Source organism: Chionomys nivalis, chromosome 1 (genome assembly GCF_950005125.1).
Source record: "Chionomys nivalis chromosome 1, mChiNiv1.1, whole genome shotgun sequence".
Classification (NCBI taxonomy): domain Eukaryota; kingdom Metazoa; phylum Chordata; class Mammalia; order Rodentia; family Cricetidae; genus Chionomys; species Chionomys nivalis.
This window is the reverse complement of record NC_080086.1, coordinates 79206638-79350816: the sequence shown is the minus strand read 5'-3', so window position 1 is coordinate 79350816 and position 144179 is coordinate 79206638. Positions and strand designations below refer to the sequence as shown.

Below are 144179 nucleotides of genomic sequence, written 5' to 3'. Positions count from 1 at the left end.
GAAGGACACACAGGTGTCTTTACCAACAAAGGGCCATTTATCTACAAGGCCCTTCCATTCAGGGTTGAGAGAGAGAACAAACACAGAGGGCCTAAGTCAGTCTCACAGTATCTCAAAGACAAACCCAGCAGACCCCTTCCGAGTCACATCCAACCTTGTGAAAATGTGACCAGAAGTGATAAACCTAAACCTCAGCCAATTAGAAACATACTAATGTGACTGCTGCTTGCTTAAACAGTTGAGTTTGAGATGACATAATTGCTCCTAAAACTCCCCTTAACTATGAATAAAAGGAGCCTACAGTTCCTCTAGGGGTTCGTCACCATTTTGTACAGGTGAGCAACCCCACATGCCTGTGGTATAATAAACGTTCTTTACTGTTCCATACTATTTAAGTCTGGGGTGTCCCTTCAGCATTTCCTCAGATCCTATACTTAGACACTTATTCTACCCAGAAGCCTGTAGAGCTCCACTCTACTCAAAGAATAATTACAAGCCAGGAGTTGTGATGCACGCCTGTGACTCCAGCACTCAAGAAGCTGAAGCAGGTAGACCATCACGCGTTCAAGGACAGCCTGAGCTACGCACAGAAAAGAATTACAATAGCCAAGATTTACTGAATGCTAAACTCTTTTTTTAACTTTTTTTTCATACTTAATTTTCACTGTTTATTGTTTTTATTGCACTAGACATTTTTCTCTGCTGCTCTCCCTTCCTTTCCTCTCCCCTTCTACCCTCTAGGTGACCCCATGCTCCCCATTAGCACAGGAGTTCTTATCTCACTGTTTCTTAGTTGCCTTCAGGCTGCCATTATTTTTTTTAACTTGTAAATGTTTTTTTTTTTTCATATGATATATTCTAATTACTGTTTCCCCTCCTTATAGTCCTCCTAGGTCATCCTCCCTTCCTGCTGTGGGAACTCCTTCAGCCAATAGCAATTAAGATACCAGCCTACTTGGGCATGGTCTCACACTATAAATGCCGAGGTAAAGCACAAGCTCTCTCTCTCTCTCTCTCTCTCTCTCTCTCTCTCTCTCTCTCTCTCTCTCAGCTACTGGATTCAGTTCCTATTCCCTGTTTGTGCAGAAGACTGTGATCTATGAGTTTATCCCTAAATAAATCACCCTTTATTATACTCAATTCTGATCTAGTGTGGGACGCCTTTTTAGCATCCGTCTTCATCTGGCGCCCAATGGGGGGGCCCAGTCCACCCTTTTCGCCAGTCACATGGTGCATTGGTCACTAACTCTCTCTGCCCCATGGCTCCAGCCTGCACTCAGATGCAGCATGCTGCTGTTCACCATGCCCTGGCTCATGACCCAATGCTGCTGCCTGCAGTCCCTAAGGTGAGTTTGCAACTAGCAACTGACAGAAAGCCTTGGGCTTTCTCCTTATTTTAGTTACCAACTCTCAGAATTGCTTTGATTGTCATTAATAACTGCTCATAATTTGTTAAACAAAGCATTTTTCAGTATCTAACATGCACAAAACTAAACTGAGACTGTCCACCACTGCTTGCATCTCTGGGCCTCACAGCTGCAAATGTGACATCTGCTGGCCAATAGCAATTATTACACCTACTCCAATTCATTATATTTGCCTTACCACAGGTAAAATCTGGAAAACTACTAAAATTACCAATAACATAACCATACAGGAATTTAATAATTATTTTGCTTACACTGTGCATGGTATTTTGCAAGGCTTATGTGATTTTCCCTTATACATCCCTTTACTTGATTCTAGGGATTAGTTTTGTTTTTCATATTATCTGAATAAAAACTGGTTTGATAACAGAGCCAAGAATGAGGTACTTTTAGAAATTATACAGTCTTTATAGACTAATGACAAAGAGCTAGTTGGGAAAATCAACACTTTGGAAAGGGATACCATTAATTTAACAGATAAAATCCAGTCAATGTTGGAGAGTGCTGAGACAACCTGAGCATTAAAGAATTTATGCTGATGAATTTAATAATTAGGATATGTTAAAAAGTTATGATAGATTAACAGATAAGATATCTCTCCAGGAAGGTAATATGCATGCCATCAAAATTATTTCCAAGGATGAGATGTTATCTTACTGGTCAAATTTCAAACCTTGGAATCCTCAGTGAGGGCATTAGAACAGAACACTGGTCAGGAAACCCAGACTTTACAAAAGGCAGTGGTAAAAATATTTGAAAAGATTGAGGAAATTATTGAAACTGATAAGCAGGGACAGAAGGTACAAAGACAGGATTTAGCCTCATGAGTGTATGTCAGACTCAGAGATGACTTACCCAGAGTTTTAACTGCCTATTTGGTAATATCCTCAAAAAGACCATCTGGCACAAAGTACCCTAAGGTAGTCAAAAAATATTCATGGCGACCTATAGGTATGAGTGATCTAAAAGAAATTAAACAAGCAATAGTATCTTATAGACTGATGTGGGAGTGACTTCTTTATCTATCTGTTGCTTTCATTGGTTAATTAATAAAGAAAACTGCTTGGCCTGATAGGGCAGAATTTAGATAGGCGGAGTAAACAAAACAGAATGCTGGGAGAAAGAAGCCGAGTCAGTGGGTCGCCATGATTCTCCCACTCCAGACAGACACAGGTTAAGATCTTTCCTGGTAAGTCAGCTCGTGGTGCTACACAGAATATTAGAAATGGGTTAGATCAATATGTAAGAGCTAGCCAATAAGAGGTTAAAACTAATGGGCCAAGCAGTGTTTAAAAGAATACAGTTTCTGTGTAATTATTTTGGGCATAAGCTAGCCATGCTGGCGGTTGGGTGCCGGGAACACAGCCCCGCCACTCTTATTACTACAGAGCGCCGCTCCTCATCACTACAATAGACTATGTTTGCTATTTGTTAGGGAAATGGTAAAAATGTGGACTACAAGTAATAAGGCTACCCCACATGGTGGCTTCAGTTAATCTCAGTGGTCCTAGAAAACAGACCTCATCTGCTTTGGAAGTATTATTGGAGAGAGGAGGCAAAAATTTAGAACAACAGGGGAAAGCACAAGGATTTGAGACTTCCCAAGATGAACCAGGCTCTTTATGGCAAACACACCTTGTCCCTATGTAGTATAGCAGCTTTAAATGATTAGGACAGGATTCAGGAACTAGGAAAGAGAATTGAATTATATATTAGGGTTAAATAGAGCCAGAAAGGATCCTTTAGTGACTTTTTACCAAGATTAGTTAAGGCTGTACAAGGAGGAATAACAGACACAGAAGCTAGATGTGTATTTATTGAATCTTTGGCTTTTTAAAATGCCAATTTAGAATGCAAAAGGATCCTTGGATCTTTGAAAGTCAGATCAGCACCAAGAGATGAATGGATCTTGAATGTTGAGACATTTGACTATAGTACTGAGGCTTGGGTAGGAGAAGCAGTTTCCAATGGTATGAGGAGACACCAAAATGCCAAATGTTTTAATTGTGGCAGAATAGGTATATGTAGGAGGTGTGACAAGGCCAACACTGGACCAATGAATGTAAATCAACGAAAGATAGACAAAGCAACCTGATACCATTGGGAAACTCCTTGAGGGCCTCTCATAGCCCCCCATGTCAAATGTGGTTCAATCATTCCCAGTCACTGTGAAGAACATGTCTCACCAGGAAAATTAAACAATCCAGTGCCTACTGTAAAAAACCAAACTGTTCTGGATGATGGGATAGACATGGAGAACAAATCAAAAAGTCTAGTAGGAAATAGGAAACGTATATTTTTGAAGACTTTTATAAATGATCAAAGACCAAAGCTAAGACTGCATATAAATGACATTGTAATTGAGGGATTACTAGACATGGGTGCAGATGTGAGTGCCATTACTCCAGAATCTTGGCATCTGAATCAGCCTCTTTAAAAGGCAGATATTTAGCTCCTAGGAATTGGAACCCTATCTCAAGTGAAACAAAGCACAAGATGAGTTGGATGCATAGAGCCAGAAGGATTGAAAAGAAGGTTGAGGCCATATGTAGCTAATATTGCAGTGAATTTATGGGGTTGTGACCTATTACAGCAATGGAATACCCAGAATAATGTTCCTGCAGTTCCAAAACCTCATGTTTCTGGGAAGGATATTATAAGGTATTATAGATAAACATCACCAGCCATTCAGGCTGAACAAAAACACAAAGCAACTAGCAAACCTTTAGAGGTACTAACAGTCCTGCCTTTAAAATGGTTAACCGAGAAACCAGAATGGATTAAACAATGGCCTTTAACAGAAGACAAACTGTAGGCTTTAAAACAGCTGGTACAAGAACAACTAGATGCTCAGCATATTGAAGAGGCAACCAACTCTTGGAGTTCTCCTATATTTGTTGTTAAAAGCAAATCTGGAAAATGGAGAATAGTAACAGATCTAAGAGCTGTCAACAAGGTTATCCAACCTATGCTCCATCTACAGTATGGAATTCCTCTGCCTTCTCTATTACCAAAAAAATGGCCTCTTATTCTTATTGATTTAAAAGACTGTTTTTTCACTATACCTTTAGAAAAAAAGGACAGAGAAAAATTTGCCTTCACAGTGCCTACTTATAATAATTCTCAGCCTACCAGGAGATACCAGTAGACCATCCTCCCACAGGGGATGCTCAATAGCCCCACCTGTGCCAATACTTTGTAAGTCAGTAATTGGAAGTCATACATAAACAATTTCCTAAGTCTATAATTTACCATTTCATGAATGACATTTTGCTATCTGATTCAAATATAGATACTTTATTTTTTAAAAAAATATTTATTTATTTATTATGTATACAATATTCTTTCTGCGTGTATGCCTGAAGGCCAGAAGAGGGCACCAGACCTCATTACAGATGGTTGTGAGCCACCATGTGGTTGCTGGGAATTGAACTCAGGACCTTTGGAAGAGCAGGCAACGCTCTTAACTGCTGAGCCATCTCTCTAGCCCCAAATATAGATACTTTAGAAAGAATGTTTGAAGAAGTAAAGAAACTTTTGCTTAAATGGGGATTACAGATTGCTCCTGAGAAAATACAAAGAGGAGATTCTGTCAATTACCTACGTTAAAAAATACGTTTACAGAAAATTAGAACACAAAAGGCACAAATTAGGAGAGATTGATTGCAGAATCTTAATGACTGTTAAGAGACATTTCCAGTCTACAACTGGCTGTTGGGGTAACACCTGAGCTAATAATTTATTTAAACAAAACCTTAGATGGTGACAAAGACTTAAATAGTTCCAGATAATTAACAGCTGAAGTGGAAAAAGAATTGATCATCATTGAGGAGAAATTACAGGAGGCATTTGTGGATAGGGTGAATCCAAATCTTAGTTGTATTCTGGTCATATTGCCTTCCAGAATTTCTCCTACACAAATTTTAAGGCAGAGGGAAGATATTATCTTAGAATGGATCTTTTTACAACATAAACCAAGTAAAAAATTAAAAACTTATGTGGAAAAAGTCTCTGAATTAATTATAAAAGGAAAATTGAGAATTCATCAACTATCAGGTATAGGCCCAGCAGAGATTATTGTGCCTTTTACTACCAATAAAATTTAAAAAATATGGGAAGACAATGACCCATAGCAAAGAGCTTGGGCTAATTTTGGGGGAGAAATTAATATCAATTATCCCAAAAGCAATAGATTAACCTTAAAGAGAAGTACTTGTATTCTTCCCCAAAATGTACATGATGCAACAATAACTGGAGCACCTACAATTTATACTGATGCAAATAAGTCAGGAAAGGCAGGTTACAAACCAGAAGAGTTAAGTAAGGTGGAACAAAGCCCTATAATTCTGTTTAAAAGCAGAGTTATATGTTATTCTCATGGTACTAAGGGATTTTAAAGAAACTTTCAATATAGTTACTGATTCACAATATGCAGAAAGAGTTGTCTTGCATATTAAAACTGCTGAATTTATACCAGATGATACATAATTGACTTTATTATTCATTCAGGTTCAAGACATAATCAGGAATGTCCTATGTACATAATACACATTCGATCCCATATGGGTCTACCAAGTCCTCTAGCACAAGGTAATGCAGAAATTGATCAATTATTAATTGGAAGTGTGCTGAAGGCCTCAGAATTTCATAAAAACATCATATCAATTAAATCAAAGGTTTAAAGAAAGAACTTCCTATTACATGATAACAAGCTAAGGAACTTATAAAGAGATATCCTACTTGCTCTTTCTATAAGCAAATACTGTTACCTGCAAGGAGTAACTCAAAGGAATGAAATCTGACAGATGGATGGGTTCCACTTTGCAGAATTTGAAAAATTAAAATATGTATACCACACCATTGATAGTTATTCAGGCTTTCAATGGCTAACTGCCTTGAGCTCAAAAAAGGCTGATTTAGTAATCATGCATTTATTAGAAGTTATGGCCTTTGTGGGTATACCTGCACAAATAAAGACAGCATATGTGTCTAAGAAAATGAAACAGTTTTTTGCTTATTATAATGTAAAGCATATTATAGGTATAACAAACAATCCTACAGGTCAGGCACTTATAGAAAGATCAAATTGAACAATAAAGAAACAGAAATGGATGGGAAATACCCCCAGAAATAGATTGCATAACGCTTTATTAACCTTGAATTTTCGTAATGTTAATGAGAAAGGAACAACATCAGTAGAGAGACATTGGATAAAAGAAAGAACTTTCAAATTAAATCAGCCAGTATCTTTCAAGGATGTGTTAACCTCACAATGGAAACCAGGAGATGTGCTGCACTGGGGAAGGGGTTTCGCTCTTGTTTCCACAGGACAAGAAATGCTATGGATACCGTCAAAATTAATACAGATTCAGTTTGAAACAGAGAAACCTCTTGAGGAAGAAAAACGACAGCTCATCCACAGAGGTGACAACCGTCCAAGTGGCAAGAAAAGCCCATAAGGGTTGGTGCAGGGCTCTGTTCTTGTGTTTGCAGGAAAATACACATCTTCAAAAAGTCAGGAGATCTTGGATGCCTAAAGAGGAAAAAATAAATATCCAGAAAGGATCACCAAACAAAAAGGAATATGACTTATGAGGACAGGTTATCTGAAAAAAAATTCATTATATATATGTATACACACACACATAAAGCTGGCTTTGGAGTTGGAAATGGCTATCCTTATCTAAATCCAAGCATTCAAAATTTCTGTCTCATGTCAGGAGCCATCTGGTATGGGACAGAAAGAAAAAAGAATTTAGAAAAAAACTAGCTTTTCTCCATGTCTATTTTGTCTATTTTGCATCTTTGGTTGAGTATCTTGTCTATATGACTAATGTTTAAGTTTTCCACAATGAACAGTAGCTTTTCCTGCACTAATTTTTGAAGTTTCCAGGAAGAAGATGGGCTCCACAACAACGACTCCACTTGACCAATATGATGTCAAGATGCTGATAGCGCTACTATAAGACTGGTTTTGGATGCCAACTGCTGAAATGGCGTACCTTCTTACAACGTTCTGGTCAGAACTCCAAACAGGGACCTCAGAAAAACACTATTGGCTACTCAGAGACCATTTGCAATTATACAAGACAGTAATCTTGAAACTTAACCATCATTTACTTTTATAGGATCCCATAGAAAGAACATCACCTCCATGATAGCTAGAAGCAATTCTAGAAGATGGCATCCCCTCTCCCAACAAAGTTTATCCTCAGGGTTAAGGACAGCATTTCGGGGTTGATTATTACTCGTACAGGGTTGGGGGTTGGGGTAGAAATTATGTAGGTTCAAAGATCTCCTTGAAAAAAAAAAAGAGGAGGCTGGGCGGTGGTGGTGCACACCTTTAATCCCAGCACTCGGGAGGCAGAGACAGGCGGATCTCTGTGAGGTCTACAAGAGCTAGTTCCAGGACAGGCTCCAAAACCACAGAGAAACCCTGTCTCAAAAAACCAAAAAAAAAAAAAAAAAAAAAAAAAAAAAAAAAAAAAAAAAAAAAAAAGGGAAAATTGAATGGGATAATAGATAACAGATAATAAGCTTATTCACACTAATAATAATAATAGTGAGTAATAAAGTGAGTTCTTGTGAGCTAGTATTTATGGACAGTTTACATTGGTTAACTGATATAACCAATGCATATTGATATAAGTTCAAATTATATTTATTCTATTGAATATGCTCCTACTCCTGTTTACAATATTTATACACCTATACAAAGTTATTTTGTGAGATTGTATGCTTGCATGCTTCTACTTCTGTTTAATACATTTTGTATATGGATACATTTTTTAGGATACATTTTTAGGACATATTTATCATATTGAATTATATGTTTCTACCTCCAATCAAGATACTTTTACATTGTTTACATTTTGAGGTCATTGTCCTCATTTACTGCACAGTTGTTTAAAGATTGTTTAATATTCTGATATGAAGTCTTTAAGTTATATAGGTATTAAGTATTATAGGTCAATAGTCATTCATGCTTATTATACTTATAGTCAGACTAATTAGGTTCTTTAGATACACAGAGATTGTATTCTGCATAGATAGGTAATTTTCAACCACTTCAAAGATCTGTAGAACATGGCATTTAAATAACTTCGGGTTCTGTTGATATGAGACAAGATTGCACCTGGCAGCACTGATCTATTCCTGAGAGAGTGTTGAGCACTGAAGGCACTCCATTGGAAGCTTGTTTTCTTCTTGGCACACCTGGCCTTTGAGCAAGGAACTACCCATGCCTTGACCACTGACAAAATGCATGATGTCTGGACTAGACAAGCAGGATGCAAGGAAAAAGACTACCAAATCTTGCCAAGACAGGTTAAGATGGTTTTAAAATTTTTCCTGCCTCTAAAAATGGTCTGTCAGTTACTCTAGGCCTCAGGCAAAGTTGTTTGCTTCAACATCATTGCAAATGAGACTTTGGGTGATTGTCCAGGTAGCCAGTTGTCTCTGTCATTTACTGCACATTTTGGAAGCTGCTTAATTGCAAATCCTGCCTACTCAAGTAATATTTATTTCCCTCTCAGGCCTTCAATGGGGTTGAAGATTAGATAGTCGTAGTTACTTTCCTCTTATGATATAGCCAAGTTATTTCTAATACAAGACTTAGAATCCTTAGGATAGAATGATTTCTAAAACATTTAGCATATGTTCCTTGCTTAATATTGCTTAAGCTGGTTGTAATTCTAATTTTTATACTTGACATTTATTCTTATTATTTATGTTTTGTATTATTAGGCTTAGAACTCTCTTATTTAGACAAAACGGGGAGGACTGTGGGAAGTCCTTCTGTATTGATAGGGCAAAATAGAGCTAGGAGAGGGAGGGGACTAAACTTAATGCTGGGAGAAAGAGGGCGGAGTTAGGGAGAAAGCAGGGACCCATCAGAGGAGAAAGACACGAGCCCCCAGCTGAAGCCTTGCTGGTAGGCCACGAACCTCATAGTAAAATATAAAATAATAGAAATAAGATGTAAGAGCTTGTTAGGAATACACTAAAGTCATTGGCCAAGCAGTGTTGTAGTTAATATAGTTTCTGTGTAAATATTTCAGGTCAGGGCAGCTGGGAATGAACTAGCAGCCTCCTCCAACAACCTCCCACTGGGATCCACACCCTTTTTGTCTCCTTTAGAAAACAAACAGGCATCTAATTAATAATAATAAAATACCATAAATATAATAAAATGAGGGAAAACAAAAACAAACAAATCAGAACAGGACAAAACAAGTAGACAAGAAAAAGAGCTAAAGTCAAAGCATAAGAAATGCATATAGATAGGTACAGAGATACACTTGTAGCCCCACACAAGAAACCCTCAAAGCACAGAACCAGAAGGTGTAACATATATGCAAATGATCTGTAAGGTTTAAAAAAATGTCCTGACTAAATGTCATGAACCGAAGAATCCAAAGATGCTGTTGAGTTTGCTTTGTTTGCCATCTATTTCTGGGCATGGGTCTACCCGTAAGAGTGGCTTGCTTCCCCAGCGAGACTCCCTTGGAGAAAACTAATTTTTCATTTGCAAATGGCTGTCATTTGAGATAGCTTCTGGGTTAGGCATGGGAGCGTATGTCTACTTCTTTCAGCTCTAGGTCCCCCCTGGTGCAGACCTGTGCAGCCCAGTGCAGCCCCGTGCATGCTGCATAGTCTGTCTCTGTGAGTGCATGTGTGCACCAGCCCTCTTGTGTCTAGAAGGCCTTGTTCGCTGGTGTCCTCCACCCCCTCTGGCTCTTACACCCTTCTTTTCTCCTCTTCTGCAGAGTCCCTGGGTCCTGGAAGCTTCTCTGATGACAGCTGAGCAAGGCATGGCTCGATGAGTATATCAGATGTTGTTAGGAGTTGTTTTATTGCTGTGTTCCTTTAGCAGAACAGTAGTATTTGGTTTTCTCCTAGGTTCCTGACTTATTGAGTCTCAGGTTCTTGGCCACCCAAGCAGAATTGGCTATGGGTTCCATCTTATAGGGCAGACCTTAACTCAAATTAAATATAGTGCCGCTTATTACAGCAGTGTATCTAGCAGGCAGGTCACCATTGTAGATCAAAGGTTTCATAGCCGGATTGGTGTTTACCTTCTTTCTTTGGTAACTTCTAGAGTGCAGAGTACCTTCCAGTGCCATTAACACTAGTCCATAGGTGTGAAGGCTCTAGGTAGCCACCAGCTCGACTTCTCTGTGTTCAATGAAGTTGTGCAGGTGTTATCTTCTGCAATTGGGCCTTGTTGTCAGTGTGAGGAGACCAAGCTACAGTCTTGGCAATAGTCTGGGTTGTTTATGGTTCCTGTGGGATACCTTTGGCCAAGAATATGATTATATGTAACCCATTCAGCACTGGAAGATTTATTTGGTGATATATAGCTGAGGTTCTGTCTCTCCCGCTATTTGGGGATTTCATTTAGATGACCTTCACGTATGTCTATATTTTTGGAAGCTTATACTGAATTAGGTTTCCGTATGACTCCTCAAATAGCCTTTAGTTTTAACTGCTACTCCTGGTATTCCCTCACTTGGCCCTTCTCTCCTTCCCCTCTTTGTTTCATCTTCCCGTTCCAGTCTTCCCCCACCCCCACAGTATCCATCTGTTTGTCCATAACTATTTATTCTATTTTACCTTCCTAGGGAGAGCCACCTCCCCCACTCCCTTAATTTCTTCCTAATTTTTGTTGTTATACAGATTGTAGGATGTGTATTCCCTTTCCTTAAAACACTTCCTTTGGTAAATGAAATTGTAAAATGGTTTCTTCATGACTTAGAAAGGAAAACCGAGTGTTAATACAGTTAAAGAGTTAAACTCAAGGCCACACAGCCCTTCCAGGCCTGAGCTAGGCATCCTTGTTTGAGATGTCTTTAGGAAGACAGGCACTGTCACTGTTGGCAATTTTGGTTTCAGTCGTTGGCTCGCAGTTTCTGATTCCCACATGAGCTTCATATCAAGGGACTTTTTTATCGTCCCATATCCTCTTAATTTTTCCTGTCTCTCTCCTTTCTCTCAAAAGTCCCCAAGGTGCTATAGGAAATCCTACAGCTAGTGGTTACCTGCCCACTGGGGCGTGGCCTCTTATACTATTTATGCCTTTGTAGAGCATGCATCTGGCCTCTTTTCTGGCTGCGGGATTCGGTTTCTTTTCTCCATTCCATCAGAGAATTCTGATTTGTGAGTCTACCCCTAAGTAAATAATCATCTATTTTTCTCAATTCTGAGCTAGTAAGAGATTTCTTTTAAGCTTCCTTCTTCATCTGGCACCCACGTGGATTCAGACTCCACACCTACTGGGTGGATGGCCTAAAGGCCTAGTTGATTCATGGCCCAGAAAGTCTTCCAACTTTGCCTGCTTGGCTTGCTTTTAACTAAGTGTTTTGCTTTTAACTAAGTGTTTTTTTGTAAAACCCCTGCGACAGTGGAGCTTACTGCATATGATAACTGGGAAATTTCACAAGCACACGCACAACTGCCCTGGCATTGTTCCTTACCTCGTGGCAACTTGTGCAGCTTCCAGTTTCTGCTCCCTGCCCGTGAGTTCTGGGTTTCTTGCTCCGTGTATGGAATCTGAATCCAACTTAGAATGTAAAAAGATACTTGGACCTTTAAAGATTAGATCAGCACCTATGGATGAATGGATCCTGAATACAATGAGCATTGAGACATTTGACTATAATACTGAATCTTGGGTAGGAGAAGCAATTTCCAAAGGAAATCAAATGACATCAAAATGCCAAATGTTTTAATTGTGGTAGAATAGGACATCTGAGAAGGGAGTGTAGACAAGGAATTCCTAGGAATAATATCTCCTCTGGGAATGGCAAGAATAGGAGGACTCAGCCTTCAGGTATATGTAGAAGGTGTGGCAAAGGCCGACATTGGACCAAAGAATGCAGATCAACAAAAGACAGACAAAGCAACCTGATACCATTGGGAAACTCCTTGAGGTCTCTCTCATAGGTACCCAAGTCAAAAGTGGCCCAGTTATTTCCAGTCACTGTGGAGGACATGTCTCACCAGGAAAATTAAAAAATCCAGAGTCTTTTGTAAAAGACCAGACTGTTCTAGATGATGACATAAAAATGGAGGAGAAGTCAAAATTTCCAATAGGAAATGTATATTCTGGCAGATTCCTATAAATTGATCAAAGACCAAAGCTAAGAGTGCATATAAATGTAATTGTTGGTTTGATAGACACAGGTGAGGATGTGAGTATCATTACTCCAGAATCTTGGCATCCAAATTGGCCTCTTCAAGAGGCAGATGTTCAATTACTAGGAATTGGAACCATATCTCAAGTTTAACAAAGCACAAGATGTGTAGACTGCATTGGGCCAGAAGGTCAAAGAGGGAAACTGAGGCTATATGTGGCTAATATTGCAGTAAATTTATTGGGTTATGACCTGCTGCAGCAATGGAATATCAGATTAACATTGCTGCAGTCCCAGGAACTCATAATTCTCAGGAGGATATTATAAGGTACTATACACAAAGGTCAAACCTTTACAGATACCAACAGCCCTACCTTTAAAATGGCTGAGAAGTCAATATGGATTAAGCTGTGGCCTCTAGCTGAAGATAAGTTGCAGGCTTTAGAGCAGCTGGTACAAAAGCAACTAGATGCTCAACATATAGAAGAATCAACCAGCCCTTGGAATTCTCCTGTATTTGTTGAAAAAAAAAAAGAAAGAAAGAAATCTGGTAAATGGAGAATAGTGACAGATCTAAGAGCTGTCAATAAAGTAATTCAACCTATGGGCCCTCTACAATCTGGAATTCCTCTGCCTTCTCTATTACCAAAATGATGGCCTCTTATAGTTATTGATTTGAAAGACTGTTTCTTCACTATACCTTTAATAAGAAAAGGATAGAGAAAAATTTGCCTTCACAGTGCCTACTTATAATAATTCTCAGCCTACTAGGAGATAGCAATGGACTATCCTCCCACAGGGGATGCTCAATAGCCCCACCTGTGCCAATACTTTGTAAGTCAGCCATTGGAAATAATATGTAAGCAATTTCCTGAGTCTATAATTTACCATTACATGTATGACATTTTGCTATCTGATTAGAACATGGATACTTTAGAAAGAATGTTTGAAGAAGTAAAGAAAGTTTTGTCAAAATGGGGATTACAAATTGCTCCTGAAAAAATACAGAGAGGAGAGCCTGTCAATTACCTAGGTTATAAAATAGGTTTGCAGAAAATTAGAACACAAAAGGCACAAATTAAGAGAGACTGGTTGTGGACTCAATGCAAATAAATCAGGGAAGGCAGGTTACAAATCAGAAGAATTAAGTAAGGTAGAACAAAGTCCTTATAATTCTGTCCAGAAGGCAGAATTATATGCTATTCTCATGGTGCTAAGGGATTTTAAAGAACCTCCTAAAATAGTTACTGATTAACAATATGCAGAAAGAGTTGTTGTGCACATTGAAACCCTAAATTTATACCAGATGATACATAATTGACTTCATTATTTATCCAGGTGCGAGGCATAATCAGGAATAGGCTTTGTTCTATATACATAACATAGATCCAATCCCATATGGGTCGCCAGGTTCTATAGCACAAGGTAATGCAGAAATTGATCAATTATTGATTGGAAGCATGTTGCAGGCCTCAGAATTTCATAAAAACATCATGTCAATAGCAAAGGTTTAAAGAAAGAGTTTTCTGTTACATGGTAATAAGCTAAGGAAATTATAAAGAGATGTCCTACTTGCTCTTTCTATAACCAAACACCACTACCTACAGGGACTAACCCAACGGGTACTCAAAAGAATGAAATCTGGCAGATGAATGTGTTCCACTTTGCAGAATTTGGAAAATTAAAATATGTACACCACATTATTGACACTTATTAAGGTTTTCAGTGGGCAACTTCTTTAAGCTCAGAAAAGGCTGATTCAGTAATCATACATTTATTAGAAGTTATGGCCATCATGGGTATACCTGCACGTTATATGTATACGTGCTACATTGGAGAAGGAGTTTTGCTCTTGTTTCCACAGGAGAAGAAAAACTATGGATACCATTAAAATTAATAAAGATTTGGTTTGAAAAAGAGAAAACTCTTGAAAAAGAGAAATGACAGCTCATCCACAATGGTGACAACCATACAAGGGGTAAGGAATGCATATAGGGTTGGGACAGGGTTCTGCTCTTGTCTTTGCAGGAAAATACTCATCTTCAAAATTTCAAGAGACCCTGGATGTTTGAATGCTGACAGATGAAAAAATAAATACCTACTAAGGATCATCGAGAAAAAAAACCACGATTTATGATATCAGGTAACTGATACAGATACATTTAAACACACACACACACACACACACACATATATATATATGAATATATAGAGCTTGCTTTGGAGTTGGACACTGGCTCTGACTCTTTATACATCCTAGAATGTTGTTAAAATAAAAATTCAGAGTTTCTGTCTCATGTAAGGAGCCATGATATGGGACAGAGAGAAAAAAGAATTTAGAAAATTTTTACTTTTCTTCATATCTATTTTTGTCTCTATCATACTTTTCATTGAATATATATGTCTACATAAATATTGTTTACATTTTCCATAATGAACAATGAATTTTCCTGCAGCAATCTTTGAAGTTTCCAAGAAGAAGATGGGGTCCCACAACAATAACTCTACCTGGTTGATATAACATCATGATGCCAATAGCGCTACTATAAGACCTGTTTTAAGTACCAGCTGTTCAAGATGGTTCCAACTTGGTTAGCTGAAATGGTGCAGTTTTTTTTTTTTTTACAATGTTCTGGCCAGAACTCCAAATAGGAACCTCATAAAAACCCTACCAAATACTCAGAGACTATTTGCAATTATATCACACAGTAACCTTGGAACTTAACCATCATTTTACTTTCACAGGATCACATAGAAAGAACATAGCCCCCATGACAGCTGGAAGTACTTCTAGAAGACAATGTCCCCTCTCCCAACAAAGTTTGTCCTCAGAGTTAGGAACATCATTTGGGGGTTTATTATAATTGGTATAAGGTTGGGGGTTGTGGGGGTGGAATTTTGTAGGCTCAGGGATCTTTTGGGGGAAAAAAAGAAGAAAAATTGGATGGGATAATAGATTAGTATGAGCTTACTCACACTAATAATAATAGTGATTAATAGAGTGAATACTTGTGAGTTATCATTTATAGGCAATTTACATTGGTATAGACTCTTGTATATTGATACAAACTAGATTATATTGAATATGTTCTTATTTTCATCCACCATATTTATATACCTAGGCAAAGTTATTTTGTCATATTGAATGCATGCATGCTTCTACCTCTGCTTAAAATATTTTTGTATATTGATACAATTTTAGGATATATTTATCATATTATAATGTACATTTCTACCTCTGATCAAGGTACTTATACATTGTTTACATTTTGATGTCATTGTCCTCACTTGTTGCACAGTTGTTTTTTGTATATGATATGAAGTCTTAGTCTTTAAGTTATATAGGTATTAAGAATTATAGACCAATAGTTATCCATGTTTGTCATACTTATAGTTAGCCTAATCAGGAATCAGGTTCTTTAGATACACAGATATTGTATTCTGCACAGATAGGTAACCTTCGCACACTTCAAAGAGCTGTAGAATATGGCATTTAAATAACTAGGGTTCTGTTTAAGTGAGGCACAATTGCTCCTGGCAGCACTGATCTATTCCTGAGAGAATGTTGAGCACCAAAAACACTCCACTTGGAGCTTGTTTTCTTCTTGGCAAAACTGGCCTTTGGGCAAGGAACTGCCCATGCCACAACCACTAACAAGGTACATGGTATCTGGAAATGGATATACAGGACTGTCAAATCTTGCCAAGATGGGGTAAGACAGTTTTGAAAAGTTTTCTGCCTCTGAAAATGGTCTGTCAGTTACTCTAGGCCTTAGCCAAAGTTGGTTGCTTCAACGTTGCAAATGAGACTTTGGGTGGTTGCCCAGATAGTAAGTTGTCTCTGTCATTTGTTGCATATTTTGGAAGATGCCTGATTGCACTTTCTGCTTGCTCAAGTAATATCATTTCCCTTTTTGTATCTTTGATGGAGTTGAAGACTAGATAGTTGTAGTTGCTTTCTTCTCATGACTTGGCTAAGTTATTTATTATACAAGACTTAGACTAGTTAGGATAGGATAATTATTGAATATATTTGTTCTTAATGTATATAATTTTGTATTAGGCTTAGAACTCTCTTATTTAAACAAAAGGGGTAGGTGCTATAGGAAATTCAACAGCCAGTAGTTACCCGTCCACTGGGGCATGGCCTCTTATGCTATTTATGTCTATGTAGAGTGTGTGTCCGGCCTCTTTTCCGGCTGCAGGATTCGGTTTCTATTCTCTGTTCCAGCAGAGGATTCTGATTTGTGAGTCTACCCCTAAATAAATAACTGTCTATTTTTCTTAATTCTGAGCTAGTGTGGGATTTCTTTTAAGTGTCCTTCTTCACCAAAGTAGGGTGAAGAGATGTTTTGGTGGTGAAACCAAATTCAAAGCACGCACTTGAATTTGCTTCCCTGCACCCATCAGTGGCTGGCAGCCCCTAACTGCCTGTAACTCCAGCTCCAGGGATATCTGACACCTCTGACCTTGGCAGGCATCTGCACTCACATGCTTATACACATAGTCAAAAATAATAAAATTTATATTTTTATTGTAAATGGTGATCTTTCTCTCAAGTAATCATTTAAACTAAATCTATCGAAATAGACAATCTAAGCCAGGTATGGTGGCTCATATCAAAATACCAGCACTCATGATGTTGAGGTGGGAAGATTGCCATGGGCTTATGGCCAACCTGGGTTGAATAGTAAGTTCCAAGCTAGCCTCAGCTACAGCGTGAGTCCCTCCCTCAAGACAATATGAAACAAATAAAAAATTAAAAGTATGTTTACAATATAAACTAAAGATTGCATTGTTGAAATAATAGTACCTTGTTATTGAATAAAAAGTACATAGACAGTTTAGAAACATATTGTTTATAATACTTATTTACATACTATGTAAATGTACTATATACAGATTTAATTTATATATTGTATACAAATTTTATATATTAGATACAAAAATATATGCCTATTTTTAAAAGTATACGTATTCTGATTTTTTTTTTGAGTCAGATTCTTATGTAACCCAAGCGGAACTTGAACTTGAAATGTACACAAGGGTGAACTTGAATTTCTGATCATCTTGTCTTCACCCCCCAAGTGCTAGGACCATAGTTATATGTGGTTCCAGGTCGAACCCAGGGCTCTGAGCACACTAGGAAAGCACTACAGCCTCAGCCCTGAACAGTATACTCTTTGGATTTAATAATCAAATGCTTACATGCTTTTTTGATGATGCTAGAGATGCCATCTTATAATTGGGGTTCAGGGGACACCTCAGAAGAGGTTTTATGTTCTTGTGTCCAGCAACAAAGACTTGAACAGACACATATATAGATAGTAACAAGCAAAGATAGAGAATTTATTAAGAAAGGCTACAATTCTAGGGAAGGAGGCAGCTGGAACAAAGATAACTATCAACTCAATGTCCTGCTGTACAGATCTGGAACTTTTATGTTACCTTAACACAGGCTTTTTGTCTCATTTACATAATGTGGGCTTTTTTCCACATGCTCTATCTTGTGGTTCCACATACAACTTCATGCATTGCATAACTCATTGAGATCTCAAATCTCCTTGTGTGTGTGTGTGTGTGTGTGTGTGAGAGAGAGAGAGAGAGAGAGAGAGAGAGAGAGGACCTTTTTTTTTTTTTTTTTGGTTTTTCGAGACAGGGTTTCTCTGTAGCTTTGGAGCCTGTCCTGGAGTTAGCTCTTGTAGACCAGGCTGGCCTCGAACTTACAGAGATCCGCCTGCCTCTGCCTCCCAAGTGCTGGGATTAAAGGCCTGCGCCACCACCGCCCGCCGAGAAGAGCTTTTTAAAGCAAAGCCTGTGCTCTGGCCATCCCAACAAACTAGACTCAGTCAACCATCCCCAAAATACCAATAAAAAACGATAAGCAATAGAAAACAGTAGAAAAAAAGAGATTTATCCAATGTGCCTAAATTGGGAAGAGGCCCAGATGGTCCACTGACCCCTCCCCGAAGTCTGTTGTTGGACTATTCATATTGAGGTTTGAGTTTAAACTGGGGACAAGCAGTCCTTCAGGGTGGTCCTGCCTGCCACTGTCCCACGATTGTCTGTGTTCAGGTCTGTTCTGCAAGATGCTCTGCGCTGTTGTCAGACTGTGGAGGTCTCTCTTTGGGAGGTGAGTTGGTCCACGCTGCTGTCAGACTGTGGAGGTCTCTCTTTGGGAGGTGAGTTGGTCCACGCCGCTGTCAGACTGTGGAGGTCTCTCTTTGGGAGGTGAGTTGGTCCACGCCACTGTCAGACTGTGGAAATCTCTCTCTGCGAGGCGAGTTTCTCCGCTTGTTTCACCAGGACTCAACCCTTAACTCCACCTGGGGATTCTTGGAGAAATGTTTGTTCCTTGGTAGTCGTTGTTCCAATCGTCCAGTTGTGCAGTGGAAGGGGGCAGGCATCACTCCTTAGGATGTATCTCCATCAGGACAGTTACACGTGGTTCTTTTAAAGACACCTAACTTTGTGCACATTCTTGATTCATTAACATTGCACTCAGCACTGGCAGCCCCTGCCTGAGCCCAGCTGCTTTCCGTAAAGCACAGCATGGTCTTCTAACCTGAGAAAACACTACATACTACTTCTGCACTCCGCAAATTACCAACATAAAGAGCCAAACTCAAGAGGGAAATCTACAGAGCTCAGAAGAGGAGCCATTACAATGTCAGGGTGTAAGTTAGTGCCATCACTATAAAGATCGGTATGGAAGCTCCTCAGAAAATTTAGGATCCTCATCTCAAACAAGAAGGAAGGAAAGAAGGGAGGGAGGGAGGAGAAAGGAAGGAAAGAACACACAGATGTTTAGATGATTGATCTAAAGACAAACAGATGATAATCTACATTTTACATTTCTGGGTGATATATCTTGTATATTTCTACATGACTACATTCCCTGTCCATGGGTAAAGAACCCCAAATGTGCTATTTCCCATTCTTACTTTTACTCCATATAGGTTTGTCCATACATGATTAACAGTCTTGCTTGTTGGATCCTTTCTTATTTATTTATTTATTTATTTATTTATTTATTTATTTATTTTTGGTTTTTCGAGACAGGGTTTCTCTGTGGCTTTGGAGCCTGTCCTGGAACTAGCTCTGTAGACCAGGCTGGTCTCGAACTCACAGAGATCCGCCTGCCTCTGCCTCCCGAGTGCTGGGATTAAAGGCATGCGCCACCATCGCCCGGCTGGATCCTTTCTTTCGTGAAATTAAAAAAAAGTATGTGTGGTTATATGTCTTGCCTGCATGTATGCCTCTGAAGCTTGTGTGTCTGGTGCCCATAGAGGCCAAAACAGGGCACTGGATCACCTGGATCTAAGGTTACAGGTAGTTGTGAGTCTCTGTACGGGTACTGGGAATTGAACCCTGGTCCTTCTTACAGAGCAACCAGTGCTCCTGACCACCGAGCCATTTCTCTGGCAGAGCTGGATTCTTGTTGATTTTAACACTCAATAAGCAAAAGCTCTAGACCCCTGCTGCCTTGCACTGATGCTTAGATTCCTCTAATCCTGCAATGTTTCCCACAGTTATCTCCAGGATCCCAAGGGACCTCTTGCAGACAGGCTGTCTCTCTGGATAGCAGTACTTTAAGCTCTGAATGTGAGTAAACAGTGTTTGGCCGTGGCTAAATGGAGAAGCATGCCCTTGTAGCCACAATACTGACGAGTGGGGAGGGGACGCTGCTTAAAGGGTCTGAAGAAGAAACAAGAAGGACTTTGATTTAACGAGCCCAGGATCCCATCCTATAAAGTCACAGGGAACCCTGGGCACAAATTGGGATTAGTGTTGGGGACAGAAGAAAAGACAACCTCAACTGGGATTGCCAAGGCCCTTGGCTTAGGGAGTCAGAAACTGGGGAGGTAGCTCCTCTGGGAACGTGCAGGCAGTCTCTGAGGGCAACACAGGCTGCAGTAGTCACATGGTGTCTTAGTCAGGGTTACTATTACTGTGATGGAAGCCCATGACCGAAGTAAGTTGGGGAGGAAAGGGTTTGTTTTTGACTTCCACAACACAGTTCATCATCAAAGGCAGTCAGGAAAAGAACTCAAATATGGCAGGAACCTAGAGGCAGTAGCTGATGCAAAGACCACAGAGGGATGCTGCTTACTGACTTGCTCCCTTAGTTTGCTCAGCCTGCTATCTTCTAGAACCCAGGACCACTCGCCCAGGGAAAGATGGCACCCTCCCCCATCAACCACTAATCAAGAAAATATCCTATAGGCTTGCCTGCAGCCTGATCTGATGGAGGCATTTTCTCAACTGAGGCTCCCTTCTCTCTGATGAGTTGTGTCAAGTTGACACACAACTACTCAACACACACGCTTGGGAGCAAGCAAGGAAGGATGTGCACAGCTGTGGAAACAGAAGACAGAGAGGGTTGGTGGTTCTTGGGAGATGCTTTGGCTGCTGAGCCATCTCTCTAGCCCCTGCTCACACACACACACACACACACACACACACACACACACACACGTTTTTAAATCAGTTTTTATCAAGACTTGATTTCCAGGTAATAAAATTCAAACAGTCTGGGGGTATGGTTCAGTAGGTATAGTGCTTGCTTGTCATGCAAGAAGCCCTGGGTACCACATCAAACAGAACTAGTAGCAGACGCTATAATCCCAGAACTCAAGGTCATTCTAGACTACACAGAGATTTTGAGGCCAGGCTGGGTTACATGAGACCCTGTCTCAAAAAAAGTTCACATAATTTCAAGAAAATGCTTTGTTGGTTTTAAACAACGCACATACATACTGTGTAACTGCCAACACATTAGGGAGTTTTCTTATGATTCTTCTCAGTTTCTCCATCCAGAACACACATGAGCTTTCCATCCTTCTAATTAGACTTCTCTTCCTTAGACTTTCAGAGAAATGAAATCAAACACTGTGTATTCTTTTTTTTTTTCTCATTCTAAACTTTTTGCGGCTCATTTCCATTGTTACATGAATTGATAGAATTCACTCTTTTCCTTGCTGAGTACTATTCTACAAGGTGGGTACACCACATTTTCTTTATCCATTCACCCGATGTTCCTGTTTCATTTCTGTTAAAATACCCAGAGAAAAACAACCTGGGCACAAGGGAGGGGCTTTTGTTAGCTCGTTGGTTCAGTTCCAGGCTACAGTTTGTCACTGTGGAGAAACCAAGGTAGCAGACACTTGAGCAGCTAGTCACATCCGCACACAAACGCAACGTGTTCGCTAGTTTTCTATTGTTGTGAAAAGACAGTATGACCAAGGCAACTTATAGATGAGCTTTTCGGGGGGTCTTACAGTTTCACAGGGTGAATCCATGAACTTACAGCAGTGGAGCAGTAGCCGAGAGCTCACATCTGGAGACACAACTGCAAAACAGAGAGAGACTCGATTGGTGCAAGTTTTTGGAAATTCAAAAGCCTGTCCCCATTGACATGCCTCCCCCAACAAGATCACAACTCTTCATCCTTCCCGAATAGTTCCACCAACTGGGGACCAATTAGATGAACCTATGAGGATCATTCTCACTCATGCAGAGAGATAATAATGTGTCAGTGATTGCATTCAGCTCACGTTCTCCTATTTTATACACTGGAGAACCCAAGCCTAGGGAATGGTGCTGCCCACTTTTAGGATAGCTCTTCCTATGCTAATTAAGATAATCAAAGCAACTTCCAACAGATACGTCCACAGGATAACCTGGTGTACATACTTCCTCACTGAGACTGTCTCCAAGGTGACTAAATTGCGACAAGTTGACAGTTAAAACAAGCTATCACACTTGCTACAGCTCATTTGGTCATTACACACAATGTAACCATGAGGATTCATGTGTAAGTCATTATATGATCATATGATTTCTTTCTCTTGGTAAATGTCTAAGAGTAATTGCTGCTGAGCAGTGAAGTAAACACATTCTTTTTTATGAATAAATATACATTTATGTATCCTCTGATTTCCACATTTGATGCACTATTTTAAGTAACAAGAAACTGCCACGCTGTTTTGTAAATGATCACACTGCCATCGACAATGCATGGGGGTTCCAGGTCCCCGTGTATGTACAGCACTTGGCACTGCCAGCCTCCTTCACTATTAGCCATCCTCACGAGTAGATGGGATAGCATCTCTCTGTGGTATTGAAGTGCTTTGCCCAGGCACTAAGCTAAGTGAGTGCATTTATTACTTCTCATAACTACTTTCTGAAGCACATAATAACGCTCTCACTCTACACATTGGTAGTCTAAGACATGTAAAGAATCCATAGGTTGAAGCTTGATCAAGGCCATAATATACAGAGTAAATGCCAGAGCCGGGCTTCAGTCCAGGTGTGCTGACCCCAGAGGTCAATTCCTCTGCTGTACTAGCCTCTCTAGGGTAGATTCTTGAGCTTCACTGTGGGTCCTGTGGTGGTTTGAATGAGAATGGCCTCATAGGTTCATATATTTGAATGTTTGGTCCACAGTTGGGGAAACATTTTGGGAAAAATTAGGATGTATGGCCATGGTGGAGGAGGTGTGTCACTGGAGTGGACTTTGAGTTTGAAAAGCCCACACCATTTCCAGCTATTCCCAGTTCTCTCTCTCTCTCTCTCTCTCTCTCTCTCTCTCTCTCTCTCTCTCTCTCTCTCTCTCTTTCCCCAACTTGGGAATAGTATGTAAACTCTTAGCTGCTGCTCCAGCACCATGCCTGCCTACCTGCTGCCATGCTTCCCACCATGGTGGTCATAGACTCACCCTCTGAAACTGTAAGCCAGCCCCCAGTTAAAAGGTTTCTTCTATAAGTCACCTTGGCCATGATGTCTCTTCACAGCAGTAGAACAGTGACTGTGACAGATTCCAGTTCCTTTACAAGAAGGCTGGAGAAGGCAGCCCTTCACCTGAGAGGAGGTGCTGCGGAGATGAAGGGGCTAAAGACAGCTGAAGAGGTTGCTGCCAACAGTCCACATTCGGAGACAGGCCAGAAGGGTGAGGCCAAAGGCCTCTGGTACCAACCTGTCTTTCCCTGCTGACCCCACCAAAGGACACCACGGTAGCTCCGCCTTTGCCAACAGTGCACAGCCACCTCTGACCCACCCTTTGTGCTGATTGAAACTTGCCAGTGCCCTGAGAAGGGCCCCACCTGGTTCAGGCACCGTTACAAGAATCTGGGGTGTGTCTGTGGAAAGACTATCTTGCTGTCTTAGATCCTTTCTGGGAACAGGTGGGGCAGTGCTATAAATGGACCCATGTGCTGCTTCCATGAGGGGACAGAGAACAACCGCAGACAACACAAAACTTCACAACAGCATCGAGTTTCCAACATATCGCCTCTGAGTCTAGTGACTTCCCTGTGCAGAATGGACTTCATTATAACAAGACCAAAACAGGAACCCCAACCATGGGTTATAACATCAGACTGAATATTTTAAAATGTTGACCAGTTCTCAGTCCGCATTGCAGCCATCTTCCTATTTACACACACAGAGGTAGTGGCCCAGTGGCCATTGTTCATGCAGGATCTTATCTCTGTTTTCTCCACGGAGATCATTAACAGAGTTTTCGAGGTAGTATAGATTGTTCTATATCCTGGCTACTTTGGAATAGATATTTCAACTCTCCAATCTACTTGGTAGAAAGTCCAAAATGCTTGCTTCGTTTGGTCTTAAGAACCGAGAGATACTTGATGCCAACATTCATGCTAATGAACTGTGAACAGCTGTTTTCTTGATATGGCGGTCTCATTCTTCCAGTTTAGAACTGAGCATACCCTATGAAAGACGGAGACAAAAATGGCATAGCCTTCTGTACCATGACATGGAGACTTATTATTTTTGAATGCTCAGCCTTAGCTTATGCTCGTTTCTGGCTAGTATTTTTTTCTCTTTAAATTGATCTATTTCTCTTCATCTACGTTTGCCTAGGGGCTTTTTATTTTTCTTTCCTTCTGTATATCTTACTTTTATGCTCTCTCCATGTCTGGCTAGTAGCTGCCTGGCTTCTGATCCCAGACATCTCTCTCTTTTTCTCCCTCATTCTCTCCTCTCTTTTCTCTTGTTCCTCTGCTCCTACTTATTTTCTTTGTAGGCCAAACCCGCCTATTCTTTTTCTGCCTAGCTATTGGTTGTTCAGCTTTTTATTAGACCAATCAGTTGCCTTAGGCAGGCAAAGAGAAACAAATGCAACAAATATTTGCATACTTAATCAAATGCCACATAAACAAAAGTAACACACCTTTACAAAGTTAAAGTAATATTCCACAGCATAAACAAATATAGCACATCTTTACATAGTTACAATAATACGCCACAATAGTCTTATGAGTCCAGAGAGGCTGACCCAGGACAAAGAAAACCAGTAATGGCTTTGAAGGTTCTAAGGTGACCCACAGGAGGAGGTTAACTAAACTCTTGAGGTACTCAGTCAGGATCCTAGAAGCAGGAGTGTATATGTACATCAAGCAGGCCAGGTCTGAGATACCCTGGCCAGGTTCAGGGCTCGGGGTTAAGTTTATTCCCCTTGTCCTTTCCCACCCTGTATCTCTGGACCAGCCCCTGTCTACTGTAGCTTCCATGGAGCAGCATGATGCTGAGCAAAAAGCCACACCACTGTAGGTGAAAAGAACCTTGAAAGATGTCTAAGTAATAATCAATTCAGTTAGTGCATCAGGAAGCTCCTGGTTATGTTAGATCTGAAACATAGCCCCCTCAAGTTCAAGGAAACTTAGGGAACCAAGGTTTTGGGTTCACATGGATGGTAGTTATTCAATTGAATCTTGAAAAAACTGGCTCTCATACACAATCTATTTCTTCAATCTCTCCTCTGTGTGAGGAGATGCAAAATAAATGGAAAGAACTATTCAAATTGAGACCTCAGCTGTGGAAACAGACATGTGGGGGTGGTGTCAAGGTGTGGCTTATGGTAGGGGACATGCCTGGACATGGGAATGATATCATCACCACAGATCTCAGGGTGCGCTGCTGCTGTGCTCCAGGTCGTCTTTGGGCGTGGCTTGCATCCCGCAGATGCTGCATTTATGAAAGCGATACACAGAGAGGTCAATAGTGTGTCATGAAGCCAATGCTCACTCTGAGGAAACACCAGGAGCCAAAGAAAGGGATTTGGGAACTTCCCTGATGCAAAATTGGATGAAGACTAAAGAGAGGACCAGACTCCCCAAGACCAATATTTTATTCATGATTAGATCAAATTGGTTGACTGGAGCCAAGGGAATGAAGGCCAGGGGTCACTTCCACCCTCAGAGTGTTAAGAAGGTAGAAAAGCTAGAAGAAAATTACTTGCTGACCCTGAGGATAATACTGAGTCTTTATTAACTGGGTCAGCAATGACATCAGGAGTTTGGGATTCTAGTATAGTCCCGAGTCTTTCTCAGGGTGAACTTTTAAGCACAAAAACCATGTTCTGGATTGACATACTTTGGTTCACAAGAACAGTTAGAAGCAGAATTAGAGAAGCTAAAAAAGCAAGGTTAGCACATTTTGAGGCTTTCCCAGAACTCTATGAACTTTGACATAGAGTTTTGCTTTTGGCAGGTGGTGCTGTCTACATGCTGAGCTTTATAGCTCAAATGACACTTCCATCATGGACTCAGTCATGCTAAGGTCTGGGGGCCTGCTGATATCTAGGGTCCTATTATAGCAGGACCCCCAGGAAGTGACCTACAGCCTTCACTGTGATAATTTTTGTTATGATAGGGTCGAGAGATGGCAGGGAAAAGAGGTGAATAATTTGCTCCAATGTAGAAATGGTTCCATGAAGTTTTTAGAGCTATAAGACAAAATCATAAACCAAGTTATTTTTCAAGCACATAGTGGGAATGTTAGCCAGATAAGCAGGAGTTGGTTACTACGTGGTGACATCTGCAGCTTTGGGGTCAGTGGAAGTCAATGGTCTGTTAGCAATAGGTACTACTTGACACTTGACGTGATGCTAACCAGACTCGGTGGTGGGCAAGTGTTTTGATCAGGGTTCTCTAAAGCAGCGGTTCTCAGCCTTCCTAATGCTGTGACCAACCCTTTAACATAGTTTCTCATGATCTGGTGACCCCCAACCACAAACTATTCTCATTGCTACTTCGTAACTGTAATCTTGCTACTGTTAAGAATCGTAATATAAATATCTGATGTGCAGATATTTGAGTCCTGTGAAAGGGGTCCTGACCCACAGGTTGAGAACCACTGCTCTAGAGAAACAGAACTTATATAATGAGTGTGTGTGTGTATGTGTGTGTGTGTAATTTATTAGAATGGCTTACAGGTACAGCTAATTCAACAATGGTTGCCTACCTACAAACAATACAAAAATCCAGTAGTTGTTCAGTCCACAAGGTTGGATGTCCCAGGCGATCTTCAGTATTTGCTGTAATCCCAAAACAGTAGGCTTCAATGCCAGTGAAGGAGTGGACTTGCTAGCAAGGTGAGAGCAAACAGGCAAAGAGAGAGAAGCTTCCTTCTTCCATACCCTTATATAGGCTGTCATCCAAAGGTGTGTCTCAGATTAAAGATGTATCTTCCCTCCTCCAAATGATTTATTAAGAAAAAATTCCCTTACAGGTGTGCCCAGTCATTTGGTTTTCAGTTAATCAGGTTTTAGTTCCATTCAGATGTAGTCAAGCTGACAATCAAGAATAGCTATCCCAGCAAGGAATGAATATTAAGATATATAAAAATAATACAAGATGATCTGCCTATGGATCTGGAACATGATAATTTTCTACAATCACAAAGTTCGAGTAAGTCAGCCAGCCTTATAGACTCTGTGACACATGCATGGCCTTGGGGAACTTTAGCTCACAGACAAATGTAGAAGTCTCTTATTTCTGTTTTCAGTACAAAAAAATACTAGGGAGACATTTTTGAGTCAGCTTACGTCTGGTGATCAACCACAAACTAATCGAAGTAATAAAGACATAAGAGAAATTGCAATTTCTAAGGCTAGGATGTGAGAGACTAACTCTCAAATACAAAACAACAGGCTGTGTCAGAAGATAGAAGAGTTTGAGAACAAAAGCAGAAGTTGCTCCATAGCCGGTCCGATCGTGAGAAAAAGGATTCAAAGTGAGCCAATTGATAGTGGTTTGAGAGCCCCATTGTCTAAAAGACTGAACTCCTCCCTGGTCTCAGTGTTTCAGGGCTGTGGCCAAGGACAAACTGGAGGGGCCCAGGATGGAGAGAGACAGGATGTGCAACATGTCTGTTCAGAGAAATGCAATGCACCAAAAACCACTTTCTTCCCGCCCCTGCTTCTCTCCCCGCCTGCCCATCACTCAGCCTTGCTTTATGGAACAAGTCTTCAACAAGAAAGCTGAAGAAAACCTGTGGTGGTTCCACTAAGTTTCTAGTTCATTCCTCCAGACCTAAGTGTTTCATTCCAGTAGTGACAATGTCCAGTTGAGCACAGTAAGCAAACCTGAGTCTTCCATTTACCTGTAAAGCTTACCCACTGGGCTTGTCCAGGAAGGAAACAGCACGGCAGGTGGGGTAGCACTCTACTGTTTGCCTACTCAGGAGACCCCTGCAAACCACAATTTTTGAAAATTGTAATTTATTTTCCAGTTCTAAGGATTGATCTCTAGGCTTTGCACATACAAGGCAGACATGTTACTGAGCTATCACAAGCTCTCCTTGTTGTTGCTATTGTTGTTTTACTTCTTGAGACAGAGTCTCAGAAAGTAGCCCAGGCAGGCCCCCGCCTTGCAAACCTCCTTTCTCAACCTCCTCAACAGCTGGGACTACAGGCCTGTGCTACCAAGGCCCTGATCAGCCATAAAAGTCTGTGCCCTCCACCCATCGAGAAGACTGACAGGCCTTTTGATATCACTAGTGAGCGTGGTGGAAGAACATGGAGAGAAGTTGGGGGGATGCTCAGAAGCCCTTGGTATTGCCTTGCTCTGGCTTTGGAGTATGCAAGGTGTGCATGCGTGTGTGTGTGTGTAAGCCAGAGTTAAACCTCAGGGTCATTCTCTGGGCAGCATCCACCTTATTTTGGAGCACAGGGGCTCTCACCGGCCCAGAGCACACCAAGTAGTCTGGGCTTTGGGTGGCCAGCAAACCCCAGGGATTCATTCTCTTGCCTCTGTCTCGGGATTGCAAGTTTTTTTATTTGTAACCTGGATTCTGGGGATCAAACTCAAGTCCTGTGCTTGCAAGGCATGTACTTCATGATCAAACTCTGCGTTTTTGCTGTGTTTTTAAATTTTTATTCATTTTATTGTTGTTATTATTGTGATTACTATTACAGGCGGTCATTGCTATACAGGTTTGCCTTTGGTGTTTTGTTATTTGATACAGAAGCTCACATTTGTAGTTTAGGTAGGGCCTCAAACTCATGAGCATCCCCCTGCACCTACCTCCCCAGTTCTGGGTCTAGACACTTAAGTGCCTGGCTTGGCCTTACGGTTTTCACTGCCTTCTAAGTTTTCCAAGCTTTTCCCCATTTAATTTTTATTGTCTCTAGTAAAGTATGGTGGCACCAAACAGTGAAGAGAGAACTGGGGAAAGTTAGTTTTGCTCAATTTGTTTTCCTACCTAGAGCAAGCACAGGCCATGTAGGACTCAAAGAAAACCACTGGGACTGCCACAAAATAGGAGAGAAGAAGCCATAGCAAATATATTCCTGAAGGAAGACAAGGCAAGGTAGGCTTACGATTTCCTAAACTGAATAATTTCAGGGGGTACTGGAATACAGGAGCATCTCTGGTTATCTCGTATCGAGGGGTACAGTGACCTGGAGTGTGAGGGCTCTGTAAGGGAAGTGGTTTGGGACTGTGAGGTTCACAGCTGCCCAAAAGAGAAATGACCAGCCTCCAAACCGGCCTCAACACTACATTAAATCCCTTACATTGTAAGTGTTTCATAGGTTCTTTAAGACACCTCCCCACAAAAGACAGTTCTCTTACAGCACCTTCATTGTCAGAAAGTGTTTTCTGTCTGTGTGTACGAGAGAGAGAGAGAGAGAGAGAGAGAGAGTCATGTAATATCCAGACTGGTCTTGAACTCCGTAAGTAGCCAAGAATGACTTTGAATTCATTTGCCTGTCTCTACCTCCTGAGTTCCAAGGTTACAGTGTGAACTACCATGCCCGGGTTTTGGAGGGAGGGAGCTGAGACTGGTCTTAGAATATTAGCCCAGGCTCCTGTTTCTACCTCCCAAGTACTGGAATTATAGGTACATGCCACCATGCACATTCTACCACATTTGAAAGCACTGGATTCCCAGTGTTTTCAGCTCAAGTCCAAAGTCACCTTGCCTTTGCAGGAAGCCATCTTGTACAGACTTCCTTTAGAGAAGGCTGCAGGCTAGGTCTCTACAGAATTTCTCATATTGCACACTGAATTTTACACAATGCATACCAGCAAAGAGCAGGTCACTGGGCCCTAAGCTATTGGAGGAAGGTAGCAGCAGAACCAAAAGATAAAGGTCTAAGGCTTTCCAGTGATACTGAAGGAAGGGACGCCATAAAATTCAGTTATCAAGATAAATCCTTTATGATGCAGTAATTTTTAAATGCATGGAAGTGTTTATACTGAATACAGTTTCCATTTTGCCTAAGACGACACGAGGTTCTGCAAATGCATCTGGGCAATAATGTAGACAACGTTTGGCTCTCATAGGCCATCTGCTGAGGCTTGAAGATGAACCAAGCCAAGACAGGTGTATATATGTATGTACACAGAAAAATCCAAGGTGCGGGCCTGTGAGACAGCTCCCTTGGTTAAGGTGCCTGCTGCCATGCCTGATAACCCAAATCTGATTCCTGGGACCCACATAGAACTGACTACTGCATGTTGTCCTTTGACGCCCACATATGTGTGGTGGTGCATGCATACATCACACACAAGTAAATGAGAGAGACATAAGATATCTGCAGGAAAAAGAACTAAAGGGACAAGTGGTGAATGGTGATAGGGTTGCAGACAGGGTTCAGATTGTGTAGGGACACTAGAACTGTCAGCAGGCAGACACTTGCTGAGATGCTGTAATGATGACTTAAGGGGTGCCAGTTGAAGATGTCAGATTTCTCCTGAGGCTAGAGCATGATCTAAGTGAAGAATGACAGAATCTCGTCTAGACAGGTGTAGGCAAGATTTCAAAGTCCAGAACCGGACCTCAGTTTCCCTACCTAGTACTGAGGGTGGGGCAGCCCTCCCCGGGGGTTCCGAGGCCCAGCTCACTGGGTCACTGCGAGGCAAGGTTCCACGCACTGAGGGTGCAGGAGGACCCGCCCTGGCTGCAGCCTTAGGGCTGGGACGAACTGAGCAGGGGCGGGTCGCGCGGGTGCCCTCACCGCTAGCCGCCCAATCGCCGAGGGCCCGCGGAGTCCCGGGGGGCTGGGGCAGCGGGCAGAACGTGCCGCGGCTGCGCCGACGCGCGAGCGCGGGGCCGGGCCGAGCGGGCGCGCTCAGTCTGGCGGCAGCAGCGGTGCTCGGACAGACAGACGTGCCGGGAGCGCAGCACTGCCCGCAGCTCAGCAGCCGGGGCCGCGCCCGCCCGCCCGCCCGCCATGGTGTCGTGGATCATCTCCAGGCTGGTGGTGTAAGTGGCCTCTTCTACGTCTCTTCTTCCCTTTCCCTCCCGGTTCCCCAGGTCCCTTTAGGGCCGCGCGCCCCTGCGAGCCACCAGCCCCGAGTCGCTAGAGCTATTAATACCCGGCGGTCGCTAAATTTAGCAGGTACAGTAGCTGCTTGGGGACGCGGGGTGTGTGAGGAGGCGTAGGACGCGCGGTGCTACTGGCCCAAGGGTAGCCGCCGGCGCAGGCGGCTCCTTGCAGGGGGACCGGGGCGTGGGTCCCCGCACACTGGTGGAGTCGCCCGGGTTGGGCGGTGCGCGTCTCGCCTTGCCTCTGTTGCTTTGTTCCATTACGGGTGGGGCGGATTTGCAGGGGCCAGGAGTGGGTGCCCGCGCGTCTCTCTCCTTTGGGAGAAATGCCCTGGTCTCATCTGCCGCCGCGCTTTGTCAGGTGAAAATGACAGACAGACAAGCCAGAGGTGCTGCCTGGAGGGGTCATTGCGGAGACGAGTAGCCAGAAGGAAGTGGGGCGCTCAATGGAGTGAAGAAGATACTCCTTTTTAGGTTTCTCAAATAGATAGAGGCAAAGGCAGGTGGCAAATAAACTATGCATCTTGGAGTAGAAGTCTTCGTCCCTCTTGTCTGCTCTCGTTTGCAGGGGTTTAAGAGACAGGGACAGACACCTCTAGGAATGCATAGGAAATTTCCTAGTGACAGGCAACAACCCACCACCCCACCACCACCACCAAAGGGCGGTGGCAGTGACACCTCCCAGACGGTGCAGGAGAGCAGAGTCATCTGGGGTGAGGCCTGTATGAAGTCCTTGGGGAGGTGTGATGGGGACTTTTGTTGTTTTCTCGCCTCCCACCTTTCCTACCTGGATCGGGACGATTCATTTACCACCTACTCAGGGGACCTGGGACTGAAATGGGTCTGGGGAGGTCTGGGTGAGGACCACGTGCCCAGCATTTTCTTTGTCTGAGAAAGAGGGGCTATTAACCCTCTTTGACAGCGCAGTACCATCTCCCACGTCTCGGCACACTTCTCTTCTTTGCTTCTTGACTGATATTTCAGGGCAGTCCAGGGTGGCTTTCTTCAAAGTCCTAGCCATTGTCTCCCAGCCACCATTCTGCCCTTTCCTTCCAAAGTCCAGCAAGTGAACCCACTCGGGTCTCCCCAACAGCTGTCGCTGACTGCTGGGGGTTTCCTCTGTACCTTTAGGGGGTATGTGAAATATTTCGATTTCTGTGGCACGACTGGCATCAATAATACAGAGAAGCCACTGGCACGCCTTGCCACGCCTCGTGCCTGACTAAAGCTTGTCTTGCCTTCAGTGGTATTTTCTTTCCTGAAGTCTTGTGATATTTGAATTGCTAGTGGCCTCTGGGGGACCTTTGGGTGGAGCTCTGGCTTTATTTCCTGGCCTGGTGGGCTTTCTCTATATGTTCTCAAGCAGCAGCATGCCACTGTAGTGGTTTTCTTGGCATCCCCCACCGAAGAGACAACGGGGGGGGGGGGTGTGTGTGGAAAAGATGTGCACTGTTGGGAGGGGTTGCAACAACACTGTGATGTTACCTCCTGAAAATCCACACCCTGAAGAACTAAGACACCAGATGGCTTAAATGACCGTGAGAGTTGCCCCTCAGGTCTACTGCTATCCTCTGCACCCAAGATTGCTGGGATTTGGAGCAACTTGAAAAGGTCAAGGATGCTTCCAATCTTGTCCCTCAACCATGACATAAACTCAGCATGAATTATTATCATCAATTTTAATCAACAATTTCTGGTTCACATTAACAATATCCCTTATGGAATATTAGCGGGTGTAAACAAACTGAAAACCAGCTACATCGTTGCCTCAGAAGGAAATCTCATGATAATTTAGGGGATTTATAGTCTTTAAGAATATAACTTGTGCCGGGCGGTGGTGGCGCACGCCTTTAATCCCAGCACTCGGGAGGCAGAGGCAGGCGGATCTCTGTGAGTTCGAGACCAGCCTGGTCTACAAGAGCTAGTTCCAGGACAGGCTCCAAAGCCACAGAGAAACCCTGTCTCGAAAAAACAAAAACAAAACAAAACAAAACAAAAAAAAAAAAAAAAAAAAAAGAATATAACTTGTTGCTGGACGGTGGTGGCGCACGCCTTTAATCCCAGCACTCGGGAGACAGAGACAGGTGGATCTCTGTGAGTTCTAGGCCAGCTAGTTCCAGGACAGGAACCAAAAGCTACGGAGAAACCCTGTCTTGAAAAAAAAAAAAGAATATAACTTGTTCTCATATATTTATACATATTTTTGTATTTATGATGCAAGGAAATAATTGATTCAGCCCAATATTCTACAGAGGTAAAGGGTGAGGAGCTGGGGGTGGGACTGGGATATTGTGTTTGGAATCAAGAAAATCCATGGTTCAAATCCAGTTCTGCCTTTTGCCAGCAGATCCCAGTTCATAGCCCTGAGTACACCAGATCTCGGTTCCTAAGCTGATTAGCTGCACATTGCTGTTGCAGAGATTTCACTAACATTTGCCATGTGGGTTCCCAGCACCATGGAGAACACTAAATCAATGGTGATTCCCTTCTGCTCTTGGGGTGCTCTGCAAGAGGATGTGAGCACTCTGCAGTTTTCCAGCCGGGTTCCCAGAGGGACTTTGCGTTTTGATGCTCTCATTCCATATGGACAGCTCCCCCTTATTTTATATATTGGGGTTCCAGGTAAAACAAAATTGGATAATGTGTGGGTTTATTGCTAATAAAAACCATCAATCCAGTCCTCCACCCTCCTCTATAGAACTGCAGAGGGAATGCTCCTTGCCCAAGGTCAAAAGACCAGCTGAAGAAAACAAACTCAGGATGTTGGGTCTGATGGATCCATGGTCAAGGACCCATGATGGTTACACAGAGGCTGTCTCTTTAAGGCTTCCTTAGCACTCTGGTCTGAGCTTGTGAGACGGTTCTGTTCATAAGTTCCATTTCCTTCCTGTGATCAGGCTCTGCAAAGTTTTGTCAGCCACATCAAAGAATATTTAAGGAAGACCTATCGCTGTGTTTAAGGATGGAGAGGGAGTGTCTTCCTGTCTTTATGGTCCCAATCATCCAACCAGAGTTACTGGGACAAGCTGATGCTGTCGATGTCCTTTCTGCCACTGGCCATGAGTATTGTGAGGGCAGCAACTGTGACCTGTTCCCCTCTGCAGCCCCTGTCCCTCCAAAGGCAGCAGCGGTTCCTCACCCTTCCCCTCTTCCCTCTCGCCCTTCTCTCCTCCTGCTTTAAATTAAGTATTTGGCATCTAAGGCCACTCATCAAACATTGATTTGTTGAAGGAGCCCAGAAGCTCCAGAGGCCCTGGATACAAGGAAGGGGTGTAACAGAGCCATCTTCTGAGGATGGAAGTATCTGGGCATCAGGCAGGCTTGTGCCCAGTGGGCAAAGCTCAATGAGTGTGCATCCATTTGAGAACCTCCCGACTGCTTGTCTTCCTCCTAATTCCCTGAGCTCAACCAGGAGAAATTAAGAGAGTCAGTGTGGTAGCAAGTAGACCTTGTTAGCGCCTAACTGGTGTCTTTCTGGGCATGGGGCTGGTTTAGGATTTGCCTCTTACCTCTTCACTTGTTTCTACACAGGGTCTCCTGTGCCTAGGCTGGACTCAGACTCTTGTGCGTGCTAGGCAGGCACTTTACTAACTGAGCCCGTCAGCACTCTTGTTTCTCAAGGCCTAAATGTGAATGAATTTCACACTTAAGACAATGTCCATGAGTAAACTTGTAGAGGGGCGCACAGAGGCTGCTGTGACTCGGGAGAATGCGCCCTTTTGAAGTATTCCAAGGAGCAAGTACTCATTGTTCCTGACAGAGTTTTGGCCAAGGTTCAGACTTGGCAGAATGGACCCAGAGCCTCCCAGCCACTGTGTGGTTAGAAGACCCAAACCCACCTTACTACAGGGGAAAAGGAAAATCTTCATCCAGTGAAAATGTGTGACTATCTCATGGATATACTGGGAAGAAAGTTATTTCTGCCTTGTATGGCTTCTAAGATCACTTATTGTCTCTGCTGTGCTGAAGATGGAACTCAGGGTCAGTGTGTGAGGGGCAAGGCAAGGGCTAGGCATGAGATCAGCACAGGCTAGGCACAGGGTAGGCACAGGGTAGGCACGGGCTAGGCAAGGGCTAGGCAAGGGATCAGCACAAGCTAGGCACAGGGTAGGCATGGGCTAGGCAAGGGCTAGGCATGGGATCAGCACAGGCTAGGCACAGGGTAGGCACGGGCTAGGCAAGGGCTAGGCATGGGATCAGCATAGGGTAGGTACAGGCTAGGAACAGGCTAGGCAAGGACCCTACCTCTGGCTACACCTGAAATCCTTTTGTGTATTTTTTTAAATGTCAGTTTCTGGGCTTGGGACACAATTCATTTGTTAAAGAGTCCTTGCCTAGGCTTCGCTGAGCTCTGCATCTTATAAACATGGTATGGCATCTCAGTAATCCCAGTACTCAGAAGGCAGAGATAGGAGGGTCAGGAGTTCAAGGCTGTCCTTATCATGTTTAAGACCAGCCTAGGACACAGGAAACCTGTCTCTAAACAAAACAAGAGACCAGTAAGATGACTCACTGAGTAAAGGAGCTTGCCTGACAACTCAAATTTGATTTCCAGGACCCACATGGTAGTCGAAGAAGAAAGCCAGCACCCCAGAGTTGTCCTCTGATCTCCACACATGAGCCATTACACAAGCATCCTTACATTCACACAAACCAAAATCTAACTTAAAAGGGGGCGTCTAGTGTGATGGCTGAGCAGGTAAGGGTACTTGTAGCTAAGCCTAACGACCTGAGTTTGGTCCCTGGGACCCACGTGGTGGAGAGCTGACTCATGCAGGTTGTCCTCTTAACCTCAACATGGCACACACATGTATAAGAGGTGAGCATAACTCTTCAAACAAAAACAAACAAAACCATTAGTTTTAGGGAAGTACAAAGTGATGCTGAAGTCTGGCTGGATCCCAGGAGTAGGATTTGGAGCGTGATGGCATTCATTCTGTGTCAAGGATGGAAAGGAGGGGGACTGGGAGGGCGCCTGTGGGCTGTCCTCAAGCTGTTCCCCCACTGTTGCAAAACAAATGCGAAGAGACTGACCCCTCAAACAGAAGCTTGCTTTTTCTGGGGCTTGCTCTTAAAATCTGGAATGCAGAAACATAACCCAGCTAGTAGAGGGTTATGCTTGTTGAGGATGTATCTCCTGGTGCAGCTATGTGGGACATGGTAAAAAGCCGAGTGAATGTTCAGTTGAATTGAAAGAGGAAAGACGGTGGCTTGGAAGAGAGCATGTGGGTTCTAGTCTCCACACTGAACTTCCCCGCTGCTAGAGTCCAGAGTGTTTGAGAGATCAGATGGCCAGCATCACCTGAGAGGTCCTAATAACTCCAAGAATCGATACACTTCAAGGCTGTTTCCTTCCCCACCTGCCTCCTGAGTGCCACAAGGATTTGTAAATATAAGAACCCGGAAGTACCAGCTTAGGTGACACCACAGCTCTTTGTTCACTAATCCTGCCTGTGTGCTAGGAAGAGACCCTGGGACCTCCTAAACTGTATCAGTGGGATCCAAGTCGGCCCCTCCTTTCTGAAAAGAGCCATCCTGAGAGAGTGTACTGTTCAATGACCGAAAAGCTATGCGAATCAAGATGGCTCTGTCCTAGTTTTTCTGTGTAACAGCTCTGACTGTCCTAGAACTCTGTAGACCAGGCTGGCCTCCAACTCACAGAAATCCACCTGCCTCTGCCTCTGAGTGCTGGGATTAAAGGTGTGCACCACCACTGCCCGGCTGTAGTTATTGCTGTAATAAAACGCTGAACAGAAGCAACCCAGTGTGTGTGAGGGGGTACATTTTATCTTACCATTCCAGGTAACAGTTTATCATGGAGGGAAGTCAGGGCAGGAACTCAAGGCAGAAACCTGGAGGCAGAAATCGAAGCCATGGAGAAGTGCTGCTTACTGACTTGGTTTATTTTATTATTTATTATTATTATTATTTTTGGCTTGCCCAACTACTTTCCTATACATTCCAGGACCACTTGCCCAGGGGTGGCACTGGGCTGGGCTCTCTCATGTCAATCATTAATCAAGAAAAAGTCCCCATAGATTTGATACATACAATCTGATGGAGGCAGTTCCTCAATGGAGGCTCCTTCTTCTCAGGTGTCTCTAGCTTGTGTCAAGTTGACAGAAACTAACTGGCACAGATCCAAATGCAAGCCGAATGAGCCCGAGCAAGGTACATCCTTGACAATGAACTGCCAAAGGTACCGTGTATTATGGCCACTTCCTTGCCAAGTTTTTTTCCCTACACACACACACGCATGCATGTTCCCATGCGCAACCCCCAAACTATAATGGCAGAATCACTAGGTGAAGAATATGCTCCTCTTACTGCTGGGCTGGAGAATGCGCCCAAAGGATTGGAAGAGGAATACTTACCACAGTGTGCTCTGAGCTCGATGATCTCATCTGCCATCACACAGCACATACACTACTGACCTTCTGGGGTGTTTTAGTTCTCATCCAGGCAGTATCCTAGGAATACAAGGGGAAGTGTGTGTGTGTGTGTGTGTGTGTGTGTGTGACACAATTGGAGTGTTAGAAGAAATATTTTCTTATTTTCAATTTTTTTTCGGTGCTAGTGATCAAACCTAGAACCTTATAATATGTTTTACCATTGAGCCACACCTCTAACCCCAGAAGAAATCTTGTCGGGTATCTTGTTACAGCCCTTCAAACGTGGGCATAGACGCCTAGAGCAGACATTGCGCTATCTCTTATGATCCCTGTGAGGCTGCACAGAATACTGTCTGGAGGAAAAGCCTGCAGTGGGAAGGAGTCTAGTCCTTTCAATGGTTCCTTCAGGGAAGACGGAATTAGTTGCTCCAGGTTTGATCACTGGCTCTATCCCATCTTTACTGGATTTGTGAGTGGAAAAGCATTCCTTTTCTGAGTTAAGATACCCTCCCAGCATCTGTCTGTCCTTCAGCAGCAGCCACTGCCTGTCCCTCTCTGCACTGCACACCAGGCCAGACATGCTGCTGACTGTCCAGCCTAGAGGCTCTGTATGGCTGCCTCTTCCCTCGAACAGCAATCATAAGGCCAGAGATGCTGCTGACTGTCCAGCCTAGAGGCTCTGTATGGCTGCCTCTTCCCTCGAACAGCAATCATAAGGCCAGAGATGCTGCTGACTGTCCAGTCTAGAGGCTCTGTATTGCTGCCTCTTCCCTCGAACAGCAATCATGCACAATTTCCACTTTTATCTTTTCATAAATGTTATATTATTTAGTTTAAGACAGTGTTCCATGTGTCCTAGGCTGGCCTGAAACTGTGTAGCAGAGGATGATCTTCAACTTCCAAAGCTCCTGCCTTTACCTCTCAGGTGCTAAGATCTGCGGCGCTAACTCAAGGCTCTGTGCTCTCTTCCGACCGAATGAACATCCCCAGTGCCTCCTTTCCTTTTCCTTCTACCGGTCACAATTCAGTTATATTTTGCCATAGGCATTCTCCTTTGTCCTAATTCTGTTTAGTTAGTTGGAGGTTTGGAGTGTATGAGTGTTTGGTCAGCATGTCTGTGTGTGCACTGTGTGCACGCCTGGTGCCCTTGGTTTCCCTGGGGCTGGGATGACAGACAGTTGTGAACTGCTGGGTGGGTTCTGGGAATGGAACTCCAGTCTTCCGGAAAGGCAACCCATGATCTTAACCACTGAGCCACCTCTCCAATCCCAGTTAGTCATTTTTAAAGTCAGGGTCTTGTTGTGTAGTCCAGGTTGGCCTTGAAGGCTGAATGTAGCCCAGGGTAGCTTCCAGTTTTTAATCTTCCTACCTCTGCCTCCTCAGTGTGAACAGCCAAGATCCATGTCCCTGGGTACCTTTATACACTTATTTTTTTTATATACTTGTGGGAAATGATGGGTTCTTTAGGCTGCAGACCAAGTTTCCCATTCCAGATGAGGACCCACCCTGCCCCGTCTCCCTCCACTAAGCTTGAAGAAAGGCAAGTGACTTCGGTCTAGATACGTGTTTGGGGGGCTCGTCTTTTGCTTCTTTAAATTAGAAGTATCTCTCTCATTCCCCTTTCTCTTCCTTTTCTTTGTTCTGTTTTGAAATAAAGTCATCTGAGGAGAGCTTGAGGACACAGGAATCACGTCTAGTTCTAATTTCTTCCTCATTGAATTGATCACATTCCTCATTGTTGTGATCAAATATTTGACCAGAAGCTATTGAAGGGAGGGTGGATTTATTTGGCACACAGTTTGAGGAAATGCAGACCATCCTGGTGGAGCTGGAGGTGGCTGGTTACATTGTTTCCACAGTCAGGAAGCAAAGTGAACAGGAAATGGGATTGGGCTATGAAATCTCAAGGTCCACCCCCATCGACTCACTTCCTCTCTCAAAGCTCTCCGTCCTAAAGGTTCTACCATCTTCCAAAACAGCACCACCAGCGTAGGAACCGTGTGTTCAAACACATTGGCTTACAGTGGATGCTTTAGATTCAACCATAATAACCATGAAACCTTGTCCCCTGACTGAATAAAGGTGCCCGATAGGTTTCCAGGGTAGAACTGTCATTGTAGCGTCTGATACTCTGGCTTGTGCCCTTACTGCTCCTTGAAGACAGTATCTGTTCCGTTGTTCCCTCGTCTGCAGTGGTGGCTGGTAAGCCCCTGTTGTGAGCTAGGACCCTCTTTCCTCAAAGACTGGCCCCAGTGCATGGACTTCTGGAATAGCTGGGAAGACAGCATTCAGGGCTTCACCCAAGACCTAAGGAATCTGCATTTTTACGAAATCCTCACACAGCTCGAGAAGTTTGCTGAGTCAGGAGATAAGCTAAATCATAACCCATATGAAAGAAAAAGGAACAGATAATCTCAGGCTGCTGCTTTGGCTGGAGGACTGGGATTCAGGCTCCTCGTCTCTTCAGGGAGGACTAATCCTAAGAGTCGCACCCTAACTTTTAATGAGTTTCAGATGATGTGATTGGATCCTACTAACCTAGTGCTCAGGGCTTAGAGCAGTGCTTCTCAACCTTCCTAAGGCTCTGACCTTCTAATACAGTTCCTCCTGTTGTGGTGGTGACCCCAACCACAAATTATTTTCATTGCTAGCTTCATAACTGTAATTTTGCTACTGTTACGAATTGTATTGTAATTGAATAATAATAATTGAATAGTTTTCCCATGGTCTTAGGTGACCCCTGTGGAAAGGTCATTTGACCCCCCCCCAAAGGGGTCATGACCCACAGGTTGAGAACCGCTTACCTAGAGCCTTTTAAAGACGGGCTGATTAACTGTGAGCAATAAAAATATGTTTGGTCACCACTGAGGTTTAAATGGGCAAGACAGTGCCTGCCATAAAGAATATCAGGCTAGGCAGGTTACATACACTACTCGGAGGAGAATGCATGCAGCCTGCCTAGAAAAAGAAGCTGGTTGGCCATGACTAATTGGTGCTGGAGTAGATTTCTAAGAACACTCTAGGAACTGTTCTCATGAGCACAGGACATGTAGGCCCACTAGTCCATGTGTCTCCAAGGCGTCTGAGCATACTCCAGGCCAGGCCCGTGTGCCGCTGGGGTGTCTGCCTAGTGTGCACAGTGCAATGGGTTTGATCTTCAGAGCTCTCGATCAAAACGAATAAACAGAAACAACTCAGGAAAATTAGCCCAAACTTTTCCACCTCGATCCCTGTTCCTCTAATGATTCATTTAAAGTGTTCCTGGATAAAGCTAGGCATAGTGGCACACACCTCTAATACCGTACGTGGGATGCAGAGGCAGTGGGTTTCTGTAAATTCAAGGCCAGCCTGGCCTACATACTGAGTTCCAGGACAACCTAAATAGTGAGACTTGACCTAAAATGCAGGATTAGGTTCCTGTTTCTGGAAATACTGAAGGAAGGAAAAAAGTCTGGAAACTTTTCCTTAAAAAAAGTGAATTAGAAAATTAAAGGAAATTCTAAGCCAGGCAGGGTCATTCACAACTGTAATCTCAGCACGCAGGAGGCTGAGGCAGGAGGATTCCAACATGTTTGAGCTTGAGCTCCATAGTAAATTCTAAGTTAGTCAGAAACCAAACATAACAAATAAAACATGTAAAAATATGAGATAACGTATAACAGCACAGCTCTGCAAATGTCTAGCTGAGTTGCTTGTTGAACTAACAAAGGGAAAGACCCCTAGTCAGGCAGTCGAGACGCACGAATTTAAGCCCCAGTTTCCCTTCAGCGGCTCCGTGACCCCAGCAGTTTCCAAAAGACGGAATCATAAGTCATTCTTCTTTATGTCTGAGATGCCCAGCTAGGGCCCAGCACCAGGAAATGATCAATAATGGACACTGGATTGGTGATGAAGTCAGCTGAGTGATGAATTAATGAACTGGTGTTGAGAAAGGATAGGAGTCCTCACTATTTGTTTTAGTTTGGTTCTTTAATGTCCCAAAGGCCTCCGTGATTGACACTCAGGTTTGTGCCCAGCACCTGAGAAGGCCAGAAGAGCACGCCAAGTACCTCAGTGCTGGGGACTGAACCTGGGTCTTTTTGCCAGAGCAGCAAGTATTCTTAACCACTAAGTCACTTCTCCTGCCCCACCCCACCCCTCATGTCTTGAGGCAGGATTTTTCACTGGCCCAGAATTTACCGAGCAGGCTCGGCTAGCTGGCCTGTAAGCTCCAGCTCTGGGCTTACAAGCATGTGCCGCCATGCCTAACTCTTTTCAGACATGGGTCTGGGCATGAAACTCAGGCCCTTTATCAACCAAGCTATGTCGCAAACCCTCACTATGGTTGTGTTTGTTTGTTATTGTTATTGTTAACATTCCCTGAAAACTTAATAGACTGAGTGTCTTTTTGTGTGTTTACTGGCCGTTTATGTTGTTAGGAATATTTCCTAACGCAAGCTCTCTGCTGATGCAAAAATCCCAATCAAGCCAAAGCACAACAAGCCAAATTAAAGGATATCCAGGTTTAATGGGATTTCTGTGCTCTCAGGTGGCCAGGACAGGAGCAGAAATGGAGGCCAGAGTCCAGGACTTACATATGTACTCTTTCCTGTGAAGTACCTGTTCAAATTTGGCCAATTTCCCCCTACTTTCTCTCATAAGGAATTCTTTAAATGTCCTGTATACTATTTTATTGCCATTTGTATGTCACAAATGCCACCCCTCTGTCTGTAGCTTGTTCTCCCATTTTCTTTGTGATGTATTTTGATGTGCAGAATTTCTTGGTTTCCATGCCATAGATTTCCAGGTGCCCTTGGAAGCAAGAAGACATAAGATTCCCTGGACTGGGAATTCCCAAATGCGAGCCCTCCAATGAGGGTGATAGGAACTGAACCCAGCTACTTTGCCAGAGGAGCATGTGCTCTTAGTCTCTGAGCCACATCTCCAGTCCCTTACGTGCAGTGTTGTTCATAGCCTATGAAGCTTCCCTCCCTGAACTCATGAGCCTATTGTATTGTTCCCAGCTGTTCTACAGCATCCCCATTCACGTGCCATTTTTCTAAGCCATTCTGAGCTGGGTTCATGTATAACATGAAGCAGGTGCCTGATTTTTCCCATACAGAAAACCATCTACCCAGTGCCGTGTATTAGAAGCGTGTCCTTTCTCTGCATTTCTGAGTGTCCAGCCTACCGTGAATTGGATTCCCCGGTGTGGGTGTTTCTGGACTCTGCTTCATCCATGAATGCTTTGTCTGCCTTCACTCCAGCACCACACTTTTAATTACAGAAGCTTATGAAGAGCTTAGCGTCTGGCATGGCAGTTTCCCGCCAGTTTGCTCCTTCATGTATGTATGAACACACGCGATACACACAGGCATTTTGTCTGGAACAGCACGAATGTACGGAACAATGAGAAGCTGATGTTTAGGTTCTCTCTTACCTCATAACTATTCACTGTTTTAAACTTATGTGTCTGAATGCGTGTCTGTGTGTGTGTTTCTGTGTCTGTGTGTGTGTCTGTGTGTGTCTCTGTATGTGTCTGTGTATGTGTCTGTGTGTGTGTCTCTATGTGTGTGGTGTATGGATTATGAGTACCCGTGGAGGCCAGAAGAGGACAGGCATTGGCTCTCCTGGAGGTAGAGTCACAGGAGATTGTGAGCTATCTCACATGGATGATGGAGACTGCTCTCTGGTCCTTGGCATAAACTCATAATCTCTGAGTCACCTCTCCAGTTAATGACTCTCAATAACATTTTATTTTATTTTTGAAACAAAGTCTTATGCTGTGTAGTTCAAGCTGGCCTGGAACTCGCCTTGTAATCCAAGTTGGCATTGACCTCATGGAAATTCTTCTGCCTCGGCTTTCTTGCAGAGTACTGGGACTGCAGGTGTGACTCCCCTTGCCTGGCTAATTTCATCATTTTTGCTGTTAGCCCGTGCAAGGCATTTGTTCTGTTTACTCTAGGTGTTTGGTATTTATCAAGACCAGCACTAAGTGTCATAATGAACTTGTTATTTTCCAGTGTTTACTAAAGGCTAAATGTTAGATTCTAGAGGGTTGCTTCTCACCCAGCCATGTCTTTTGAGGATAGTGCAATGCCTGTCTTTCCAGGGGACTCCTTCCCCTCCCCTCAAAGCAGTGGGCCCCCCAGTGCCAGAGACTAAAAGTGGGGAAGGCAGATGTACTGTCCGGACTACTACCACGAGTACAAGGCAGTTCATGAGTCTCAGGCAAGGGCCTGGAGATTTAAACACACAAAGACACACAGACAGAGACAGGGGTCATCCATGAAACAAGAATACTCCCCTTTATTGTGTTCCCGGACAGCTTATACAGGAATCCTTAACTGATAGCCACGCCCCAGCCAAACCCACCAGAAACCCCTCCCCTGCCATCAGGAACTCCTGAGGGTCTCAAGCTCAGAGCAGCTGCAAACACAGGAAAACAAGTTGTTTACAAGAAATTCAGGATCTGGGGGTCCACAGCCCTCAACAGGCAGACATGCTTGTTTTGTTCATGATTAAAGAGGGAATGTTTCTGGGTTTCCGCGTGCTGTTCTTGCTGCCGGCTTTTCTAAAATGAACATCTAAAATAGCAAAATAAGATGTGTTCAGCAGCTCAGTAGACATGGCTGAGGTGACGCACGTGCCGGAATTTAACTGTACTGCAGCTAGTAAGGGAACAAGATGGAAGACAAGGTGTGTGAAAGACAGAGTAAGAACATTCAACATATAGCTGTGAGAATACTTGAGGGGGGACAGATTACTGGTAATTACCAGTATGTTTATAAAATGACTGGAAGGAGTTAAGTCCTAAAATAATGTTGACCTAAGGAAAAAAGAGAAATTTCATACCTCTGAAGATATCGAATCAAACAAGAGTGGCTCATGTCTGTAATTCCAGCACTCAGGAAGGTGAGGAGAGGATGGTCATGAGTTCAAGGCTAGCCTTGGCTACAAAGTAAGTTCCAGGACAGCCTGAGCTAAAGAGGAAGGAAAGAAGGGAGGGAGGGAGAGAGGGAGGGAGGAAGGGAGAAAAGAAAAAAACAGAAGAAAAGAAGGAATTAATCAACAGTTTAGAGTCTTCCCATAGAAAAAGCATGTGTCCCTAATGACTTTAGCAGGTTCTACTCACTAGTTCAGGAAGAAACCCAATCTTACACAAATGACCAAGGAAGTCGAGGAAAGCTTGATGATAAAATTAATCTGTACGCTTTGCCACTTACCAGTGTAATGGCGGTCTCAGTAGAGGCACCAATAACAACACGTTCATTCATGTTTCCATCAGTAAATTATCATCGAATTTTTTTGGAGTTACACTTAATTATTCGTGTAAACATGCATGTGGAGGTTGGAGGACAGCTTCTGGGATTGGATTCTCTCCTTGTGCCGGGGGTTGAAGACAGGTCATCGGCCCAGAAGCCAGTGCCTTTACTGAGCCATTTCGTCAACCCATGTTGGGTTTGTCTGTCTGCCTTTCTTACTTTTTAGATAAAGTCTTACTGTTGAGCCCATGCTGCTAGAGCCCAGGCTAGCCTTGGGTTTTTCATTTTCTTGCTCCCTCATCCTAAATGCTGAGATTTTAAGCGTAATTTTTGCATTTTTATGATATATTAAAAATCCTATTTGGTTCTGCTGCAATAAAACCTGCCTATGTATAATAACTTTTCCTTCTACACATTTTGAATTAATTTTTCCCCTTTAAATATGTTTGGTACATTTATTTTATACTCTTATTTTCTTTTTTCTTTTTTTGAGACAGGAATTCACTCTAGCCAAGGCTGGCATGGAGCTCACTCTGTAGACCAGGCTAGCATCAAACTCATGCCTCAGCCTCCTAAGTACTAGGTTTAAGGTGTGTACCATCATGCTTGTTTCCATTGTTTTTTTTTTTTTTAATTCTTAAATTAATTTCTCTTTGGGGAGCATTAGAGGAAGCCATGGCACCACGTGGAAGTCAGAAGACAACAGTTCCTCCTTGCCAGCATGAGGGTTCCGGAGGGTTCTGGGCATCAGACTCAGGTCACCCTCTCACCAGCTCCCTGCCGCTGTGCTACCAGTGAACAGCTTCATTGCTTCTTATCTCATTGTCTCTTAATCACAGTACATTGTTTGTATGTTTGGTTGCGTTATTCGCTGAGTTTGTATGGCTTAGGGCTTTTTCTGTAGGAATTTTTGGAGGCCTGGGTTAGAGGTGAGCTCTGCCAGAGTTTGTGCTGTGTGTCCAGGGATTCGCTCGCCTCAAGCACCACAGGCTATCCAACAAAACCTCAGTGTCACACATGGGAAGCATCCCTTCAAGTTGTTGGTCAGGAGATTCTAAGAGACCCGCAAACAAGGGAGTTACCATTGCACCCAGTTGCCCCCCTAGAACTTCAAGGTAAGCCCTTATTGCTAAAGATGCCACACGTTATAGAAACAGTCTTGGAAGAATCAAGTTGGAGCCGACTTGGAAATCTTCTCCCTGAGAGCTGGCTCTCAGTATCAGATGGTGCTGCACAGGCTGCCGGGGGAGAGGGGCAATCAGTCGTCCTCCTCAGCACTGGCAAGAGAACCACGATGGTGCATTAGGGGCTCTTTTATCTTGGGGTTACCAGCAGTTGTCTAATTGGGCTTCAGGCCCTCTCAACAAGAGAAAATTCATGTCTGACTTTTTTTCCCCAGCGTGGCTAAGATAAATTTGGGCTCCATGCCCTGCAGGCTGGGGGTTATAGTCTCCAGGAAAACATTATTTTTTTTTTCACCCAGTGTCACCGCTAAAGAATATGTTACCTTCAAGCAGGGTGGGATGTCTTTTTCTAGGTCACCCTTTTACTGATATTGGAGTTATTCATATGTTTTTATTACATTTTTATGTATTTATTTTGAGAGTGCACACGTGTGCGCGCGCACGCACATGCATATGGAGGTCAGAGGATACACACATACATATGGAGTTTCAGCAGTCAGTTCTTGCTTTCCACCATGTGGGTTCTGGGGCTTGATCTCAAATAGGTTTGTCAGTAGGCTCCCATACCAGCTGAGCCAACCTGCTGTCTCTGATCATGGGGTTCTTTGGAGTCAGTATTAGTTCTTTGAGGTTGCTATAACAAAGCATCACAACCTAGGTGGCTTAAAATGAGAGAAATTTATTTTCACAGTTGGAGACTTGATGGGGGGATCCTGCGCCTGCAGGATTGTCAGCAAGCTTTGCATTTCTGTACCTGTTGTCACCTGACCTTCTCCTTATATGTCTGTCTCCTGTCCTCTTCTTCAGAGGACACCAGTCATATTGGATTAGAGCCCTCTGTAATAGCATTGCCTTTACTCTGCTTCCAACTAAGATCATGTTCAAACGTCCTGGGGGTCAGGACTTTAGCACATCTTCTGCAGGGACAGGAATTAATGCATAGCAGAGAGAGAGAGGCTTTGGAAAGTGTGTTCGGGGGACTCGTATCACCTTACCGATGTGGGACTCCCCTCTGTATGCTAGGAATATGTTTTATTACCTTTGGTTAACAAAGAAACTGCCTTGGCCTACGGCAGGGCAGAATATAGGTAGGAGGAAAAACTAAACTGAATGCAGGAAGAAAGAAGGCAGAGTCAGGGAGACGCCATGTAGCTGTTGAAGGAAGAGGATGTCAGAACCTTACCGGTAGGCCACAGCATCGTAGTGATGCATAGATTAATAAAAAATGTGTTAATTTATGATATAAAAGCTAGCTATAAAGATGTCTAAGCCATTGGACAAACAGTGTTGTAATTAATATAGTTTCTGTGTGATTTTGTTATCAGAGACTGCCTTTTAATTTCCCGGACACCCAGACCCAAATAATCACACTGAAACTATATTAATTACAACATTGTTTGGCCAATGGCTCAGGCGTATGCCTAGCTAGCTCTTACATCCCAAATTAATCTATTTCTATTAATTTATGTATCACCACGAGGCTGTGTCTGGCATCCTCCTCCTTCAGCAGCTACATGGCGTCTTCCTGGCTCCACCTTCTTTCTCCCTGCATTCAGTTTAATTTTACCTCCTACCCATATTCTTCTGCCATAGACCAAAGCAGCTTCTTTATTAAACAATGGTAATAAAACATATTCCTAGCATACAGAGGGAAGTCCCACATCACCCTGCCTGGGAATTTATTAGAACTGTACGTTCTCAGCACACTGCCCCAAGGACACTGAGCTCAGGCATCTGCATGTTAATAAACATGTCTGAAAAGCTCCACGCGTCACCTTAGATCACACCTCCTATACTTGCCACACATGATGGCTTGTACTCTGAAGTCTACTTGTGAAACTACCCTACTTTACTTTTCTGGGACTCTTCCTTGACTTACTTTTGACCTCCAGGGCATCTCTACATTAATATGTTTGCTTAGCAAATGGTTTGTACTGATTACTTCTTCAAATCTGAAAAATATTGATACAGAAATATCAGAACAACAGTGTGTCATTCTTATTTCAACAACACTATTGCTTTCTGCATAATGGCACACGTTTTTCCTGTCGAAGCACATAAGTACCTGTAGCCATCGCATGGTTACCAACACGTTAGTCTCACTCAGGGACAGGACTATTCTGTGACAGTGGCACTCACATTTGTTTGTCTCTGGGCTTCTTTATACTTAAGGAAAAAAGAAAAAAAGAAAAAAGGCTGAAGGTTCCATCTCTCCCAAAACTTCTGCTTATATAGCTCTATCTTTCAGTATTTATCACATTAAAATGAAGATGGAGGCATTTGGAGTATGTGTTTATGTTTGGATTTTTGAGACAAGGCATCACTTGGCCTAGGCTGCGCTTCAACATGCTATATAGCTAAAGATGTCTTTCAGCTCCTGATCCTCCTGCCTCTGCTGCTTAAGTGGTGGGATTACATGTCTGCTCCACCGAGCTTCCTTCATAGCATAGTTTATAAACTAATTTAAAACGACAATAAAGAGCCAGTGAGATGGCTCAGCAGGTAGAGGCAGTGACTGCCAAGCTGCCTCCTTGACTGATCCAGGGACCCACATGATGGAGGGAGAAAAATGACTTCTGGTCATGTCCTCTGACTTCACACAGGTACCATGGCAAACACTAGCACACACATAAACACACCTCATATCGGGGAGGGGAGGAGGGAGGGAGAGAGGTAGGAAAAGAGAATAAATACATTTTAATAAAAATAATATTACCAGAACAAAAGAAAAATGTCAAGAAGAGGACATTGTACCTTTCTTCAGGCCTCTTTCAAATCAAGATTTATTGTGGGATTTTTTTTGTTTGTTTTTTGTTTTTAAAGACAGGGTTTCTCTGTGTAGCTTTGGAGCCTGTCCTGGAACTGGCTCTGTAGACCAGGCTGGCCTCAAATTCACTGTGGTCTGCCTTCCTCTGCTTCCAGAGTGCTGGGATTAAAGGCATGTGCCACCACCGTCTGACTCCAAGACTGGTCTTTTGGAAACTATGATACGTTTTGTCATTCAGCATAAAAAAAAATAAGACTCATGAATATTGCCTTTAATCTCATCATATAAATCCTTCCGGGCTGGGGAGGTGGCCCAGCAGTAAGACACTGACTGAGCAAGCGTGAACCCCTAAGTTCCATTCACAGCATCCACGTTGACTCTTACCTCAGCACCGAGGAGGCACAGATCCTGAGACTTGCCAGCCAATTTGACTCAGTGATGAGCTCAGATTTGTCTCAGAAAATAAGGTGGAGGATATGGCAAGATGGCCTATAAGGTAAAGGGATTGGTGACCTGAGTTCAATCCCTGAAACCTACTTTGTAGACTTCAGAGTTGTCATTGACCTACACAAATATGCCATGGAAATATGCATTCATGCATGTGTGTCTGCATTTGCATGTGTGCACACAAGCACACGCACACACACACACACACAAATGGACTTTTCTGGTTGGTTCTGGGCATATGACTCAGCCCTACATGTGCTGGGTGAGCTCTCTCCCGCTGAGCTCCATCTTCGTCCCTAAGCCTGCGCACTTGCTAAAAGATTTACCATAGCTGTTTTCCATGCTGGAGTAAGTCAGGGTATCTTGTCTGATGCTACAGGAAACCATGGCCCCTTCTTTATCCTTTATGTTTGAGTTTGAAGACATCACTTTTATTTTAAAGTATGACATGCTGGCTCAAAGATGTCTCAAGTGACATTGGCTTCTGGGGAGTCTTGATCCAGCAGCTCAGCACTGGTGCCAAGTCAGCGGGTTCCCTGTTCACTCTTCTGCAGCCCTTGGTGGCTGCTATATTGATATGACATGACCCCTGGCAGCCACTGGACTTTGAATTCAGCTTTGAATTCATCTGAATTCATAGCAGGGATCTGAGAAGCTTCTTCTGCAGAAGCACCCTAGAAAGCACCTTCTAATTTGGTCACAAGCCTGGCATTCTATTGTTCCTATGGCTGAGAGATGGGCTATGCTAAGAGACTGAAACCAGCCAGGACCCACCAACCATCTGAGGATATTCCTGGTGCTGGTGTTTTCTGTCCTGGATGGCTCAGCTCTGGCCAGCCTGCTCAACCGACCTGCACCAGCCCCATCTCAGAGAGGCTGGGATCATCCTGGGCTAGCCCATTCCCTGCAGGATCCTCCAAGCATGGAAGGCCAGCTCACCCACCTTAATGCAGCTCTGGGCGAAGAGGTAGTTTCCTTGCAGGGCCTGGGCAAATTCTCCAGCTGACACAGATGCCTAGGCGGCTGAGCTGCTGACACCGCACTGGCAGGAACATGAGGTCAGCTGTGGTCCTTGCATGCCTGCCACCAGGCTGGGTGAAGTCACTTGGGGTGGGAGCTCAGATCCCAGGAGGAAATTTTGGAAAAGTTTCCTGGGTAGAGAGTCAGAACCAGTTGCTGTGGGTTTGTCTTTCATATTTTCTAAGTTTCATTTGGAAACTTAGTGGTTTCTAAACTGTCTTCTTGTATGTTGTGACATCTAGGGTCATGGATATGCTGGCTGGAGAGAAGAAACCAGCTTGTGGGTTTGCAGGGTTTTAGGCTAGGATCAGTTGCCAACACTTAAGATAGAGAAATACAACTCCAGAAAATAAACTCTTGAACAATAAGAAGTTCTGGCTTGGGGAAGTAGCTTTGTGAGTCAAATCCTTGTTTACAATGTGTTAAGCTCCGCTTCTGGTCCTCTGCATCTCATAAACTAGACAGGGATGCATTCCTACTGTCCAGCACTTGGGAGGTAGAGGAGAAGAATAGGAAGTTCAAGGTCACCCTCTGCTACACAGTAAAATTGAGGCCAGCCTGGGATGCACGAGACCCTGTCTCAAAAGACAGAAGTTCTGAATGATTCCAGCAGGGCAGCACTGACTGAGCTTTGGGCAGCTGCCCCTGGGCACAAGCTCCCTAAGACAGGGACTGAAGTCTGCTAATGGTAACAAGTGTCCTGGCTCATCCCTTGCTTTTCCATCACTACCATAGACCTTGAGCCTGTATTTCAAGAGCAACTGGGGGCAGCAAAAAGCATCAGTGTTTTGCCAGTGAGGTCACAATGGTTCAGGCTGGCTTCAACATGTTATGTAGAAAAGCAGTCATGGCCTGATTCAGTCCTGGCTCTGCCGCTTAGCAGTGAATGGCTTGCCTTGTCTGGGTCCCGGGTTCCCATTTCCAGAAATGAAGGAGCTAGGTAGCGTATTCCTCCATAAGAAATAGAATCTGAGAAGCTGAGGAAGGAGAGGAAGGAGAGGGAGGAGAGGGAGGAGAGAAGGGAGCGGAAGAGCACTAACAGGAAGGAGAAAGGCAGGGAGACCGATGAGTCAGCCGAGCGCTGGCCTGGCCAGTGTGAGGACCTGAGTTCCGCCCACCGGTGTCCACATCAAAAGCTGCACGTGGGGCCTGGGGAGATGGCTCATCAGTCACGAGGTTAGGAGTTCGGCTCTCAGCACCCACAGCTGGTGGTTCACAACCACTTCTCACTGGAGTTCCAGGGGACCCAACCCCCCTGGCCTCCTTGGGCACCTATGTTCATGTGTACAGACACAAACACATGATTGAAAATAAAATACAGCTTCTCAGGAAGCCTTGTGTGGTGGTGTGTCGTCTGTGAGCTGTGCAGAGGTCTGATTCCTAGAGCATGCTGGGCAGCTCGTTTCGTCAGTGGAGTTCCTCTTGGTAGAAGTCCAGGCCAGTGAGAGACCCTGTCTCAAAGAAAAGGGGCCAGACACCTGAGGACACATATTTGAGGTTGTCCTCTTCACCTTCATCCAAAAGTGAGTGCACACACACACACACACACACACCCCTTTATCTTCTGGTTTGTTTGTTTTTGAAATAGATTTTTTTGTAAAATTTATCCTGATTATAGTTTCCACTTCTGTCTTCGTTAGGGTTTCTATTGCTGTGAAGAGACACCATAACCACTGCAGCTCTTATGAAGGAAAGCATTTAACTGGGGCTGGCTTACAGTTCCAGAGATTTAGTCCATCATTGCCATGGTGAGAAGCGTGGCAGCGTGTAGGTGAACATGGTGCTGGAGAAGGAGCTGATCCACAGGCACAACTTGAGCATAGACGAGACCTCAAAGCCCACCTCCACAGTGACACACTTCCTCCAACAAGGCCACACCTACTCCAGCAAGGCCATAACTCCCAAAAGTGCCACTCCCTGTGGACCAAGCACTCAAACACATGGTCTATGGGGCCTTACCGTTCGAGCCATTACACTTTCCCTACTCCTCCCCATTCTACCTACACACGTCGTCTCCCACACAGAACCACACTCTTTCTGCCGCTCCTTAGCAAAGAAAAAAAAAAATAAAGGCTGGTTAGTGGTGGTGCACGCCTATAATCCTAGCGCTTGGGAAGCAGAGGCAGGCAGATCTGTGAGTTCGAGGCCAGCTTGGTCTACAAAGCAAATTCCCAGACAGCCAGGACACAAAGAAAAAAATAGATAGATAGAGCATAACACAATAAGATAAAACAAATCAGAATAGGACAAAACAACCAAAAAAAAGTCAAAGAAAAAGCACATGAGATGTAAATAGAAACAGAACACACATGTTTATACACACAGGAATTCCATAAAAACACAAAACTGGAAGCCATAATACGTACACAAAGGACCTGAAAATTAAAAAAGAAAAAAAAAACCCTGATTAAACGTCACGAGACAAAGACTCCAAAGAGGCCGTTGTGTTTATTTAGTGTTTGCCATCTATGTCTGGGCATGGGGCCTGGCCTAAAGAGTGGCTTGTTTCCCCAGGGAGATTCCTGTGGAGAAAACTAATTTTTCATTTGCAAGTGGCTGTCATTTGAGATAGCTTCTGGTTAGGCATGGGAGCGCGTGTCCTCTTCTCCTTTCAGCTCTAGGTCCCCTCTGGTGCAGACCTGTGCAGCCCAGTGCAGCCCCGTGCATGCTGCATAGTCTGTCTCTGTGAGCGCATGTGTGCTCCAGCCCTCTTGTGTCTAGAAGGCCTTGTTCGCTGGTGTCCTCCACCCGCTCTGGCTCTTACACCCTTCTCTTCTCCTCTTCTGCAGAGTCCCTGGGCCCTGGGGTCAGGGATTTGATGGAGACAGTACTTCTAGGGCTGGGCATTCCGAGGTCTCTCACTGTCTGCATATTGTCTGGCTGTGGGTCTCTGTATTTGTTCCCATCTGCCATAGGAGGAAGCTTCTCTGATGACGGCTGATCAAGGCATGGCTCGATGAGTATATCAGATGTTGTTAGGAGTTGTTTTATTGCTGTGTTCCTTTAGCAGAACAGTAGTATTGGTTTTTGCTAGGTCCCTGGGCTATCGAGTCTCAGGTTCTTGGCCACCCAAGCAGAATTGTGTATGGGTTCCATCTCATTCTGCTTTAATCCATTTGCTTTTTGGGTTGCATTAATTCTATTTTCCAGAATCTTCCATAAAATTGGCTGTTTACACTACAAGAAAAACAAGAGTCCTGGGGTACCTAAATGCTCACTGGGATTCCTACCTGTATGGATGTTTGTCACTCTGGGTAGTCGTGCGTAGTGTACAGGGAGGACAGCGGACCTGTGTGTGTTCCCCCGGCTTGGAGGAAGACTTAACTGTAGTAGTACAATGAGAATGAGCACTACTACCAGCACAGCAGTTACACTGGCCGTCTGCTTATGTGGCCTCTCTTAAGCCACTGGCGCCCACTGACTTGACATGCTCTGGAGGAGCAACCAAGGCTCACAATGACTGAGGAATGTTCCCAGCTCATAAATGTCCCAGACAGGGATCCAGTATGAATCTGCATATTTCACTGTCTTCATATGGCCCTGGCCTGGTTGTTCCTACACCCCCATTCTCCGTGAAGGGATCCCCCATAATGCAGGGTGGTGATAAACTAAAAGTTCTTCCCCCAGCTCCACTGTGACATACAGAAACACTGGGGGATACACAAGCTGGTCCAGCCTTGTTCCAACTGCCTTTGCGATCTCCTTTTGTAAGGGGAGAGGCGTGTTTGTTCTGGGCTGTTTGGAGTTAAGGAGAGCAAGGAGAGTGTGCAGTTACATTTGCCTGGCTCGGGTGGAGAATTGGTGTGATGTTGTTTGAGGGAATTCACTATAAAAGGCAGACTTTGAGAGAAGGATCCAGAACTTTGCTTTTAGGCACGGGCCAGTCAGTGAGCATTGTCAGGAGTGAGGCCAGACGGTGTATCAGTGTTGTTTGCTGTCCCCGACTCTCTCCGTGTCTCTCCAGACCTCCGGAATGTGACTTTATTTGGAAATAGCATTCTTACGATGTATGTCAAGTTAGGGTGAGCTCTCACTGGATTAAATTTGGTGTCCTTAGGAGAAGAAGGACATTTGGACAGATTTGAGATGTGTAAGGGAACGCCATGGGACAATGGAGGCTGTGTGGTCACACATAGTGGTGACAGAGGAAGAGGCAAGGGAGAACTCTCTCCTACAGGCATCAGAGGGAGAGCGGCCTTGCTGTCACCCTGACTTTAGATGTGAAGACTCCAGAGCCTCAAGAATAAATTGTTTCAAGCCACCAAGCCTGGCAGTTGCCATCCAATGTGCATTAACTAGTCTTAAGTACCTGTCAATCGTTCCTGCACCCCTGTTGCAAAAGGGACCAAGGGCAGCTCAGCTGGCTGTGTCCTTGTGAAGCCGGGCAGGCTCCAGGAATAGGTGATATAGAACTTTGTGTGATGTTTAGAATTTCAGATAACCTTATTTCTTCACTCTTCCCATGAACATCTGTATTCGTTGCTTTTCTCATTGCTGGGGAGAACACCTGCCAAAAGCAACTTCCAGAGGGAAGGTTGTTTGGGTTCACAGTGTGAGGGTACAGTCCCTCGTGACAGGGAAGCCACGACAGCGGAAGTGTGAGGCACCTGTCACACTGCATCCACACTCAGAAAGTGGTGCGTGCTTGCTCTCAGCTGGCTTTCTCCTTGTTATTCAGTCTCAGACTACAGGGCGGCACACACCTTTAGGCGGGTCTCTGAGTTCAAGGCCAGCCTGGTCTACAGAGTGAGTTCCAGTACAACCAGGATTATACAGAAAGAAACCCTGTCTCGATAAAACATAAACAAAACCAGCCTCTGGAATTGTGCCGCCAACATTTTGGGAATCTTCCCAGCACAATTAAACTAATCTTGAAGCTCCCTGACACACATGCTCAGAAGCTTGTCTCCTAGAAGACTATTGTGAAACTCCTGGCTTGGGCGCCAGGAACTGAATTCTGCTCCTCTGAAAGAGCCGCAAGTGATCTTAACTGCTGAGTCTTCTCTCCAGCCTCAAGATTTTTAATTTTTTTTTATTTTTAAATATTTTTAAAGTGAGTTCGTTAGTGCTGAGTTACAGAGCAAGCCTAGATGTTCATCGCCAGATGACAGAGCAAAGAAAATGTGGGGCACATACATGATGGAGCATGATGTTGAGCTGTAAAAAAATGTGGGGCACATACATGATGGAACATGATGTTGAGCTGTAAAGGAAATGTGGGGCACATACATGATGGAGCATGATGCTGAGCTGTAAAGGAAATGTGGGGCACATACGTGATGGAGCATGATGCTGAGCTGTAAAGGAAATGTGGGGCACATACGTGATGGAGCATGATGCTGAGCTGTAAAGGAAATGTGGGGCACGTACGTGATGGAGCATGATGCTGAGCTGTAAAGGAAATGTGGGGCACATACGTGATGGAGCATGATGTTGAGCTGTAAAGGAAATGTGGGGCACATACGTGATGGAGCATGATGCTGAGCTGTAAGGAAAATGAAAGTAGGACATCTAAAGAAAAATGGGTGGAACTGAAGAACACTGTGTTAAGTGAAATAGGCCGGACTTGGAAAGACAAACTTTCCATGTTTTCTCTCGTCTATGGAATCCAGATTAAAGTATATATGTGTGCGACATGAAAGAAGAAACCGGACTTTGAAAGGGGAGCCAGAGATCTAAAGGGTGGAAAGAGGAAAATATGGTAATGAAATACACTTAAAATAAAAAAGGAGGGACTATTTAGGGGGAAGTAAGGGAAAGATGGGAAGCCAAGTAAGAACAAGGTGTAATATACTTAATTAAAATATGTACATATTCATATATATAGTTATGTATGAAATTGTCACACTGAAAACCATTACATTGCATGTTAATTTAAAAGATTAATAAAAATTTAAAAAATAAATTCATTAATTGGAATGGTTACCTCAGCTTTTACCATCACACTCCAATATTTTTCTAGAAAATCCTCCTAGTCTTTTTCTCTTTGCAAGTTAATTTGTAAAAACACACTTGTAACTATCCATTAAGAGTATCATATTCCACTTCCCCACTTAACATGGTAATCTCACATGCTTCATCAATGCCATCCTTGTATGTCTGTGGTCATCCTGGTAAGTGGAGAACATTTTATGAAGAACATGCTAAACCCCTAGATGAAGGCATTTGGGAAATACAAGATTTAAACACCAGTGTGTTAGGCGTCTAAGTCGCTGGTACACAGCCTGCACCTTGTGTTTGGGTGCTTCTCTGTGCATGGTATTTCATAAGCAGATGAGCACACGCGGCTCTCACACGTGTCAGCAGAGTCTTCTCGACAAGGACAGACGAGTCCCCACTCGCCAGCAGAATTTCACCTTTCTGTCCTGGGCTCCGAATAAGCAACACATGAGGAGGATAAAGACACATCTTTTTTCCTCAGTGTTCTGTGAGATGCATTAAGAAAACCACCCCAACCACCAATTTGTAGATCAAGTGATCAAATTGTAGATCACTACCGTAGAGGTGGGAAATACATCTTTTTTTTCATTTGATAAAAATTTTTCATTTGATATTTATCCCATATAAACATCCTTTAGTTAACTTTTTTGAGCAGATTAGTAAAGACTGGGTGAAGATTTGGATAAAATTGGTTTTTCTGAGACAGAGTCTCATATAGCACAGGCGAACCTTGAATTTTCTGTATCAAAAAATTTTCTGTATCAAATTTTCTGTCCAGGCTGGCTTTCAGCTCTTATTTCTTCTACCTCCATCCCCTAAGTGCTGGGATTAGAGATGAGCGCCTGAATTACTTTTGTTATCATCCATCTTTTAAAAATTATTCTAAGTGCTGGAGAGATGGCTCTGGGGTTAGGAGCACTTGCTGCTCTATGCAGAGGACCAGGGTCAGTTCCCACCACCCACATGGAGGCTCACATCTGTAACTTCAGTTTCAGGAATCTGATATCCTCTTTTGGCTTTGTGTGTGTGTGTGTGTGTGTGTGTTGGTTTGGTTTTTAGAGACAGGGTTTCACTGTGTAGTCCTTGCTGCCCTGGAACTCATGCCATAGACCAGGAACTCACAGAGATTCGTCTGCCTCTGCCTCGCAAGTGCTGGGATTAAAGGCGTGCGCGACCACATGCCCGGTCCTCTTTAATTTTTTTTGTGAGTAACAGGCATACACATGGTGCATACACAAATGCAGGTAAATATTCATGTGCATAAGATTAAAATAAATGTCTTTAAATTATTTTATTTTTATTTATGTGCATTTGTTAGTCTCTGTATGTGTACATGTGCATGTGTGTGCAGGCATGTCACAGAGATCAGAAGAAGGTATCTTATCCCCTGGAACTGAGGTTGCAAGTGATTGCGAATGGCTGACATGGGTGCTGAGAAGCATTCTGAACCACTGAGCCATCCATCCATTCCCTCAGGGTGGGGCTTGATCTGGGCTTTATAGAGACACAGTGTGGGCACAGTGAGGAGTATGAGGACCCCAGGTGTGGGTCAGGTTACAAGATCCTGCGGAGGCGGAGTCAAGCCAGAGTCCAGAAAATGTCTAAATGTTCTATGGGACAATATAAAAGCCATGAGCAGAAAGGGGAGGGGAAGCAGCCCAGCAAATCTAAATAATAGCTGGGTAGTTTTTAAATGGACATAAGTATATGTTTGTCACCTGTTGTAGCAAATCTGCTCTTAAATATTTACCCAGGAGAAAGGACAACATATATCCTAATACCAGACTTCGGTCAAGTATTTCTAACAGCCTGATTCCTCGGAGCTAAAGGCTTTGAGCAGGAGAGTGGGGTAAAGAGTTCTGGCCTCCACATAAATGTCACACACACACACACACACACACACACACACACACATGAACGAGCCCCCCAACAGTAAGGCAGCTGCTTCCAAAAAGGATGGAGTGTCCCACATGGGTGGATGAGTGTGTACTGAGGACTGGGAAGTTCTGACTGGGGGGGAGGAGCTTGTTGCTGTAGAAACACACACACACACATTCTCTCTCTCTCTCTCTCTCTCTCTCTCTCTCTCTCTCTCTCTCTCTCTCTCTCTGTGGGGGGGGAGGGGCGTGTGGTAGGTGATCATTAAAGTCCTCCACTGTGAGAATCTGTCATCCCAAAGGAGACTAGAGAATCCAGTCCACTGTGGTGAAGGCTGTGTTCTTGGCCTCAGGCAACAGAAAGATGTTCCTCTGTGTTCTTTGCTCTTAGCCAGAATGGGCTCATCTTTCATCTGGCTAGTGCTGAGTGGAGCTGGGCTGCTGTGAGCTTTCCCTGTCCTCTAATCCAGGCTTTGCAGCTAATGGTTTTACAGGAAATACTCAACAGAAATACTCCTAGTATTTCTGAGTCCTGGGACAGCAGAGAGAGCGCGTGTGACAGCCCCTTTCCTCATCTCCTCACTGGGAGACATTGCCTCACTGGCTCCCTCCAGTCTTAGCTAGAAACGCTTCTCTGACCTCTCCCCCTGACCCCAGCAATTCACTCATCCGCCCGCTCATATTTACAGCAAACCTGCTTTGCTGTCATCACTGTGCTGGGAAATAGAGGTCCCCTGCCCCTGTTTTACATTGTCTGTCACCAGCCCTCTCTCTGGATAGACATTGGCGGCGCGTGCTCTGGGGAGTGAGAGGCCCCCCTCACCCTGGCTTCTGCCCGACTCAAATGCGTTGAGCCGTGTGTGGCCCAAAGCCATCACACTGTCATGTTTTTGTGATTTGCACATGCTACTTTTCCTGCCTGGCATTCCTGCCCTTCCCCCACTCTCTTTCGCTGCCTGGGGAAGTTGCTGAGTTAGAAGCCCTGTCTCAGCCAGCACAGCATTCCCTGTGGGTGCGATGGTTTGTCTTGTGCCATATCCAGTTAGACTTGAACTCTGTGGGGCCTGGGTCTGTTCCACCTGTCAATTATGTTCAGCAAAGATGGCTAAAGGACCGAAAGTCACTGTGATCAGCAGGGTGGGAGGCCAGTTGGAGGGAGAAAGAAGAAAACAGAAGTCACTGATATTTCATTACCCAGAGATCAATTTAGAGGGGCCCTTAGCACATTTCAGACACAGGTTTCATGTGTTTGAAGTTACTAATGCTTTCTTATTGTTCACAAGTGTTCTATATGAGTGTAGGGAACTTTTGTTTTGTTTGTTTTTTGAAACATGGTTTCTCTGTGTAGCTTTGGAGCCTGTCCTGGAACTCACTCTGTAGACCAGGCTGGCCTTGAACTCACAGAGATCCCCCAGCCTCTGCCTCCTGAGTGTTGGGATTAAAGGCGTGCACCACCACCTCCCGGCAAACTTTTTGTGTTGTATAGCTCACTCCCTCTTTAGTCTGATCTTTATTTTATATTCAATTTTTGACATTAAATGCCAAGGAATGCATTATGCCTTTGTCTTTGTTTCATTTGGATGGATTCCCAGGAGGACAATTACTGATCAGAGGATAGTAACACTGTGAAGGATTGAGAAACAATAGCACTTTGGCTCCCAAGAGAGCGTGCCAAGCTCCGCTCTCGAACACAGTCCTTTCCCTTTGGGCAGGGCTCCACACTGCAGCCTGGGCGGGCTGGAGTTCACCGTCGAGCCCAGGCCAGGCTCAGTTGCATAATTCTCAGCCTCACCCTTCCAAGTGCTAAGAATATAGGTGCAGGTCACCACCTAGTTCCAAACGGAAGTCTCTTCATTCATTCATTCATTCATTCATTCATGCATTCACTCATTCATTTTTATTCTCTCACCACTGAGGATAGGATCCAGGCTTTGCACATGTCAAGTTAGGCAAGTGTTCAAGCGTGGAGCCACACTCTCCAGCTTAAGTGTGTGGATTCTTAGAAAAAAATGAGGGCAGGCTGGTGAGATGGCTTAGCACAGGCTCAATGGCCTGAGTTCAGTGCCCCCAAACCACAGTAAAGCAGAGAAATGGGCTCTGAGCTGTCCTCTGACCTCCACATGCCAATCATAGCGTAAGTGTGACACACACAAATACACACATAGACACACACCACTAATTAAGTTAAATTTACATTTTTAAATTAAAAAAATTTAAAACCCTAAATTTTTTTTTAGGGTGGGAAGGAGATGGGTCAAAAGCAAACAAAACTCTATCTCCAGTGACTTTATTGACATGGTTCCAATTTGGAGGAAATTTTTTGGGCAGCCTTTATTTGGATACGGCTAGGGCTGAGAGAGACCTGCCACGCTGCAGTCTTGGGCATTCAGTGGCACTCAGCCCAGCTGCCGGGTCCCATGGCACTCTGGGAACAGAAGCCTTCTGGATGGAGAGTCTGCCGGCTCCCTGGAGTAGGGGAGGGAAGGAAGCTGGACGGGCTCAGGGCTCAGCGCCCTGCAGCCAGGCTCCGTTTGTCACACGTTTATTGAGGAGGAACTCGGAACTCTGGCTTCCGGAGGCCCAGCTGGTTTGAGGAAACCCATTGGGAATGAAAGGAAGATGGGGTGTGGATGAGCCGTTTTGCTGCAGTCTCCGCTGGGGAGGTCACACTGTGCATTCATCAGCATAGAACCTTCTGGCAGCTTAGAGACAAGTCGTTTGCCTGAGAACTGAACCTGTAGCCTCTGGGGCCTACAGATCTGTGGGAGGACTAAGAATGCTCTTGCTAATTTGTGGAGAATGACATTTATTAATTAATGATTGCAGACAACATTTTATTTATTTATTTTTTCAGTCATTAAGTGGGTTTTAATCATAAAGCAAAGAAAACCAGCCTACAAATCACAGTACCAGAGAACTTAGACAGCATGAGGACACTAAGGAGACATACAAAGTTCTAATATACATGGGAATTAGAAAAAGACAAGATCTCCTGAGTAAATTGGGAGGATGGGATCTTGTGGGAGGGCTGAAGGGAAGGGAAGAGGCAGGAGGGGAGCAGCGAAAAATGTAGAGCTCAATAAAGATCAAAAAATTTTAAAAGAAAAGAACATTAAGTTATGGTGTCAGATAAACAGTTGATTGCTGATTATACTACTTCATTACATCTATAAAAGATAAATGAAAATACTTTTTTGAATACACATAAGGTATTTAATGTTTCTTAATATTTATTTATCAGTCATTTTAATGTGAATATTGTCAAATTCTGTTGAAAAACCACACACATTTGGAGTTCATCATCTACCCTTGGACTTGTATTCAGGGTGCAGACAACATTTTAAAGAACAGAATGAGCTCTAATCAATTTTCTATTTTCTAGATGACTATACACAGTGAAAATGTCTTTTTCCTAAATTATGGTGTGTGTGTGTGAGTGCGTGCGCGCACACTTGTATTTATGTGCATTCTCTGAGCACAGAGGCCAGAGGTTGACACTGGATGTCTTCCTCCCTCACACTCTGCTCCACCCTATATATTGAGGCAGGGTCTCTCATTTGTCTCCAGAGCTCACCAGTATGGCTAGTCTAGCTGCTCAGTTGGTCCTGGGGATTCCTGGTCTCTGCCTCCCTATTGCTGGGTTACAGGTGACCTGCCATGCTGACCGGGCATTTACATGGGTGCTAGGTCCTCGTGCTTGTTCAGCAAGCACTTTACCTGCTGAGCCACCTCTCCAGCCCTCGATTATATCTTAACAATTAATATCACATGATCTCTTAAATTAGTTTGAAAATAGATTAAGTTGAGGCTGAGGCAGATCACGTCTAGTGTGAGGCCTGTCTAAGCCACATAGTAAGTTCTAGAACAGCTTGGGCTATAGAGTGTGGCTTTGTGTCAAAACAGCAACAACCCAAATCCAAAATAAATAGGTAAAGGTATAAAATGCGTTTAGGACTTTAATTTAGCAAGGTAAGATGGGAAATTCCTAGCTGGAGAGCGCCACCATGCTGTGCCCTCGAAGTATCTTGTGGTTTCTTATTTTTGTAGGTGAAGAAATTGAAACAGAGAAGTTTAATAACTTGAAGTCATAAAAACAATACCTGGTAGAAATGAGGCAAGAACACTTGCCTCTAAAGCCCAGCACTCAAGGGGCTGGTTTGTGTCTGGCGGAAGCTGGAAGGAAGCCCACTTCATTATTGGCTCCTGGAGGAGGATGGACTGTGCTCCTCCTGGCCGACTGAGGTGCTGTGTGCAGGTGCTGTGGTCTGTGAGGTTGCCCTGGGAGCGGCCCTTGGGGGTGGAGCCTCGATGATCTCAGATCTATTGGGGGATAACAGTGAACGTAGACGAGTTTGCATCGAGGTAGAATGTGGGCTGGACCGAGGAGTGAAGGCTTCCAGGTAACAGCTTTAGCACAGCTTTAGCTTCTTGGCTAAGGCCATCCTGGACATCTTAGTTAGGAATGGAATGGCATCCTAAAGGGAACTGAGCTGCTGGGGGGCAGGGGTGGGCTAGGTGACGTTCAGGGTGCCTGTGACCATGAGTTAATGTGGCTCGGGACTGTGGCCTTTGCAGCGTATACTCGGGTTCTCTGGGCATGCTATATCAGAGGGACACATGCACTAGTTTTAATGGCATGCTCATGTTGAGGGGCATAGCCAGACAGTCTATCAATATTCTCACTGTTTTTGCCAGGTAATGGGTATATGATTTCATTTTTGTCTTTTTTTCCATATTCTATTCCATAAATGTCAGTTGTTTTTATGTTAACTCTAAACAAGTTAAGCCCACCTAGGATAGTACATATTTTTGTGGATGGTATTATTATTTATATAAGGCATTTTTTTATTTTTAGTAAGAACACTTACTGCTTTTGTGGAGGACCCACGTTTGGCGCTTAGCACCCACTTTGAGTGGCTCACAACTCCAGCTCCAGGAGCTACATAATAAATGTGAAGACAGCCTGGTCTAAAACAAACAACAACCAGGCATGGTGGTCCACGCCTCTAAGCCCAGAATGTGGTAGGCAGAGGCACATGGATCTCTGTGAGTTGAGGGCCAGCCTAGTCTACGTAGCCAGTTCCAGGACAGCCAGGGATACAGAGTGGAAAGACATAGTCTCCAAAACAACAGCAGAAAGAAAGGTGTCTGTTCTCATTATCCTGCCTTGCCCCTCGCGCCTCTGCCTAGCCACAGAGATAAGAGCGTCTTCCTTTCCTGTTTTCCTCCGCTATCTACTCTGTTGTCCGCCATCTGAAGAAAAGCTGTGTCAGCCTCTGCCTTGCTGACCCGGATTTCCATCCGCGGGGACAAAGAGATGCAGGGGAGGAAAACAAACAAACAGACAAATCCAAACCACTTTTAAGCCATTTTACTTCCTTCTGTGATTTCCCGGGACATATCATAGCAAAGTTGACTGCCCATGGTTGCTCTGGTGCCCTGGAGTAGCCTTGCTTGGCCTTGTCATTCTTTGGGTGCCTGCAATCACCCCACTAACTCAGAATGCAGAGTACTGTATCTCAGTCATGCTCAGTGATGCCCTTCAGGGGAGACAGAGCCTCAGAGAATAAAGGCCTAGCCCCAGTCACCTGAAAGTGAGGGTGTGAGGGCCTGGGATGGGGAGGACTCACCAGGACCCAACAAGGTACAGTCCTCCCTCCGTTCACTGTGAGCTCACCAGCAACAGCACTGTGCGTACTCACTGGACTATAGACTGAGTGTCTTTATCGCAAAGTTTGGGGGACCAGAAATGTTGCAGAGTCAGAACTTTATTTTCAGATTTTTGAATACTTCACACACACACACACACACACACACACACACACACACACCACACATACACCACAATCTCTTGCACGTAGGACCCAAGTCACAACACAGAGTCATCTTTGGGATAGGCATGGTTGCACACACCCATGGTCCTTGCATGTGAGAAGCTGAGGCAAGACTCATCCTCCCTACACAGCAAGTTCAACACCAGCCTGGATTGCATGAGACTGTCTCAAGAAAATGGGGAAAAAGAAGGAAGGAAGGAAGAAATTTATTTGGGGGATGGGTGAGATTGCTTAGCAGGTAAAAAACACTTGCTGCCCAGGCCTGAGGACCTGAGTTGTTTGATCCCAGGAATCTAAGGAGGAAGGAGATGCTCTGACCTCTACATCCATTCTCGTTCTCATGCAGACATCATTCATATACACATATATACATACACACACTAATAATAACAGTAAATAAATACATAATGTTTTTAAAAATAAGTAAATTCATTTCTGTTTCGTAAGTACCATAATCTTACAGGCTGGATGAAATTTTATACAATTTCTTTTATGCTCCTGTATGTAGACGGAGACCGCTTGTTTATTTCCCAGCTGCCCAGACCCGAAATAATCACACAGAAAATATATTAACTGCAATACTGTTTGGTCAATAGCTTAAGCATATTTCTAGTTATCTCTTACATCTTAAATTAACCCATTTCTATTATTTTATATTTTACCACAAGTCTCATGGTTTACTGGTACCGGCGTGCGGGAGTCTTTCTCCTCTGGCGGCTACATGGCGTCTCTTTGACTCTCTCCTCCTCTATCTGCTTAGAATTTCCATCTTACCCTAATCTGCGCTGCAATAGGCCTAAAGCAGCTTTATTAACCAATGGTATTCACAGCATACAAAGAGGGGAATCCCACACCACCTGTATTCTGACTACAGCTCGTTACATGAGGTCAGGGTAGAATTTTCCACTTAGGCATATATATAAGTGCTCAAAAACTTAAGAATTTTGGAACATCGTGGCATGCAGACCCTGTAGAAAGCACCAAGTGAGTGTTTCCTGGATACAAGAGTGAGACTGAGCTTCAGGGAGTAAAGTGATGGCCCAAAATCACCAGCCACCGGGATCAGGGCTGAGCCTAGAGCCGGAGTCATCAACCCCGGCTGCCTCTCTCCTGTGCCCCAGCTCCCCTTCCTCTCCTGAGATCTGCTTCCTGTGCTCTGACCTCCATCACCATTCCCCAGGCCAGCACCCCAGATGCTTGCCCTTCCTTCCCCATGCTGCAGGCCTGCAGAGCTGTTAATCTGTGCTCTCTGTAGAGAAACTGGAGACTGAGCTCTTCTTCACCTATGCTCAGCCTCGCCATTGGTGCCCCCACCGAAACTGGGAAGTGGGACCCTCTGTGGGGCTGAAGTTTTGTCCAAACTGTAGCAGAGCCTTCTTGGGTCAAACTCACACAACAGAAAGGTCTTGTGTGACCCTGCTGGGTGTTTTCTCTCTTTATTTGGAGAGGAAGCCAAACTGGGCCTCAGGTGTCTTCTGAGACCCCCACAGACCCTTTCTTGAGGGCACATACCCAGAATCAATGAACAGGAGACAATGGTCCTCTTCCCATGATTTCTCAAACACACACACACACACAATGCAAATCCAAACTGGAAATGTACTTCCTTTTCTGCCCTGTCCCTCAGGGAGAATGCAGCTTGCTTACAATGGCTGTCCTTGGTTTCCTAGCACATAGAAGTCCTAGATCCTACAGGTACAAGGGTTGACCAGTTGACCAGTGCTATTCAAGCTGTCTCCTGGCATATTATCCTATATGACTCTCCCACCGGTGCGGTGGGGACAGCCTATTTTTCAGAGGACTTACAATAAAAGAGACTCCTCATGGTCACCTGTCACCAACCCAGCCCAGCCCAGCACTAAGGTCCCTAGGTTCCAGAGTCTCTGTGGTCATCTGTTTTTGACAGTACAGCTGGTTCAGGAGCTCCACAGGGTAAATGAAGACAGCACATCCCTTCAGCCTGTGTTTCCCCCAGAATGTGAAGGTTCCCTCTTATTGGTTCCTTGTATGATACCCTGGTTCCCCTTCTACCACTGTGATAACAGGAGAGAAAGATCTTATTTGGCTGCCGTTCCACATTCTAGTTCATTCCATCACTCGGGGAGGAGTCAAAGTAGGAATTTGAAGCAACCAGTCACATCCACAATCAAGAGCAGAGATAAAAATAAATGCATGCATGCCTCAGGTGCTCAACTCACCTTCTCCATGGTACATGACCCCAAGTCCAGGGAATGGTGTCCTCGCTTTTAGACTGGGTCTTACCACATCCCTTAACATAATCTATTCAATCAGACCTGCTCACAGGCCATCATTTGAGTCTCTTCCCCAGTGACTGTAGCTTGAGTCAAGGTGATAAAAGTAACCATCACAATAAGAAAACTCCTCCACTTAGACTGTCCCGTAATCATGGCCCCCTGGGGGCTCGCACGCGGAAAGACTGTGCAATATTGGGCTCGCACGCGGAAAGACTGTGCAATATTGCGTTCTGAAACAAGTAAAACACCTTAGATTTCCAAAGCTAACTTTTAAATTAGATTTATTCATTTTATTTTATGTGTGTGTGTGTGCTTCCCCTGCATGTACGTATGTGAACCACATGTGGGTTTGATACCCACAGAGGTCAGAAGAGGGCATTGGATTCCTGGAACTGGCATTACAGAGGTTATGAACCACTATGTCAGTGCTGGGAATCGAACCCAGGTTCTCTGCAAGAGCAAAAAATGCTCTTAACTGCTGAGCCGTCTCCAGAGCTGTCTCTTTTTGCTAGTCTGCCTTGGAATTTTCCTCTCCATTGTAGTGCCTAATGGCACAGTTGTTGAAGAGTATGTCTCACCTGTGGTGCTTGAAGGAATGGCTTTATTTTCTAAGCAAAGCAAGCTGCTGGTTGTTTATAGGGTATCCTCCTAATTCTTGAGCTGTACTCCCCTGTAAAGATTTACCATTTGGGGCTGGAAAGACACAAAAGTTGAGAGCATTTGCTGCTTTCTAGAGGATGGGAGTTGAGTTCCCAGCTTCGATGTCTGGTGGTTCACAACTAACTGTACCTCCAGCTCCATGGGATCTGACATGCTCTTCTAGCCCCAGTGAGCACCGGCACACGCATGTGTACATGCATGCGCACACACACATACACAAATGATGAAAATAAATCTTAAAAATATAACTGCCCTTTAAAGCATAGTGTCTCTGTGGCCCGGAGAGGGGCCTCACTTCTCCTGAGGCTGGATGTCTTATGCAGCCTGCATGATGGAGGTCCTCTTGCTCCTGCAGACCCCTGCCTGCCTCACCTGCAGGAGACGCCTGTGTTGTGTTCCCATCCCACCGCACCGTGCTTCCCGAGGCTCCCCAGTCTGGAGGGAGCACTCAGGAGCATCCTTACCCTTGACCGTCACTGTGTTTGCTTGCTAACTTTTCTGTGCTTGCTCATAGTTAAGACATGCTGTGAGGTTACCTCAGATTTTCAGTTTTGTTCCCTGAAGGAACCTGGCGGGTTTCCAGCTGGCTTTCTTCCCACAGGGGTTTGTGGTCTAATGAGAGTGGCATTCTGGACGTGAGCCCAACATCCCTCCTTCACAGGATCTTTTTCCTCCCAAGATCAGGTGAAACTTAGTTTCAGGCCTGAACATAATATTCTTTCCCCTAATTCTTCCTCCATTTCAGGTAGAGACAGCAGAGCCTCACATACAAAAACAAAACACATAGGTGGCTCTCCTTTGAGAAGACCACACCTATGTTCTTGGGTGTTTACTTTCTTCCTTTTGTGTCTTAATAAATTCCAACTGTTCCATGTGTGCATGTGTGTGTGCATGTGCACACCTGCGTATGTGTGTGTGTGTGTGTGTGTGTGTGTGTGTGAGAGAGAGAGAGAGAGAGAGAGAGAGAGAGAGAGAGAGAGAACGAGAGAAAGACAGCAAGATGGCTCAGTGGATAGAAGTACTTGTCCTGTAAGCCTGATGGTCTGAGTTTGATCCAGGGAACCCACAGTGGACAGAGAGAACTGACTCCCAAAGCTGCACTCCCATATGTGCACTGTGATATGCACACCCCTAACACACATGCAGACCCACACACATACACACACACCACAATATATGTGTGTGTGTAATTATATATATGAAATTTTAAAAAGTCAAATAAATATGTAAAATGTCTATAATAGAACATGTCAGACTTGGGATATAAATTGGCTTTCCTAGCATGTTTGCATCCCTGGGTTCAATCCCCAGAACCACATAAACCAGTCTTAGTAGTAAATACCCCAGCATCTTGGAGGTAGACTCTAGGGGGATCAGAAATTCAAGGTCATTCTTGGCTACACAGTGAGTTGGAGCTCAACCATCCTGGAATACAAGAGATCCTGTCTCAAAAAACATTTTTTTTCTAGTTGAAACGTGACTTTCATCATCTCTTTTTCTCTTTCTCTTCTTTTTCGTACTAGACATTGAACCCAGGGCCTTGGGCATGCAGAGTGCATATTGTAACACTAAGCCACACCTTCAGCCCCAATAGGAATATGTTTGCTGGGTGTCTTTGTTAGGGTTTCTGTTGCTGGAAAGAGACACCATGACCACGGCAACTCTTATAAAGGAAATGTTTAATTGGGGCTGGCTTACAGTTTCAGGGGTTTAGTCCGTTGTCATCAAGGTGGAACATGCCAGCATGTAGCTAGACATGGTGCTGGAGAGGTAGCTGAGAGTCCTACGTCTTGATCTGCAGGCAATGGAAAGAGTCTGCACCATTGGGTGTGTCTTGAGCATGTGAGACTCAAAGCCCGCCTCCACAGTGACACACTTCCTCTAACAAAGCCACACCTCCAAATACTGCCACTCCCATGGCCAAGCATTCAGATACAGGAGTCCATGGGGGCCATTCCTATTGGAACCACCGCCCTGGATAACTTCCAAATGAAACATAATACACAGCCATTTTCCCTCCTAAGAAACCAGGACTACTTAAAAAAAAATGTTTGCATTGCCCCTGTGCTAGCTCTCATCTTAAATGATATTTTCCTAGTGGTACATACTTATGTTGGTATACAATCTCTCAGCAGAATTTTTCCCATTGCAAGATTGGACTCTGAAAAACTCTCTATACTTATCAAACAACTCCCCTGGTTTGTCTGTATTGTTTGTTTTTTGTTGATTGTTGGCTTTCTGAGAATTTAATGTATCTACTAAGTCTTGTAAATGGATTCAGTGGGAATCTGCCTTTTCTGATGACTTATTTCTCTTAGTGTGATGTCCTCTGGGTTGTAGCTTGTGTTCGAACTCCCTTCCCTCTTAAGGCTGAGTGCATTAATTCCTTCTGTACGTATTCTGAAGTTCACGTCCTCATCTTTCCATTGTTGGGCATTTGCTTCACTTCCATTTCCTGGCTGCTGCAAATTGTGTTGCTGTGAACACAAGTGTGTAAATATCTCTGTGGGAAGCACTTTGGGGGCTCAGCTGCAACTCTGTTAACTTGGGTGATGATGATGATTTTAACATGGCATCTTGCTCCGAAGCTCATGCTAACCTCCAATTCATCGTCCTCCTGCCTCAGCTGCCTGGGGGATGGGCTTATAGGTATGCCAGCTGGCAGATGCTAACAGAAGAGGAATTCAGCAATGGAACCCATCGGACTAGCCTCACTTGGTGATAGTTTCACATGGTGTCGTGGGCTCGTATGCATAAGGGATTCAGTCTCCGTATATGAGCGAGGAGATGCAAGGGCCTGGATTCATCCCTGGATGGATGGTATGCTGCAGGGGAAACTGGAAGTCAGCATAAAACATGATGGTTCTGGGTTCATAAGGCAGAAACTTTCCCACGTGAGGCAGAGGGGTCCCTGCCATACTGGGAGCCAGAAGAATGCCAGACGCTTTTTACGTCGCTTACTTGTGTTTATATGGCTCACTTCCCCTTATCAGCCTAGAATGACTTGGCATGTCGGCTGGCGGGGGTGTGAATGTTTACAACAGACACACCAATCCCTAGTGGCCATGTGGTAATGATTCACAGGGAGAATCTGCTGTCATCGAGCTGGTTACTCTGCTTACCTCTCTCTGCCCTTCTCAGGATCCCACTTGAGTCCACCTCCTCAGGAACATTCTATTCTTGTCTATTTATGTTCAGGATTTCATGAGATAGATTTTCTGGAACCTGAATTTTTTTTCTCTTTTCAATGTACATGTGTGTGACTGTGTGTGTGGATACTACCTATGTGTGGTACCCAGAAGAAAGGCACCGGATCTCTTAGAGCTGGAGACAGACAGTTGTGAGCCGCCTGACACAGGTACTGGGAACCTTTGGAAGAGCAGCAAATGCTCTTAACCACTGAGCCATCCCTAGGCATAAAGTGTTTAGAAAAAACATTGACGTTTGTTCTTGTTTGTTTGGCAGTGCTAAATACTGAGCCTAGAGCTCCGCCCATAGTTAGCGGGTGCTCTGCCAGTGAGCTGCGTTCCCATCCCCAGGTCAGAAGCGTTTTGACGAACATCCTGCTGGGGCCCCTCCCGGACCCCGTGCTGCTGAGGCACCTGGAGCTTGTCTCAGCCACTTTTGCTTATCCTCATCCTTTTACCTGTTGAAAAGTGGGGTATAATTCGTACATAGTGAAATCGGTCTTTTAATTTTACTGTACAGCTCCATGAGCTTTGACAAATGCATAGTCACTTAAGTGCATACGGTAGAAAGAAAGAGCAGGCACACGACTCCAAAAAGACAGCCTTAATCTAGTTCATCCCTAGTCTTTGGCACGGCACGAGTTTTCCATCTCTGTGGCTTTGCATTTTTCAGTATAAAAAGGACATTTTAAGTGGGCCTGTACCATGTGGTCTTCTGTGTCTGCTTCTTCCGTGCTGCTGGTGTGTTTATATGTTATCTGTGTCACATGTTGCTCCCCCATGCCCAGCTCTGGTGGTGCCGAGATGGGGAAGGCTGGGCCCTCAGAGAGTTCAGAGCCAGGGATGAGGAAGGCACCTTCTTGGGTCCAGTACTCTGGGTCTTTAGATGTTAAGTTGCCCTGCTGCTCCCCAGCCTGAGACGCTGCTCTTTTTGGAGCATCAAATGGGATTGGGAAGAACAGTTTGAAGTCAGGCAGATTGTTTGAAGCCAGCTCAAACATGGCAGCTCTGTGACCTTCTGTTGAACATGATACAGAGTGGGGACCCTGTTAGATGAATGAATGAACTCACCCTTCTGAAATCTTAGTTGCTCCTGTGTGAGAGGATCCTTTACCTGGCTACTGTGGGTGTCAGCATCTAGTGTCACCTGTTGTCGGCATCTGTAAGGTTGTCCTGTTCCATGGCTGTCCTTAAAGTCAGTCTCTTGGCTCCTCCCTTCAGACTGACTTGTGCGTGTGGTGCAGACCTCAGAGACAAGGTTAGATCTGAGCACCTGATGGGTGGGAGCCGTGAGGGCCACTTACTGAGCCCCACAGATGCCTGCTGACTTGAACTCCACAAGTTCAGTCTGGAGAGCTCCCTGGACTTTCCCCTCCCCTTCTTTAATGGCACAGACAGGGATCTCCCCAAACATGCACCTGGTGGGGGGCCTTAGAGGACGTCTTCTGGAATAATGAACTAGGGGTCACCTTTGGCTCTCAGATCTGGAAAGGGAAATGGGCGTGGATATAGGCAGCCATGGAGCTGTCACTCAAAGAACAGACCCAGGAGGGTGTGGTGACCATGATTGCAATCCCAACATTCAAGTGGCCAAGGCAGGAGGAGGACTGAATTTACAGCCAACCTGCACTGCATAGTGAGTTCTAGGCCAGCCTGGGCTGCAGCATGAGATGCTCTCTTAAAAACCTGAGCAAACAAATACAAAGCTGGCAGGATTCACCAAGCCGATCTTTGTTAATCAGCTATTTATATAATTATCTGTTTGCTGGATGCTTTCCCTATCAGGGGACCCAGGACACACAGTAAATGCTTAATTTTTCTTTTTCCTTTTTTTTTTTTTTAAAAAAAAACTTGCATGTGTGTTTTGCAGATGTGTATGTGTGTTTGTGCAGGTATCTGTGTGCGCAGGGGTGTGTGTGTGTGTGTGTGTGTGTGTGTGTGTGTGTGTGAGTTCTCTTCTTCCTGCGCTGTGCTCTGCAGGCCACCTGGCCTTGAGCTTCTAGCTCCTCTTGTAGGCGTGAAGGATTACGCATGCACGCCACCATAATCAGCATTTATATTGGTGCCCTGGAGAGAACCCAATTTGTCAGGCTTAAGGACAAGTGAATTTTTTCCCCCACTGCACCATTTCCCGATTTAATCGTTGAATGAAAAGGGGGTTTTGTGGTTAAAAGAATAGGGATTTGAAATTACTATTTCTGAGATGAAATAGTAGAGAAAGAAACCAGTAACTGTGAGTCATATGCTATTTGTTTGAGCTATTAAATCTTTACCTACAGCCTCCTCATTGAGCTCCTTAGTGGCTGTTGTAAGTAGGTGTTCTTGCCCATTGCAGTCAAGGAAACAGATGCAAAATAGTTAAGAGACATGCCTCCAGTCTCATAACTTGTTACTGATGGAGTCAGATTCAAACTCAGGTCTGACATCCAAGTCCAGCCTCTTGCTAGCCACAAACAGCATCTTAAGAATAGAACTCTCTACAATTTATATTTCAAACAAAAAATGAAAAAAAGGATTTAGAAATTTGAGCAGGAGTTGAGTGGGTTGGATTATAGAGTTTAACAGCGTGAATTCAGGATTTCCAGAATGTTGGTTTCCTGCTTGCATCAGACTTTTCAGTCTTGTGTTTTCCTAAATTGGTTTGAGAGCCTTTCCATAATCCAATTTAAATGTGTGTTTTTTTCCTTTAGACACAATGCACATAGCTCTGAGAAATTACTTCCTCTCTCTCAGAAAGACTGCACAGGCTTTGGAGATGAAAGGCCTGGGTTTCACGCTTTACTGAACTGGGAAAGGTCTTAGCAATTCCCTGGTCACTCTGTAGCTCAGGTTTTCCTTCATAGATGGGGAAAGGAACCTCCGTCATTTTAGTGTCTTAGAGGCTGTCACCCAGATCAAAGGGGCAGATAGCCAACACAATGCATGACAGGGATAGGCTAGGGACGTGTGTGTCCTTTAGTCAGTGAAGATCTGCAGAGAGAAACAGGCACTTGGAACGCTGGGAAAAGGAGGGCTGCAGATGGGCTGGCAGAAGCACACGCCAAGGTGAGCAGGGACATTCCCTCTTTTCTGCCAAGATCAGTTCAGCCTGAGAAAGCAGCTCACTTGGGTGACCCTTCATGTGCTTAGACCCTGTAGCCATACTGCTGTATATTGACAAGAAATTAATATTTAACACAGGACCAACGAAGGCTTGTGTTAAACAAGATAGTTGGTAAAAGATAATTGGCAATACTCTCCCCCTGGCTGGTTTTTTATTTTTTAAAGATGTGTGTGTGTGTATCTGTGTGTGTCTGCCTATCTGTGTGTATGTGTCTGTGCGTGTGTGTGTGTGTGTGACTGAGTGTACACCTCAGTGTGTGTGCACCACCTAAGCACAGGTGCCAGAAGAAGCCAGAGGAAGGTGTCAGATCCCCTCAAATTAGAGTCACCGGTGATTGTCAAACACTTTGATTTGGGTGCTGGAAGCCAACCTATATTCTGTCCAAGAGCAGCCAGTGCTGTTAACCACTGAGCTGTCCCTCAAACCCCACATTCTCCCCCTCTTCCTCCTACTCCTTCCTTCATTCAGGGACCACTGGCAGACACTGCACTCTACAGTGTGGAGTCGGGAGGGCATATGTCATAGCGGTAAGGAACTGGGCAGTGGCGTCACCACCATCAGGTTAAAGTCTGGCGCCCTGCCTAATGGTGGAATTATTTGAAGTCACCAAATTTTAGTGTTTTCACCTGTCTTATGAGAAAAACAGTAGTACCTGACTTCAATGAAGGTTAGAGATTATGTTTGTTGATAAGTTTGCCTATCAAGCTTCTCATGTGTAATAAACAAGCCACACATAACTCTCTGGAGAGCCAAATGCACAGGGAACCAGGCCTGCTGCTTTCCTGTTGTCTCCCTCCAGCCTATTAGAAGGTCATGATGGGTAAGTAGAAGTCCAAGGGTTGGGACCACGGCAACCAAGCCCAGGTGGCTCTCTGTGTTGTGGGAACCAGAAGCGCTGTGCTCAGAGCAGCTCAGCAGAGCAGTAGCTTCTGGGTGCTCATGGTGAGTAAGAATGTTCCCTGCAGAGGTGTGGGAAATACTGGGGTTTCAGTCTCATCACGTGTCTGAGACTCTCAGGACTCAGTGCCGCTGCGCCTTGGAGATGCAGCGCAGGTTTTATGAGTTTTGCTTTGTCACGCCTGGGTTCTCTGACATCACCATATCCTGATTGTCTCAGTGTGGAGGCGGACATAAAGTCAGCTTTCTCCATTTTTAGAGCTATGCACACACAGTTCACTGATGGGCATGAATTCCACCCGAAGTGTTTGTGGTTTTGTTTTTCTAGGTTGCTGAACAAACCAGTGGATTCCCTTATAGCACCCTCATGCATTTTTCATGCTGGTGATCTCTTCCCCAACCCCTCCCTCCTTCCTGTGGCCCCCCTAGAATAGAGTAGCCCCTGCCACTCTTCCATGTCACGTGAGTTCTGTGGTCCTCTTTCCCCCTCTCCAATCCTGCTTTGAGACCTTTTTATTCTCATAGTCCCCTCCCCTTTATATCTACACACACACACCCAAGATCCAGGCTAGGGAGAATACCTCTATCTGTAGAGTGAGCATTCATTGTACAGCTGTTAGTATGGAAGTTTCTAAAAACTAAAAATAGACCCTACCATATGACCCAGCTACGCCGCTGCTGGGCACATCCTCAGAGGAATCCAAGGCCTATCACAAGGCACCATCTCATCCTTGCTTACCGTGGACCTGCTCATCCAGCTGGGGATGGAAGCAGCCTAAGAGCCCATCAGTAGAGGAGTAAATAAGGAAACGGTGGTACATGCATACAATGGAATTTTAATCTGCCACGAATTAAAATTAAATCATGACACTTGCAACTTTTGTGTTTTTGAGTGCCTAACTTATGGAGGCCAAGTTAGTAAAATGCACCCACCCTTCTTGGTGAGGGGTGTTTTCAGTACAAACTCAAATCTTAGTATTAGGAGCTCATAAAATTGAATAAACACCGCCACAGTCAAGGTCCCTGGAGTTGCTCACGCAGCTCTGTGGTCACCGTCTGTGAGCTAGCAACCCTGGCAACCATGGAAACGGTTTTGTTCTTGTAGTGTTCCACTTTCAGAACAGTATGTTAGTGGGTTGTGCCACGTGTTACCGTTTGAGTTTGCTTCTTTTGTTTCCACAATGCACTTCATAATCCAATTTTTATTATTATAACTAAGTAAGTAGTTCTGAGATTGGCTGGGAAAAACAATAGCATTCAACAAGAAATCTAACTTAAAAAATGAACTGTATTGGGTCTGTGAGATAGTTCAGTGAGGAAAGGGACTTGTCGCCAAGTCTGTTGTCTTGAGTCTGATCCTCCAGTATCGGCGTGATGGAGGAGAGAATCTCCTCTTGAGAATTTTCTTTGTTCTCCATAGGCATCCATGGCAGGAGGATGCACACACACAAACAGACAATGCAAGCTTATATAGAAAAAAAAAGAGGCAAGAATAGCCAGGAAAGTTTTAAGACTATCAGGATTTATTCTAAAGCGTTGTTTATCAAGTTTATGGTTGTTGTTATTAAGATGCCCCGTTAGACAGCAGGTCAGTGGGACAGACCAGAGTGCTGAGCGATAATACTCTAGCATGTCAAAACCTTTACACCAGTGAGAAAGTGTTCAGCAAATGTGCTGGGCACAGTTGGGATCCAAGCAAAAAAGAATAACATCGAATCCGTAATTCATGTCACATAGAAAATAAAATCCACTTGAGTTAAAATCTAATAGTGGAAAAACTAGCATTTAAGATGTTTGTGTGTGCAGTTTGCATGTTTGCACATTTGCATGTGGGCACCTGTTTGTGTGTGCAAGCCTATGTTTAGGTATGTGCACATTTGTGCATTTTCTTGTTTCACGTTTGTATGGACACATATGCTTGCATATGTGTGTATATTTGTGCATTGCATGGGTACACGTGTATATGCATGTAGTGCCCAGAAGTCTTCTTATTTTTTGACTTAAAGTCTCTCACTGAACTTGGGGCTTTTTGATCTGGCTATCCTCCTGCCTCTGCCTCTTTAGCAATTGCAGTACTGGTGTGTACTACCGTGTCCAGCTTTAAGATTTTTAAGATTTTTTTTTTATTATGTGTATTGTGATGTGGGATATAGGTGAGTTCAGGTGACGGTGGCTACAACAGATCCTCTGGAGCTATGGTTATGGCAGCTGTGAGCCACCTGATGTGGGTCAGGGAACTGAACTTGGGTCCTTGGCAAGAGCTCTATGAACTCTTAATTGTTAAGCCACCTTTCCAGCCCCCACATCCAGCTTTTTGCATGGTGTTGGGGATCCAAACTCAGGTCCTTATCTTGTGTAGCAAGCATTTTACCAATTGAGCTATCTGTCCAGCCTCAAAAGTTTAAAACTTTGTAAGAAAATGTGGCCAGGCCTTCTTAAAATATGCAAAAATAAGTGTCAAAGAGGAGTGTATTCATTCATATAAAATACCCAATTTTTTGGACAACAAAAGACATAGGAGGTCAAGGTCCTAGAGTTGATGTTGGGGAAAAATATTTGTAATGTATATATCCAAGGAAATATCTGTGCTCAGAATTCAGAATTCCTTTTTTTTTTTTTTTTTCAAAAAAGTCTCTAGAAAGGTAACTTTACTGAGGACGATGAGCAGGGCAGTTAAGCAGCTCCCATGGGCATATATTTGAGGAAATTTCAACAAGGCACCGTTTCACATCCATCAGATTGGCCAGAATTTCAATCTGATGATATTGTGCTGGCAAGATTGGGAGCATTAGAACTCTGTCTGCAGGAAGAAGTAGAAGTTGATACAATGCTTCCAAGTGGTTTCTTGTGACCCAGGGGAAGATGCTGTGCATTGTCACACAATGTCCCCATCTGTCATGTTGTGGATGTGAAGTGCCTTCCCGAACAAAATGCTTCATAGTTGAGAGCTAGGTCCCCAGCTAGTGGGTCTGTCCACTGAGAGCTGAAGGGGTTGTGAAGGCTCTAACCCAATCAGTAGGTTAATTCACCGATGGATTTGTTGGCATCTTTGGGAGGTGATGAGCATTTTCATGGAGGAACCTTGTTAGGAGAGCTAGATCAAGGTGAGGATGTCCTTGAGATTCCTACCTTGTTCTGGACTTCTCTCTGGCTCCCTCTGCTTCCTGGGTGGACACCAGGTAAGAGGATCGTGTCTTTGAGAGCAACCTGGACTCAAAAATCTATGGCTTCTGGAGCTGGAGTCATGGCTCAGCTGTTAAAAGCACTGACTGCTCTTGCAGAATACCAAGGTTCTGCTCCCATTACCCACACAGTGGCTCACAACCATCTGTAACTCCAGTTCCGACAGCTCTGGTGCCTCCACAGGTACCAGTTGCGTGAGTAGACACATGCATACACGCAGACTCATACACATAAAATAAAAATACACAAATCTTTAAAAAATAAAATCAAGGACTGATAAATGGGATTTCCTCTTCTCTAAGACTGGGGGACCATAGAGGAAGTGGAAGGGGGATTGTAAGAGCCAGAGATGGGGGGGAGGGGACTGAAGTGAAACCGTCCTCTGGACATGCCAAGACAGCGTCACTCCTTAGCTCACAGCAGCTGTGGTTCCCTGCACGCAACTGGCACAAGATCAAGTAAACATCCCAGCGTAGAGCGGGAAGGGATTCGGGAGCCCCCACCCTGGCTGAGGCACTGTTGACAGTTGATGCTCTTAGGGGAGGGAGACTGAGTTTCTTTAAGGGTGTGGTCCCTGGTAGGTAGATGGAGCTCCAGTGGATGACCCCACACCCAGGAGTTTATGGGCAGCTCAAAACTGGATGGGTTATTTAAAAAAGAAGAAGACAAGGAAGCATATGGAGTTGGGAGGGGTGGGGGCAAGGGTGTGGATTCTAAAACACGGCCTAAACTTACAGAAAAGCCCACAGAACCAAGCTGAGCAGGGTGGCACACATCTGTAATCCCAGCACTTGAGAAGTGGAGGTATCTTCAGCGGGAGCAGGAGTTCAAGACGACCTCTGGCTTCTGCACAGCAAGTTCAAGGCCTGCCTGAGCTACACAAGACACTATGTAAAAGAAAAGATTTTAAAAGGCAGTGCCAGGGTGGAGGATGTAGCTCAGTGGGTCAAGAGCTCAAATAGGTTCAGGAAGCCCTGAGCACCATGCAAACAGAGCCTGGGATGCAAGCCGGTGCTCCTGGCACTTGGGGTAGAAGCAGGAAGGTCAGAGGGTCAGTGTCATCCTTAGCTACAGGGTGATTGTGAGGTCGGTCTTGGCAACACGAGTTGCTGTCTCAAAAACCAAACAAAACTAGAGCATGGAGAAGCTTCTGGGGCAGGAGTGACCGGGTTTCACTGAAATGACTTTGTTGAGATCAGCGGAGTTCCGTCAAGGAAAACAAAACACTTGTGAGGTTGAGAGGAGATTTTACACTAAGACTTGGACAGCAGAAAGAGCTGCTGGGAAGGTGAAGATTGCTGGCCACTTGGATTGTTAGGAAAGCGCCTGGGACTCTAATCTGAAGCTGGTGGGGGCCGGGCGGCTGTGAGACTGGGGATGTGGGCAGACGGATCATTGGAAGATGTTCTTTTACGAGGCGTTTGGTCTTAACAGACATAAAGTGCTGAGGGGGTAGCTCAGTGGCAGAGAGAGCCCTTGTCTGGGAGGCACAGGTCTTGGGTTTGCTCCCCTGCCATCCCCCCTCCCCTGTGAAAATTCTTCAGAATGTTCATCTGGTTTAAACAGACATAAATGCCACATCCCTCCAGCTGGACCTGCTCCATCTGTTGCTTCTTGAGAAACCTAGCCGTTTTAATCCCAGTCTCTCTTCCCTGGAGAGGTCTTGAGTTAGCAGAGACTCAAATGTAAATGTGTTCAGGGAGGGAGCTCTGTTGTCAAACAGGGCAAAGGCAGGGGCTGCTGGTTACCAGTTCAAGTCTGAAGACACATTGGCTGTTGGAGGCCAGGCCTCCCTGGCTAGGTGCCCTGTGAGCTTTTCAGCTCTGACCACTAAGAAGGTACTCCAGCTCACTGAAGTTCACAGAAGTACCCCTCAATAGGACCCGGGATTCATCTTCCACTGTTTATATGCTGCCCCTGAAAGGGCTGGAAACCAGCCTGGCATGGATAGTAACCATGGCATCTGTGCCCCAGGAGCTGCCTGTTATTTCCCCAGAATTGCTGGCATTGTGCCTGAGGCCTTGCTGATTCAGCCTGGTGCTGCCTGCTATACACCTCGTTGCCCAGACCTCGTCCAAGGTCACAGGTGTCCCCTGGAGGATGCTAATTTTGATGTCTCTGCTGGGCACTCTCTTCTATGGCCAAGTACAGGGATGCAGCTACAAATAAAGCAGACACGATTCCTGACTCTGTGGAACTTCCCACCTTGTGGGAGAGACAGCCCTGAAAAAACTGAAGTGTTTTGGATAAGGATGAGGAATAAAAAATGCAGGGAGCTTTGGCTGTGTTGTCAGGACAGGGAGAGGAGCCTGATCTTGGGGGTGGTGGGGACAGTAACAAAGGCAGGAAGGCCTTGGCTAAGAAGGAAGTGTCCCCTAATTCCCAAACTGCTTGGGAGTGGGGCAGGTCAAAGGGGGACAGAGTGACGGGAGAGACCTCTTTCACAGGGTCACCTGTGCCCCTCCGGCCAGGCCACACACCTTGACCCAGATTCTTTTTTATAAAATCACATTTATTTACTTATTTAGTGTGGGGTGGGTGGGTATGTGGCTACCATGGAGCATGTGTAGAAGTCAGAGGACAAGTAGGAAGAGTCAGTTCTTTTCTTCCACCACTTGGGCCCTGGGGATCAAACTCAGGTCATCAGGCTTGGAGCCACCTCACCTGCCCTGTTTTGTGCTCTGAAATAGGGTCTTGCTATGTAAGCCTGGCTGACTTGATACACTCTCTAAACCAGACTGACCTCCAACTTTCAGTAATCTTCCTGCCTCTGTTTCCTGCGTGCTAGAACTTCAGTCATTCCCTTTCATGCCCAGCATCACCCCCATGCCCAGCATCACCCCATGCCCAGCATCACCCAATGCCCAGCATCACCCCCATGCCCAGCATCACCCCCATGCCCAGCATCAATCACCACCATGCCCAGCATCACCCCATGTCCAGCATCTCCCCATGCCCAGCATCACCCCATGCCCAGCATCACCCCATGCCCAGCATCTCCCCATACCCAGCATCACCCCATGCCCAACATCACCCTCTTGCCCAGCGTCACCACCATGCCAGCGTCACCCCATGCCCAGCATCACCCCATGTCCAGCATCACCCCATGCCCAACATCACCCCATGCCCAGCATCACCCCATGCCCAGCATCACCCCATGCCCAGTATCTCCCCATGCCCAGCATCACCCAATGCCCAGCATCACCCCCATGCCCAGCATCACCCCCATGCCCAGCATCAATCACCACCATGCCCAGCATCACCCCATGTCCAGCATCTCCCCATGTCCAGCATCACCCCATGCCCAGCATCACCCCATGCCCAGCATCAATCACCACCATGCCCAGCATCTCCCAATGCCCAGCATCACCCCATGTCCAGCATCTCCCCATGTCCAGCATCACCCCATGCCCAGCATCACCCCATGCCCAGCATCAATCACCACCATGCCCAGCATCTCCCAATGCCCAGCATCACCCCATGTCCAGCATCTCCCCATGTCCAGCATCACCCCATGCCCAGCATCACCCCATGCCCAGCATCACCCCATGCCCAGCATCTCCCCATACCCAGCATCACCCCATGCCCAACATCACCCTCTTGCCCAGCGTCACCACCATGTCCAGCATCTCCCCATGTCCAGCATCACCCCATGCCCAGCATCACCCCATGCCCAGCATCACCCCATGCCCAGCATCTCCCCATGTCCAGCATCACCCCATGCCCAGCATCACCCTCTTGCCCAGCGTCACCACCATGCCCAGCATCAATCACTACCATGCCCAGCATCACCCCATGTCCAGCATCACTCCATGCCCAACATCACCCCATGCCCAGCATCACCCCATGCCCAGCATCTTCCCATGACCAGCATCGCCTTCCCCGTCTTAAATTCTCTCTCTCCCACCACCACCCTTACTCTTTCTCTCCCTTTCAATCTGCTTTTGTCCCTTTTTCTTGCTATCTGCCTTCTCATGCCTCTCATCTCAGCCAGCGGTGGTGATAGGAAATCAATCATAGGAGGCCAGTCTGTCTGGCCTCCTTTACTCCCTTCCTTAATGATTATGAGACTCTGGGCAAGCAAGCAGCCAGCCTCTGTGAGAACTGAGACCCTATGTGCATGATGGGGGTCCTCAGATAGTGAAGTCTAGGATAATATAAGGCTTGTAAAGTACTTGAAACTTGAAACAGGCATTTACACACACATGCACACACACACGCACACACACACACCTATCTCCTCAGTGACAGAATTGACTTGGTTCTGTTATTTCTGTTTTCTATGGACATTGTTGTCTCCCAGCCACGGTGCTCCTGATTAAGCTGCCCCCTGCTAGGTTAATTGCATATCTTCTCTCTGTGACTTCTGACTGTCTAATGGGCATTGACTTTGGGATCCTCAGCATGGTATTTTTTTTTTCTAACAAGGCACGTGCCTTGAAGGGACACACTCACACACACAAACTCTCTGCCTGAGGTTGCCAGCTCCTGTAAGACCTGAAACTGGGTGGCCTCTGTACCTAGGTCAGCTTGCACTGAGGTGACAGTTGCAAGTGACCTTGTCATTTGGGCAAAAATATGAAGTCTTCTAGAGCTGACATTCTGTTTATTTTAAAATACCTATTGGGAAGGGAAGACCACCCAGATCTACCCAGGAGGGAGTCTACCATGAGGACCACTGAGATGTCCCTCATCGTCTCAAGCATTGGATACTTTGGTGGAGCTGTTTGATGAGGCTTAGGAGGTGTGACTTTGCTGGAGGACTTCCTGCTTTAAAATGTGAGCTCTCAGGCTGGAGAGATGGCTCAGCAGTTAAGAGCACTGATCTCTCTCCCAGAGAACACGGGTTCAATTCCCACTACCCACAGCTGACAACTGTCTGTAACTTCGGTTCCAGGGAATCTGATACCTTCACACCAATGCACATAAAATAAAGTCAAATTTTATATATATATATATATATATATATATATATATATATATATATGATATGCACTCTCAGCTGCTTCTCCAGCCACCAGGCCTGCCTGCCTGCTGTCACGCTCCCTCTCCGAACTGTAAAGCCCAGATAAGCCCTTCTTTCTACAATAATAAATAAATAAATTATACTTGTGTGTGGTGGTGGATACCTTTAATCCCAGAACTCAGGAGGCAGCAGCCAGAACTCTGAGTTTGAGGCCAGAGCCACATCGAGAGACCCTGTCTCAAAACCATGAATGTGTATTGAGCTGATAAAATGACTCAGTGTGTACCAGTGTCTTCTGCCAAGCCTGATGACCTGAGTTCAGTCCCTGGGACTTACACTGTGGAAGGAGGGTAATCACTCCACAAGTTGTCTGTCCTCTGACCTCCACACGTGTGCTAGTACATTCGTATGAATACTTATACATACACAAATGAATAAATGTAATTTTTAAAACCCCTGTTCTGGGTCATAGTATTGCATGCCTGAAGTCCCAGTGCTAGGAGGTTGAGCCAAGAAGATCCTCAGATCGAGGTCATCCTGGACCAAATTATGAAGCCCTGTGGTCCCTCTCCTTCAAAAGTGTTCTCAGCCCTCGGGGGCATTTACGGATCACTGGTGAGATGGCTGTCAGCCCAAGCACCAAGGACTAGAAAAAGATCACCTTGACAATATGTACATGGTGCTGAGAGCGTCTAGTGGGGAAGGTTGACTTAGTTCGGGAGGTCAGAGAGGTGCCCAGGAAGTCATGTGGGAGTTCAGATTGATGAATGAGCAGGTAAAAGATGGAGAGGGGGGATTCCAGAAGAAAACAGCATTGACAAAGGTAAGGTAGAGAGTAGGGGCAGGTAGAGCTTTCCCTTCAAGACTGATCTCAGCTGCAGGTCTGAGAGTTAATTGCGTGCTGACCCTAGTGAGAGCGGAAATGCAGCCAGCCAGCTGGTGTACTATTTACTTGCATCTTAAGGGCGACATGGAAGTGAAGGCAGAGTGGAGATAGGCTGGTGGGAGGAGAGCTCGACCTGATTAGATCTGTGAGTTTTATAAAAGCTTATTCTGGCTGTGAGGATGCTGAGGTCAAATCCAGTGATTATAGGCTTGAGGAGCTGCTGATGGGCTCGAGGTGAGGAAAGGAAGCGCCTTGGATAGCGCCTTGGCTGCTCAGCTGAGCTGTCCCCTCCCATCTTGACCTCCAGAACACCAAATCACCCTTCCGTGTTGCCCAACAAAAGCAGTAGGAAGTGTGTGGGTGGGCTATCTCAGGAGAAGGTGTTTCCTAAGGCAGGAACCCTTCAGGGGATTCTTTTTCCTGACGCAGAGCGCAGTCCCTGGAATTGATGTAAGTTTCCCAATTCATAGCATGGGGAAAATGACGTCTCTTCTTTCTTCCTCTGTCTCTCCTTTTCAGGCTTATATTTGGCACCCTCTATCCTGCATATTATTCCTACAAGGCTGTGAAGTCCAAGGACATTAAAGAATATGTAAGTACAGCGTCTCGTCTGGGGATGGCTGATGGGGTGAGTGGCTGAGTGTGAAGTCCTGGCAGAGGAAGATATTCCTTTGGGACGGGGACTGGTGACAGGAGGGAACCCCTCGTCGCCCTTCCTCTCATGTGACTTCTTGGGAGTCCTGTCCCCTTCCAACACTGCCCCCTATCTAGACGCTAAGTTTTGACATGAGGGACGCAGAGAAGTATGAGACGAAATTGCTTCTGGAGCTGGAGGCCAAGAGCCATGGTGACTTTCTCTCTCCCAGCCTGGGTTTCCCTGTCTGGGAAACGCTGCAGACTGCAGACCTCTGTCTGGCACTGAGAGGTGCACAGGTCTGCGAAGCCAGCTGACCTGGCTATTTCCTGGCTCTCCAGTTCTGACCCCCTTCCAGACTGTCTTCCAGCACCTGCAGTTTAACCTTGTTGATGTGTAAGCTCTTTGAGGATGAGGTGCTCCCAGTCATCTCCCTCAGGAGGACTCCCTGGTTAGAGGGTTGCCATCATTACTGTTGGGTGGTTTGGGTGCTGCGCACATCATTTCTGGTGATCCCAGGCACCTCCTGTTTAGCCACGCGATTGATCGAGACGGTGTGGAATGAAGGATGTGACTACAAAGTCCTTTCCCTCGTAGGGGACTAGCCCAGGTCAGAGTGCAAGGGATGTGGGTTTGGTCCTAAAGACACCGGTTTACCAAGTCCTAGCTCTGAAATTTATTGGTGCTAATTATATGCTAGACAAGTGGCTTACACCTCCAAGAGCCTCAGGTAATCTTCTAACCAGGCGGTGACAATCCCTCTTCCTCTTAGAAGATGTTACTTGACAAGTTTGGGGTCAGGAGGATGCATTGTTTAGAAGATGGCAATCATTAATGTTGGATGCCCCCAGCATTACCCCGGTCATCCCGGGGTGTAGGTAAAAAGATAATTCAAGGCTGGAGAGATGGCTCAATAGTTAAGAATATTGCTGCTCTCACAAAGGACCAGGGTTCGGATCCCAGCACCCATTTGGCGAGGCTCAGGCATTTGCACACAAGAACACATACACACACACAAAAAGAAAAGTAAAATCTTAATTAATTCAGATTTAGCTTGGAAGTCATTATTTTCATGGATTTCCCAAAAAGTCTTTATGATGTATACCTCCAGATCAGCTGCAACCAAAGCTCAGCCCCCTTTTCCCAGTTTCCCAGAACTACTTGCTTCAGCTACTTCTACAGGGAATCCAGAGCTGGTAAGTTCTGGAGTTACTTCTTCAGTCTCCGGTATGTGTGAGGATGCTCCATGTGCACACTATAAATAGCGGGGAAGTTGCAAACACAGAGGCTCCTGGTTCTCAATTGACACAGCCCAGGCTAAAGCAAAAGGCAGCTTCTTCCAGCCCTGCCCCTCCTGACCCCTTCCCACCTGTGGTGTTCAGCAGCTGTGCCAGGCAGGGAGGCCCTTACTATGGTCTCTATAGTGCGAGGGTTGATCTTCTGCAAAGCAGGGGAGGGGAGATGCGGGGTGGCTGAGCACGCTCTCAGCCAGCTGGGAGAGATCAAACCCTGGTAAATTGTTATGCACTGACTAAACTCACAGGAGCCCGATGAATGACCAGAATGGTGATTCATTAATTTAGAGTGAAAACCAACCGACAAACAGAACAGCTGTCTGTGTTGGCTGGCGCGTGCACACTGTCCCCCTGCGGGAAAGCTTGGAAGTTAGGATTCAAGGTTCCTGGGTAAAAATGGCATTGGGAGACAGGAGCTGGGCAGTACCAGGGGAGACCTGCCTCCCTCCTCTGTCCTCACATGCTCTCTCTCTCTTTCTCTCTGACACACACAGAGAGACAGAGACAGATTAAAAAAAAAAAAAATGAAAGCACTTTGGGGAGGAAAGAATTTGGCTAACACTTCTAGGTCCCTGTCCATCATTGGCAGAACCCAGGCCAGGAACTCAAGCAGGGGCTTAAAGGTAGGCCTGCTTGTTAGTCATGCAGCAGTGCCTCTAACCAAGAAATTCACTCACAGCCAAGGAAGTGCAGCAGAAACCATAGAGAGTGCTGCTCTGATGGCTCCTGCTTGGCTAACTCACTTATTTAGTCCAGGACTACCAGTCTAGGGAATGGTACTGCCCACGGTGGGCTGTGCCTCCTACATCAGTTAGCAGTCAAGACCATCACCTATGGACACTGCCACAGGCCAGTTTGATCTAGGGAATTTCTTGATGAAGACTCTACCAAATGATTCCCATCTGTGGCACTCATAACCTCATCTGTGCGGGAGAAAACCTGGGACTTTCCTGAGACCCCACCTTCTCCTCCCCTATCCAGTTCCATTAGTTCCCATGTCCATTTGATGACAGTCCCCCTTCGTCCTTAGAACCCTTGTCATCATCCAAACCAGGTCTCCCATCCTCAGACACTCCTGAGATCTGCTTCCCACCATTTTCCCTGGGATGAGTCAATGGTCTCTTAAACTAGCTTTCAAAAATACTTTTTTAGCTGGGCGGTGGTGGCACATGCCAGCATTCGGGAGACGAGGCAGGCGGATCTCTGTGAGTTCAAGGTCAGCCTGGTCCACCTGGTCTACAAGAGCTGACTCCAAAGTTACAGAGAAACCCTGTCTTGAGGGGAAAAAAAAAGTATTATTTTTAAATTGGTTACATCTGAAATTATATTTATTGTCTATAATTTACAAAATATGTACAAGAAACATAGGTTATTAGATAATGGAAATTTATTTTATTTTATGTGTATGGATGTTCTACCTGAATGTCCATAAGTACAGGGCATCAAATCCCCTGGGACTTGAGTTACAGAAAGTTGTGAGCCACCGTGTTGTTGCTGGGAATTGAACCCAGGTCCTCTGGAAGGGCAGCTAGTACTCTTAATGGCCCAGCTATCTCTTTATCCCAGGATAATGCAAAGACCCAACTCAGAAAAGTTCTCTCGGTCTCTTTATAAAATTTATTTAACTTAGTTTATGTGCATTGGTGTGAAGGTGTCAGATCTCCTGGAACTGGAGTTACAGACAATTGTGAGCTGCCCTGTCGGTGCTGGGTCCCCTGGTAGAGCAGACAGTGCTTTTAACCCCTGAGCCATCTCTCCAGCCCCTGGGAAGAATTCCCTTTTAAGGGTGCATGTGATTACAGTTGGTAGGATGACCTTGCCATCTCAATATCCTTAATAACTCTGCCAAACCCTTTTAGCTCTATAGTGGTCACCATCCCTGGGGCGCCACTTTAATAGTGAGGAGATCCTTTCTCAAAACTGAAACTGTTGGAATTAATGTGTTAGCTAATATTAGACACAGTCATTGGGCAGGAATGAGTGAAAGTTCAGGTGTGCCCCCCAGAGACAAAATTGATTTGCATCCTTATGGAAAGAATATTGTCGTTGAAATCAGTTTTCTAGAACTATAAATAATAGCCAGTGTTGAGAAGTAAGATACCTGAAGAAACAGGATAATCTGGAACTATATGCTGGACACCTGGCATTCATAGAACACCCAGTCTTTCATATTTTTTCCTATTACGTTATCTTTTTTAAAAAAAAAATTTGTTTCTATACATATTTAAATCCCTGTTTGAAATCTTTGATTCTTTGCAGTTCAAGGTCGAGTCAGGAGCTTTGTTGTTTTTGTGAAAGGTTTTGCTCTGTAGTCCAGGCTGACCCCAACCTCATGATCCTCCTGAGAGCCCCGAGCGCCAGGGTTCTCATCAAGACTTTGAAAACAGCTTAGAGTGTCAATTCTGGGTCTCCTCGTCTTGGCTTCCCTTCTCTGAGGCTCTCCCCTCTTGGACTTGTGGCCAGTCTGGCAGGCTCAGACTCCTTCCCCAGCTCTCTGTCCTAAAGTATGGCTAACCTGGATAAAGTCTAAGAGTCCTCCAAGGGTTTTGCTTGAAGTCTTACCCTGTACAACAGCCTGTTTGCTCCCAGCATGGAAGGTAGTAGAACTGTACCTGAATTCGGGAAGTATGGGGAGGGTAGCGACGGGCACCTCCGTGTCCGCGGCCTCGGGCTGGGCAGCCATGGCCTTGTCTACCAAGTCTTTCTTTCACAGGTCAAATGGATGATGTACTGGATTATATTTGCGCTCTTCACCACAGCAGAGACGTTCACAGACATCTTCCTTTGCTGGTAAGTGCTCCAGGGACTGGCACGTTTCAGAGGGCAGCTTTGTGGGTGGGGAGAGGTAGAAAGGACCTCAGCCTTCCCTTGGGCAGAGGAGCAGGGCCAAAGCTGGAATGTTAGCTGCAGCATTTTTAGTAAATTACTCCATAAAAGTTGCTCAAGTAAATTTCCGTGCTGGACTTCCGTGTAGGGCCCTAGGGATGCAGTATCGACTGCATGGGCAGAGCTCCTCCGTGACCCGAGCTGGTGACGTGTTCGCATGCCAGAGAAGGAAAAAGTGATGTACGGGAGTGTGCATGAAGGGGCTAAGCCTCAGGAGTAAACACTAATGCTGTACGCATGAGGTCCTGGGTTCGAGATCTAGCACTGCAAGACAAAATAAGCATGCAATCAAAATGCCACGTTTCCTCCTGACCCCTGTGCTCTTTCATACCCGCTGTTCACACTTGTGTGTCCTCATAAAACATTTGTTGGTGCCAGGCATGGTATTTTAATAATTGCAGGACTCTTGAGGCAGAGGCAGGCGGATCTTTCTGAGCTTGAAGCCATGTTGAACATAGTGGGTTCCAGGACAGCCAAGACTACATCGAGAAACTCTGTCTCCAGATAACAAAAATGAAATAGTTGGTGTGTTAATAAATACACTTACACAGACTTTTTTAATTTTTAAAATTTGATTGTGCCGTGTGTGTGTGTGTGTGTGTGTGTGTGTGTGTGTACTGCATACGATGCACACGTGGTGCATTGAGCACAAACGCGCCATGGCACACAAGTGGAAGTCAGAGAACAACCTTGGAGCTGTCTTATCAACCTTGTACAGCAAGCACCTTTACTGCTGAGCCATCTCACTGGCCCAGTGTTTTTCTTTTCTTATGGTAACTTTTTTGTCGTTGTTGATTTTGTTTTTGGAGGGTAACTGTTTTGAGACAGTGTCTCAATGTAGCCTAGGCTAGTTTTTTCCACTAAAAGTTCCTCGGTGGTGGCGCATGCCTTTAATCCTAGCACCTGGGAGGCAGAGGCAGGCGGATCTCTGTGAGTTCGAGGTCAGCCTGGTCTACAAGAGCTAGTTCCAGGACAGGCCCCAAAGCTACAGAGAAAACCTGCCTCGAAAAACCAAATAAATAAAATGCAAAAAAAAAAAAGTTCCTCTTTTAGGTTCCTAAGTATGCTCCTTATATTTTTTTGTTTTCTCTTTTTAAATAATAGTATTAGACATAACAGTTCTCAGTCTGCTTATTGAATTTATTTTGGAAATACTTTCATGTGAGCATAAGCATATCTACCTATTTTTCAATGGCCACATAGAATTTCATGGTCTAGATGAAGTATAACTTATTTAATTAGTGTCCTTTTGGAATGTTTGAAGACGTATTTTACTTTTAATTGTGTATCGGTCCACTTGCGTGTGTGTGTGTGTGTGTGTGTGTGGGTGGGTGGGTGGATGGGGGAGGGGAGTTGTGCACATGAGTACAGGACTTGAGGAGGCCAGAGCAGTATGCACTCTTAACTACTGAGTCTTCTCTCCAGTCCCAATTAATGTCCTTTTGATGGACAATAAGTTGTTTGACTTCTTTTACTTATAAACAATACAGTTGCTAGATGTACTGAGATGAAAGGTAAGTGCCCCCCATCTCGCCCTGTCGGTTTGATTTTCTACCACTTCTACAAGTTAGAAGTTGGGGCTAAGCAAACCAGGTTCCCTGCTCAGAACCTCCCAAGGCCAGGGTCAAGGTGTGGAACAGCCAGGCTCTGACTGAAGGCTCTGGGAACATTCCCGCTTACAGTCACTGAGGCTGTGAGCTGCATTTTACCTGTCGTGGTTGTAGGACCACGGGCTCTGTTTTCTTAGCCTGCACCACTCCCTTCTTCAAGCTCACAATGCTATCTTGATCCTGCTCAGGCTTCAGATTGTGTCTTCTGCTTCCAATGGAAGATCTGTGTGTTGGCTATGTAACGTGTAATTAGATAGGCTCACCCAGATAATCCAGCTGTCTTCCCACCTTAAAATTGGCTGTGAGTAACCTTCATTACATCTGTAAGTACCTTATATGAACGAGGTACATGTGACAGGGGCAGACATCAGGAGAAGGTCATCAGCAAAATCCTGTCTAGAGTGGGAATATATGTGGTACCTGGTGTGTCCAGAGTGTTTATACAGGCAGGGTAGAATTCCTGCCTTTCTGCTTGTCAGCTGGAGGCCTCACCTGTTCCTCCTTGGCCCTCTTAGCTGGTGGTGTCTAGGAGTTTATGGATGGGGAGTGAGAGTCCCTTGCCCTGCTCCTGGAGGCCTCAGCTCTGCAGAGAAGTGCTCCTGGAATCGGCCCCTCACATGGCATTCATCCTCATTCCCTTCTGTTTACCACCCTTCCAGGGCACTTTCCACTTTTCCTCCTCACAGTCAAGTCTCTCTCTCTCTCTCTCTCTCTCTCTCTCTCTCTCTCTCTCTCTCTCTCTCTCTCTCTCTCTCTCTCTCACACACACACACACACACACACACCCTTCCTCCCTCCCTCTCTTTCTCTCCTCCCCTCTTCTCCCTTCTCCTTTCCCCTTCCTTCCCTTCCCCTCCCCTCCCCTCTCCTCTCTTCTTCACTCCTTGATGGAAGCAGCAACTCAGTGGTCACAGAAGAGATAGGATGATGATTTGCTTCCCAACTCGTGGGGGTTATTTCATTTGATCCTTTTTAAATTATAAAATAATTTATGCACATGGCAAAGTAAAATTGAAACAGTACATTGAAAATTAAGTACATAGGCCGAGGATGTGGTTGTTTTGCTGATCATGTGTAAGGCCTGGGGTTCAGTCCCTGCACCACCAAAGGAAGCCAGACAGAAAGGGGAGGCGCAGGGAAGAAAGGAAGAATGAAGACCTAAGGCCCACTGCTAGGCTGGATAGCCTCTGGAGGTCCACTGCTGGGTACCGGATGGATAGCCCCTGGAGGCCCACTGCTAGGCACTGGATAGCCCCTGGAGGTCTACTGCTGGGCACTGGATAGCCCCTGGAGGTCCACTGCTGGGCACTGGATAGCCCCTGGAGGTCTACTGCTAGGCACTGGATAGCCCCTGGAGGTCCATTGCTGGGCACTGGATAGCCCCTGGAGGTCCACTGCTGGGCACTGATAGCCTCTGGAGGTCTGCTGCTGGGCACTGGAGGTCCACTGCTAGGCACCGGATGGATAGCCCCTGGAGGTCCACTGCTAGGCACCGGATGGATAGCCCCTGGAGGTCCACTGCTAGGCACCGGATAGATAGCCCCTGGAGGTCCACTGCTAGGTACTGGATAGCCCCTGGAGGTTCACTGCTGGGCACTGGATAGCCCCTGGAGGTCCACTGCTGGGCACTGGATAGCCCCTGGAGGTCCACTGCTAGGCACCGGATAGATAGCCCCTGGAGGTCCACTGCTGGGCACTGGATAGCCCCTGGAGGTCCACTGCTGGGCACTGGATAGCCCCTGGAGGTCCACTGCTGGGCACTGGATAGCCCCTGGAGGTCCACTGCTGTGCACTGGATAGCCCCTGGAGGTCCACTGCTGGGCACTGGATAGCCCCTGGAGGTCCACTGCTGGGCACTGGATAGCCCCTGGAGGTCCACTGCTAGGCACTGGATAGTCTCTGGAGGTCTACTGTCTAACCGCTCTCTAACCTATTCTGTTGAAGGCGCTGCGGGCTGCATTCCTGCCACCCAGCTCCCAGCTGCCTGGCTAGCTTATGCCCCAAAATAACAACACACAAACTGTATTCATATAAACACTGCTTGGCCCATTTCTATTAATGTGTGTAGCACCACGAGATGTACTTACCAGGAAGATTCTAGCCTACGTCCATCCTGGGTCGGAGCTTCATTGCATCTGCCCCAGAGAGAAGAGGAAATGGCATCTGTCTGAGGCATCTTACCTCACTTCCTCTTCCTCCCAGCATTCTGTTCTGTTTACTCCACCCACCTATGTTCTAACCTATGAGGCCAAGCAGTTTCTTTATTAATTAACCAATGACCTTCCTCCATCACTAGTTATCTCCATCAAGTTGACTCAGCTTCAGAGTCCTCGGAGAGGAAAGCACAGGTTGAGGAATTGGCCCGTGGGCGTGTCAGTGGGGGATTGTGATAGGTAACTGATGTAGGAGAACTCAGTCCAGAGGGCAGCACACCCCTCACCAGGTGCTTCTGGGCTAGATAGTAAAGGCAGCTGAACAGGAGCCTGCGAGGGAGCAAGTCCGCAAGCCACATTCTTCCACTCAACAAGGGACGAGCAGGAGCTTCCTTTTCAGTGATCCTGTGTTGGGTCTGAGGAAACACTGAAGGAACACCCCAGACTCAAACCGTATGCAAGAACAAAGAGGGTGTATTATACCATCATGCACGTGGGGTCACATAGGGTCACTTACCTCTGTGAAAGGGTAGTGGCCCCAGCAGGATGTGTAGGCTGCTTTAAGTATAGTTAAGGGGCGTTTCAGGGCCAGCTGTATAATTAGTTTAAACAAGCAGCAGTTACACTAGTATATTTCTAATTGGCTGAGGTTTAGTCTTATCACTTTTGGTCACATCTTCACAAGCTGGGGCATGACTGGGAAGGGGGCTGCTGGGTGTATCCTTGAGATACTGTGAGGCTAATTTAGGCCCTCTGTGTTTGTTCTCTCCCTCCACCCTGAATGGAAGGGCCTTGTAGATAAATGGCCCTTTGTTGGAAAAGACACCTGTGTGTCCTTCTCAGTTGTGAAAGTGGCAGAGTTTAACCCCTTCACCTGGAGATGAAGCTGAGCTTTCAGTCAGGACCTTCACAGGTAGAGTTTGGTTGAGAAGGAAGTGCAGGCTGGGAATGAGGAAGTGGAACCAGGACTGGGGCAGTTCTGGGACAAACAGAGACTGGATTTCCATTCGCGGGCACCATTTGTAGAGGTAGATTAAGGTCTGTTGATTCTTCCTTAGGAGTTGTTTTCTGCCTCTAAGCATCCGGTCCTGGAGGGGCAGGCAGTCCCTTATCTCTGGAGTTGTTGCAGTCCTACACCAGCTTCCCGTCCTGATTCAGGGCCCCAGCCCAGTGATAAGGATGGGCTGCCCTGGGCTGGAACACGCGGGAGACAGGGAGGGTGGGAGAGGCCACCTGTGTTAATGCTTTTCACATTGATTGTCGCTGAAACGTGCTCTGTTGGTCTGACAGAGGAGGCCCACGGGATGAACTAAAAAGTGGGGAGACAGAAAAAAATTGTTGTTTTTCAAAGATATTCTTAGAAGTATATATTTGTGTGTGTGTGTGTGAGAGAGAGAGAGAGAGACAGACAGACAGACAGACAGAGACAGGGAGACAGAGAGAGAGAAAGAGAGGGGGAGAGAGAGAATGTGTGTGGATGCATTCATTACAGTCAAAATCCCCAGAGATGAAGGTATAGGCAGTTGTGAGCCTGCCAGTATCAGTGCTGGGAACCAAACGCCCATCCTCTGGGCAGCAAGTGTTCTTAAGCACAGGATGTCTCTCCAGCCTTCTTGCAGGAACAGGAAGGTTTTAAAAGCTGCATCAGCATGGGTGGGATATGCCAGAAAGATTTCTATCGAACAAGCGATCTGTAACAAATGGTTCAGAGAATCAAGATAGTCTGAGCAGTCCTGAGGGGCCCCTAGGAAAGTCTGATAGGCATTCCTCAAACTCTGACGGTGTAGCCTAGGACAGAGGCTCTTACTTGACTGTACTGAGAATGCCATTACTCCGTCTATACCGTCTATATGGAGGTGCCTGCTATCTACAAAGTACACACAGATAATTCACTCCTGAGCCCCCATGCCATTGCCTTGTTTGCATGTGTATTCAAAGAAGCATGCAGAGGGAAGTGTGGTGGAAGCTTGGCTTGTAATAGCCAAGGGTTATCATCAATCCCTTTGCCTGGAAGATGCTTGCACACCTATAGGAAGCCATGAAGAGGACCGAAGCTTTACATGTTCTGGTATGAGACAGTCCCCAATGTATACTGTTGATTCTGTGCAGATTAGAGAAAGCAAGGTGTTGAAGGAAGTGTAGAGATGCTGCCAGGCTACCAATGCCACCACCAGACAGCTAAAGGAATCACAGGTACCTATGTGATTGAGCAGGCCTAGCTCCTAGTCCAAGATGTGCAAGAAACTGATGAAGAAAAGGTCTAGAAGACGTGGTGGGAAGGAGACTCTCCTGTATACTCTTACTTTCTTTAGCGTTTCTTAACTGTGTGCATGCATGACCTACTTTTTTAAAATATCTTTTACATAATACCAGAAGAGCTGCAGTGTGACGGCTGCCCTTGGGACTGTCTGTCTGAGCTTGCTGGATTCAGTCGCCTTCCCCTTGGGCTGGCAAATAATTTGTTTTCAAAACAAAAGTTCCTCCATTATTAATCACCCGTGTGTTTCACTCTGGGGGAATCAATCACACCTCCCCTCTCTTAGCCCCAGTCTTCTATGGCTGTGAAAGATGAAACAGCTTTGCCAGGAAAGAGCCCTCCCCACCCCCACCCCACCCCAGTTGCTTGGAGAACATTCAGGAAGAGCCTACTGGAGGCAGAAAGCAGACAGGCTTTGGTGAGGTGGAACTGCTGATGGGGAGGGAGGGTGGGAAGCGTGTGCCTTTGAAAAGGCTCTGACATGGCTTGCTAGGGATTGCTTTTTATTTTCAGCTCCTTCCTCAGGAAAGGATGCCTGGGAAAGACTTACTTTTTGATCCTCAGACTAGCATAAGAGGCCTGCTCGCCCACTGTGTCTTGTTTTAAGGATGCCTGAGATTCCTTTTAAGGAGATGTGGTCCAACTTGGGAACCTGAAAATGACTGATGGGAAGGGAGATATTTATTCAGCTCATAGATCCCTAGAAACAGGAAGTGTGGCTTACCACACTACACCATACAAGGCCACAAGGGTAGGTGCCAGGATGGGTCTGGAGGCAGAGGGTAGGAACAGTGGCTCTCACTGTGGGCACAGTTCCATGGGAAGGAATACACTAGGAAGGTGAGTGTGTTTGGGGTTGCTATTGCCAATGGTTCTGAGATTCAGGTGCAGGTGCATCTCTGGCTCTGGCTTCTGCTCCTAGGGAAATGCAAGCAAGGGCAGAGTGGCTCAGAGTATAAGATCCCGCAGACTCTGGACCACTGGCCTGTGTGTGGCTGTAGGACTCTGAGCAAGGGCCTTTCCTCACCCACTAGCTCACTCTCACTCCCAGCAGTGATTCCCCTTTCTTAATAGACTGTCTCTGTTTCTTCTTTTACAAAAACAGAAATGGGGGATGAGCATGGTGATTTGTAGCTGGGACAGGCAGATGTTTGTGAGTTCAAGGTTAGCTTAGTCTACATAATGAGTTCTAGGCTACTGGAACTACAGGTGACACCCTGTCTTTAAATGCAATAAAAAGGCAGCTGGGGTGGGGGGTTGCTAGAGAAATGGCTCCGCAGTTAAGAGTGTTTGCTGCTCTTGCAGAGGACTAGACTTAGGTTCTCAGCATTCATTAGGTGAATCACAACTCTAGCTTCTGGGGGAATCTGGTGCCCTCTTCTGGCCTCCATGGTCACTGCACTTACATGCATAAACCTACGCTCACACACATGCATACACAAAATCTAAAAATAAAATATTAGAAAAAAGTAAAGTTCAGAAGGAGCCTTGTGCTGGGAGCGCATTCTTGGCTAGCTCTAAGAATTGGCTTGCCCTAGTAAGGACACTTCCCCCAGGGTCAGCAAAGCCTCAGGATGTCACATTGTCAATACAGAAAATCAAAACTGGTGGTAATCTACCTCTGGGCGCCACAATATAATTGTGGTTATTCAGGTTATTCACAGCCCCAAGTAGAGACTGAGGTGGTGGGGTTGAAATCTGAGTCAAACCCTACTTACTACATGGTCCCACTGGTCTGCATCCACTTGAGGGACTTGGCTTTTCCATTTTTTTCAGACTTGCTGTAGAGTAGCAGAGACCCACTATGACACTTGTCTCAGGTTGATATTATTTTATCAGGCAATCCTAAATTCAAGGATGTCAGGCCCTCTCCTCTCCTCTTCTCATACCTCCATCCTCTTTCTCTGCTTGTTGGTGTTTCTGAAGGTATATGTGCATGTGTGTGTGCAAGTTGCACACACTTGCACACACACACACTCAGGTGTTTCTAAAGATACACATCATGGGCTGGAGAGATGGCTCAGTGATTAAGAGCACTCGCTGCTCTTCCAGAGGTCCTGAGTTCAATTCCCAGCAACCACATGGTGGCTCACAACCATCTATAATCAGATCTGGCAACTTCTTCTGGCCTGCAGGGATACATGCAGGCAGAACACTGTATACATAATAAATAATTTAAAAAGACAAAGATACACATCATGTGTGCCTCATGTATTTGTAGGCCAGAAAAGAGCTTCTGTTGTGGTTCCTCTGATCCATCTACTTTTTTTGAGAGACTGGATCTCCATGCCTGTGGCTCCTCCTTGAGGAGGCTAAACTGGCTGGCCAGAGTGCTAGGGATTTGCCTGTCTCTGCCTCGCCAGCACCAGGGTTGTAAGTACATGCGACTACATCTGGCCTTTTTCTTTCTGTGCAGTTCTGTGGATCACACTCGCAAAGCAAGCTTTCTCCTGACTTCACTACCTCCTCAACCAAGATGCCAAAATCTTGTCTCTTTCTGGAAGTTCCAAAATTGCAGGGATCTGTGCCACTCCCCTTGTAGTGCCATAGTTAAGCTGACTTGGATAGGTGGAGGGGAAGTGTTTGTGGGACACATGAATGAATGGGCCCGCGGGTGTGTAGGAGGCCAGGATCGGGTGTTACTTCATACCTCACACTCTTCTTTCTTTTGGCACACACAAGAAAAGATTACGATCTCTGTGCCTGCCGTGGAGTTGAGTAGAGTAAGTCAGATTCTCCTGCTTGGTAGGAGGTGGGCTCCTCTTCTGCCTCTATCGAGATAAGAAAGGGAGGTACCTGGCCAGTGTGGAGACCCTGCTAGCTCCACCCTACTGTAATTCCCCTGGTCTCTGTGTCTCCTGGCCATCAATAATGAAGGGTGAGTAATGACATGCCCAGATACAAACTTGACCTTCTGAGCCCACAGCTGCAGCTGGATCCACATGCCAACCGCAGTGAGCAGTCGCCCTGCCGTTTCTGCTGCCAGCTGCTGTCAGGCAGAGCCACGCTGCCATTGCTGGAGGGAACCTGCCTTCCTGTTTTCCTGGGAAACAGGAACAAAACAAAACACAAATTGGCTTTCAGGGAGAGGTCTTGGGTGTGCAGATGTGCATGTGTGTGCGCGTGCCTTCCACAAGTGGAGGATGAGGAATCTGGGAACCTCATCTGTGTCTGAGGTGGGAGGCACCCATGCCAACCATGGTCCTTTCTACACGGGCCTCGGGTAGTGCTTCCGAGAATGGAATGAAAAGTGTATTTTTCTTATCTTTCCAGGTTCCCATTCTATTACGAACTAAAAATAGCATTTGTAGCCTGGCTGCTGTCTCCCTATACAAAAGGATCCAGCCTCCTGTACAGGAAGTTTGTTCACCCCACACTGTCTTCAAAAGAAAAGGTAATTGACACTTCTTCTAGCAAGCAAAAAATAAATCAAAGTTCTGTGTAGAAAGAACTTTTCTGTTCCAGGAGACCCCTCGTGGTTCCTCTTTACTTCAGCAGGTAAGCTGTTTCCTTTAATAGCTACACACACACACACACACACACACACACACACACCTTCTCTCTCATTCTCTCTCTCTTTCACTTACTGTATGTGGGCACGTGCATGCCGTGGCACACGTGAAGATCAGAGGACAGCCTGCAGGGAGAACAATGGTTCTCTCTTTCCACCATAAGTATCCTAAGACCTGGACTCAGGTTGTAAGGCTGAGCCATCTCTGCAGTCCATCTCAATTTTGTTTTTTAGATAGGGTCTCATTCTGTAGCCTAGGCTATCTCTGAATTCACAATGTAGTTCCTGATTCTCCCGCCTTAGCCTCCCATGTGCTAGGTTAGGGCTTACACCACTGTACTCAACCCTCATGCCTTTTTGAAAGCACTTTAGTAGCGGGGCATTGATGTTGAATGCCTTTAATCGCAGCACTCAGGAGGTAGAGGTAGATGGATCTCTGTGAATTTGAGGCTAGTCTGCTCTACAAAATGAGTTCCAGGCCAGACAAGGCTAAACAGTCCCCTCCCCAATTATTTTTCAAATTGTACTTTTATTATTCTAATTGTATGTATCTATGGAGTATTGCGCGATAATCTTATAGATGCATTTAATTGTGCTGACCAAATCAAGGTAGTTAGTGTTACTTTCTCCTTATAATCTTTAAAAAATTATTAGTACATAGTAATTGAACATATTTATGGGGTACAGTGTGATATTTCAGCATTTGTACAGTGTGTGTGGAGCAAATCGGGGTAATTAGTTCTTCCTGGTTTTTGCTTTGTCTGTGGAAGCTCCACCTCCTCTCTCTCTGTCTCTCTTCCCGCTCACTGTGAACTCCTGTCACTCCGTGGTTTCAGAACACTGACGCTCATTACTTCTGTCCGTAGTGCTGCCCAGCTTCCCATGTCCCTTGTGTCCTCTTGATCTCTGCATCCACACTGACTATTTCTTTCCCTGCACAGGAAAGAAAAAATGGTGTTTGTACTTCTGGGTCTGGCTAATTTCACCTTACTCAGCATCCTCCACAGTGGCCCATTTTCCTTAGAAAGATTATCTTTCTGTATTATAGCTGAGTAATTTTCCATTATGGATATTATACCATATTTCCTCATTTATCCAATGATGAGCATATGGATTTCCTATCTTACTATTATCAGTACTACAGCAATATCTCATTGGTTCAAAATCTACAGTTACAGGAAAAAAACATTTCATAGAATTCAGTATTCCTTGTGCTGGAGAGATGGCTCAGCAGTTAAGAGTATTTGTTGCTCTTCCAGAGGACCTGAGGTTTTCCCAACACTCACATGGTAGCTTACGACCATCTGTAATTCCAGCTCCAGGGGATCCAACATCCTCTTCTAACCTCTGCAGGCACCACACACACTTGTGATGTTTATACGTACGTGCAGGCAGAACACTTACACACATAAAAATAAAACAGATAAATCTAAAAATAAATATCTAAAAACAGAACTCAGTATTCACAACAAAGCTATCAAAATTACATACAGAAGGAGTATACATGAACATGATAAACCCCATGTATGACAACTCACTGCCAGTGTTATACCTGATTGGGGAGAAGTTTTCAGTTTTGCCTTTATGTCTCAGATAAGACAAGTTTGTGTCCACCTACACTATTCCTATTCTTATAGTATTGGAAGGTCTCTCCATAGCAGTCAGGCAGGATAAATAAATAAAAGACATACATACATACAAGAAGAGGAGTCTACCACTTCTATTTATATATAATCTGATTCTGTTTATAGAAAAACCTAAGGATTCCACAAAAAGACTAAACTGACAAATGAATTCACTAAAGTCAAAGAAATAAAAAATATACCAAGGTATCAAATCAGTACTATTGGGGCTAGAGAGTTGGTTCTATCAGTAAAGTGTTTGCTGTGCAAGTGTGAGGACCTGAGTTCTCATCCTGCATACCCACAGGACAAGACCGGCTTAGAGTGCCTGCCCGTAACCCAGCCCTGGTGGGTGGGGGAGGAATGGAGACATAGATCTTCTGGAAATCCCTGTGTGGAAGTCTAACCACATCAGTGAGTTCAAAGTTCAGTGAAGACTCTGTCTCAAAAAATGGGAGGTAGAGAGGGATAGAGATATGGCTTCCACATTTGTGTGCACATATGTACACACACATGCATAAGTAAGTGAACACACACACACACACACCACGCTCAGTAACAGTCCTTCTTTATTATGGTGTTAAAGATTGAGCCCAGGGATTCATGAATGCTAGGCAAATGTTCTGCCACTACCTATGTCCCCAGCCCATCACTCACATCCTTAACACACCAATGACAATATTGTTGACAAGGACGTCTGAAAGTACTCGTTTTGTTTAAAAAGTGTGTGTTTGCACATGTTTGGACATAATGGCTGGGCACGCTGGCTCACACCTGTAATCCTCACTCTCAAGTGGCAAAGGCAGGAAGATTACAAGTTTGAGGCCAGCCTAAGCTACATAGTGAGATCCTGTCTCAAAAAAAGTTGTAAAATTATATAAAGATGTTATTTATCTTTATTGATAAAACAGTTTCATAATTTTTTAAAAAGAAAAAAAGATGAATAATTTAACTCCTCCCAAATCACATGCCTCTAGTTCCAGTGCTCAGAAGGAAGGAGCAGGTGAGTTTTCCTGATACAAGAGTGATCTACACAGGTAGTTCCAGGCCAGCCAAGAGCAAGCAGCTCTTCTCTCAGAAAGCAAAATAATTAATTAACTATCCAAACTCAACCTTTACTATTTTTATTTTTTTAAGATTTTTTTTATCGATTTTTGTTGAGCTCTACGTTTTTCTCTGCTCCCCTCCCTGTCTCTCCCCTCCCCTTCAACCCTTTCCCGTGGTCCCCATGCTCCCAATTTACTCAGCAGATCTTGTCTTTTTCTACTTCCCATGTAGATTAGATCATGTAAGTCTCTCTTAGGGTCCTCATTGTTGTCTAAGTTCTCTGGGATTGTGATTTGTAGGCTGGTTTTCTTTGCTTTATGCTTAAAAACCACCTATTAGTGAGTATATGTGATAATTGTCTTTCTGTATCTGGGTTACCTCACTCAAAATGATGTTTTCTAGCTCCATCCATTTCCTCGCATACTTCAAGATGTCATTATTTTTTCTGCTGTGTAGTACTCCATTGTGCAAATTACCACATTTTTCTTATCCATTCTTTGGTCAAGGAGCATTTAGGTTGTTTCCAGAGTCTGACTATGACAAACAAAGCTGCTATGAACATAGTTGAGAACATGTCCTTGTGGCACGATTGAGCATTCTTTGGATATATACCCAAAAGTGGTATTGCTGGGTCTTGAGGACGGTTGTTTCTTAAATTTCTGAGAAATCTCCATACTGATATCCAAAGGAGCTGTACCAGCTTGCACTCCCACCAGCAATGCAGGAGTGTTCCCTTTTCCCCACAACCTCTCCAGCATAAGTTGTCATCAGTTCAACCTTTATTTTTTTGAATAAAAAATCATGCTTAGCCCCTGTAGTTCTGCAAATAAGATCTCTGCACATGCTGTTTACCATTTTATATAGACTCTCCTCTAATAGTTGTCAAAACCGAGCTGTGAACAGTGGCACACACACATGTAGTCCCAGACCTTTGCAAGAGTTAGGGAGGAAAGTCTGTTGAGCCAAGGGGTCCAAGACTAGTGCAGTCAGCATAAGAAGATCCCACCTCAGAAACAAACAGAAAACTGAACGTAGAGGTCTGGGAAGATAGCTCAGCTGATGCCTGCTTGTCCAGCATGCACAAAACCCAGAGCCAGTCTCCAGTACTGTCTAAAGCCAGGCAGGGCGGCACACACCTGTAATCCCAGCACTCAGAAGGTGGAGGCAAAAGTTCAGAGGTCATCCTAAGCTATGCAGTGCCTTCCAGGCCAGGCTCAGTTACTCGAGATCCCGTCTCTAAATCAATCGATCAATTATTCAATCAATCTTAATATAGATAAAATATTTGTATTCAAGAAGATGGCTCAGCCAGGCAGTAGTGGCACACACCTTGAATCCTAGCACTCTGGAGGCAGAGGCAGGCAGATCTCTCTGTAAGTTAGAGGCCAGCCTGGTCTACAGAGTGAGTTCCAGGATAGGTTCCAAAGCTACAAAACAGAGAAACCCTGTCTTGCAAAAACAAAAAAGAAGAGGAAGGCTCAGTTCTTTGCAAGTATGAGGACCTGTGCTCATCTCCCCAGAGCTTGTAAAAGACAGGCATGGTATGTGTCTGTAACCCCTGCACTGGGGGTGGGGAGGGGTAGTAAACACAAGTGGATACCAGGAGCTCAGTGTCAGCTAGTCTAGCCAACATGGTGGGCTCCAGGTCCAATGAGAGATCTAGTCTAGCCAACGTCATGGGCTCCAGGTCCAATGAGAGATCTAGTCTAGCCAACGTGGTGGGCTCCAGGTCCAATGAGAGATCTAGTCTAGCCAACGTGATGGGCTCCAGGTCCAATGAGAGATCTAGTCTAGCCAACGTGATGGGCTCCAGGTCCAATGAGAGATCTAGTCTAGCCAACGTGGTGGGCTCCAGGTCCAATGAGAGATCTAGTCTAGCCAACGTCATGGGCTCCAGGTCCAATGAGAGATCTAGTCTAGCCAACGTGGTGGGCTCCAGGTCCAATGAGAGATCTAGTCTAGCCAACGTCATGGGCTCCAGGTCCAATGAGAGATCTAGTCTAGCCAACGTGGTGGGCTCCAGGTCCAATGAGAGATCTAGTCTAGCCAACGTCATGGGCTCCAGGTCCAATGAGAGATCTTGTCTCAAAGACCAAGGTATAGAAGGCCAGTTAAATTGTCCATAGGATAAATACTTTGGCCATCAAATCTGACCATCTGAGTTTGAGCTCCAAAACCCAGATGGGAGAGAGGTTGTATTCCCTTCCACACATGCACAAAGTAAGTAACTGTAGATTTAAAATCTTTATTGAAGTAGAGAGCAATAGAGGGAGATACCCAATATGCATGCATGGGTGCACACATCTCCCCCTCCCTAACAGCACACACACTAGATTAAAAATGAATAGGGATGAATAGGGATGAGTCTCCAAGCAAAGAGTTACTTGTATTTTGCAATAGTAAACAATGACTGTAGTTCATATCTGCCATGGTCTTTCTAATGACCGCAGTGAGAGAAACTGTTTCCTTCAACTAGCTAGATATTGAGATTATTCCAATTTTCTTCCTGTTCCACCGAGTTTGTTCAGTTCCTTCTTATATCTTAAAATGAATTCCCAAGTGTAGGATTACTGGGCTAAATGATTCTAACAGTGTATAATTCATTAATTAGATTATTTTCTAACAATTGTGTAGTAGGAGTCTGTCACATCTTGGATGTGAAATATCCCCTTCAGGCTCCCGTGTTTGAGGAGCTGGTCGTGGCTGGCAATGCTGTTATGGGAGGCTGTGGACTCTTTCGGACATGGGGTGTAAGGGGCAAATGTGGGTTGTGGGACAGGAATTCAAGTTTCTATCTGACTCTGGTTCTGGTACACTGAGATCTCTGGTTCCTCGTTGTGCCATGTAAGAAACAGCTGTCACATGTTCCTGCACTGTGACTGTGACCTTGCACAGTCCCATCACTGCGTCTTGCCCACCACGATGGACTGTACCATCTCAAACCATCAGAAAAAAAAAAAATCCCTCCTTCTTTTTTGTCAAGCACCAAGAAAATGACCAAACACAGAGCTCTGTAGGTAGCGCCCAATGGTGTGTCAATGTCTGCAGTTTCTGACGTACAATGCTTTGGACTTCCTGTACAGGAAGGCTCTGGGGAAGAGACCAATTAATTGGGCATCTGTAGACAGCCCTGAACATCCCCTTCGGAAGCAAGCCCACAGCTCCTCCCATCTCAGAAAGGTGGGGTTAGAGAACTGGTACCTCCTGACTTTGCTGTCAGTCCCTCTTCTCTCCTTTCCCTGAATGATGTCTGTCCTTCCTTAGACTGGAGGAAATGCGGTGTGTCTTCAGATCAGCCAAGCATCACCCCCCTAGTCTTCTAGATCACAGAGGCTGGGACCTCCTGGGGAGGCTGTGAACACCCACCCCCACCCCAAACAAAGGAAACTTTACTAACTAGTAGAGCGCCAAACAAGACTGATGCCACACATCTTACTGAGCTTTGAAGTGAGCCGCAGTGGCCACCAAACACCCACTTTCTCAGAACAATGAAAGCATAAAACAAAGAAATATCCAGAGTACACTAGAGGTGATCCTGAATTGATCTAAACTAGGATACTGTCGGTGGCTTTCGTCGGGAGACCCCAGAATGGTTTACCGCCTTGCCTTTCCCCGGCTGTGTGACAGCAGATGACTTCAGTTTCTTTTATTTCAGCATCTGTTAAAATCTCCTTTATCCACAAAATTAATGCCTGTTTTTTTTCCATATCCAGTTTCTCCTATCATTACACACATGAGGCAGTCAATATCTTGGAATAACAGAATTTGGGAGTTGCAAATTTCCCATCGCCTTTCTCGAGGATGAAGAGGATGGTGGAGGCTGTAACATGTGGTAGCCAAGATGCTTGCCTTGTTAGCCCTCACCATGTACCACAAGAGAAACGCCATCATTGTTGTCCTTTTCTAGAAAATAAAACATGTAGAGGAGCTGGAGCGATGGCTCAGCAGTAAAGGGCACTGGCTGCTTCTAGCACTCAGGTAGTGCCGCACAGTCATCTGTAACTATAGGGATCCGACGCCCTTTGACCTCCACAGGCACTGCATGCACACGGTGTGCACACATTCATGCAAGCAAAACACTCATACATATAAAATAAATCCCCCCAAAATAGAAAAACAAACAAACCAAACAAACCCCTAAGTTTTGCCACTGACTAGCTGAGGTCTGAGACTAAAGCTTTGTTTGTGGCATTCTGTCATGCCGGATTCTGTCCGTCTGTCTTGTTGAACAGCTTCTCAGGGAAAGGCAGGATTGCTGAGTCCCTGGGACTTAGAGGAACTTTAGAGATAACTCGGGGCCTTCCTGGGTCAGTGAGTTGCTGTGTTTTTACTTACTCAGAATTCTCTTTACACTTGGCCATAGCAGGCCTGTCTTCTCCATTCTCTGTGTATGAACACATATTCAAAGTGTCCATGACCTCACAGGCCAGTGAGAACCAGCCATCAGGCAAGCTGCCAAGCCCATACTTGGGAAGAGAGGTTGAGGAGAGATGTATCTGAGCTTGTCAGTTCAGTGTGCCTCTGCTTCTCCTCTGACAGGAAATTGATGACTGCCTGGTCCAAGCCAAAGATCGAAGTTACGACGCCCTTGTGCACTTTGGGAAGAGGGGCTTGAACGTGGCAGCCACAGCAGCTGTGATGGCTGCTTCTAAGGTACAGTACCATGCTGGGGTCTGACTGCCAGGGCTGCTCCACACCCTAGGCCCCTTGGTTGCCTCTGCCTGTCACCTGTGTGGATTGCACAGGATGGGCTAAAGACCAGTCGGCACCCCGTTATCTTTATATTCGAAGGTCCCTTTAAAAACATGCTGGGGAGCGGGGTGGTAGCTGAGCACGCCTTTAATCCCAGCACTCGGGAGGCAGAGGCAGGCAGATCTCTGTGAGTTCGAGGCCAGCCTGGTCTACAGAGTGAGTTTCAGGACAGTCAAGGTTACACAGGAAAACCCGACTCAAAAAAAACTATGATGAGGAAAAGATGGTGAATTTTGCCTCCAGAGCATTCTCCCCTCTTACATATATTTGCAAATGCACATACACACATACATGATATGTGACAGCAAGAGTTTCCCAGAGCCCATGAAGCTCCCTGTGGATCACAGGTGACGAACCTCTCACCTGGGCTAGAGAGATGCTCAGCACTTGGGAGCACACGCTACTCTTGCAGAGGACCCAAGTTTGGTTCCCAGAAGTCAGGGGGCTCACAGCTGCATCTCCCGCTCCAGGAGGAGCACTGATGCCTTCTTCAGGCCTCAGTGGGTACCGGCACTCATGCGTGGATCCACACACAGGCGTGCACATAATTAAAAATAAAATGAATCTTGGGGGGAAAAAGTACTCTAACCAACCCTAAGCTAAGGTGCGAGAGACTCCTCCAGGCGATCACCCTACCTCAGCTCAAACCTGAAGGACATCCAGATGCTCTAGAGCTCGCCTCGGGGAACAACATCTTGTCAGTTCCTTCCACGGTTCATGTGGCAGAGAACTTCCTCTCTCTGTCCAGTGGTTTTAAATGAGAAAAATTTCCTGCTTTGTGGAAGCCTTGCTTTTTCTCACTAAATATAAATATCTAGGGAGAGAAAACACATCTTCTCCTCCAAAAATAATGCCCTCTATTTTTTGAAACAGATATGTGCTTTAAAAGTAATAATACAATCCAAAACTTCAAACGGAGTTCTCCATCAGTGGTTTCCATAGCGACAGTGGACAGCACCCAGCAGTGTTGGAGGATGACTCACTCGCTGTGGGTCCAGATCTGGCTTTCATGCTTGAACCACCTAGGAGGCTTTGATTTTAAGCAGTGCTGAATCAGAACCTCAGGCAGTGAGCCCCTGGGCCTGTGGATCTCTGTTCTTAATAAGGTCCCCAGGTGATTTTAAGCATTCAGCTTTGGATAGGTCACTGCCTGGAGTCCCATCCAGAGTAGAGAACATGGGTGTTGAGGTTAAAACAGTTTATTTCTGTATTTTTCCTGTGCTGCAAATGTAACATTGACCTTGAAGATGAGAAGAGCTGTGGGGGTGGAGGGTCGTGGAGTGTGTGTGTGTGTGTGTGTGTCCCTATGTGGATCAAGACACCATTGTGCAGCGTGAATCTGTGCCACAGTGGAACTGCAAATTCCTCTGCCAGGTTATGTGATCCAGGAATTGGTCCCCAACCCTTCTGGTGCTCTTCCATCCATTTTTACATGACTCCCTGGATACTAAGAGCTATACATGGAAGAAAAAAGGTCTTTTGGGCACATTGTGGATCAATAGGTAAGAGTACCTCTACCCAAGGACCCAGGTTCAGTTCCCAGTACCCACACCACAGCTCAAAAGTCCCAAGGAATCCAATGCCCTATTCTGGCCTCGGGCCCAGCACGCTCATGGTGCACAGACATACATGTAGACAAAATATCCATATGATAAGCAAATTAAAATTAAAACAATATTGGGCTCTGAGCAACTTCCTTAGTAAAATTAATACCTGTGGAGGATGTTTTATCTTCATGAAATATGGATATCTTTATAAGTCTAGGTCACTGAGGTGTTCCGTGATCAAGGCTTTTGCTGCTAAGCTTGTGATGATCCTGGAACCCAGATAGTAGAACGAAGGAGCCAACTGTTGAAAGTTGACCTCTGACCTCTGCATGTGTGTCATGCATGTGCATATGTACACATACACACAAATGTTTTGAGCTTCATAAACCATATCATTATGAAAATATAATTTCTTATTTCTATATAATGCTGTTATTTTTATCTTGAAACTAGAAAAACTAAAACAAAGTCAGACATGGGAACTTTCTGCTCACTGTTTATCCCTGTCCATACCATTTTCTCCAAAACTTCGCTCTCTGTCCCCATGGCCTTGCTGGCTTTTTTTCCCTCTATTTCCTATTTCATAGCCCATGGTTCCATGCAGAAGGAAGACAGTTCCAACTCTTTAAAGACTAGAATTGATAATCTCTCTTTTTTAAAAACAATTCTCTTGAAAGTCAGTTGTCCAAAGAGCTCAGTCTCACATTAACGGAAGGCCCCAGTGAGAAGAAAGAGCTGAACCAAAGTTCTGCAACCGGGAGGTGTCCAAAACACCTTACTCCCTTTGAAACTTGCCGGCTGCACTAGGTCCCATCTACCTGTTCCTTCTTAGACTTACTAGTCCAACTTTTCTTTTTAACTCCTCATTTGACTTGAAAAACAAAGTTGCTTTAGTTCCCCTGAAGAGGTGTCTTTGGGACAGCCCTAATTACCAGCCCTGCTATTAAAGTCAGCCATTGAAGAGAAATGCCCTAAGGAAGACTTGCATTCTGTGAATTAGAGATTGTCCTGCAGGTCATTTTCAATGTGTTGGGGGGGGGGGGGAGCGGCACTCACGTGCTTGTGTGTTGCTCCCCCTCCACCCAAGAGCCCCATTTTTAAAATTGGATTACTGACTTCTTTACTTAAAAACTTATTTTATTTTAAATTACATGTCTGATGTCTGTGTGTAGGTATTTGCACATAAATGGTGTTGCCCCAAAAGGCCAGAGATGTATGATTTCCTGAGCTGGAGTTCCAGGAGGCTGTGAGCCACTTGGCATGAGTTCTGGAAGCTGGACTCAGATCCTCTGCAGAGCCGTCTTTTCTGCCCCTAGACTGCTGCTGTCTTGAGCCATAGGAATGTGCCTTCCTTTTTTCCTTCATTTTTCCTTTAGAAAATAACCAGAAGGGGCTACAGAGATGGCTCAGCAGGTAAGGGCATTGACTGCTCTTCCAGAGGACCCAGGTTCAATTTCCAGCACCCATATGGCAGCTCACAACCATCTATATATAACTCCCAGGGCATCTGGTGCCCTCTTCTGGCATCTGTCTCTGGCATCTGTAGGCACAGCATAGGCATGATATGCAGACTATATACAGTCAGATGAGTAAATATAAATTAAAAATAAAATCTCAAGAAAAAGAGTTAAATAATAGAAACAACAGTGCTAGTTTTGCAGTTAATTGGCGTGCTGGAATTGAGGCTGGCACAGGCACAGCACGTTTCCATCATGGGGAACCTCTACTGGGCAGCTACTTCACGCCCTCTGAGCATCCTCGGGTTCTCGTTGATCTTGTTTCGCTCTTTCACCTGCAGCTACTCTGGCTTTGGTGGGATGCTCCCCTCTTGTACTCACCAAGTTCTTTGGGGACTTCCAGGGAAGCAGAGCTGGGAGTCCTCGCCTATAGCAGCACCCATGCAACGGCTCCTTTTCCTTCGTCCTTTCCCTTGTGTGGGCCCGGTTTCCACACCACGAATGCCATCTGCTCTTTTGACTTGATACTAGAAACTCACACTTTGCCTGCAGTTGTGATCTTTGACCACAGGTTAGTCAAGTTTTAGCCACAGTCTACTCTCTGAATAGATGGGCACCATTCACTGAGAAATAAAATTATGTTTTCTCATTCATTTGTTTTATTCCCAGTCAATCTTAAAAAAATAGTACTCAGAGTTGCTCTTTCTAAAATGATAAGAAAATGGTCCTGTAGGTGTAACACAAGAAGGAATGGAAAGAGAAATATGGGACTGGAAGCTGGGACCAGAGCTGGGCTGCACAAGCCTCAACAGAAAGATGGAAGAGCAGTCAGCCACTTGAGTGGCTGCTGCAGTGGTCCGTGTTAGAAGGGCAGAGAAAGGGGAAGGAGGGAGGGATGCTGCAAGGTTAGGATTCAAGGAGTGGAAAGGGGTAAGCTTCAGAAATGACTGGAATTTGTTATCTGGGTGCCAGAGAAACATGGATGAGGACTGGAGAGAGATCTCTGAAGGATGCACAGGACAGGCAGGGTTTTCAGCTGAGACAACTTTCTTGAGAGCTCAGGGTCCGGAGGGTCCTAAACCCATTTCCTGGGGGTGACCATTATGGGTGACCTGACACAGGGATCTGGCTCTCCAGGCAGTTTGGTTTTGCCTATTATTTCTCATTTAAGGGTACTTCTCAAAGCAGAGGTCAGGAAGTGAATCTTATTCCAGACATTCCTGTCCCCGGCTGCAAAATAAAAATAAAAACAGGAGAGAAATACACTGGGATTTGGGGGCTGCTCTCAGCATAGTTCACAAACGGTTTCTAGAAGGTTCTCACTTCCTACTGTCCTCTATTGTTTTTCACTCACTACTCCAGAACCTTCAGTAGAGAACTCAGTTCTGTCCTCCGCCCTTCCCTCCTGGGGTGGTGCACAGCTGTGAGCTCCGGTGGGAGGCCTCCATCAGACCAGCCCTGTTGTCCTTCCACCCAGACCGGTGCATGCTATGTCACCTTGGCCATGTGGTCTCTTGTACAAATTTCTGTCTTGATGCCCCAGTCTGACTGAGGTCCTTGGAAGCAGGAGCCACTTCACACGGGCGTCCGTTCCTCTTCAGGACTTCGTGGAGTTTTGTCAGTATTCCCAGCGTTGTTGTGTGTGGACAGAGAAATGCAAGAGCTGAGCAGTGAGTGCGTGAACGAGGAAAGAAATGAGGATCACATGACTCTCCAGTCTCTGCTGGCCTGTGCCCATGGCTTCTTCTTCTTCTTCTTTTTCTTTTCTTTTTTTTTTTTCATGTCCCTTTTACCTTTTATCAGGTGGCTCGACTCTTTCATTTTGTCTCCTCTTTGGACGTCAGAGAAGGGCAGGTAACCCTGTTGAGAGGTGTGACTAACTCCAAACCGATCCAGTCTGGTAGAGAGGCCCGCCAGCTGTCTCTACCCGCCAGCCTCTGGTCTGGATCAGAGGCAGGTGTCTTGCTGCCCCGACTCCTCTGTGTGGCATGTGTGACTTCATGCCAGACACACAGGCTGGCTGCACTTTGTCCTCATACCAGAGCCTGTTAGTGTGTTCACCTGGCAGTCTCTAACGTGACTAACTTACTCAGCCCCACCCCCCTTGTTTAATGCCTGGAGAATGAACTAGATTTGTACTGACGCTCTCCTGGTAGAAATCCTCATCTCTTTCTGGTTTGTCTGTTAATCCAGTTTTATGTCCTATAAAGCCTGCTCTCTGTGTGGCATGTTGAGGTGGGGGAAGCTGTCAGTGGCTGGCTGTGCCGTGAGGGTTAGCAGGAAGCCCTCACTCTTCTTGAATTACCCCTGGGAAATGTGGTTCTGCCAGTGGCTTTGCTGCCAATTGCCTGATTCACTAAAACTGGTCCTTTTTATCCTCACGGTCATCCAAAGTGAGCACTGGGTGCTCGGGGGAAATGAGATGCACTATAGAGTTCACACTCCACTGCACCTTCCCCTGTGAGGTGGTGGCTCCCTCCAGAACCTGCTCAGGGCCCTAAATTGTTCTGTGTCTGCAAGTATCTGCTGTACCTCTCCATTCTGGTTTAATTTCAGTTAAATATATGGGCCATGGTGGTACTCACCTGTAATCCTAACACTTAGGAAGTGGGGGAAGGAAGATGGGAGCTCAAGGTTACCTTGACTGCATTGTGAGCTTGAGGCTAGCCTGGGCTGTGTGAAATCCTGTCTCCAAAATGAAAAATAGGAGCAGGAGGGATAGCTCAGTGGTTGAGAACCAGGTTCAGTTTCTAGCATCCATGTGGTAGCTTGCAAACATCTGTAACTACATCCAGTGCCTACTTCCGACCTCCATGGGCACCAGACATAAACATGGTGCACATACATGCAGGCGAAAACAATAATACACATAAAATAAGTAAAAGTTAAAACCAAACCAGAGCTGCCTACATTGTTTTGGGTTGAAGACCTTTGTCACTGTCACAAAATCCCCGTCTTCACAACATCAGGTCCTCGGGGTCATCTTGGATATTGCTGTGGTTGCTGGAAATTCAGTTGCACTGCTTCCCTAAAGGAGTGTGTGAGCCTTGTGCAAGATGAAAAGGGATAAAAGAGGGTGAGGTCACCCCTAGTCCTAGCACCTGGTAAAGCCTGTCACCCAGAGGCATGCTTCCACAGACAGATACAGTCATGGGCACTGGCAATGGGTAACTCACCCCGTCCAAAACTTATTAAAAACTTCCCAACAAATATACCTCTCTTAGGCTGGGGGTGTGGCTAAGTTGGTTGAGTGCTTGCCTAGCATGCACAAATCCTTGGGTTCAAATCCCTAGTACTACATAAAATAAGTGGTTTTGGTTCCTCCTAGTGGTTGAGAATGAAGGCAGGAAGATTAGAAGTTCAGGACTATCCTTGGCTACTTAGCAAGTTTGAGGTCAGCCTGGGATACACGAAACCCTGTCTTAAAAAAATCAAAACAACCAGGAATGATGGCATATGTCTTTAATCCCAGCACTCGAGAAACAGAGGCAGGCAGATCTCTGTGAGTTCAAGTCTAACCTGATCTATACAAAGAGTTCTGGGTCAGCCTGAGCTACACAGTGAAACCCTGTCTCAAAACAGAAAAAAAGACCAAAAGCCCTCTTTCCACTTGGTTCACATATTTTCATAACCAAGTTCTCCAGAAGGGGCTCTCCCCTGGAGCACTTTGCCTCACAGGTATGCGACCTGTCCCTGTGTCCTACTCTTGTGGATACATCCCAAGGCGTGTTCAACAGAATGTCCCTCAGGTCTGGGCCCCTGGCTGATAGATGGGAGTGGGGTGGTCTCCTGTAGCCACTCCTCTCGGGCAGCAACACGATAGATGCCTACATGCTGATGGTTTCCAGCTCCTCTGCCCTAATGTGTGTCAGGTAGAAAGGTGGACTCAGGACCTGCAATAGTAAACTGTCTGGAGGGGAAGACCAGCAGACAGTACCCAGAGTCAAGTGCATTTACGTGGAGAACGGGGAGCAGGCTAGATGCCATGAAGAGCGTGTTGCAAGGAGTCTAGATATTTATCAGAAGCTGCTCAGAGAAGGGCAGCCCTTTTCATTACCTGGATGTCATTAACTCAAGTGCCACTAAGAAAGGAAACATTGCTAGTGAAATGGGGACATGATGCCTTCCACTTAGAGTGTTTACTGCTTCTTATTTAACACACTGCTAGACTGAGATTTTTAAAAAAGCTCTTATGCACACAATTAAAGGAACACAGAAGCACTGTAAACAGGCTAAGCTCTAACTAACCCCATTGTCACTGTCAAGAGTCTACTGAGTCACCACGGCTTAGCCATTCACAGATGCCTGTGCTAGTAGCCCTTTCTCTGGTTCTTGCAAAGGACTAGTGATTTAGGGCTATTATTTCTGGAACCTTCATCTCTCTGTGAATACCTGTTATGCCCATGCTATTGATCCTTGATGGTTCCAGAAAAGATCTTAGATAACCAGTACCCATATTCCTTTCTCTTAGCTGAACACTCAGAACCTTCCATTGTCTCCAGTCTTGCCACAGGTGATAACCAAGTACACTTGTGTGTAGGTGGAGACAGTGATATCAGAAGCACTGTATCTCTCAGAGGTGGAAGACTGTATTGACGAACTGATGATGAACTGATGAAGACCATTTGTGGAAAAACTAGGAGTGGATGGAAGTTGCATTATTTCAACATGGCTCTGGGCAATGCTCTGTGACTCTCTTTTCACCAGTTCCAGGATCTGAACCATCCTCAAAGGCAGAGAGAAGGGAGCAGGGCAGGATTTTCTCCTTCTGCATGTCAGGAAGAGAAAATATCTCCCTAGCTGCAAACCCCTCGGCAGATCTCTCCTCATGCCCTGTTGGACAAGACGGTGGTATAATGCCAGCCATAGCTGCAAGGGAGGCAGGAACATTTAAGTTTTGTTTGTAATCATTTCAGGAATGAGGACTGGGAAATGGCTCAGTCAGTAAAGCACTTGCTAGGCAAGGATGAACATCTGAGTCCCCAGGACCAGTAAAAACGTCAAGTGTGGTAGCACATGCTTGCGACTCCTGTGTTGGGGCTGTTTAATGCAGACTAAAGGGTCCCCAGGGTAACCGAGCCTAATTTGGTGAACTCCAGGTCAAGGAGAGATCTTGACTCAAAGGAAGTAGACAGTGTTCCTGACGATGTCCTCTGACCTCCACATACACAAATACACACATGCCCCAAAATGCCTGCATGTGATACATATACACACATATTCAAAAGAAAAAGATGCATATGGTGGTACATCCCTTTAATTGTGCACTGGGAAGCAGACACAAATAGACCTTGGTGAGTTCAAGGCCAGGCTGGTTTACATAGTAAGTTCCAGGCCAGCCAGGGTTACATAGTGAGACGCTATCTTCAACAAAGAGAGAAAAAAGTCTCAGTATTTAGCGCTGGGTGTCCTGAAACTCCGTAGATCAGGCTGGCCTCCAACTTAACAACGATCCACCTGCCTCTGCCCCCCAAGTACCAGGATTAAAGGTGAGCGCCACTATGTCCTGCTTATATTATGCTTCTTCAAACATAGAAAATCCAGAATTATTTTCCCAAAGTAGGGAAACCAGTGTGGCAGATAGAAGCTCTTCCAGAAGACGACAGCTCTCAAACAGAAGATGGGGGTTCTCCCGAGCACAGCTAAAGAAGGTCTCATGGATGGTAAATGCGAATGAGGTTGAGCGGAGAATGAACAAGGCCATGAGGTTTTCGAGTGAGAGGCATGTTGTTTTCAGACATCTCCAGCTGTTCTGATTTGTTTTTCAGGACTCTTTTTTTCCTTGCTTCTGTGGTTCCCTTTGGCACCAGGCTTGGTCCTGAGCCATCCTTATATCCTCTTTCCTAACCCTTGCCACTCTCCATCTTCCTGATGCTAGTGATATTGGAGCTGCACTGGCTCGGCTTCTCTGAGTGAAACTGAGCCCTTTGCCAAATGGACACGTAATGTGTAGACTGCTGTTTCCCTCAGGTCTGTGGCAGAGTGTTTACAAGATCCAGAAGATGTTGATGGAATTAGTCCCTGACCAGTTATTTGGGCTTGGGGTATTGAAACCCGGCCTGGTCCTTTTGGCCATAAGTTGTCTTTTCTTTCACTGATTTCCATAGCAACTTGGGTGTGGCCAGGAGCAGGCAGCAGCAACAACCATCATCTTCAGTAGCATGAAAATAAAATAGAACCAGGCGGTGGTGGCGGTGGTGGCGCAGCCTTTAATCCCAGCAGGTGGATCTCTGTGAGTTCAAGGCCAGCGACATAGGCAACCTATCACGGCCTTGTTCCTGTAGAAAACTGGCTAGAAAGATGGCTCCGTGGTTTCGAGTATTTGCTGCTCCTCCGAAGGACTCAAGTTTGGTTTCCAGTGTCCACATCCAGCAGCTCACAGTTGCCTGTAACTCCAGCTCCAGGGGATCTGATACCTTCTTCTGGCTTGGCCAGTGTGTGCTTGCTCAGACACACACACACACTCACACACACACATAACTTTAAGTGAATAATCTTTAAAAAGGTAGCTGACTCCCTGACTCCTGCCTGCAGCCATCACTTGCCAATAACTCCTCAGCAAGGCAGGACTTCCGTGAATTTGATCAAAACACATCACATGCATTATGAAAGCCTCAAATAGTAAGTGGAAAATTAAACTATAAAAAATAAAATAAATCTAAACAACAACAGAATGTCACTAGCCTCCCTAATATGAGTAAATGTGCCTTGTAAACCGTCTCAGCTTCACAGATTTAAAAAAAAAATACAAAAAAACCAAAAACTGTTGTCATACATTGAAACAACACCGTCTGCATTTTATAGCCTTTGGGAAGAAGTCTGGTTAAGCGCATAGAATATTAGGTTTTGAGTTTGTATCCGGATTCTAAGAACTGAGGATAACATGGCCATATATAGACTTTTGCTGGTGGGAAGCCAGCAGCCTCCAGCCATCTCTGGAGAGTAGGGATTGTAGTGGGGATATCCCTGAGGTGCATAAAACCCGGAATTTGAGCCTATCACTACATAAACCAGGCATGCCTGTAATCCTAGCATTTGGGAGGTGAAGGCAAGAGAATCAGGAGTTCAAGATCATCCTAGCAGGTATGCCTACATTGCCAAGCAGCAAGTTCAAGGTTAGCCCTGGACACGTGAGAACCCTATCTCAAACATACAAAGTGGGGAGCTGGAGAGATCAGTGATCCTAGCTACAGATTTCCCTGGGTCTGAAAGGGATGAGAACATCTCTAAAAGAAAGGGGGAGCCCCAGAGGTGGCCCTGAAACAAACCTGCATATCAGCAAGTATACCCGGGAACCTAAGGAGAGGCAACCCAGGGCTTTTTTTCTACCTTGTCCACTCACAGAGCAAAGGTCTCTCGGCCGCTGTCACATCTCATGCCTGTTCCCATTAGTGTCCATAAGCCTACGGTCAGGCCTCTAACAAGTGCTCTCCTGTATTGTGTCCAGGGACAGGGTGCCTTGTCGGAGAGACTGCGAAGCTTCAGCATGCAGGACCTCACCACTATCAGGGGTGATGGTGCCCCTGCTCCCTCAGGCCCCCCTCCTCCAGTGACTGGGCGGTCCAGCGGCAAACATGGTCAGCCCAAGATGTCCAGGAGTGCTTCTGAGAGTGCTGGCAGCTCAGGTAGGTCTGTCCCCTCCCTTTCTCACTCCTGGGCCTCATTGTCATTAAGAGGCGCAGTACTGGATCACACACAAGGTATCCCTTGTCCCGTGGACCTGTCCAAACAGAGGTATTTGTTAGACTATACCAGGCCAGATAATGAGCATAGCCACTCAAGAAGCTGGCCTAGGGACTGTGCCTTTGGCAGGAGAGGTTACACACACCAGGGGGTTATTTCTCCTTCATCATTGTCTGTAGAATCGGAGTGTTGGGTGCTAGTACCTGGGTCATGTCTGGAGCAGGAGGTGTAGACTGGGCCTTGAGAGCACTTTCTATTCTCTCTGGCCCCATACTCAGATCTTGTGACCCCCTGAGCATCTTCTCCACCCTTAGGCATTTCCTCCCTCTCCCATCTCCACTTCATCTCTCAATATTTACACATTACGCATGCCCACAGCCTGCACCTACCACGGACCACTCTAGACCTGAGGTCCAGTTCCTGGGGAGGTCAAGACCTTCTGGTATCTGAAAATCTACCTCTGCTGTCTAACTCTTGTGGATAAGCGCTTAGCATGAGACTGCCCATACAGGTCAGGAACCTTGCTTATGTGGAGTCTTGGGCCTGTCTCCAGAGGTCTCAGTGAGACTGAGGTGTGAATCCAGTATCTAATCTACCCATGTAGACTTGTTGCTTCTGGAGGTTGGTGTATGGACTAGGAGCCATCAGTTTCCAAGATGGATCCTTGGGAGATGACAATGATTTGGGGAGCAGACCTGGGTTGCTAACAGAAAATGGTGAACGGCAGAAAGCATAGAGGACAATGATGGGTTACACCTCCTCCTGATGGCAGAGTGTGTGTGAGGTGGTGCCAGGCCACCACCTTTCCCCTCCTTGTTACAGAAGAACAGAAGAATAAAAAAAAAAAAAGATCATTTTCAGACTCCAAACAGATGGCAGGAGCTGAAGACAGTTTAGGAGAAGGAACAGGGAACAGCATGGCTGCAGTCTGTGTCTGCAGCACCTGAAGCCCCAGATTCAGTGGGTGGGCATTGGTGGGTCTTGAAAGCAGGATACCCCATAGAAACGCACAGCCCACAGTGCGTTCTTATGTATTTATTTATATAACATAAATACACAGCCAGATGTGATGAAATATGCCTTAATCCCAGCATTCAGGGGGCAGAGGCAAGAGAATCTCTGTAAATCAGGGGCCAGCTTAGTCTACAGAGCAAGTTCCAGAACAGCAGGACTACACATAGAAACCCTGTCTCAAAAAAAAAAAAGAGTAGGCAGGTAGGTAGGTAGTAGGTAGGCACCCCAGAGTCCATAGAAAATCCCCTTGCAGTAGCACAAGCCTATAATGCCAGCACTGGGAAGGTGATGACAGGACCCTGAGGCTTGTCCAGCCAGCCAGTCTGGAAGAACCAGTGAACTCCAGGTTCAGTAAGAGATTCTGGTCAAATGGTAAAGTGGAGAGCAAGAGAAGAAGCCATGTTCGCCTTTACACTCAAAGCAGGAGCAGGCTCACCTTGCTTGCGTGCACATACATATATTACACACAGAAATATATAGAATACAGAATAACACCGTTTTCAAGAGCACAGTTAATCACAAAGATGCATGTAGATATTGAGATTCATGCTTCTTGAGGAAGGCGAATGGTACGGGATAGAAGCAATGGAGTGTATCCAGGAAGGACGCAGTGTCGGCTCGGCTGAGAACTGGGGACAAGATCGTTTGCTCTCTGCATCTCGAGGACAGAAAAGAATAAGACACAGAAACTGTAGAGGTGTGGTTATTCTGCCGACAAGCTTCTAGCAGACAGACCCTGGTTCTGCCTCCCTCTCCAGCCAACCCCCACTTGCCTGCCACGGGCCTCATACACAGCGCCCTGCATGCGGCATGAGGAGAACACAGGACCTGAGCTTGGTAGATGGAGAAGCAGAGCCTTCTGCTGCTGCTCTGAGCACCCGGGGTGAGGCTGGGCCACACACCAAAACTGACTCACCTGCCTGGAGTTTGCCCTCTGGTTTGAAGGGTTGGGGCAGGCCGTGATGATTGAGGGAGGGACCATGCATTGGAATGATTGGCATTACCACCAGGAAGGGGACACCAGGAGTTGAGAGGATGAAGAGAGCCTTCCATAGATTCTCAGTCACTGGGTCAGCATGGACTTAGTGAGCACCTACTATCTGCCAGGATCCACGTGGTCTGGAGACCAATGAATGCAGCGTCCAAACCGGTACCCCATTAGCCTTCTGCCAAATGCTCAGACACTAGTTCACTGGGGCTGAGAGACGGGTCTAAGGAGGCTTCCTGGAGGATTCTCTGAATCAAAAGTCTAGGAGAGGTTTTGAGGAAGGGACACCTATTCCCAGGGGAAACTTTCCCAGTTCCCATCCCCTTAGAGTTCTAGGAGCAGGGCCTGACCTTAGAGGAAGCTGAATCAGAGGAGATCCCTTCCCACACTGCAGTGTCTGTAGACACCTCCTTCTTCCTGGGGTGACTTGCCTGTTTGCTGGGGCCCGGTTCCTGTTGGGCGGGGCCATCTCTGACAGCGCCCTCACCCGACTCCCACAGTGTGCACCTGCTGCTCCTCCTGCAGGACCCGGAAAGGTGAGTAGCAGCCAGCCTGCCTGCAGCCTGCTGGAGTCAGCTTGCTTCAGGGGGACACTAACCAGGTGCTGGCCCCTGACCTTGGGGCTCCCTTTCAGCTGCACTGGCCAGATGGGGGACAAAACCTTTAAGGCCAGCAAAAGCACTGTCTTTCATTTCCATGGCCAAACCTCGTAGGACTCTGGCTGGGCTCAGTCAGCTGAAGGCATGACTGAGCCCTGGCAGGTCCACTCTAAGATAGTTCCAGGAGCTTCTACCTACAGCTCCTTACCACCTGGGTCCCTCTCAGGCTGCTGTTGGAGAGTCCAAACACATGGCGAGTGAATGGCTCTAGACAGAGAGAAAAGGCAGGAAGCCGTAACCTTTCGTGACCTGGCCTTTGAAGTCAGGCTAGCACTTACTCTTGAGATGTTCTCTTTGATGGCCGTGAGTCACCAAGCCAAACCTGTGTTCCACGAGAGAATTATCCAGCCTCTTGGAAGGAATGTCAGAGACTCATGTGTGAATCTTTAAGCCAATGTGCAGTCCCGCACATCCCTGTACAGTGCTTCCTGGAGATGCGGAGACTGCCCACGCTCCACGGAAGGGAGGAAGCCCTGAGTTTTCAGGGGAGTCAGCCCTGCTCAGGGAGCTCTGGCTTGCCACTTACTAGCTGTGCAGCTTTCTGTGAGTCAACTAACTGCCCTGAGCCTGTTTCTTCATCACACAACAGAGGTGGGGCCCCTGCCTTCCTCCCTGCACCGTAAAGGAAATGGCTGTTAAAAGGCTTTTGAAGGGGAACTACTAATTGTATTTATTTATTTGTGTGTGGGGTGCACGTGTACCTGTGATGTGTGTACCATGGCCTGTGTGTGGAGGTCAGAGAATGACCTGGGGGAGTCGGTTCTCTCTTCACACAGTGTGAGTTTGGGGATCATATTCAGACCATCGGGCTGGGCAGCAGGCACCTTTTCTTGCTGAGCCATCTCTCTGGCTCGTGACTACTATTTTCACAGGCTGGACTAGCCAGACGTACTCAGGATTCTGGGACTCCCACTTCTAGACAGCCACTCATGATGTTGCAACGTTGCCGATGCTGGTGTGTGAGTGACAGCTGGCGGAGCTATGGCTCTCTGGGGCCAGCTATCCTGCTCTCTTAGAAGATGTTGCCTGAGTTTAACTAGATGCATTAGGGACTAGGGAAGGTCCTGGGTAATGAAAGTCCCAGACAAGTGACAGACAGGATCACTGAGCAGGGACACAGTGGGAGACAAGCATTCAACCAGTCTTACCAGCCGGTGTCCAACTGGGGCCTCTCAGTCCATCTGGGAAGCTGGGGCCTTCCATTGTTAGACACTGGCACATAGGTCTGGTAGACTTCCTAGTTCATAGGAAATGACACTTCAGTGTCCCCAAGAAGGTCATGGTCATTTCTATCCCCCATTCTGCATACTAAATTGTAAATTCCATGAGCCAGGATAGTACTGCCTGGGACCAGGTCAGTTAATGTTCCATCCTTTCTGACCCATTCTTCCTCCTGGCTCTAGGATGCCTTCACCTATGGGACACCGATGGTTTTATAGTCAAAGTCTGCATACCAGACAATTAAACCAGCTGATGGTGGGCGGCCACTGCGGCAGGTGTCTCCGAGTGGATGGGGACTCAGAAAGGTGGAACAGCCAGTAGCAATAGCTGGAAGCATCCAGCTGGGATGACTCTTCTTGGAGTCTCCCCAGCCCTGTCTTTTGCAGGCACTGCTCTCCTAGGGTCCTGCTAACACCCAGTATTCTAGAACTTTCTCCCTGACCCCTAGAGCTCCTTGTAAGGACCCATCCCTGATTCCTCCACAGTGTGTCCCTCTATGTCCTTAGGGACAACTCCCCACTCTCTGGGCCTCGTAAAGGCTTCTGTGGTCCCTCCAGCTCTCTGCGATGGAAGGGTACTCCACTGGGAAGTGCTGGGATGTTTGTCTGACACCTGGAGCTGGAAGCTTCAACATCTTTTGAGAGGACTCCAGTGGGTCTTGGGTGCTTTCCTCCTGACCCCCCAAAATTATATCACATGGGTGGTGTTCACTCCAGAGCGTGGGAAGGTTCTAGGCATCCTTAGAGACTTAGGACCTTACAATCCCTGAGCAGAAATGGGACTTTCTAAAGGAGTTGCAAATCCAGCTCTCAATTCCGGACAGTGGAGAGAGGAAAAGTGGGCATTTGGGAGGCTGATAGTCACCTTAGAGGGCAATGACAGCATGGCATTAGCACTCACAGGCCCAGCAAGCAGCAGATGGTAGAGCCTATTCTAAACTGTGCCTCCCAGACACCACAGCATTCTCTCCCTACCTCTGCATCATTCTGTCTGTCAGTTTCCTGCATATTCCAGTCTTTGTAGATGCTTCTATTATTGCCCCATCCACCACCCCTCCTCCCCTCCTTCTCCTTCCCCGAGCTGCCTGTCATTAGTCAGAGAGGTGTATCGGGCCCTTTCCAAAACCGAGTTTGCGGGACATAAATTTAAGTACATGTGAGTTTTATTCAAAAGCTCCTTCTCTAACAGAATGTTCTTTCCTCTCTCCTCGGTGACTGCTGGGGACCTGGATGTAAGTGTTCAGACAGGCATGTCCTGCCTTGCCTCACTAATGTGTGTCGCGTAGGATGTATGCTAACCCGGGTGTCGTGCTGCAGTGCACTGTGGGTGGGTGGCTCAGGGCTTGGGCCTGGCAGATCTGTTCAGGTCCTTAAAGGGCTTAGACTTCCCAGCACCTCCTTTGCACCATCCAGTGCTGAGCCTGACCCTAACACATGTCCTTAAGTAGAAACCACCAACCTTGACCCAAACGTGACAAACCAGTGGGCTGCCTGGGCTGGCATTGCTGCCATTGGGAAGAGTGTGGCGTGAGATCTCCTATGGGAGAACCTGTACCCACACAAGTTCTCAGGGTCTTGGGGTGTGGTCCATTGCTAAGGCTGAGGACATATTAGATCACAAGTCTATGCAAATCCATAGGCACACTCCTGAGTTTCCTGCCCCATCAATTGCCCTGTTCCCTCAAACTGGCAGCACCCTTCAGTGTGGCCAATTTCACTGTGACTTACTTCTTATTTATTCTGCTGCTTGTTCCAAAAAGGAAATGAATGTGAAGGAAATATATGTGAAATGGATAATCAAAGTAAGGGGAAAAAAATGAAAGTTGGGGAACGTGACAAGGAAGGAAGATAGGACTAAGAGAAAATTCTAATGCCAGCCACCTGGTCACGGAGCATCAAAGACTGGAGCCCTGGACCAATCACTAGAGAGGGAAATACGGTTAGCCAGGGCCCCCAGTGTACTGTAGCTCGGAGGCGTGACAAACAAGAGGCTAGGGACTCATCTTAATGGTAGGGCCCCTGCCTGGCAGATGCAAAGCCATGGATTTGATTTCCCACACTCTAAATAAAGAAATAAATACCAACGACACACGTGACAGACTTACAGGGACCATCCCAGCAGTTGGGGCTGGCTGTAGGCGGGGTTCGGTGTCTCTTCCATCTGAAGCTATTTCTGTCCCCCAGACACCCCCCAGCCTCTGCCAGATCAGGTCTGGCTTCTGCTCCTGCCTGTACATCTGGAACGACCTCCGCTCCTAGGAGTCACAGGATCCCTTCTTTGCAAACTATAGTCCTTGTTCAAGGCTATGGTGCAAAGCCTTGTTAAGAGTTTCAATGCTGAGATGGGCATTGTTTGTTTGTTTTATTTTGCTTTTGTGCCTGAGACAGAGTCCCCACACTGTAACCCAGACTGGCCTGGAATTGACTGTGTGGTCCAGGTTGACCCATGGCAATTACCGGCGTGCATGCCCAGCTTACGAGGGGCTCATTAGTATTGCGGTTAATGCGTGATTGGGATGCTCAGCGTCGGTGCCTTCTGGTGGGTGGACTGGGTAATCAGATACCAAGGATCCTCTCCTGCTGCGTCTCTGGATTATCTTCTCATGCCTGTGGTGATTAGTATAGGGAAAGCCCTGGAAACAGGGTTTAAGGGTTGCAGCACACAGCTGATCAGAGGCCCAACTTCAGCCAGTGCCCAATTCCATCCTCAGGATGCAGGTTTTTTGCCAGGTGGGGCTCTCCGGGATGCTTCTCCATTTTTACCTTGGCCTGGGAGCTTTGGGTCCTGGGTAGGCCTGGACCTGTTCTTCCTCCCAAGCAGGAGGAATCTGTGTCCAGAGGAGTGTCCTGGTTATCGAGTGTCATGCTCCAGTACAGACCAGAGCTGAGTTCTCTGAGATGCCAACAGGCTTCCGTTTAGGTTTCTGGAGTGGCTGTACCAGCTGAATGCTAATCCTTCCTCAGATACTCAGAGGATGTGAGGGATGCGCAGCCACAACCTTACAACCTAAGGAAGTTTTCTGCTGAGCTGAGACAGGGCATGTGGCAGGGGCCTCAGGGTACAGACTCTAAGCATAATGGGGGCCTGTAGCAGCGAACCTCTGGAGGGCCAGGGTGTTCAAGGAACTGTCATGGAGTTACTGTCCTCGAGTTCAACAAGCTGATTTAGGCGAAGGAGGGACAAGAAAACAACTGAACTTGAAGTCAACCGACTAAGAGAAGCCCAAAGTGAAGAAGGGGCAAATTTATGATGTCAGGTCCTACGAAGGCACAGCCTGAGCCTGAGCCGCTGGCTCCCTCCACTCCCAGCTCCGTTCTGCAAGGCCTGCTAAAGGCAGCCGTGTTCTCGTGCTGCCCCCTGCTGGCTATATGGAGTACAGCAACAGAAACTAGACAAGCTCTTAGTTGTGGGCTTTTAGTTTAGTTCCTACGGGCTGCTGTTGCAGGGCAACCAGCCCGCTGCTGACAGATGGAGCCAGTTCTGCAGCTGAATGTGATTTTAGGATCAGTAGCAGGGTACCCCAGAAAGCTCAGGTTTCTGCCTGCAGGCCTCAGAGTGGTGGAGCCAGAGGAGCTGTAGGCCCTCTAGCCCTACCTTCTGTGGTTTTGGGCGGCGACAGCACACAAGGAATAGAAAGACATGTCTGTAGATGCCAGATAAACCGGGCATACGCAGAGAATGATTTACATACTAACTAAGCCAGGGCTTCCTGGCTCGGTGACACGACTGCATTCACTGAGCCAAGTTAATTCTGGAGCTGTGCCTGCTGTCAGGTGGGGGTGGGGTGGCAGATACATTCAGATTTTGCATTGAGATGAGGGCCCTCTGCTATCTAGCACCAGGTCCTTTGAAATGAAAAATCTGCACAGCTCAGTTTAAAGCTGTCCCTTGAGGTCTCTCGGCATGTTACATCCCGTCTTGCACAGAACTCCTCGTGCTGTGTGCACTGGGGTACCGACTGCACTGTCAACATCACCTGTGCATACAATTTAGAAAGCCGGGGCCATTCCTCAGGAGCACAGCTCTTGTTCTTGGAGAAGAGGTTTCTCTTGAGCGCTCTTCCGGTGCCAGCTCATGGGTCTAAGCGTCAGGGCTTGACAAGTCTCAGCGTCTTCCCCCATCCTCCTGGTGGCTGTTCAGTGGCTTCTGAGCCTACAGTTGATTATCTGCAAGCTGCCAAGTCTTCCAGTTACCTACACACACACACTCACACACACTCACACACACACTCACACTCACACACACACTCACACACATATACTCACACACTCACTCTCTCACACACACATGCGCCCACTCGCGCACACACACGCGCGCGCACATATACTCACATACACACTCACACACACAGACAAGACAGTGCAGCTTCTTCGGACCTGGGCCCCTGGTTGTCCTAACAGGTTTGTCGTGCTGTGTACCTAATCTCACCCTACTGCCCGCCCTTGCTCCTTTCTACACTGACCCCTCCCCACTGAACTTTGTCTCCTCTGTTAGATGGACATTAAGTGGTTGAGGGAGATGTGAATGAGGGTGGTGTGAAGTCATGGGAGCCCCACCAGGTCCAAAGCCCACTGGCGTTTTCTGACGAGGAGGAGGAGGACCTGTTGGAGTTCATGTACAAGTATAAGGCACCGAGGAGGACGGAGTTGCCCCTGGAGGTACATGGTGTGGGGGGGGGGGCTGGAGCAGATGCTTGCAGTAGAGATCTGGGGGTCCTAAGAACAGCATCACTTGTAATACTCAACATTCTCTGAGTGCTTAGGGGGGAAAGTGACTTCCCCATCAAACAGGTAGGATAAGCCACCTGGTAGCCTCTAGCTACGTGTCAAGGTGTGTGTGTGTGTGTGTGTGTTTGCATGCGCACATACATGCACACACATGTGGAATCAGTTCTAGGGATGGAAATCAGGTCAGGCTTGGCGGTTAGTGCCTCATTAGATGAGCCATTTCTCCAGCACCATGGTTCTTTAAAGTTATCAGAAAACAATATACTTGGCACTATGGCTGGTTGCGATGCCGATGGGTGTGGCGGCAGAAGGACCATGCCTGACACTCAAGGGCTGTGTTCTGTGACACAGGTGGAGAGTCAGTAGTCACTGGCTCAGGACAAAGCCATTTGGTTCCTGTCTGGTTCGCTATGTACTGAGCTCTCTGGTCTGAGGGTCCATTGTGAAAAAGTCATGATTCCTGTCACAAAATTAGAGGGACCAGCCAGGCAGTGGTGGCACACACCTTTAATTCCAGCACTCGGGAGGCAGAGGCTGGCAGATCTTTGTGAGTTTGAGGCCAGCCTGGTCTACAGAGTGAGTTCCAGGACAGGCTCTAAAGTTCCAGAGAAACCCTGTCTTGAAAAACCAAAAAAAACAAAACAAACAAAAAAAATAGAGGACCTTGTGAGAATCAGATGAGATGCTCAGAGACGCCCCCTTCATAAGAATCGGATGAAATGCTCAGAGACGCCCCCTTCATAAGAATCAGATGAGATGCTCAGAGACAGACGCCCCCTTCATAAGAATCAGATGAGATGCTCAGAGACAGACGCCCCCTTCATAAGAATAAGATGAGATGCTGAGAGACGCCCCCTTCATAAGAATCAGATGAGATGCTCAGAGACAGACGCCCCCTTCATAAGAATCCGATGAGATGCTCAGAGACGCCCCCTTCATAAGAATCCGATGAGATGCTCAGAGACGCCCCCTTCATAAGAATCGGATGAGATGCTCAGAGACAGACGCCCCCTTCATAAGAATCGGATGAGATGCTCAGAGCATCATAAGCACGGAGGCCTAGTGTTTTTGTTTCCTCAGGAATGGAAGCTACAGCCACCTCAGATGTAGGAGTCCCTTCATTCCCGCCCAAGATGGATAGTTCATATTCTCTCATATATTATTTCCCCCACCTCTTCTTTAGTGCTGAGGATCAAACCAGGGCCTCCCATATATATTAGCACACACTCTACCACAGAGTTATGTCCCTAACCAGCCGGTATGGGTTACTTCTAAGTACTGGACTAGTCCCATCTGGCCTCAGAGTCTGGGAAACCTCATAATGGAAAAATTCGCTCTAAATATCCCATGCTCAAGGGATCATGCTTTGTGTGTGTGTGTGTGTGAGAGAGAGAGAGAGAGAGAGACAGACAGACAGACAGACAGACAGACAGACAGACAGAGGGTCTCATTCTGTAGCCCATGATGGCCTCAATCAAACCCCCTCTAGAGTGGATGCGGGCCACAGACTCCCGCCCCTCCTGCCTCTGCCTGCGGCATTCTATGGTCACGGGTGTGCCCCACCACACCTAGCTGGGGTTTGTTTAAAGCATTGCACATGGCTCCCTTGCTAATGTCCAAGAAATGGGTGCCTAAAAAAGGAGGTTTTGATTGCTGCTGTCTCAGTCTCTATCCAGAAGGGACAGTGAACCTTTCCTACCAGGGAAGCTGTGGCCTGAGGGATCTGGGGGATGCTGAGCCCGTTCCCCACTTGGGTCAGTCACCAGCAGATAGTGGCGAAAAGAACACAGGCCTCACCTCAGTGTGATGTCCCACTCCCTGCGCCCGGCACAAAGCCCTCTGCTATGTGTACAAACCACTGTGAGGAAAAGGAACTGGAGGTGTGCATCTTGTAGGGCGAGTGCTCACTTAGCAGTGTATGAGCCCAGGTGTGGAGCACATCTGTCAGCTCCACTCACTCTGGAGGCTGAAGCAGGAGGATCAACACAAGTTTGAGTCCAGCCTGGGCTACAAAATGATCTATCTCATGGCCACCTGTCTGTAATGAACACTGAACAGGCCACTATGAGAGACAGAGGTGGCTGTGTGTCCAGGCAGGTCAGAGTCAAGAGGTCTCCTAGACAAGCTCAGGGGGACCAGAAGTGTCAAGACAGAGAAAGGAGCAACAGGACGTCCTGTCAGAAGGGACAATGGTTGACAGTACGTGGGGGGGGGGGGAGTTCTCTGTCCTGGCAGAGAAGCTCAGGCTGTGAAGGGTGGGTCAGGGCCAGCTCTGGGGACCCTACTGGGTGGCATGCTAGGAGAATACCTTCCCTTTTCCTTATTTGGATCAAAATGCCTCCTGTGTCTTGTGCCTCCCTAAGAGAAAGTCCCCACAGTCATTGTTGGGGAGATGAGGTGCTGTTGGCCTTTGTGGTGTGGCCTGCTGGATACTAAAAGGTTTCACATCCAGAATAACGACTGAAGTTTGAAGCATACACCAGAAAAGAGTTCCCAGAGGAAACAGAAATAAGCAAAGGGCTGGAGCTGTCTTCCTTTGGACTCAAGAAGGCGTGATGATAGCCTTCTCAGGGGGCTCAGTCTCACCTCACATGGTACAAGGGTGGGACCGTAGGAGCTGATTCCTGTTGTGGGAACCCCAGCTCTACCTGCGAGGGAAGCTGACCAAAGGAGGTGATGTCTCAGTATCCCTTCCCCAGATGCTGTCCCCCATGCTCCCCCACTTCAGTCACATGGAGGATGCCCTGTCTCTGCTTCCTCTACCAGGCACCGCCTAGAATCCTTCGGTCTCGCTTCAGGAAGAAAAGTACCTCATCCTCGGCCACTGAAACCACGTGAGTGAGATGAGCCAACAGCACCGGATCCACAGATGTCTCTCCTCTGCCTTAAAGAGCTAGTCACTAGTACCACGGCAGTCCACAGGCTGGGTGTGCTTTGAGTGTGCAGCCTCACAGACATGGCCTTTAGTTACTCCCCTCTTCCGCCTTTAAGACTCTTCTGTTCTTCCCTTCTTGTTCCTGCTGGGGAGAGGCTAAAGGCTAAAGGCGGTGGTGGAGGGTGACCTTTCCGTCTTCTGGGGTTAGTAATGTCCCGCAGCTGGATTGTCATTGTGGCCACAGTGTTTTTAGATACATAAGCTCTCTTACCCTGCTGCTGAGATGGACATTTGTAATTTATTTTGTTGCATAGTTTTCAGTCCTGTAAATGCAAACGAAGTGGTCGTTTTAAAAACCCTTTTTGTTGTTCAGGGTACTAATACATTGGACTATGATGTACATATTTACGGCTTTTAGCTTAATGTAATGAACTTGCAAAGGCTGCTAGAGGTCCTGAGAAGTGAGAGGACTGCAACAAAATGGAAATGGAGACAAATATTTTGATTCTAGGCAAGGTCTCCAACCTGCTTACAAAGCCAGTGCCAGTAGGGCATGTCTTCTCCTGCAGGAAGATGGCCCACGTCTTTCATGTGGCTGTGTAGTCAGTAGAGCAGAGCTGAGCCGGAGTGCAGGCTCTTGGCAACAGGAAGGAAGGTTGCTGAGTCAGGGAAGAGGAAGGAAGTGCATCTCCTTGGGTTCAAAATCAGAAGCATCTGAGCCCTTCAGAGGGCATTGGAACTGCCTCAGACAGGCAGACGGCTCACCCTTAGCAGAACCTTTGCGGGGAGGGGTGGAAACTCAGCTGCTGGAAGAATTCCAAGTATCTCCAATCACTTGGCAAGAGTATTTCTCCTTCAGGGACCAGTACCGTGGCCTATTTCTCCAGGAGGAAGAGCCTACATTTGAGCACCTTGTTTTAGAGAACACTAAGCAAAGAGGAAAAGCTAGAACTAGGCTTTGTTTTAGATGTGCTCTGAAACCATGAGCTGCTCACAGAACCACAGGAAGGCAGGATCTGGGGAGGACCGAGGCTGAGGTCCACAGGCAGCCGTGGCTTTTGCCCCCTCCTGGCTTGTGTGAAGATAAACCTGGTTGACTGACACTCACGCTCACTCCGTGTTGTTGTGGATGTTTTACACAAGCCAGGACTGAAGGGAGAACTTTGACAAGTATCTGACTTAGATAGCATGGTGGTCTGTGGAGCTGCCCTCCCCTCTGAGAGCTGAGCCAAATTGTAGGGCTAGTCTGTTTGTGCTTAGAGCTGGTGTTTCCTTTCCGTGTAATGCATGCAGTGGTCCCAACCCAGTTACTCCTATTTGGATTGTATTTGTTCATAGCTATGCCCTGAGGACTAGAGAAGTAGTGTTGTATACCACATAGACCGGCAGTAACTGCCGACAGGCTCCATTACCGAGCTACACACGCATACACTGGTAGACTGCCAGGCTACGTTAGCTGCACGTTGGCTGCTTCACAAAGGGTTTCAGTTGAAGTTCATTGCTGCCAGATACACCTAGTGAAATTCTACAAACATGATTTTGTATTTTAGACTTAACCCTAGGGAACTAACCCAGAAGCTGGTGACTGGGAGGGCAAAGAGTCTGCCTATGGCCCACACCCATCTGAACCCGTTAAAGACATCTGTCCTTTTCAATAGCTCCAGACAGGCGACATGATGCCCTGTACAATGTACAAGCCTGTTGGGTGGGTGTATCTGGGATGAAGAGAAACAGGTGCAGAAAAGCCTGAGAAGCGGCTTTGCAGCCCCCCCCCCAGCTTACTCCCCCAAAATCAATGGCTTTAGGAGCAGAGTTCAAGTCCTGTTGCATTTTCATCATTTTACTACGGGAAGTCAGAGCATGTCTAGGCTACCAAGCTTGTACTCAGCGATGCCAAAACCCAGTGTGAAGCACTCCTCTCGGACGTGCCGCGTTCTTGCTCGAGATTTAAAATAGAAAGGTATCTAAATCGTTGTCTTATTGTAAATGTAACTACTTTTCCTTCAAGTGTTGACTAGAGGGTAGTCTCCTCTCTTAAAGACACTCACTATAGAGCCGAGCGCAGCGGTCTTGTTTACTTTTCCGACAAGCTGTGCACTTGTATGTGGACTGACATATGATGTGAACGTCCCTGTCCGTGGAGTGGTGTGGTGCTGTCTAGACGAGAAAAATGAATGTTTCTAGTTTGCTGACTTAGACACGGGCTGTTTACAAAGTGCTGATTCAAAGGTCTGCACTTGTCTTGGCTTTGGGCTGCTCGCCTTGGAGAACATGGCCATTTCTGAAGATGTGAAGTGAGAGCTCACGCCCATCAACTGGAGATTTAGTCATAACCTCTCCTGACTTTGTGTGGTGAGCTTGCTCACTCTGCTGGCCTTCGATGTGTGCATTCTCCGTGGTAATCTGCCCATGTGTTCGTGTTAAGAGCGCTCATCGATCACAATGTCGCGTAGCCTTCCCAGTCTTCAGCTCGCACAGTATTTGAAGTGGCGAAGGATGCGCTTCATCTTCGGACAGCGAACCCTCAGCAGCTGAGGTTCCGAATTGTGACTGTGCACACTTCCTCTAGCTTATTTCTGAAGTCTCTCTAGAGTGAGCTGTAACTAAATAGTACCCTGAACTGTGTCTCTAAAGGGTGTAAACTGCAGTATTCTGAAGGCTGAAGCTCTGCTCTTGTTATAATGCCTGGTAAACATCTTGAATAAAGTCTTAACATTTTCTTTAAAAAAAATTGTAATGTTGGGCTTATGAGAAAAGAGGAAATACTTTTTTAAAAAAGGATTTCTTATTTTGGTGGTTTCTAAACAATTATTGATAAAGACTATCAAGTCATTCCTCATGGTCCTAAGGGGGAGTAGCAGGAGGCGAGAAGATAAAGATAAAAGCTGGGCTTGGGAGGTGATGCACAAGCTATGCCTTATCCCAGACAAGCTTCTTCAGAAGTATAGCATCTTACATAAAGTTCGCGGGGAGGTGCGGGGCCGAGTCAGCAGAAAGCTTCATACCGTGGGATGACATCGGCGGAGCTGATCAAGCAGTGCTGCACAAGGGGACACAGGGTATCTCTAGGGCATCAGAGACCCGGCACACATCAGCACTGGGACTGATAACTCCAGTCTCTTTAAGGGAAAAAGCCAAGTTCCCAGAATCCAAAACCTTAACTCCTTCAAGGGCTTGGCCCTAGCTCCACACCTTTGGCCGGGTCACAGAACTAGGTTCCTTCTGTGTTTTCATTAGGGCTTCCGAGAAAGCCTTGAGCTGGCCTGGCTCTCGGCAAGTTATGTGTGTGTGTGTGCCTGTAATACAGGAGCGCAGATGCCCAAGTTATGTGTGTGTGTGTGCCTGTAATACAGGAGCGCAGATACCCAAGTTATGTGTATGTGTGTGCCTGTAATACAGGAGCGCAGATACCCAAGTTATGTGTATGTGTGTGCCTGTAATACAGGAGCGCAGATGCCCAAGTTATGTGTATGTGTGTGCCTGTAATACAGGAGCGCAGATACCCAAGTTATGTGTATGTGTGTGCCTGTAATACAGGAGCGCAGATACCCAAGTTATGTGTATGTGTGTGCCTGTAATACAGGAGCGCAGATGCCCAAGTTATGTGTATGTGTGTGCCTGTAATACAGGAGCGCAGATGCCCAAGTTATGTGTATGTGTGTGCCTGTAATACAGGAGTGCAGATACCCAAGTTATGTGTATGTGTGCCTGTAATACAAGAGTGCAGATACCCAAGTTATGTGTGTGTGTGTGCCTGTAATACAAGAGTGCAGATACCCAAGTTATGTGTATGTGTGTGCCTGTAATACAGGAGTGCAGATACCCAAGTTATGTGTATGTGTGTGCCTGTAATACAGGAGCGCAGATACCCAAGTTATGTGTATGTGTGTGCCTGTAATACAGGAGCGCAGATGCCCAAGTTATGTGTATGTGTGTGCCTGTAATACAGGAGCGCAGATACCCAAGTTATGTGTATGTGTGTGCCTGTAATACAGGAGTGCAGATACCCAAGTTATGTGTGTGTGTGTGCCTGTAATACAGGAGCGCAGATGCCCAAGGGCCAGAAGAGGGCATCAGATCCCTTGGAGCTAGAATTACAGTCCAAACTTGGGTCCTTTTAGCATTCTTAGCCACCGTACCATCTCAGCAACTCCAAAACACTTGCTGAAAATGTAGGGAGGGATGATGAGATGGCTTAAGAAGCAGAAGTGCTGGCCAGCAAGCCTGAGGACTTGAGTTTAAACCCTGGGACACACTGGGTGGTGGTGGTGCACGCCTTTAATCCCAGCACTCAGGAGGCAGAGGCAGTCCGACCTCTGAGGTAAGAGACCAGCCTGGTCTACTGAATGAGTTCCTAGACAGCCAGGGCTACACAGAGAAACCCTGTCTTGAAAAGCAACAACAACAACAACAACAAATAAAAAAAAAAAACCAAACCAATCAAACAACAACAACAACAAAATCCTGGGATCCACAGGGTAGGAGTGGGCCCCGCATGGTAGGAGAGAAGACACTCCTGCAAGCTGTCCTCTGGCCTCCACTCACACACTGTGGCACACATACCCCACCCCAAAATTAAATCATTAAAATGTAATATAAGTTTTTCAACGTGGGAGGGGTCTAGGGATGTAGCTCAGTTGGCAGAGTGCCTGACTAACATGCACGAAGCTCTGAGTCCAATCCCTAGCACCATATAAACCAGATACGGTGGGACACACCTGCAGTCCCAGCACCGGAGGCAGAAGCAGGAAGATCAGAAGTCAAGGAAATTCTCAGCAATATAGATATTGAGGAAGCCCTGGGACACAATGAGATGGCCTCAAAAATAGAAAACAAACATAAAATTATAAATAATAAATTAATTAAAATTTAATTTTAAATGTAGAAGGTAACAAGGGTTAGAAACTGAACGCTTAACTACTCCCTAGCCTGGAAACTTGCCCACTATATAGGATGACATCACTGATACATGTTTCGTAAGCCCAGATGATCACACAAATAGTAATGGTAAGGTGTCGCTGTTGTACTGTTTTAGAGATCAGTGGAACCTGGGTACCTGGGAAACTGAGTAGCTCACTGGTAGGCACCTTCACTTTAGTGAGTAGACCACTGGGTAGCCATTTCCTTGAGTGTTTCTTCACCTCTGCAGATTAGAACAGGCTTGCACATGTGCAGAGCCACTGCGGATGGTGAAGATGCCCTCAACACTCTGCACCCCTCGCCATTAAACCATGAGCATCAGGCACTGGGGGCCTTAGCCGCCAGAGTGCTTGAATAGAAGGCTCGAAGCACTGGGTTCCTGTCCAGTACCACAGAACAGGGCGTGATAGCACATTCCTATCATCCCAGAAACCAGAGAGGTGGAGAGGGAGGGTCAGAAGTTCAAGGTCATCCTCAGTTACCCATGAATTTGAGGCCAGCCCTGGTTAAGGAGACTATTTCAAAAACCAGCCAACAATAAGGCAGCGGGCTCCCTCCAGTTTTGCTGGAAGTCACAGAGGACCTTGAAGCTTCAGAGCTAATCACAGTTCTGTTTCCTTTGTTTGTACAGTACAGACTGGAAAACGGTAGGTTCAGAGGGCAGAAAACAGAAGAAGAGATGGGAAGAAACGCTAGAAATCCATTCATTTATTTGTTTACTAAGTTAGGGCCGTGTCCCAACAGAGTTGACAAGTAGAAAGCAAAGTCACACAACTTCTGAACTGAAATGGTAGAGAAATGAAGGATTTACTAGTGTCGGATCACAGTTACTGGTTGATTAAAATCTGAGTTGTCCTATCTTGTTAGAAAATCAAAGGAAGCACACAAGATCCCAAAGAGTTAGACAGGAGTTCTAGATCACATAAGGTGAATTCAGAGTATTATTTAAGCCTCTGTAAGCTTTAGTGGCCTCCAGTTTATATCAGGGATAAATGCTAGCTCCGCTGTAAGGCTAATGATATGAGGCCCAACAGATTCTTGTAGATATACTGAAATATAGTGAGTGTTTAACAAATTACATGTAAGTAAACCATTATACCTGAACATCATTTAGGCAGGCCCTAATGCAAACTGCTTTACTGTCAAACTAAAAACTCAGCTCTGATGAAAAACTCCCCTACCCACAAACAAAAGCTACGTGTGAAACCCCATACACAGAGTGCCTGCAGCCTATCTACTACAGCCTGTGGCTGCTGGTCCTTCCCTGCCTAGCCTGTCCTTGGCCACTGGAGATGCCAAAGTGCTGAGGCCATGTAGCAGAGACCCAGAACATCTACATTGAGCCTAGAGAAGTTATGGGGCTGCACGGTGTCTTCTTCCTTAGTTTTTGCAGCACTAGCTCTCCCCAGTGCCACAGATGTGCTGGAAGCAGGAGCTGCGCACGTGAGGAAATGCAGAAGCCCCTCAATACTCAGCTTCTGCCACCTCAGGAGTGTGGCACAGGCAGGAAGAGCCACCAGAACACAAGCCATGTGGAGTATGAGGTGCTCAAGTTGCGTGCCTGGTCTCACAAATACATACCTGCTCAGCTTTCTGGTTTCACGTCATTCCACATCCCTCTATTTAATGAACACAAGCACTGGCTTCAATGAATGGCCTCAAATTCATGGCCTGACATGCCACAGAACTTCAAACAGTATTTCATAATTCTATTTAATGGGAGTCTTCAATTTGGCAAGCTGCTTTGTTTGCAAATGCTTCCAGATAATTCCAACGAGAGCGCTAGAGTTGCTGCCTTGGACTGCGGCCATCCCGTGCACATAAGTAAATATGTAACTCTTCATCATTTCCCATCCCAGTACTAACAGGGACCGCTTAGCTTCCAAGAGCAGGCAAAGTCATGTGCATTCAGGGTGGTATGGCCACAGCCTCTTCCACTTCTGAAGTGGGTGAATCATTACTGCTGCCCTCTGAGCGCAGTGGGCAGCCCGCCAGTCTCCTCAAATGACAGGTATTTCTTATCCCCCTGGTTTCCACAATGTAATTTTAGAGATTCTTGAAAAAAGCTTATTCTTACAAATGAAAATAAGAAATCTCAAGTGGATAAACTTTAAAAAAATGTTTAAAACTTTTAAAAACTGGGCAGATTAGTGGAGACAGTTTAACAGTTGAGAGCACTGGCTGTGCCTGCAGAGGACCCAGGGTCAATCCCAGCACCCACATTACGACCATGTGTAATTCCAATGCCAGTGGACCAAACAATCCTCTTCTGGCCTCCAAAGGCACCAGGCACCACATGGTGCACATACATACATACATGCAGGCAAAACACTCATATGTGTAAAAAATAAAAATTAAAGATGAAAAGAAAAATTGGATAAAAGTTTATTATATAGCTATGTGTTTCAAGAAGGGTATATGGAAAGGTGGTTTACTTTTACAAAAAGTATCCTGTTACAATAAAATGAATAACTGTCATGAACACAAAGAACCCAGGACACAAGATAAAACTACACTGCTACCCTGTGTCACCCCTTCGCAGAACTGCTTACAACTGCTTTTTCATTCCACTTGAACCTGCTATACAACAAAGCACAGGCAATCTCTACATTGCATGGTGGCATGGATTAAGATTTATTTAAGTGGGCAAGCTGGCCCACTTAGGAGTCTCTCAGCAGTAAGAGACAGGAGGTGACACGAGCCAGGGGCTGTAATGTTAAAAGGAACCCCACAGGTTCACACTGAATAGTCTGAGGGACACGAACTTTACATAAGCACAGCCAAGATGAAGAGGGATGGGTAGTCACCTACGTGGCAGAGACAAGGCATACAGCCCCACCATCTATCTGCTCCATCCAACTCCACCCTTCCCAAAACTGGGGTGGGGAAGTCTCAGAAGTAGGTCAAACTGTGAGGTGGTTCCTGAGTTCCAGGGTAAATGCATCATGCCTTATATTGAGGATAGGCACGCAGGATGTCTGTTCAGCATATGCGAGGTGCTAGATGCAATCCTAACTCTCCACTATTGAAGTGTCTTTTCCTGTTTTTCCTCATTTGAGATTCTTCACAACCATTACCATTTTTGGAAATAATTCACAAAAAACTTAACTTTCAGTTCCATGACCAACTCCAGGATGTTTAATGCTTAGACCTTTATTTTAAAGCACAATGGTGCTATTCTGTTTTTCTATCAGATGGTACAGTTTACAGTTTACCACATACTCACTTCTGCAAGGACATGTACACAAAGATCCACATTCCGCAGTTGGGAACCTAGGAAAGCTCTGAACTATACTCGCAGGTTCGTTCGATCGTGGTACATCTGGTAAGGATCACCGGCGTACCAGTTGCGCCTCTTCCAGAAAGACGTCGTCATTTTATCTAGGAGTTTACTCTGGGTCTTGTTGCAGAACACAAATTCCCTCAAGCGCTTCTTTCTTGCCGTTGTTTTTTTCCATAATTTTTTCTTATAGCCCGCCTATGAGATAACGTTACAAAGACATTTTTAAAATCATAAAGGTAGCAGGGTGTGGTGGACAGGTGACTGTGATGTTATCTTTATAGAGTCCTGTTCATCACCACTAGCATCCTAAGATGACTCTGCAATAGGACCACAATGAAAACACTAGAAACCTTAGCTTCTAGGTCAGAAATAGAAGCAAGGAATAGATTATAAGAGTTAGGGTGGGGGGCTGGAGAGATGGCTCAGTGGTTAAGAGCATTGCCTGCTCTTCCAAAGGTCCTGAGTTCAATTCCCAGCAACCACATGGTGGCCCACAACCATCTGTAATGAGATCTGATGCCCTCTTCTGGCCTGCAGGCATACATGCAGACAGAATATTGTATACATAATAAATAAATAAATATTAAAAAAAAAAAAAAAGAGTTAGGGTGGCCTGGATGAAACCAAGCCCCAGAAAATACTTCCAGATTTTGTAATTAGCGAGAGCTAACCCAGACTTTTGTTTTCCAAATGACGCAGGCAAAAAAGGTGCTCGCCTCAAAAGCCTGTTGACCTGAGTCAGCTCTTGAACCCAAGTAAAGGTGGAGGAAAAGCAGCCCCCAAACCCATGGAAGGTGGAAGGACAGACGGACTCCACACAGCTGCCCTCTGACCTCCAAACGCATGCTGTGGTATGTCCCCTACCTAATAATAATCAACTTAACAAAGTAAAAATAAAATTAGACTTTGATGAAGCAGGACTTTCTGCACAAGACACAAACTGGGTTGAGTACTGCTAAAGACTTTATTAGGACTTCTGAAGTATAGACCAAGAGTCCAGAGCCCAATACCAGGGACATATAGGGGCTGGAGGGACTAAGAGCACTTGCTATTCTTACAGAGAACCTACAAGACAGCACACAATCATCTTTAATTCCAATTCTAGGAATCAAATGCCATCTTCCAGCTTCTGCAGGCACCGGGCATGCACATGGTGAACATAACTACATGCAGGCAAACACATACATGTAATATAAAAATAAATTTAAAACAAACAAAAGAGGTACTAGAAATGAAGAAAAAAAAATCACTCATTTCACACTAAAGGACCTGGCATAATAAAAGGAAGCATGGAAACTTCCGTGTAGCATCTTCCAGACCCCTGAGCTCCTGCCGGCTAGGAACCACAAGCTCGTCTCACTGGAGCAATGAGCTGAGGTCATCTACAAATTTAGGCTGTCTCTAAGAGAGGGGACAAGCCTTTCAGGCTTCCAATAGTGACTGCACCTGCCTTACTGGAGACTTTGCCACTCTGAATAATGCTCTACTTTATTCACACGTGCGTGCCTTTCTCTGCACAAGGATGGGCAGGGATGCTTGCAGAGCTGGCCTCTTGGACAACACCAAGGAGCTACTGGGAAGATTAGAGAGCACACCATTGAATTCAGCTGCATCTTAACTTCCTGTCTTTCAGTCAGGTAACAGTAAAGTCTCACCTTTCTCCTCAGCCAAAGGCCAGAATGAAGTCGCAGGAACCGATGCACGACCGATTTTACTGTCTTCCTCTTGCCTTTCCGTTTGCTGCAGTATGTTAGAGTTCTGACTGGCGGCTTCAGGACACTGGGAACCAGTGCGGCCACTCTAAATACAGTTTGTAAAATGTAGCAATCAGACTGAGTGACAGGCGAGACACTCAGCTCCACCGGAGGGAACTGACCTTTAGCACAGCACATTACTTCACGAGACAGTAAGCACAAAGGGTGGCACCCTTCCCAACTTCTAGCTTTCTAAAATCTGCCCATAAGGGAAAGGTAGAATTGTGTTTAGCACATACAAGACTGTAGGTCCAATTTCCTAACAAGAATAAAACTCACCCACTCAATCACTACGAGAGAATCTATCCCTGTACTTTAACCACACAGTTTACTTGTCTCCCTACCTGAGCATAAACTGCTTGAGGACTTCAGCTTGTTTATCTTTCTGTACTTTCTGCAAGTACAGTGCTGGGTACCTATGGGTGCTTAACTGAGTATCTGACTGACTATCACACAGCCAAGCCACATAGGCTGAGCATCTCATTTGATCTCTGGTTCGCCTGACATCCTCCATCTGGAACAAGAGCTGAACAACATCAGAAATGAGCCCAGGAGTGGAGGTAGCATCACTAGTAGTACTAACCTAGGACATACAAGGCCTTAGGTTCCTTCCCCAGAGCTGCAAATATTGTCACAAAGCCAGGCGTGGTGCTGCATGCCTGTAATCCTAGCATCAGGAGACTGAGCAGAGGGTGACTCTAAGTTCAAACTACACAGCAAGACAGCAAGGAAGTGCTCAGTGCTGTAGTTCCTGTTCATAGTTCCCTCCTCATAGACTGCAGGAGGGCAAGAGCATTCACTTCTAAACTGCCTTGAGCACACTGCTAGGGTTAGCAGAAAGAGCTTCACGGATGGGGAAGGAGGACGACACTGCACAAACTGTGTAATGGAACATACTCTACCTATTAAGGACTGCTGCAGTCGGCCCATGTGTCAGGCTTCTGACAGATGTGACAAGTCTTGGAGCAGAGGAGACAACTGGTGTCTGAATATGTCTAAAATGAATGGTGCACAGTGCAGACTTAAGACAGGCATTCTTGGCATAGTTCCAATAGGTTGAAGATGCCAAAACATTCAGGGGCCGTAATATTCCTGCAAAGACAGAGAGAAGCACATGTACTGAATATGATCTGATATATACACACATATATTATATTGCATGGAAACCAAGTTAGACCTACCAGAAGGTTCCTGAACACCAGATACACAAAAGCTTCTGACCAACTTCATTGCTATGTTATCAATGAATATGATATCACTGTTGTAGCAACTTCATTGATACACTTACATACAATAAAATTGCCCATTCTTATATACATAATGGTGTTTTATAAAATTTAGAATGCTAAAATCATCATATACTCCACACTGACATGTCTTAGCTCTATGCTCAGCAGTAGAAGAATAGGGTACCCATAAGACAGACTGCCACCTGCCAATCTTCTACCCAGGGAGACAGCCCCTCCAGATTCAGTGCAAGGCAGATCAGAGACATGAAAGCTGGACACAGAGAGGAGAGGAGATTCTGGAGGAAACCAGAAGAGGTGCTTCTCTTACACTGACAGTAACAGACTACTGGACAGTGCCCTCACCTGTAATCTCAGCACTGGAAAGTGGAGGAAGGAGGATCAAGAGTTCAAGGCTATCCTTTATTACAGATCGGGTTTGAGGTCAGCCTAAAATACATGAGACCCTTCCTCAAAAATACAAAACAACATAAAACAAAAGCAAACAAACAAACAAACAAATCAACAGGGGCTGGCGAGATGGCCCAGTGGTTAACCGTGAACACTGCTCCTGCAAAGGGCCTGCGTTTGGTTCCCAGGCCCACATCAGGTGGTCCACAGCTCCAGGGGATCTGCTGCCTCTGGCCTCCCTACAGCATTTGCACTCACGTGGGCAAGTACCTTTAATAATGAATACGGCAACTAGCTTACTTACTTACACATACACAAGTACACATAATTAAAATAATAAAAACAATTTTTTAAAGGGCTAGGTGAGGGCTTAGCGAGGGAACTGCTTGCTATGCAAGCATGAAAACTTGAGTTAGGATCCCCAGCACCCAAGCCAAAGCTGAACATGGTGCCATCGCAGTACTGGGGTAAGAAAGGGGTAGAGACAGGCACTTGCTAGAGAGACCCAGGTTTAATGAGACATCCCATCACAAAAAATAAGCTGAAGGGCCACAGAAGACAATGTTAACGTCCAGCCTCCACGTGCACATGTATTGGCATGCACACATGTAGTTGTATCCAAGAGCTCCACAATAATCCAGAATCGAGTATAACAAGGGTTTATTTATTTGGGGATAAACTCACAGAAAAAGTAGCAATCTGCAGTCCTCTGGGAACTGGAACCGAATCCAGCAGAAAAAGGGCCATGCATGCTTTTCATCTGCACTTACAGTACATGAGACCATGCCCAAGTGGGCCGGTATCTTAAAGGCTATTGGCTGAAGGAGTTCTGAAAGGAAAACAAGAAAATAAACAGACACTCCAAGAAGGAGGAAACCCATTCTGGGTAGGACAAGCAATGTTAGCAAAGGCTTTGGTGCTGAAAAAAAAAAATACAGCTATGGAACAGCAGGATGGGGCCTGCCAGAGGCTGTGCTCTGCTTCCCAACCATAGCAGAAATGCCCAGGAACAGGCAGTGGGAGTGAGGCTGGGCAGCCAGAAGGCAGAGTTGAGAAGGCAGGGATGTGGGGACTGGAGGCTATCCTTTATCTATCCTTTCCCCTAAGGCCACTCTGCAAATTCGAATGATCATAGAGTTTACTTCTCTAGTACCTTCTAACCAACAAAATGTGAGACTCAAGAACATACATGCTGAGCCGGGCGATGGTGGCCACGCCTTTAATCCCAGCACTCGGGAGGCAGAGGCAGGCGGATCTCTGTGAGTTCGAGACCAGCCTGGTCTACAGAGCTATTTCCAGGACAGGCTCAAAAGCCACAGAGAAACCCTATCTCGAAAAACCAAAAAAAAAAAAAAAAAAAAAAAAAAAAAAAGAACATACACGCTGAAAATATCCCATGAGATGACGGAAATGTCTTAAGATTGGAATTTGGTGATAATTCTGTCATAAAACTAGATGCGTAAAATGAGTATTTTAGAGCTAGGGAAATGACTTGAATGTTAAAGGGTTTCCCATGCAAGCATAAGGGCCTGAGCTTAGCAGAGTAGTGGTGGCGCACGCCTTTAATCCCAGCACTCGGGAGGCAGAGGCAGGCGGATCTCTGTGAGTTCGAGGCCAACCTGGTCTACAAGAGCTAGTTCCAGAACAGCAACCCTGTCTCGAAAAACCAAAAATAAAAAAAGGCCTGAGCTTGATGCCCAGAATTCATGTAAAAAGCTGGGCATACTTGTAATTCCAACACTGGCAAGGTAGAGACAGGTAGACCTGAGTTTGTTGGCCAACCACCCAGTCTAATCACTGAGCGCCACATCCCAGAGACCCTGTCTTTAAGAACAAGATGGATTCTCCTGAATGTGACATCCAAGGCATGTCCTCAGACATGTACCTACAAGTACACACCCTCATACACAAACATACCCACAAATACAAGTATAGTCAATTCTACATATAACTTAATAAAGTTAGTCTAAAAAAACAAAAGGCAAGCCTGGTATGGTGGCACCTCCAGTATATGGGAGGTGGAAGCAGGAATTCAGAGTTAAGGGCCAGAATGGGCTACAAGAGATGTGATGGTGGCGCATGCCTTTAATCCCAGCACTCGGGAGGCAGAGGCAGGTGGATTTCTGTGAGTTCGAGACCAACCTGGTCTACAGAGCTGGTTCCAGGACAGGCTCCAAAGCCACAGAGAAACCCTGCCTCGAAAAACCAAAAAAAGTCGGGCGGTGGTGGCGCACGCCTTTAATCCCAGCACTCAGGAGGCAGAGGCAGGCGGATCTCTGGGAGGTCGAGGCCAGCCTGGGCTACAAAGGGAGTTCCAGGACAGGCTCCAAAGCTAGAGAAACCCTGTCTCGAAAAACCAAAAAAAAAAAAAAAAAAAAAAAAAAGAAGAGATACTATCTCAAAAAACAAATACCAAAACCAATTTGATCTGGGTGTAGAGGCCCATGCCTGCAATCCCAGCACTCTAGAGGCAGAGGCAGGAGTATCACCACAAGTACGAAGCAAGCCTACAGATATATAGCATGCTCCAGGCTAACCTGGGCTATGTTGAGAGACCTTTTCTCCAAACAACAAAACTCTACCTAATCTGACGACCAAGTAGAACAGTGGTCCACTGTCTACTGCCCTGATTTCACCAAACATATGGGGCAGTGTGCTGTATAAGTCACAGCGTTTGAACCAAACCAGCTTTAACTTTAGCTTTCCCACTTAACTAGCTGTGCGGACAAGAGCAAATTGCTCAACCTCCTTATACTCATTTCCCTCCGTTTTGAATTAGCTACTTATGGAGAGGATTGCATGAGATAAAACTGTAATGACTGAAGAGGGCTCGGCTCAGAGAAAACATTTAAACGGCGCTGACAGCAGATAAAGATGCACTGAAGAAAGCTAGGTGTGTGGTCCAAACATCTGGAATCTCAGCACTTGGGAAGCTAAGGAGGATTGAGAGTTTAAGACCAGACTGGGCTACATAGTGAAGCCCTGTCTCTACATAATTCTTTTAAGTGTTTTCAGTGGAATTTAAATATCATATGAAAGCCAATGAGATGGCTCAGTGGGAACTGAACAATTTGAGTTCACTCTGGAGAACCCATGATGGAAAAGAACCAATTCCTAAAAGTTATCCTCTGATCTCCATGAGGTTGCTGTGGCATGCATAGCCCACCCCCTCAAACAAAGATAATTTTTATATATGATCAATAGATCTATAACATCTATGTAAGGGTCAAGGACTAAGACCAAGCAGATAAAAACCTTTTAAAAATCAAAAGACACTGGATTCTACTACATAACCTTTAGACTGAGGAAAATATGTAGGTCTTGGAGCTAAAGAGATGGTTCAGCAGTTAAGAGCACTTGTTACTCTTGCAGAGGACCAGGCTTCAGTTCCCAGCAATACATGGCAGCTACCCATCCATAACTTCAGTTCCAGGGGATTTGGCGCCCTTTTCTGGCCTCCACAGGGACCAGGCACACATGCGGTACACTTAGGCAAAACACTCATGCACACAAATTTAAAAATAAGTAATTTTTTTAAAGTGTAGCTTTGATAATACTACATATTAGGGAGGTTATGAATTTCTACAGCATAATCCTTTAGAAAACAGCTTATGTGGACTGGAGAGATGACTCAGCAGTTAAGAGCACTGGCTGCTCTTCCAGAGGTCCTGAGTTCAATTCCCAGCAATCACATGGTGGCTCACAAGCATCTGTAATGAGATCTGGTGCCCTCTTCTGGTCTGCAGCATATATGTAGGGAAAATGCTGTATACATAATTAATAAATAAAAATCTTTTTTTTTTTTGGGGGGGGGGTTTCGAGACAGGGTTTCTCTGTGGTTTTGGAGCCTGTCCTGGAACTAGCTCTTGTAGACCAGGCTGGTCTCGAACTCACAGAGATCCGCCTGCCTCTGCCTCCCGAGTGCTGGGATTAAAGGCGTGCGCCACCACCGCCCGGCTAATAAATAAAAATCTTAAAAAAAAAAAACAGCTTATGTATGTACCCCATGACCCAGTAATTCCACAGCTAGTCTCTCTCTCTCTTTCTCTCTCTCTCTCTCTCTTGCACGCGCACACGCGCACACACACGCACGTCAAGTTTAGTACCGACAAGATATGTTTTTGAGAGAAGGTGTAGGTACTAAAGTGGCCATGAGAAGAACAGGCAAAGGAAAAATGACTGGGGCAATGCACTGGGTGGAAGGGGACCTGTCTTGAACCAGTGTTAGTTACACATACGTGCACTTTACAGTTGTTAAATCATTCGTGTATGTCATATGTACTTTTCAATATACATATTTCATAACTCACAAAACGTCCCATTTTAAACTCTAGTACCTGGAAATTTTATATGGTCCCTTATTTTCTTCTTGGCCTTCTGTCTATTCTCCCACAGAATTTTATCCCTACAGTATAACTTGTGTGCAAATAATTTATTGATCCCTTCTACCATACTTAAGTAATGTAATTTGCCTTCACCCCTGTATTTTCCCCCATGAGAGGGGCGTAGTTCAAAACGAATTTGGCCAGTCTCGTGATGGTCACACACGGTTCTCAAGTGTACCCGTATAATTCGAGGCTTTCGGGGCTTGTGTTTAACCCGCAGGTGGGATGAGTCCCATATACCGCTACAGAACCAGAAATTCAGAGAAATTACATGACTCTCAAAATCAAATTGCGAGAGGCGGGCTGAACTTCTAAATCAGAAAAATGATTTGGCTGTCACCCTCGCCTCCTCTACCTGTCTCTGGTCTGCTTTTTAGCGCAGGGTGGACACGGTGAACGCGGGCCACGGATACGACCCCGTGCAAGGTGTCGCGCACACCACCCCAGAGAACCTCCAACCTCAAGTCACCTTGCTGGTTTTTCTCTCCCGGGTAACTTCCAAACAAAACGCCCACTCCCTCCCGCGCTAGTTCTTTCCTCTGGGAAGACGTCAATGGAGCACTGACCTGAAGCGGCTCTCACCGCACCCGTGAAGACGGAAGCCGCCATCTTGACTGTAACCACCTGACTACGGTGGCTGCAATGGACTTAAAACAGCGTCGGAAATGCAGCGGGGGCGGAGTCAAGGTGAACAGGCGTGGCCAAGGTCAGACAATCTCCACGGACTGTGCCTTGACACTAGGTTTTAGTCTAAATCACAATCGTTCTAAATATTTGTGTGCGCGTATGTTTGGGTCCGTGCATGCCACCGCTTATAGAGGCTAGAGGAGAACTTGTGGAGTCGGTACTGTCTTAATTCCCCATTTTTGAAACAAGCTCTCATCAGATCCCCAAAGTGACTTGGAACTTCTGGGCCCAAGAGATCTTCCAGAATAGCTGGTAACAAGGATTATTGTCGCTGCTTCTGAGACAGCATGGGTTATGTAAGGACCCTTAAAAAGAAAATTTTAAAAAGCAAAAAACTGCCGGGCGGTGGTGGCGCACGCCTTTAATCCCAGCACTTGGGAGGCAGAGGCAGGCGGATCTCTGTGAGTTCGAGACCAGCCTGGTCTACAAGAGCTAGTTCCAGGACAGGCTCCAAAACCACAGAGAAACCCTGTCTCGAAAAACCAAAAAAAAAAAAAAAAAGCAAAAAACTAGGCGTTAGAGAGATGGCTCAGCAGTTTAGAGCACTGGCTTCTCTTCCAAAGGATCCAGGCCCATTTTTCTTTTTAAAGG

At 45.8% G+C, this 144179-nt stretch overlaps 2 protein-coding genes across 4 annotated transcripts; one reads left to right on the top strand and one right to left on the bottom strand.

Annotated features, from left to right (window-relative positions):
- Window positions 1-30805: 30805 nt before the first annotated feature.
- Reep1 (receptor accessory protein 1) lies at window positions 30806-136028 on the top strand. 3 transcript variants are annotated; one of them, XM_057766476.1, is made up of 9 exons: window positions 30806-31078; window positions 83504-83576; window positions 87627-87703; window positions 97093-97213; window positions 104539-104652; window positions 115203-115380; window positions 117941-117976; window positions 123827-123978; window positions 126814-129644. In XM_057766476.1, the coding sequence occupies exons 1-9, from the start codon at window positions 31047-31049 to the stop codon at window positions 126883-126885; spliced, it is 855 nt and encodes a 284-aa protein (XP_057622459.1). In that variant the 5' UTR covers window positions 30806-31046; the 3' UTR covers window positions 126886-129644. The 3 variants fall into 3 exon arrangements, with proteins under 3 accessions (XP_057622459.1, XP_057622465.1, XP_057622475.1); XM_057766482.1 differs by lacking the exons at window positions 117941-117976; window positions 123827-123978; window positions 126814-129644 and adding an exon at window positions 135825-136028 and having other exon boundaries at window positions 30815-31078; XM_057766492.1 differs by lacking the exons at window positions 117941-117976; window positions 123827-123978 and having other exon boundaries at window positions 30826-31078.
- Window positions 134230-143530, bottom strand: Mrpl35 (mitochondrial ribosomal protein L35). Its single transcript, XM_057766505.1, has 4 exons — window positions 143468-143530; window positions 137782-137971; window positions 136781-136925; window positions 134230-135320 (listed from the first exon to the last, which is right to left on the bottom strand). Exons 1-4 carry the CDS (start codon window positions 143508-143510, stop codon window positions 135132-135134), a joined length of 567 nt encoding a protein of 188 aa, XP_057622488.1. The 5' UTR covers window positions 143511-143530; the 3' UTR covers window positions 134230-135131.
- Between the last annotated feature and the right edge of the window lie 649 nt (window positions 143531-144179).

What these genes read in the sequence shown, in the direction of transcription:
- Mrpl35 (XM_057766505.1), bottom strand. Translation starts at nt 143,510, where the DNA reads ATGGCGGCTTCCGTCTTCACGGGTGCGGTGAGAGCCGCTTCAG. An exon ending in TGCGGTGAGAGCCGCTTCAG is followed by an intron (nt 137,972 to 143,467) that starts GTCAGTGCTCCA and finishes CTGTCTTTGCAG; the next exon opens with GAATATTACGGCCCCTGAAT. An exon ending in GCCTTTGGCTGAGGAGAAAG is followed by an intron (nt 135,321 to 136,780) that starts GTGAGACTTTAC and finishes GTTATCTCATAG; the next exon opens with GCGGGCTATAAGAAAAAATT.
- Reep1 (XM_057766476.1), top strand. Translation starts at nt 31,047, where the DNA reads ATGGTGTCGTGGATCATCTCCAGGCTGGTGGT. An exon ending in ATCATCTCCAGGCTGGTGGT is followed by an intron (nt 31,079 to 83,503) that starts GTAAGTGGCCTC and finishes TCTCCTTTTCAG; the next exon opens with GCTTATATTTGGCACCCTCT. An exon ending in CTCCTGCAGGACCCGGAAAG is followed by an intron (nt 117,977 to 123,826) that starts GTGAGTAGCAGC and finishes ATGGACATTAAG; the next exon opens with TGGTTGAGGGAGATGTGAAT.